This window comes from Culex quinquefasciatus, chromosome 2 (genome assembly GCF_015732765.1).
Source record: "Culex quinquefasciatus strain JHB chromosome 2, VPISU_Cqui_1.0_pri_paternal, whole genome shotgun sequence".
Taxonomy (NCBI): Eukaryota; Metazoa; Arthropoda; class Insecta; order Diptera; family Culicidae; genus Culex; species Culex quinquefasciatus.
In genome coordinates, this window is record NC_051862.1 from 205,793,665 (window position 1) to 205,937,843 (window position 144,179).

At 36.9% G+C, this 144,179-nt stretch overlaps 1 protein-coding gene across 1 annotated transcript; it reads right to left on the reverse strand.

The window, feature by feature from the left end:
* Positions 1-7,265: 7,265 nt before the first annotated feature.
* On the reverse strand, positions 7,266-120,731 carry LOC6052961 (homeobox protein invected). Its single transcript, XM_038256201.1, has 4 exons — positions 118,941-120,731; positions 40,933-40,938; positions 16,949-17,115; positions 7,266-8,179 (listed from the first exon to the last, which is right to left on the reverse strand). The coding sequence occupies exons 1-4, from the start codon at positions 120,310-120,312 to the stop codon at positions 7,901-7,903; spliced, it is 1,824 nt and encodes a 607-aa protein (XP_038112129.1). The 5' UTR covers positions 120,313-120,731; the 3' UTR covers positions 7,266-7,900.
* Positions 120,732-144,179: the final 23,448 nt, after the last annotated feature.

Genomic DNA, 144,179 nt, shown 5'->3' on the forward strand with positions numbered 1-144,179 from the left:
AAAAAATTGTAAAAACATAGTGATTTTTAGGAAAATTTGTTTTTGCATGAAAAAAAATATTTAAAATTTTAAAAATTGGTGAACAACCTTTATCCACATTATTTTGAATAATTCTCAACCATTCCATAGTGGGCAAAAACGGGTGAAAAACGGATCTTTTGATGCCGTCAGTTTCTGCCTATCGGAAGTATCATTTTTAATGTAAAAAAATACGAGGAATCGATTGATGGTACTCTCAAATGACGGGAAGTGAGTGGTCCATTTTACTCCATTTAGCCTTTTTAGGGTGTTTTTCTCGAATATCTTCAACTGCCGTTGTTTGCCGCACTTCTAAAGTATGTTATTTTATGTAAAAATCACGAGAATCGATCCTTTGAAAGTATACTATTTTATGTAAAAAAATCGGAGAAATCGATTGGTGATGGTTCGTAAATATCTTGAAATGAAATTATTTCCTACAGCTTGAACGTATATTATTTTATGTAAAAATTCATGAGGAAACGATTGGTGGTGGTCTCATAAACGGCAAACTACGGTAAAGGCTCGTTTTGCCCCATTTACCCCATTTTATGTGTTTTCTTTAATATATTGAATTGCAGTGGTTTCCCAAAGCTATAAAAAAAGTTATTTTATACAAAAAATCGTGTGGAAACAATTGGGAACACAATAACTTACGGCAAATGGCAACACGGGCCTTTTTTGTCCCATTTCATGTGTTTTTAGTCAATACATTGAACGTGTTGTGATTTCCTACACAGATTACAAGAATGTTATTGCCCTTGTCGCCATTTGCCGCAAATTAGAGTGTACTTAATCGATTCCTCGTGATTTTCTGCATAAAAAACATTTATTTTAAGTTAAGTAAACCACGGCAATTTAATATACTAAAGAAAACATAAAATTGTAAACGTATGTTATCGTAGGAAATTATGTCATTCCAAAATATTTACGAAAAACACATTAAAAATGGTTAAATGGTGCAAAATGGACTCATGACGTCATTTTCCACCAATAAGAATGTTACCAATCGATTTCTTGTGATTTTTTACATAAAATAGCATATTTCAAAATGTAAAAACACCGGCAATTAAAAATATTGACGAAAAACACATAAAATTGGGTAACTAGGGCAAAATGGGTCCTTGCTGTCATTTGCCGCCATTGAGCGTGTCATCAATCGATTTCTCGTGATTTTTTCCATAAAATAAGATACTTTAGAAGTGCGGCAAACTACGGCAGTTGAAGATATTCGAGAAAAACACCATAAAAAGGCTAAATGGGGTAAAATGGACCATTTCCCGTCATTTGCCGCTAATGAGAGTACCATCAATCGATTCCTCGTAATTTTTTACATTAAAAATGATACTTTGATAGGCAGAAAATGACGCCATCAAAAGATCCGCTTTTCACCCGTTTTTGCCCACTGTGCATTCCTTAAATGTTGACGAGGAAACCTAAATCGATCAGAAAATTCCTTGAAGAGTTACTGATTTTTGAATTTTTAGGTATCATTTTTGCTTAGACAGCAGCCATATTGACCCGTAGGGTATAGAACCAATGGCACAAAAAGGCTTCTATGGTCATAAGGAAGGGTCCAAAAGTTTTAGCCAAATAAGAAGAATACAAATTAATTCTAATACCGGGAGAATTGCTTACATACAAATTATTCAACTGATTTGATTTCTCAATCCCCTTGAAGCTTCTTCCGCAACCAAATTAAATTGTACCAAAACACGTCACTTGCTCACAAATCACCTGTAACGAAAAAACTTCTCCAAAAAACTCATGTTAGCAAACAATTGGAAACAAAACTTCTACCAGAGTCCTCATTAACATACCGAAAATGGCTCTATTCACCACCATTTCTAATAGAATCGTCAACCAGCGCACACACCAAAAGTATGACAACTCTTACCAAACTTTTCATATTATTTTCTGATAATAGAAAACTCGCACGAAACAAAACTTATGTAGGCGGCAGCTAGAAATAGCTTTATGAGCGCAAGCAAAAGCGACAATTATCATAACATTATTTTTCGGAAACTCTTATTTTTTTCTCCATTTTTGGATTGTTTTTCCTTTCTCTCCTCTAATAAACGTAATCCAAGGCAAAGTTGAACAACTTTTGGTGCCCCCCTCGCAATCTAGGTTCATTTGCATACAAAGGAAATTTTCACCTGATTCTAGTCGGGGGGAGAACCTGAACTACTTCCTAGAGTGATGGGGATCCAAGAAGTTGTTGGCTTGTCGACCAAACCCAGGGGAGCACCGACACAGGACTCAATAAATTCATAACTTAATTCCTTTGCCGTAATGAGCCCCAAACACGACAGTTATTATCGAGCAAGTTGGGTACATTTTTTGTGATTTTTGGTTTGGAAAAGTTTTAGATTTTGAGTTGGGTAACGTTGAGCAACATAGTGTGGATATCAATGAAACTTTGATGTAGTATAACTTTGCAATTTTATGAAAATCTGCTGCTAGTTGAATTACTCCTCCTTTTTAGTTACTTTGTTCAACTACCCCAATCTAGGTGTACAACACTATCAGAACACAACTTTGCAGGTGGTGGCTCGTTGCTAATCTCGGAATTCATAAGCGTCTTAATTTATTTTACTTTATTGCCAACATGGCTGCCACTTAATAGCTCACCCCCCGGTCGTTATGTGTACCCCCACCCTTTTCTTAAGGGGGGGTGACTAATCAACACTTAACCAGTGCGACTTGAAGCAAAAACGAGATTTATTTGGTCGACACTTAAAGTTCGGGTGAAAATGTTCTGCAGTCAAATTTGGTGCAGTTCTTAAGTGTTTTATTTTTTTTATACAGTCCAAAATTGTCTCGTGTTGAAATTGGCAATTTCAAAGGGACTCCAATTAAAAAAAGTACACCTCCAAATAAATTACGCCCTATAAAACTGCTCTCTTTATGACCGGTACGTGACTTTGTGTCTGCTGTTCGACGATTGGGTAGATAAAAAAGCCAGTAAAAATACCCCTTCAGTTACAGTTGGAAAGGGTTTTTGCGTTAATAACCTGGGGGTTGATTCTATAGCGTCATTTAGTTTAAAAAGTTTTGTTGGTTGCATTCTTTAAAAATAAAAATGCAAACTTCCTTTTTTCATTAAAAATAATTAAAACAAGAATCATTTGAAAGTTATTGTTAATTTTATTCATTTTTATTTTTAAATTATGGTTCAACTACAAAATTAGAGCATGTTTTCTAGAATTGTTTAAATTGCTTTTATTTTGAGCAAATAAAATAACTTCAGGAAGTTGATTTTTTGATCTCTAAACAGAAGACACTTCCAGTAGACACCTTTGCACACAGAATTCAATTAAATAAAAAGCTGTCACTTCGATTAAGAGAAGCGTTAAATTCGAGCAATTTTCACCCTTCAACCCTTGCTCAATACAACTCAACCCACGACCCGACAGTGTGTAGGCCGGAAATTCAATCCCACAGCGATAAAGGTGTCGATTTGTGTTAATTGAAAAATCTAGATCGCTTTCGGAATCGAAACTGGAAATAAAACCAATCTCTCCCCCGTCGAAATAAAATAAAGCCAAACTGAAAGCAAAAGTAAGGGCAATTATTTCACACCCATGCAGTACAAACCCTTCTACAAAAGCCCTATCGCACTGTTTGACTTAACACTTTTCCTCCTGTTGTCTGTCTGTATAAAAGGGAAAACCTTTCAGCAGGGTGTGGCTGTTAAAGGTAAAAATAAAAAGGATTACGAGCTAATCTTGAGCGGGATCTTACACCCGTTTGTTGTGGCGAGATCTAATCGATCTGTTACACATCCCACTTTCCGGGTGGTTTTTTTTCTAATGGATGCGATGGAATAGTTTTTTTTTTTCAAAAGAAAAAAAATCAAGATTTCACGCATAGTAAAATTTTTACTGTTCTCTCATGCAGAAAAATCGCAAAAAAGCAACACCAACATGACCCAAGAAGAACTCACCAATAACCAAAATGAACACAACATTTGAGCCAAAACTGTTCCAATCCCATGTTGTCCCATAAGTAGCCAAGTAATCGTAGTGAAATCCGTTCAATTTTGCACCAAAAGCACCACCATCAACACCGATAACGATAACGATTAGACAATAAATATGTTAATTTCTTTGTTACTTTTTGACTTGTTTCAACCAATTAAAATTATAACTTCCCTTGAAAAGGCTCAAACCCGAGCCAAAACGTCGGACAATTTCAAACATCAAATGTATTGATTCTGAAGGAAGGAAATAAATATACGATGTCTCACTTTCGTTGAAAAGAAAGTATTGAAACGAATTAAATTTTATAACTTTTTGCTAGAACAGTTTGCAAAAAAGCATAAACCATGTTACATTCAATATTAGGCCCTTTTAAAATGTTAGTCTTGGTTTAAAAAATTTGAAAATATTTTTTTTGCAATTCCGTCGTGAAACTACTTACCTTTCCTGTCATTCTTGAACGACGAAATAGCCTACTTTTCTGTACCAAAAATAACAGAATCGAATAGCAACACTTTTCAAAATAAATGCTGAAAAGTTCTACTTTTCAGCACTGAAATGGGTGCTGAAAAGTTGAACTTTTCAGCACTTGTTTCGAAAAGTAACACTTTTCAACATTTTTTGATTTAAACGATTTATTGACAAAATACATGAAAATTCGACTTTAAATTTCACTCAATGGGTGTTTTTCGAAATTGCAAAAAATGTTGTATGGAACTCGTTGCAAAACTTGATTTTTTCAGCACTCGTCGTATTTATCCAACTCGGTGAACCTCGTTGGATAAATGTACGACTCGTGCTGAAAAATCTTCTTTGCAACTTGTTGCATAAACTACTATTTCGGAAAGATTGTAAAATTTTACGAATGTTTCATATTTTAGCATTGCAAATCGGACCATTGGTTGCTAAGATATCGACATTAGAAAACGGTGGGTTGTTTGAATGAGACTTGGAAAACATCAATTTTCCTGTTTTTAAACCTTTGCATGGCAATATCGCAGCAACTAAGGGTCGTATCAACAAAGTTCAAAATCGCAAAATATAGAACATTTTCTCAGCTTTTCAAAAATATATTGTTTTTAAAGTGGGCACTAATTAAAAAAAATAAAAAACTGCGACTATTTTCAAAAAAATGGATTTAATTTGAAAACGATGCACTTTATCAAAATTTCCCTGCAGTACTTTTTGCTTGCAAATTTGATTTCACATCAAAAAATGAAGTTGAAAAAAATTTGCGACTGATATTTCGATTTTTTGAAATATCAGTATTGATTCAAACATTAATAACTCGGTCAAAGATTTTTTTGCTCAACCTGAAAATTTCTGAAAAGTTGGCATTTGACGTCCTCTAAAACACTAAATTTTTTTTAACGTGTATTATTTTTTACAGTGTAGTCCGTATCCATACATACAACTTTGCCGAAGACACCATATCGATCTAAAAATTCTTTAAAAAACAGATTTTTGAATTTTCATACATCATTTTTGTATGGACAGCTGCCAAATTTGTATGGAAAATTATATGGACAAACTAATGATGCAAAATGGCTTCTTTGGACATACCGAAGGCACCAAAAAAGTTTCAGCCGGATTGAAAAATACAAAAAATTAAAATTGAAGAAAAAAGACCCATTTCGTAAAGAATTGCTCATTGACAAACCAAAAATATTCTTGAAAAGTTAGATTTTCAAAATCACCCGCCGATTGCCCTTTTTTACACCCCTCCTGAAAACACCAAAGCTCCAAAACTTCACTATTTCTCGGAAAATCCAATTTCCACTTAATTTTGCGATCTGGAACACTGTGCACAATGTGCAGTGTTACCTAACATGTTTACTGCATCCAGCGATGGAACAGTCATCATCAAAAGAAAATCATTGGATGTTCATCAAGAGAAAAAAATCCGAAAGGAGCATGCTCTCCTCTCTCGTGCACGAAAGATCGGTAAAAAGAATCTAAAAAAAATCATCATTTTGATTATTCAGCGGAACATCCTTTTTCACTACAACACTTGCAAGTGTAACGTTACACGTCGGAAATTGACCTGTCTCATTTTGTAGTGAAAAAATAATAATTTTAAGTGGTGCTGACAAGGAAACTCATAAAAAATCATCAGCAGATTGATTTGCTGGGGGAATTTCGGGAGCGATTTTCTTTTGCTTGATTTGCCTCCTCGCGGGTGAAAAAAGTTCACAAGCGAAATTGATTGTTTTGCAATTATTCCATCCCTGACTGCATCCAAATCAAATTTCATTCAATTTGGTCAAGGCAATGGCAAAGAAACCCGTAAAAATCTCGGTATTGCTCTGGGTGGGAAGACCGTTTTCGATTTGCAGCGACATTTCAATGTCAAAATAATGTCCCTTGTCAAATCTGGTAGATTTTTTTATTTTTTTAAACATTTGGCAAACTGTGTTGAAACATTTGCTTTTTTTTAGCATTTCGAATCCGAAAAATAACTTAATTGAGATGTTTTGCCATTTTCATCGACTTGGCAAAAAAACACATTTTTCTGAAAATCATAAAACCGCGTCATTTCAATCGATTTTACCTCTTCAATGTTACGATATGCTATGTAAATTATACGATTTTGTGGTGGATGTTTGTTAAACCAAACCGATTGAAATGGTGCGGAGTTAAGATTAATGAAAAATGTAGTTTTTGTGACAATCGACGAAAATTGCCTATTAGATTTTTTTCTCAAAAACCAAACCGATTGAAATGGTGCGGAGTTAAGATTAATGAAAAATGTAGTTTTTGTGACAATCGACGAAAATTGCCATTTATTTAGACTATTCCAACAAGGCGCAGGTCACCCTAATGGTCAAACTAAAAAAAATACGGTTTTTTTTTTCGGTCATTACATCCCCACTCTAATTTTGGTTACAATCTGATAACTTTTTTTTTTAATTGTGCTGTTTTCGTGGGGAGTTGCTGAATAAACGTAAAATAATTAAAACAACGTTAAGTGCAAAATTTACGAACACATTTGCATGGTTATACCATTTTGAGCACGTTTGTATAAATTTGTAGGGATATGTGAGAAACGAAACTCTAACTAAAATAAAAGTTAGTGACTTAGCCTGAAAGGATATTAATATAATTTAATTTTTGGTCTGAATAATACTGATTATGAAAAAGTAAATCTAAAAAATATTACTGTCAGTTTAAAACATAATTAGTAAGCAGTATTTTTCTATCAATAGCATGATTCACGCTTAGCAAGGAACTAGTTCGGATATTAGCAATAAAAAAGACAGTGTGTAATTAATGTCGATATTGCTAGAGTGTACTTTATTTTCGCATCCATTCCATTTTCAAAACACCATTTCAAGATTTATTATCTGTTGATTTTTTTTTGCGTGTAATTTTACATCTGGTTTCACTTTTTTTCACCTGCTGCTGCTGCTACACCACAAACAGAATAAATAAATTTGTATATTTACACTTCATCAACCTTCAACAGAGGTTGCATCAATAAACTTTTTTTTTACTGTAGTTTTTAATATATTACTAGTCAATCGATAGCATGTTCGCAATTTAAAAGTACTTGGTATTTACACTAGTTAATGTACAGATTGATTTATCTATGAACGGATATTGTTCTATTTGCAGTTTTCTGATTGGTTAACCGAATTCGGCTCAAATACAAGGTAAAAGCTCATAAATTAGAAACAGTTAGAGGGAGGGTGAAAAAGTCTACAACATTCAAATCTACCTGCCACTGAACAAACACAAAAAATTGCATTTACACCATTCGTAACTGTTGAACTGAACTAACTTTACGATATCACAGATATTTCATTCGATTTTTCTCATTTCGTTTTCAAGAGTCACACATTTTAGTAGAACGCCAAAGCAACTTCCTAGGTAACCGTCCTCGCGGCCACCCTCAAAGATCAATCGGAAGACCCCATCCGGGACTCGGCAGCCGCTGCCGCCGCGGCCTGCATCTCCTGCAGTTCCTCCTCCTCGCGGGTCAGCGGCACCGTCGAGTGGTTGTACAGACCCTGGGCCATCAGCTGCAACGCGAGAGGGTTCTTGTGGCCGGAGGACTTTTTGATTTTGGCGCGCTTGTTCTGGAACCAAATTTTGATCTGGGCCTCGTTCAGACCCAGCTCGGCACTGAGCTGCTGGCGGCGACGCTCGGTCAGGTAGCGATTCTCGGCGAACTCGTGCTGGAAAGGGGAGAGAAAAGTGGAAATTTCGGTTAGAAAATTGTGATTTTGCCATTTTGGTCATTTTGGTCATTTTGGTCATTTTGGTCATTTTGGTCATTTTGGTCATTTTGGTCATTTTGGTCATTTTGGTCGGTGGGTCTCGTGGCGCAGGGGTAGCGGCTTCGGCTGCCGATCCCGATGATGCTATGAGACGCGGGTTCGATTCCCGCCTTATCCACTGAGCTTCTATCGGATGGTGAAGTAAAACGTCGGTCCCGGTTTCTCCTGTCTCGTCAGAGGCGCTGGAGCAGAAATCCCACGTTAGAGGAAGGCCATGCCCCGGGGGGCGTAGTGCCAATAGTTTCGTTTTTTTTTTCATTTTGGTCATTTTGGTCATTTTGGTCATTTTGGTCATTTTGGACATTTTGGACATTTTGGTCATTTTGGTCATTTTGGTCATTTTGGTCATTTTGGTCATTTTGGTCATTTTGGTCATTTTGGTCATTTTGGTCATTTTGGTCATTTTGGTCATTTTGATAATTTTGGTCATTTTCGTCATTTTGGTCATTTTCGTCATTTTGGTCATTTTCGTCATTTTGGTCATTTTCGTCATTTTGGTCATTTTGGTCATTTTGGTCATTTTGGTCATTTTGGTCATTTTGGTCATTTTGGTCATTTTGGTCATTTTGGTCATTTTGGTCATTTTGGTCATTTTGGTCATTTTGGTCATTTTGGTCATTTTGGTCATTTTGGTCATTTTGGTCATTTTGGTCATTGTTAACGCACATAAGAGCGTCTGTTGCTTGGGTCGTGGCATAATCGGATCTGGACAGAACTTAAACTCGCGGGTTAGCTAGTGCACAGTAATTTGTAATCAAAACTTTATTGCTCTTGGTTTCTGTCGGTTTATTGAACTGTAATGGACGGTAATTAGACGAGAAAACTGTAACTTTCTACATTTTGAGCTGTATTTCAGAACAGGAAGGTTCTGTTCTGTCTGATCTGTTCTGTCCTGTGTCTCGCGGAGCAATGGCCACTTCTAGAGAAGATTCTTGTGACCAAAGCTGGTAGTTCTAGCGGGAAATTCTATAACAATGCCAAGAACTCATTTGGAGATGCTTAGAATTATTATGTAGTACTAGATCTAACTGAACTGATACAAATCTACAATCTGAACCTTTTACATGCGCAAACATACCGCTCGCCTTAAATTACTTCTAATCTAATCTAATCTAATCAGACCCTAGCGCAGCCAATCTTTCGAAGGGATCCTGGAGAGTGCCTTAGGTTAGATGACGCCTAGCACTCTTCTTGTCATTTATTAACATTTGTAGTGCGCCATTGCATTAGAATGCATTGAAACATCACAAGCGTTAAAGCGGCCAGGCCTACTGCGTAAAGCCGTATCGCAGAGATGACTCGTAATTGGGTTGAGTTTGAGCACTGAGTGTTCGAACAACAACACAATTCTGAATCGACAGGGGAGGAAGAAGCGTGGGGACACACCACCATACGCTCCGAGATTTGGTTGTATTCGTTGGGAGCACCATGCTAAGAAGGTTTGGTACTCCGGGACCCTCTGGGATGGGACATTGTATTTCCACGAATGCCCTGGACACTATTTGCCGTGGTTAAAGCGCCACAACTCGCTCTCTGTAACAGTATTCCTAATTCCAGTCCACGCTCACCAAGTCGTCATGGCCTAGTGGTTAGCATATTTGCTTACCAATCCAAAGGACGGGGGATCGAACCCCGCCTCGAGCGACTTTGATTTTTTGTTCATATTCATCATTTCAAATTCATGTGTTCTTAACTTTCTCGTTGGGAGCAGATGGGCATCGAACCCAGAACCATTCGCTTACAAAGCAAACACCGTAACCAGTCAGCCACGGCCGCTCCTTATACCGCTCGCCTTAAATTACTTCGTATTTTAACACAAAACAATCATCCTAAATCGTCAATCGATTTTCCTGCTGTAGCTACTGAGTAGATCTGATCTGAACAGTCTTCTTCTACGGTCAGTTTCTTACAAATATTTCAATTTTCTTTGTTTGATCACTTGTTCTTCTTGTTTTTACTGCAGTTGTTGTTTGTTGCTGACGATCGCATCGTCCTTCATCTGTTGATTGCTCCCGCTGATGTTGTTGCACCTGACACGATGCTTTCTGCTTCTGCACCCGTTGTAGCTAGTTGTCTTTCGTTGAGCGTTCCAGCAACCTGTTCGGGGAAACGAGTAAATGTTCGACTGGGTTGTGTATTTCAGAATACTTAACTCCGGGTAGAGTTGGAGTGGCAGTTCCGACCCGTCCGATCGGAACGGCGCCACCCCTGCTTGCTTTTGCTGGAACCTCGTGTCAGCTTCTGGCATGCTGACTTGCTGTACTGTTGCTGTAGCTCGTACGCGATTGTGTGCGACATAAAATTGCCGCCCGCCATTAGATACCGTTGCTCGTGAGCAGCCTTCTGTTTTGCGACCTCAGAGCCGCCCGCCGTAGTTGACCTGCTGTTGTTTAACTTCTTGCTGCTGTAGATTCTGTAGTATGCTGTCTGGTTTGAACTGTCAGTGCAGTTCCGTTACTGTACTGATCTGCTGATCCTGAATCTTCTCCTCGCCGCATGTTCAACACTGGTGATCTCGATGCTAGTTCCTGCGAACGACATAAGCGCCGCCCGCCATTGTGTGTCGTTGTTTGAAACTCCACCAATGCTGCTGCTGTCTCTTTTTTCCGTACTGATTGCCTTCAGTGTGTGCTGTGCTGTGATTGTTTCGTCGCTGTTTGCGTTCTGATCAGTTCTGTAGCTGAGTTGTCACCCTGGTGGTTGACCTTCCTTCTTAAGAACGCTTCTTGCTGGTGCTGCTGTTTCCTCACTGCTTCTGCAGGTACAGTGAGCTTCCTTTTGACTGAACTGTAGCTGTAGACCTCTTCTGCTTCGGGTCGTCCGTAAATGACGAAACAATCTGTACTTCAAACTTCGCCTTCTTCGTCCGTTTGTTCGATTCCAAAACTGTACTGTACTGAACTTCTTCGCTGTAAACTTCTGCCGGTTTCATTCCAGTCCGTGGTACATGGCTGTACCTTAATTTGGCTTTCGCCCCTTCACAGAGATCAGCGTCTCTTCTGGAATGTCTGACGGGACCTGTGTGTCCCTTCCAAACGTGAGTCCTTTGCGCCTGTGGTCCGTTGCTCCACCACTGTACGTGGAGCGTGATTTCCCAAAGCTGGGCAAATCCATAGCAATCCTCCGGTCGGCGCACCGAAAGATTGTACCGCATCTTGCGGTCCGTACGACACATGTGTCTGCGCGCGACGACATGCTCGTCTTCACTCGGTTGAGTGGTCCGTATTTCCAAACTGCTGTTGGAGCTGACGTCACGTTGGACACCAACAACTTCGTTGCTGGTCCAATGGCATGGGTTGTAGCGTTGAAGTTAACCTGGGAATCGAATTCGACGGCTGAATGGCTGAACTGTTAACTTAACTGAATGGCTACTTAACTGAGAGCCCTTTTGGAGTGGTTGGTCTGGCCCGTCCGACCACAACCGTACCACCCCATAAGGTTTTGTGCTGGCACCAGGAACATCTGCTGTTAAAGTTGGATTGCAGCTTGAACGACGATCCTCCGACGATTGCCTCGCCGGTCTGTAGATGATGTTCTGGTTACCGCTGCTGGACAGAGAACTGCGCTCTGCTCGTTGATCTGATGATACAGCGATTTGCCATCGCTGAGCTGAACTGGACAGTAAACACTTTCAGCGATCTGGAATCGCTGAACTGCTGCTAGCGTAGACTCGACCACGCTGGCCGAACTGTTGAACCGTGCTGAACTGTACTATCTCCATGACGCTACAGAGCTGTACTCCGTGTGTAAACTGTTGATTGTCGTCACCGCTTGGTTGAGCAGTGCGAAGCTTCTGACGTCATGAGTTGCTGATATGCGTGCTTGCTGTTGTTCTGGTCTGTACTGAACTATGAAGTTCCAGCGACGAGTACCTGAGACGGGAGAACGCCTGAGCGACTGTACGAAAAGTAACTGAACAGGTACTTATCTGTGGGTGGTTTTGGGACGGCTGTCTGACCCGTCCGATCACAACGCGCCGCCCCTGAAGGCTTTACTGCTGGACCCCTCGAATCAGCGTTGAGCTTGCTGATCTGCTGCAGAACTGGACTGCGCTGTACTGCTGCTGTTTGTTGACGTCGACCCTTGGTGAAGTAGATCACCGATTCTTTCCAGTTCAATTTTCTTCCCGAGAGAAACAACACTTTTAGTTCAACAGTTTATTTTCGCAAGATTTTTTCTTCTTTTAATTCAGTTCACTTTTTCAGTCAGTCAGGTCAGTTCTTCGCTTTTTCATTTTCTTCAGTTTGTTTGGAATGGCGACGACCAGATCCGCCATCGCGCCTGATTCCAGGTACACAACACTTGCACAACTGAACGGTCCGTTTTTTCACTTTACAACCGATTAGCCAACTTCGACCCCAAGCGATCCAGGATTTCCTGGATCCGGCTCGAAGGACCATTTTATGTTAACGCACATAAGAGCGTCTGTTGCTTGGGTCGTGGCATAATCGGATCTGGACAGAACTTAAACTCGCGGGTTAGCTAGTGCACAGTAATTTGTAATCAAAACTTTATTGCTCTTGGTTTCTGTCGGTTTATTGAACTGTAATGGACGGTAATTAGACGAGAAAACTGTAACTTTCTACATTTTGAGCTGTATTTCAGAACAGGAAGGTTCTGTTCTGTCTGATCTGTTCTGTCCTGTGTCTCATGGAGCAATGGCCACTTCTAGAGAAGATTCTTGTGACCAAAGCTGGTAGTTCTAGCGGGAAATTCTATAACAATGCCAAGAACTCATTTGGAGATGCTTAGAATTATTATGTCAGCAATTCCATTTGAAAAGAGCCTAAACCAAAAAAAGTTCTCCGATCGGGCTCAAATTTTTTCTAGGGGTTCCTTGGCCAAAATAATTAGACCCGTATTTTTTTGTTTGGCCATTAGGGTGGCCTACATCGTGCTAGGGTGGTTCGAAAAATGGCAATTTTCGTCATTTTTCGCAAAACCACTTTTTTCTAAAAATCATATCTCCGCGCCATTTCATCCGATTTTAGCTGTCTTAGATGCAAAAGAAAGGTGATGAGTTTGGCTATTTGGGAAAAATAGTAAAAAGTTCCAAAAATCTAGCTTAACTATTGAAAAAGTCGTATGAAAACTTAAAATGGCGTTTTGACCGTGTCTGGACCAAAGAGCCTATGTCTGAAAATATTTTTATCGGATTCCTCGGAAAATTTCACATAACATATCAAAAAATTGGCGATGTCGAACCGTACGTTTTGGAGAAACGATTTTTTGAAAATAAAAACTGCGTTTTTCGACGCGCCACGCGCAAAAACGGGAAAATGACGAAATCGGCAAAAAATCAACTTTTTAGCATAGCATAGCATAGCATTGGTGTCTACCCGTAGCTGCTACTTCGTTATTGACCAGGACCCCCAAACATTGCTCCGTGGACCACAGATGAAAAGTAGGAACCAATCATCACCCCTTCGCAATTTTCAAAGGTCCCTATCGTACTGATCAATACCGACGCCGGCCACGACCAGTGGTAAGACACGGGGAAGTGGATGGGAATGGTAGCCGATACTTGAGTGATGGGACCGCCAAATCGACTGCGTCTCCGACAAAGTATCACATGAGTTTTGAGGGGTTAGTAAGATGGGTATGAGGTCAGGATTCACTGTGGTAGGTGATGCGACCATGAGCAATTTGTTTATCGGTTGAAATTTTAAAATCTTAGGCAGCCGGCTGCGGAAAGATATCTATCTAGGGATTTAAATATAGTATTAATTCGACCGCGATTCTCCAGAAATTCTCCGTCGGCGTGCCTTCCGATCAACGGTGATGTAGGAAGGGCTTCATTCATTAAAATTATTTTACATCATAAGCCTTAACACATATCCGTCGACGTGCCTTCCGATCCTCGATGATATGGAAAGGACTTAATCCAGCAATACGACTTGCTTGTCTCAAAAAACAAAAATCGGGACGTTTCTATCGAAAACTATATAAAGAGAACAAAAATAAAATTCATCGGCCAACGAACGCGTGAACAAAAAATAAATGAAAAAAGAAGAAGAAGAAATCCAATCACCCCATGCACTCGAACAGCGACCAAAAGAGACGGAAAATAACACGAAAAACAGGACTGAGCGTCCACACAGGCACCGCACTACTGATGCCATTATTTAATTATAATGACCAATCACCCCATGCACTCGAACAGCGACACAAAAGAGACGGAAAATAACACGAAAAACAGGACTGAGCGTCCACACAGGCACCGCACTACTGATGCCATTATTTAATTATAATGACCAATCACCCCATGCACTCGAACAGCGACACAAAAGAGGCGGAACATAACACGAAAAAACAGGACTGAGCGTCCACACAGGCACCGTACTACTGATGCCATTATTTAATTATAATGACCAATCACCCCATGCACTCGAACAGCGACACAAAAGAGACGGAAAATAACACGAAAAACAGGACTGAGCGTCCACACAGGCACCGCACTACTGATGCCATTATTTAATTATACTGACCAATCACCCCATGCACTCGAACAGCGACACAAAAGAGGCGGAACATAACACGAAAAAACAGGACTGAGCGTCCACACAAGCACCGCACTACTGATGCCATTATTTAATTATAATGACCAATCACCCCATGCACTCGAACAGCGACACAAAAGAGACGGAAAATAACACGAAAAACAGGACTGAGCGTCCACACAGGCACCGCACTACTGATGCCATTATTTAATTATAACGACCAATCACCCCATGCACTCGAACAGCGACACAAAAGAGACGGAAAATAACACGAAAAAACAGGACTGAGCGTCCACACAGGCACCGCACTACTGATGCCATTATTTAATTATACTGACCAATCACCCCATGCACTCGAACAGCGACACAAAAGAGACGGAAAATAGAACGAAAAAACAGGACTGAGCGTCCACACAGGCACCGTACTACTGATGCCATTATTTAATTATACTGACCAATCACCCCATGCACTCGAACAGCGACACAAAAGAGACGGAAAATAACACGAAAAAACAGGACTGAGCGTCCACACAGGCACCGTACTACTGATCAAAATCGGCAAAAAAAATCAACTTTTTCCACTAAAACTGCGATAACTTTAAAATTTCAGCGATGACCTATAGATGTTATGGTACCAAAAGTTGCGTCTCTCAATTACGAAAATTTTGGTACCCAGACATGTATAGGTCATCGCTGAAATTTTAAAGTTATCGCAGTTTTAGTGAAAAAAGTTGATTTTTTGCCGATTTCGTCATTTTCCCGTTTTTGCGCGTGGCGCGTCGAAAAACGCAGTTTTATTTTCAAAAATCGTATCTCCAAAACGTACGGTTCGACATCGCCAATTTTTGATATGTTATGTGAAATTTTCCGAGGAATCCGATAAAAATATTTTCAGACATAGGCTCTTTGGTCCAGACACGGTCAAAACGCCATTTTAAGTTTTCATACGACTTTTCAATAGTTAAGCTAGATTTTTGGAACTTTTTACTATTTTTCCCAAATAGCCAAACTCATCACCTTTCTTTTGCGTCTAAGACAGCTAAAATCGGATGAAATGGCGCGGAGATATGATTTTAGAAAAAGTGGTTTTGCGAAAATGACGAAAATTGCCATTTTTTGAACCACCCTAGCACGATGTAGGCCACCCTAATGGCCAAACAAAAAAATACGGGTCTAATTATTTTGGCCAAGGAACCCCCAGAAAAATTTTGAGCCCGATCGGAGAACTTTTTTTTTGGTTTAGGCTCTTTTCAAATGGAATTGCTGATGTAGTACTAGATCTAACTGAACTGATACAAATCTACAATCTGAACCTTTACATGCGCAAACAGTCATGTTGGTCATTTTGGTCATTTTGGTCATTTTGGTCATTTTGGTCATTTTGGTCATTTTGGTAATTTTGGTAATTTTGGTCATTTTGGCCATTTTGGTCATTTTGGTCATTTTGGTCATTTTGGTCTTTTTGGTCTTTTTGGTCTTTTTGGTCATTTTGGTCATTTTGGTCATTTTGGTCATTTTGGTCATATTGGTCATTTTGGTCATTTTGGTCATTTTGGTCATTTTGGTCATTTTGGTCATTTTGGTCATTTTGGTCATTTTGGTCATTTTGGTCATTTTGGTCATTTTGGTCATTTTGGTCATTTTGGTCATTTTGGTCATTTTGGTCATTTTGGTCATTTTGGTCATTTTGGTCATTTTGGTCATTTTGGTCATTTTGGTCATTTTGGTCATTTTGGTCATTTTGGTCATTTTGGTCATTTTGGTCATTTTGGTCATTTTGGTCTTTTTGGTAATTTTGGTCATTTTGGTCATTTTGGTCATTTTGGTCATTTTGGCCATTTTGGCCATTTTGGTCATTTTGGTCATTTTGGTCATTTTGGTCATTTTGGTCATTTTGGTCATTTTGGTCATTTTGGTCATTTTGGTCATTTTGGTCATTTTGGTCATTTTGGTCATTTTGGTCATTTTGGTCATTTTGGTCATTTGGGTCATTTGGGTCATTTTGGTCATTTTGGTCATTTTTAGTTTTTAATAAAAGTGAAAGTTATAAAGAAAAAGTTTGAGATATTCAATAAATAAAATACCTCCTCCAACTGCATTAATTGTTCAACACCCATCAAAAGGTGTCTTCTCTGCACCCATTTAACACACGACCCAATTTTCTCACCTTCAATCTGGCCAGCTGCGGTCCGCTGAACGCCGTCCGGGGTCGCTTATCGTCGGCGATGGCCGCAGCACTGGCACTGGCTGCCCCCGCAGCTGCCGTGGCCGCCGCCACCGCACTCGCCGCAGCCTTTTCACTGGGGCTCTTCTTTGGTTTGCGCGTCCGTGGACCTAAACGTCAACAGAAGAAGAAGAAGAAGGAGCAAACAAGACGATGGTTAAAAAGGTAAACAAAATTTAGTCATTAAATGCACCACGCTTCCGTAACACGCATCATAACGGCCCCTCTCAGACATTGAACATAACCTCAACTTTTACTCTCTTTCAACTCGCCTCCCCCCTCTCGACTAGTCGACTGTGTAATGAGATATTCGGTAATGAGCGGTAATAATGATGATGATGATGTGGCCCCTCTCGTGGCCATGGGCCATGCTTCCAACGGAGTTGGGACCACCAACGAAGTTCGAAGATCTGGGACCAGAAGTCGGTGGCGCCATTCAAGCGCCAACGAAATCACACTCAATTTAAATTTCTCCAAACTAGACAAACGTCCAACAAGAAGCAGAAAAGAAGATGACGACGGAACAAATGCTAATAGGAGTGCATCCCAAGAATTGGACCCCTCGTCAAGTGGGGCCGTCGTACTCTACGTGTACCAACTGACTGACTGACTCTGACGGACTTTGACTGACTTGAGGTACTTTGGCGCTTGGCGCGTCGTCGTTTTTTTGTTCAATTGTTGAAGATCATGTCTTTCATCCAGTTCAAATAGAGTCCAATTTGTTTTCTCTTCCTCTTTCCGTCTGTTTAGCTTTTCTTTATGTCTTATTTGCTTTGGATCGCAATACAAGGCGCGTTAGAATAACAATAATATTAACCGAACCTTCTTAACGATTCAACGCGGTTTGGGATCAGACTTGGAGCTGAAACTGATTGATGCCTGAGAACTATGAGCTGTATTTGTGTTTGTTTACGATTAGGTTATGGTACGATGCCGTATGGAACTCGGGTAGATTTTGTATCGACTCCGACTTCGACTGTGATTTCGGCTTCTGAAAACTTGGCGACTTCGACCCCAAAGTCCAGCTTGTTTGTATGTTATTTTGTGATTTTAATTACAATTTAATTTTTGAGATAATCAAAAACATTTTTTAACTTAACCTAGAAAATTCCACATAAAATTCACTGCAATCAACAATCACGTCGTGATGACTAATCGTCCAGGAATCACCCCCAGAGAAAGAGAGAACGAGAATCCCCAAAAGCACGTGGTGTTCCCCTCGTCTTTCCATCATCCCTCGGAAATATCCAAAAAAGTGAGACAAAAAAAGACCAAAAAATCTCAATCCCAGAGCAAAACTTCAACCGATACTCTCGAGAGGACTGTTTCTGCGCGCACGACCTGGGTGGTCCACTTTACCCGACGACCTGTTGAGATTTATTTAAATCGAGGAGATTCCGAGGGATTCGCCGAGCGCCATCCAGGTTGGACCCGCTGATTGAAATGGCCAAGTTTTGCGCGTGTTCGGACCTCTGCCTCAAGTGGCCCCTCTTGTCTCATGTGGATGAGTTCTCTCCTTCGTTTTACATCTCTCCGCTTTTACAATCTGTTTGTTTTTCACTTCTTCCCTTATTGATTATTTAGTTTAATGGTCATTTCATTAGTTGGTCATGAGTTGAACCCTTTGGTTGTGGTAAAAATGTCTCAAATGCCATTTTTTTAGCAATTCTTCGCTATCATCTATGAAAATCTGATCACACCTCAACGCCCAAAATATTAAATCAAAACTTAGTCTACTTCTATCACACACAAACACAACAACCCCCTTCCCAAGATCGATGTAATCGATTTGTATGACAACTCTGTTGTACATGGCAATTTTTAGCACAGCACAATCTTACCATAGAGATCGCGCGAGCGCTGACAATCTTGATGTCTCTCGGCCTGGCAAAATGGCTCCAACAACATCAACAACTTTAGCAAAACACATCACGATCTTGCGCCAGGACGCACAACTGGATTTTCATTTCAGCAGGCCGTGCTTACTGATGCGAGAGATGCGTAGGCTTCGACACTCTTTCAATATAATGAAACACTTTTTTTGTGAATGGTGTGTGCATTTTTCGTTGAATGAATTAATGAATGAGGGGATTATAGGGGAAACTAGTTTGTAGTTTGAACTAATTTTAATATTTTAAAGAAGATTAAAAAAATGCGTTATATGCGTAAATTTTTTTTTATTTAAGGTATAAATTATAAAACTATAAAGCAAAAACTCAGAACCCAAAGATGAGTTTCCAAATAAACTCCTTCTTTTCTCGAGCTTTTATTTAGATGTTAATAATATAATATTGCCAAAAAATTACACATTTTCAAAATCAAGTGCAATAAATCCACTAATTCTACTATTCTGCAAAAGCAATACTGTTACATTTGGATTTTGGACGCTTTTGGTTTTCATGAGTCATGGGAATAATATAATTTGATTTATTCTTGTACAGCCTATAAATGCATACTTGGCCCAAGTGCAATTTAAAACCCAAGTGCAAAAAAAATGCGGTTGATGTTTTGTCCCTTAATTGTTGCCATACACGCAAAATTGTCCAAATCTCAATCAAAAAAAGGATATGCATTTTTTAAATAATGGAAAATTGCGACGGTTAATCCGAAGAAATTAATATTTCTAGTACTAAAAGTTTAGGCTTGGTTAAAATCTTTGAAAAAAAAGCTTGGGAACATTTCAAGGTTGATAATTGATAAAATTGTAATCAATATTAGCGTCTAACGATAACGATATTGCAATATAATAAATAATTTACAATATTGGTAAAAACGAAGCGAAATTTTGTACGATTTTTCACTTTTCTAGAGTTTATTTTGCATGCAAAAAGATTTTCACAGAATACCAACAGCGTTTTTTTGAAAATTCAGAAAAAAAAATGTGTGTTGCACAAAGTGAAATTTTATATACTTTTTCATTTTCTTAGAGTTTTTCGAAAAAATCTAAAATTATCACAAATTACCGTAACTTTTCGAAAATACTAAAATTTTCAAAATTTGCAATATGGTTGGCAAACGAAGCATAATTTGGTATGCTTTTTCACTTCGTTACAGTTTTTTTAAATACTAAAATTATCACATAATACCGTATTTTGTCGAAATTAAATCAAAATTTTCGAAATATACAATATTGGTATCGAACATACAATACATTGAAATTTGATATGGTTCATATATTTTTTTTCTCCGTTTGATACCCATATTGCAAATTATAGAGATTCGAGTATTTTCAAAAAAATCAATATCTTGCGAAAATTTTATAAAAAAATTAAAAAGTGAAAATGCATTTCAAATTTCACTTAGTTTGATACCCATATTGGGAATGACGCAAATTTAAGAATTTTCGAAATACCGGTTAAAAAAAAGTCTTATAATGTGAGACTGCATAAAAAAGTTTGATAGTTTATTACAAAAAATTTATACAATTTTGAAAATTTTAGTATTTTCGAAAAAAAAATCCGGTATTTTGTGAAAACTTTATAATTTTCCAAAAAAACGCTATAAATATGAAAATGCATAAAAATGTAGCTTAATAACCAAATTATGAAAATTTGAGTACTTTAGAAAAATACGGTATTTTGTGAAAATTTTGTGTGTTTATATTTTGAAACCTACTACAAAAAGGTACAAATTAAATACGTACGGAATGGTATGGAATCATACTGAAGAAGTTTTCATAAAATTTTGAAAAGTTTAAAAAGTAAGTTAATTAAAATTATGAAAATGTTGATCAAAATTTTTCATATTTTCAAAGTGTCATGATTTTTCAATAAACAGGATTTCAAAACAGAAAACGTAATTAATAAATAAAAAAATCATGTGTTTTTAAAACATAATTAAACAAAAAATTCGTGCTTCGAATTCAGTTTGAAATGCAATATGAATCGATAATTTTATGAACAAAACTAGTTTTAACGATTTCAGGCAAAATTCAGACTTTTTAACAATTTTACCTAAAATTTATATGTATATTGTTAAAAAGCTTATAAATTTAGTTAACTTAATAAAAACATTGATATTTTACTTGAAAACTATACCAGCAACTAGAGTGATGGAACATTTTACGTTAAAATAAAATTTGATTGCCATAAATCTGACTTTAACAAGATAAACTATGGCTATCAAAGCCACCCCGGAATTCAAAAAAAAAATCAGCGCTTCAATTTAAACACCATTAGAAAAACATGAGAAAATCTTTATTAATTGGAAAATATTCCAAAAATAAATTGAAATCCTTTCAATGTCACCTCGGATTACGGTATCATGACAAATATTGGGATATTTGCCATGAAAAATGAGAAATTCGAGACATCGATAAAGATTCAGATTTCAAGATTCAAGATTCAAGAATGAATTATAGTTTCAAGTTCAAAAATGGACAACCTCCCCTACACTGCGAGGTGTCTTTCCTGTCTCTGTGCGATACCATCTTGTACCGGTTTCGCAGACACTAGTTCAGCCAACTAGCGCAGAACAAATCCCAAGAAAGATGAAACAACCCAAGATAAGACGCCAGCCAGCGCAGCTCGAACGCAACTAAATGATGTAATTGAGCAGGAAGTTGGCGTCTGATTAATGGTCGCTTCATTTGCTTGCAGAATAATTAAGAAATAAATTTCTCATTTCAGTACCCCATTAAGCATTTGCGAAATTGCTCGACATTCCTTCCGCCCTCGAGTTTTCTTCTAAAAGTGTCTAAAAAGTGCCGAAAATTTTGCCTTTGCGGCTTGACTCTCAAGTCTAGAACGATCCTTTTGTGAAGAGCAATTAAGCAAAACCCCAGAATATTCTCATTTTGGGATCCTGCCACCACCACCACCAAGAGTCGGAAAATCTTCTCAACTTCTGTTTCAGGGGTGGCTAATTTCAATTTTACAAATTGCTACCCCTTCCCGTTTTCCGAAAGAAGGTCGTCGACGAAACCCCTGAAATTAGGCAGAATGACTCTTTAATTCTGGAGCCCTTTTTGGAGCGAGAGATGAAAATTGTTTCGTCACTCCTCTAGGAATCGACTCATGGGGATCGAGAAAGGTGATCCTTTTTACCACACTCTTAAAAGGTTTTGCCCTTCTTTGTGGGACGTCAGTTATTTAGTCATTCTGTTCTCATTTTAATTTTAGCAATTTCGGACAAAAACCGTTCGCTCTTGTAACGGGAGTGGCACTTTTTGGAAGGAGCTCCTTCACGTGAGAAGTCATTTGACTAAATGTCAATTAATTTTGGAATGACACAGTCAGACCATCTGAACGGAATCGATAATGGAGATTGAAGTTGGTCGTTTGGCTTGGCGATTGAGACATATTGATTTGGCCCCGGAGCGGTGGTGGAAGCTTCGAAATACTAATTAATTGTTTTAAGTTTTAATTAGAAAATTCCAAATTAAATCGGTTAAGCAGACTGCGAAGTGGGTTTCTTCTGAATTGGTAGGGGAATTGGTTGGTGTCAGAGTTGAAAATCGACGTGGACGTGTAATGACTCAATTGAGTTTTATGCTGAATTTAAATTTGAGTTTGAATTTGGCGCAATGTGATATTTTAATTTTCAGTGACTTAAAATTTCTCAAGCAAATTTTCATAGGAAAGCTCAAATTCATCAAGAACTCGAAGAAGTCGTGTTTCTTCCATTCTACCCTTCTCTGAGGTGATTTATTGAATCTTTTAAGTGTCTCCTCTCCATTCATGTGTGTATTCCTCTTACTCCATTCACACCAGCAAACAAAGTTTGAACAACAACCTTTTCCCCTCTCTCCCTCTTTATTCTAAGCTCAATTCAATGGTTGTAACTCTTTTGTTACTCTTTATTATTGAACATCAATCCAAACTCCTCGGACAGAATGGTATCACACCTTCAAGTTCAGCTGATTTACATTTGTACGAAAATAAATATTCTTCAACAATAATGAAGAAAAAAAAGCAACTCTTCAATTGAGGAAAGCAACAAGCCACAACACAAGAGAGGACCCTCTCGAGGCAGTCACTTGAAGCGTTCTTGATTTGACTTGTTCAAACACAACTTTGTGTGTTATCGTTTCGCGTTCGGGTTCTTGTAGCTGAGCTCGAACGTTGAATGCAAAGTGAAATGTTTTCTTAACCCATCATCATCAATAGCACCATGTGGGCACAAGGGATAGTTTCGAGTGTTGTTCTTTGCCGGAATCAAGATATGGTGTTTTACATTATTATTGAAACATGATTTACATGTTTGCCAAGCGGGTTTCTCCATTGTAGCTGGCGTTTTGAATTAATCAGATTTTAGTGCGAGGGACGGTTGAATTTACATAAATTGGAGTACTTTTTCTAAGAAATTGCAATTGCTGGCATTTATTTAAGAGAATATGATTGTAGGTGGTCGAAGGGGTTAGTAGTGACCGATAACATTTTTCAGTACTATATAATTAATTTTGTTATTTCGTCGTTGCCAAATAAAATTTGAAAAAGGAAAAAAAATAGTAAATCTTGTGAATTTTTTTTTCGGAATTCTGAGTACGCCATCAAATCGGGCGTCTAATTTTACATAATTTTTTTTTGACACCAAATTTCTATCTATTCACCATTTCAGGCTGCAAATTATTGAAAAACACCTCTTTTTTCGCATGTTCAAAAATGGAAGGGGTCGTACCGCCCCTCCGTCACGAGATATCAAAAAAACGGACCTCGGATTCGTGATCAGGGACAAAAGTTACCTCTTAGGACAATGTTTCACGCAAATCGAAGAGGGGTCGGGGCAACTGCTGTGTTTATTGCTTGTTTTATTCAGTATAAAAATGTTTTCTTCAAAATTGCTTCCTAGTAGAGATGGGCTTATTTGAGCGAACCGTTCTTATGAACCGGCTCAAGCTAAAGAACGAATGAGCGACCGCTCAGAAAAAATGAGCGACGGTTCATTTTGTGAACCGGTTCTTTTCAAAGAACCGTCAAATCAAAGAGCGAGTCAAAGAACGAACCGAACGAGAGCGAATGAGCGAGAGCGAATGAACGGAAAGAACGAACGGAGCGCTTGATTAGCGTCGCTCGCGCCGTCGCCGACGTCGTCGGACGACGTCGTTTTCGCTCACTCTTTCGTTATTTCGCTCTCGCTCATTCGCTCTCGTTCGGTTCGTTCTTCCACGCGCTGGTGGTGACGGTGCTGTGGAGAAAAGAGGGGAAACTAGGTTCTCACCGGTCGGCTCATGTTCCAACATTATGGCGCACTTTATGCTTGTTGCTAGCCGGTGTCGGGGCGCCTGTGATTTTGAATCAGCTGAATGTCGCCCGATGTTGCATGATCTCATTATGAAAATATCGATACATTTTTCAAGTGTTATGTATATGAATTTGTTACACGCATTCGAACATAGTTGTATTGGACCGTTTATGATTTATAATGTATTTTACCATAGCACATCACACATACTTGGTCCTCTTTTGTGGTAATTGTTCAATAGTTTTCTTAAGGCATTTTTCTGATCATCTTTTTGACGCTTGTTTTAATCATTCATTTGCTGTCATCATTAAAAGATGTTCTTATTAAACAAAAAACTGCATTTCAAGACTATTTTATCAAGTGCAGCTAAACGCTACCTCAAATATGCCTGTTACTGAACACCAAATTAAATCTATTGTTTCACAAAACAATGGAAAGATAATTATCAAAACGATAGTTCAGCTTACTTTTCATTTAACGATTGAAAGCAATAATTTGGTTGAAAATACTCACTTTTGAAGAAAACTTAAGTTTGTTTATCTCTCTATGAAAAATGTTTTCGATATTTGTGGATTTCAGAGATCAATGTTTTTGTCCTTTTTCATATAAAACGTGTACAATTTGGAATGCCTTCCATAAAAGGATAAAGCATATCGACGATTTTCTATGTTTAATGGATGATCTCCAATCTGTTCAGAATAAGTGTGATGAAAACATATATTTTTTAAATTATCAATCAACAAAAATCATACAAAGTGTGACACTTATGGACACTTCATTGGTCGCTTCAAAAAAATCTAAATATCTTGAGAAGATGCTTCAGTTCATTCCAGTCTATTTTCTGACTTTGAGCGAAATGAGCGGATGAGCCGTTCAAAAGAGCCGCTCATTTAAATGAGCGAACGAAAATGAGCGGCTCACAGAAATGAGCGGTTTTGCCCACCACTACTTCCTAGCATTTATTTACGATTGTGGGATTACTGAAGTTTTCATTTCTACTTTTTTTTATTTTATGTCCCCCGCTCCGATCTAGAAAAAAAACCTCAAAAATTAGAGGCAAAAAAATTTTATTGCTAAAAATTTAATTTTTCGTTCTTAAAAAATGTACAATTGGTTGTAAACTATTGAAAATACATTGTATAACGTTTATTTGTGCATAGCACAGTAAAAATGAATTTGGGAAGGTTAAAAATTTAATTGAATGAATATAACCTCTTTTTGAGTTTTTAGTAGTGCGTCCATCCCGGGAATTCCCGGGATTTTTACAAAACCGGGAATTTCGGAATCCCGGGATTTTTTTATCATTTGTCCCAGGAATTCCAGAAATTGAAAAAAATCAAATTTTGGTCTGAAAATTAAGATTTGGTTGTAGAAATAGATGAACAATTGAATACATAGTAATCGATACGAATTTCAAAGCATTAAAATTTGTATTCGGCATATATCAGCATTTATTTGGCTTATTAGAGAAAATTGTAAAAATTTTAGTTCAGTTTATATTTATTTTTTGTTTTTTTTTTTTAAGACTGGGTATTATATTTACGTATATTTAAGATTTGAAATTTGAAAAAAATATCATATTCAATTATTTTTCATCAAACACCGGAATCAGGGGCAAATCACGACAAATGTAAGGAACGAAGACAGCTATTTGAGTCAATTTTTTGCATCGCGTTCAACTTCGGTTAAAACAGAAACAGAACAAAACAATTAGTACACCGATTTCTAAATTTATTGCTCTACAATCTCCTGTACCTATTCAGGCTGTAATCCTGATTTTCCCCAGCTGGCGGTAGTAACTTAAAGATAATTAGTAAAATATATTTTATGTAAAATAAGAAATTCAAACTGATCTAAAATTTTACAATGACTGGTATCGTTTTATTTCAAGGGATTTTTTAAAGGTCCTGTAAACATATGAAAGACAATAGCTTACAGTAACTTATATAATAAAAATATATAAAAGAAAAATATTTAAAAAACACTTATTTAATTTGAATCACATTGACATTAAAATTTGTAGTTTTTTTTTATCCGAAGCGCAGCGAAGATCAAAAAAGTCAATTTTTAATTTCTATTTGGTTATTAATTAACTGTCGTCCTTGTTTAGATTGAAGTGTAAATTATCACCAATTATTATTAATGAGCTAATTCTATGATTTTTAGCTTGAAAACATATCAAATGTTATGAAAACATAAATTTAATGAAAAAAAATATCCCGGGATCCCGGGAAATTCAAAACTCGGGAAAATTGGACGCCCTAGTTTTTAGTAATTTTACCTAAAATAATTTGTGCAGAGAGAAATGACTTTCTGATGTAAAATTACACATTTTTGACAAAAAATCCAGATGTAATATAATCAACATTTTGTTAATGTAATCCATAATAATGAATAAAGAATAATAGATAGTAATTCAAAATATCGGCTTGTAATGATTTTTATGGATTTTCAATTCAGTTAAAACCAAAAGTATGTTAAAATGAATCCATTACATATTTAACCCTGAACTATAACTTAATAGTTGTTCTCAACTAACAAAAAAACTATCTTTGAGTAATGTCCCTTCCCGGGGTTCATAAGTCAAGTCGACATTTGTCAGTGCTGCCGCCGTTGCGTTGTCTGCCACGCCACAAAACGGTGTCATTTGTCACAGCTGCGCTGACCACAGACTGGGAGTCTATGAGATAACCCATTTTCCCAACTAATCACTAAACTCATTTTCCCCTGTCTGCCTCCTGTTCCGAACGCGCGCCAGAATGACACCTTGGTGAAGTATTACCCCCAGAGACTCTCCCAAGACAGCCAGTAATCGACCGTCCGACCATATGTTCGTCCCCGAGACGTCCCAGGAACGGTTCAGGCCCGTGAGTTGAACCACATTTACCATTGCTCCACTGCAACGTGGGTGGTCCCGATGGCCAATGTTTACTCAACAAGATATCCGTCCAATTAGCATTCCGAAACCGGCGAGCTTCGAAGAGTTGAACGCCACACTGCCGCAGTCCCCCGGACCAATTAATTGTTGTTTTGATTTAATAAACGATCGTTATTATTTTGAGTTCAATTAAAAGCAATAAGCCTCCCCTCTCTCTCTGACTTGAACCTCCAACTCGTCGAACGGTTCCCATCTGTTCGGAGCTGTGTTGGCCACCGGGGCCAAGTGGCGGCCGCAGCCGGCGTGTCTACCAGGAGTTGGCCCCTGGATTTTATCTAAATTTCTCGCATTTCTTCACCGCCTCGCCAGACCTCCACACTCTTTTAAGATCAGACCGCGCGTCAGATCGTCACGCGAACTCCGGGACTTCCTCCTGGGGTAACCTCTCTGAAGCGCAGATTCCAGCCTGAGATAAATCATTGGAAGCAGCGCGCAAAGGCGAACGGCGAATGACATCCCCTGAGGGGTAGGGTGACCAAGTTTTGAAAAATGGCATTATTGTATCATTAAAAGCCAAAAATAAAACATTTAATCTGAAGATCACCCTATTCCAGCAAACTTCTGGTACTCATTGGGGTGGGTGTCTCAGCTCAAGTCCGCACAAGAAGGGTGAAAGAAGGGGGCAACAATTATAATAAGTAGCAAATTCCGAGGAAAAAAAAAGAGTTCGGACCACCCACCTTGAGCAGGCAGTAGCACCAACATTACACACAGGGTCTGAACGTGGGCCAAAAAGGTGCCGAAATTGAGTGTGCACTTCTTTAGCGTGTAAGCAGGGGTGGGGGAGGGGGAGTTAGCAGAATGAGAAGAAAGAGTTGGAAAAAAGAGTCTGTAGCAAAGCGTGCACCGGACAAATTACGACTCGTCAGAGAGAGAAGTTATCAGTGACAAGATCAGGCCCAGGGTCGGGGGTTTGCTTGGGGCAGTGATTTTTATTTTGTTGAGTTCGATGGATTTTTGGGGATCTTCTGGGCATTTTAAAAACAACACAAAAATGACAAAATCAACAGCAGACAACATTAATTTTGGGGTAGTATATATCAAATCTATTATTGAAAAAAAAACTTGTCTTAGCAGGTTACATTAACGATAGTATAAAAAAGAAGATTAAAATATTTCAAAAAACAAAAACAAAAACAGTACATTAACAAAATTAGGGAAAAATTACTTTTTTATTAAGGAAAATTACCTGTACTTGTAATTTTTGTAATACTTGTGACCACCGATTTTCAGATGTATTGAACCATGATTTAATCTTTAAAAAATCAGATCCAATAGATAAAACTTCTTATTCCATGAAGGATTCCATAAACGTATTCTAAGGGAAGGGAACTTCTAAATTTGACTGACGTGCATTGATAAGCATGATTGAACCAGTTTAAAAATATTCATAAAGTTGATAACTTCGAATGTACAGCACAAAAAAATGTTTTTTCATCGAACCTGAACTCTTGTGAAACTCAAGCAAAATAATGGAAAACGACTATTTTTTTCAGAGATTTTCATTCCTTTTGTTTAAATTTTAAAAACCTTGAAAATGTTCTTCAATCAACATTGATCAACATTAATATTTAAGTTGATTTTGTTTCCATTTTATAAATAAAATTCAAAATATTAATTTTGATTCAAATTGAATTCAAAACTATTTTGGTGTACCTATATATTTAAAAAAAAAATACAATACAAAATCAAAAAGTGAAATTCTGAGATATTGACATTTTAGCATTTTGTAATATTTGTATGAAACAATTTTATCGTTTCTTAATTTATAAGAGTCTGTATCAAAGGAACGAAGCTTTTGGTAAAAAAATATTTTCAAAGGTTTTTTTCTCAAAATCGAACTCAAAGAGGTTATAACTCGAAAATAGCTGTTTGAAAAAATCTCCTTTTGGAATGCAAATTGCAAACATTCTAAAACGAACTCAGAAAAAAAATATCGTAATATTCTTCAGAAAATGGTGACAGATTTTGTGGCGAAAAAAATGTGTAATATTACATCAGGAATTGGTGAATTTTCATCAGTTTCTGATGAATATTCATCAGGTTCACATTTTTACATATTTTTTGAGTAATATTACTCAAAAAATGAGTAATATTCAACCAACCAAATTTTCAACATTCCAAAATTCAACTTTTTTTTTGTAAAGTTAAAAAAATTGTTTACTCGAATTTAGATTTAAAAAAAATCATCAAAAATTCATAACTCGTTGGCAAACATCTATATGGCCCAAAAGATGATTTTTTCGATCTTCTGGGAATTCAACCATTAGTGATAAAAACACTGGCGGTACCAGATAGGGGGGTAGGACTGGGGCCCCGTGCCCCCCTTCGACAGAAATTTGTTCTAAATTTATCCACGGGGTCATTCACAAACACCGTAATTAAAAGATTTTATATGCGTGGCCCCCCTTCTGTCAAAGTCTGGTTACGCTACTGGATAAAAACTTATTTTTTTTTGCAATTGTGAGCTCCATTGCAAAATATCTTACTTTGCCTGTTATTCTCGAATGACAAAACAGCCTACTTTGTTTCACCAAAACCAAAACAGAACTGAAAAGTAATACTTTTAAATATAAAGGCTGACGTTTTAACACTCCTATGAGTGGTATAAAGTCGAACTTTTCAGCACTCGAATTGAAAAAAAGCGATTCAATAACATTTTGATTTAAACATTGATTTGACTAAACAAATGGACGACTCGTGCTGAAAAAAATATCTTTTAGCAATTTGTTGCAAAAAATTCTTTTAAAAAATGTGTTGATTTTTCCCATCATATTTTTTCTAAATTATCATAATCAATACATGAGCAATTCTCTACGAAAACTGTCTGTTTATTTTTTGTATTTTTTAATCCGGCTGAAACATTTTTGATACCTTCGATATGCCCAAAGAAACCATTTTGTATCGTTAGTTTGTCCATATAATTTTCCATACAAATATGGCAGCTGTCCATACAACAATGATGTATGAAAATTCAAAAATCTGTATCTTTTGAAGGAATTTTTGGTCGATTTGGTGTCTTTGGCAAAGTTGTAGGTATGAATACGGACTACACTGGAAAAAAATGATACATGGTAAAAAAAATTTAGGCGATTTTTTATTTAACTTTTTATCACTAAAACTAGACTTGCAAAAAAAAAATTTTTTTAAAATTTTTTTAGAAGACATCAAATTCAAACTTTTCTGAAATTTCTAGGTTGTGCAAAAAAAATTTGACCGAGTTATGAATTTCTTAATCAATACTGATTTTTCAAAAAATCGAAATATTGGTTGCAAAATTTGCACACTTCATTTTTCGATGTAATATCAAATTTGCAATCAAAACTTACTTTAGTGAAATTTTGATAAAGTGCACCGTTTTCAAGTTATAACCATTTTAAGGTAACTTTTTTGAAAATAGTCGCAGTTTTAATTTTTTTCCAATTAGTGCATATGTCTGCCCACCTTGAAAAAAATATTTTTGAAAAGCTGAGAAAATTCTCTATACATTGCTTTTTTGAACTTTGTTGCTATGACCCATAGTTGCTGAGATATTGCCATGAAAAGGTTTAAAAACAGGAAAATTGATGTTTTCTAAGTCCCACCCAAACAACACACCATTTTCTAATGTCGATATCTCAGCAACTAACGGTCCGATTTTCAATGTTAAAATATGAAACATTCGTGAAATTTTCCGATCTTTTCGAAAAAAATATTTTCAAAATTTTCAAATCAAGACTAACATTTCAAAAGGGCCAAACATTCAATATTACGCCCTTTTAAAATGTAAGTCTTGACTTGAAAATTCTGAAAATATTTTTTTCGGAAAGATCGGAAAATTTCACAAATATTTCATACTATAACATTGAAAATCGGACCATTAGTTGCTGAGATATTGACATTAGAAAATGGTGGGTTGTTTGGGTGAGACTTAGAAAACATCAATTTTCCTGTTTTTAAACCTTTGCATGGCAATATCTCAGCAACGAAGGGTCGTATCAGAAAAAAGAAAGAAAGAAACTATTGGCACTACGCCCCCCGGGGCATGGCCTTCCTCTAACGTGAGATTTCTGCTCCAGCGCCTCTGACGAGACAGGAGAAACCGGGACCGACGTTTTACTTCACCATCCGATAGAAGCTCAGTGGATAAGGCGGGAATCGAACCCGCGTCTCATAGCATCATCGGGATCGGCAGCCGAAGCCGCTACCCCTGCGCCACGAGACCCACATCGTATCAACAAAGTTTAAAAATGCAAAATATAGACAATTTTCCCAGCTTTTCAAAAATATTTTTTTCAAAAGTGGGCAAACATGTGCACTAATTAAAAAAAATAAAAACTTCGACTATTTTCAAAAAAGTCAGCTAAAAATGGATTTAACTTGAAAACGGTGCACTTTATCAAAATTTCACTAAAGTACTTTTTGATTGCAAATTTGATTTCACATCGAAAAATGAAGTTGACAAATTTGTGTGACAAAGTTTTCAATTTTTTGAAAAAAATAGTATCGATTCAAAAATTTATAACTGGCTCAAAGATTTTTTGCACAACCTTGAAATTTCTGAAAAGTTGGCATTTGATGTCCTCTAAAACATATCAAAAAAAAAAAAAAAAAAAAATAGTGTTTTTTTGGAAATCAAGTTTTAGTGACAAAAAGTTAAAAAAAAATCACCAAATTTTTTTTACCATGTATTATTTTTTCAGTGTAGTCCATATCCATACCTACAACTTTGCCGAAGACACCAAATCGATCAAAAAATTCCTTCAAAAGATACAGATTTTTGAATTTTCATACATCATTTTTGTATGGCCAGCTGCCAAATTTGTATGGAAAATTATATGGACAAACTAATGATGCAAAATGGCTTCTTTGGACAAACCGGAGGCACCAAAAAAGTTTCAGTCAGATTAAAAAATACAAAAATAAAAATTTAAGAAAAAAGACCGATTTCGTAGACAACTCCTAATTTTTTACACAAAATCTATCATAATTTCCTAATGAATATCATTTTTTTTGTTTTCCACTACACAAATATAAAAATATAGTGCATCTAAATGTATACGGCTCTGCTTGTTTCCTAAAAAACACTGATTGTGCTGTCGAGATTTTATTTGGAAAATCGAAAGTTTATTTAATTTAAATTAAATAAAATGTGATACACACAAAACTTTACACTCAGCATGTTTAAGAAACTTATTTGAATATGTTTTTCTTCAAAAATATATGACCACATTCTGACTTTCTCCGTTGGAGCACAAGAATTTGACAACATGCTGCTAATTACGAACATTGTAAATCATCTTAACGATTCGCGAAGCATCCACCAAACATCTATACCAGCGGCAGGCGTGCATGAGACTAGTTCCTTGCCCAGCCAGGCCGGTGCAACTCCGTCGCGTCTGAATGGGCACGCAATGACACTTTAAATTGCGAGATTCCTTCTGCAACGCAACGCAACGCGAAACACACATATTTTGATTTTAATTAACATTTTAAATAATTGTTAATTGAGCGTAACAATTATGGAAGTGTCAGCCGACAGCGCGTCACGCTCATGTGTGTGGCGCGGCCACTCCAACTCCTAACCATGCGGTGACCAACCTGGGGGGTAAGAAGAGTCCGCGAGAGCGGGGGAAACATCTCCGTTGACACGGGTCTCGATTCGGACCGACAGGACGTTGATGGCATAGCTGACTGCAGTGGCAGCTTCTGGTTCTGTGCCCAAGTTTGACCGCCAGAGTCTGTGAATAATTCGAAATTAAGAGCACCGGCGAAAACGGATTAATTAAGCACGGTAAGCTGAACGTGTACCGCCGAGTGCATGTTCCTAGCAAGAATTGAGACGTGTTTTGTACTCTTAGACACTGTGAAAAAAGTTTCGGGAAGAAAATCTGCAAGAAAAAACAATTTCACCTGTGGGACTCGAACTCAGGCTGCCGGATTGGGACCGGCGCGCTTACCAAGTTGGCAATAGGCGATTATATAAAACTGCTACAAGTTCGTTCAAACAAAAGCCATTTTCTACAGTGTAACACCGGTAATTAGGGACGAAATTTCCCGGAGAACACTTTCCTATCTGTTTTTTTCAACGAAGCGGGTGGCTTCGTCAAAAAAACACAAAAAATAATAAGCGTGGCGCAATTGTGACTGATGATGTTTGCTCGTGCGAAATTTCTCTCTGCAGCAGCCCTGCCACGTGGTGTGTGGTCCTTTTCTGCAGAACCGCACGTCACTTCTTCTGCTGCGCTCAGAGCACACACTCGCAGAGAGTTTGACGTGGTGAAAATTAATTGAAAAAGGAAACTGTAATTATTGAAGTTGACATTTGGCTTCTGCGCCCAGGCACCGAAAAACTGGGCCAGAGGAGCTCATTCGCGCCGCCGCCGTCTGGAGCGCTGCAATCGAGCGTGAAATGTGAACCTTGGTGGTGGTCATGTCGGCCGTCAACAGGCAGTTGGACTGTCTGAGGGGCTTTATCAATTGGTCACAGCGAGCGGCACAGATGGGTTGAATTTGGGGAGTGAATAATGAGTTGGTTTATTAAGGAGTACTTGCTGGCAGAAACTCATGAAGCAACAGTAAAGTCAACGACAACCTTTTACAATAAACGTGCAAAAAGTTCACTCGCGATTATCTTACAATCTGGGCAAAATTGATATTCAGTTAAGATCATGTTTCTACCCTATTGCACAAATCACCATGCATAGGGCAGCCCCGGCAAGAAACTTAATCTATTTTATCCCCTTCTGCGATCAGGGCTAGACATTTCAATAAGCCCACACGTTTGAACAACACGCTAAAATTGACACCTTTGATCGGATCGCTCTGAGAGTAAAAAGGTCGACCAAATCGGCCATTTGTTGCACAAACAACAAAAACAACAACGGGTGAATATTATAAGGTAAGTAGAGCAATCATGAACTAATTTAAAATAATTTTTAATGTTAATATTTGAAAATAATACTTTCAATTAGTTTCAAATTTTTAAATGTATTTTTTTTTTTTTATTAATGTTGCTTTGATTAGTCCTTCCTCTAGCATAACCGCTTGGAGGGCACGTCGACGAAGATGTTAGATCTTAACTTTGTTGTTGTTTTTTTTATAAAATAAATCAGCATTAAGCTGTCTAGCTAGTCTATAAATTAGAGAGCAATTTTTTTGTCATCTACAAAAAAAACAATTAGAAATTAATCTCTTTTTAAAAACAATATATAAATATTTCATAATTTTGCGCTTCCCGAGCAGACGGAAATAACGTTGGAATGACATTTTTTGTTATTTGAAAATAATAGGCCGATAACTTTTTATGATATTTATAACAAGTTTTGTTATTCGCCTTTATGATTTTTTGTTTTTGAATTGTTATTGTAATAACAGACTTATAACACTTTGAGTTATTCTTCGAACAAATCTTTGTTATTATTTTATTGTTATTTTAACAACTAATCCAATCATCCCAATAACAGTTGGAGTTATTTTTCCATAACAAAAAATGTTATTGCCAAGTTTGTTTGGCTTTTAACCAAAATCAGACCAATAACAAATTTTGTTATGATAACATAAACTGTTATTAAACCCTTATGCAAAAATGAATTTGCAAGAATATTCCATAACACTTTTTGTTATTTTAACAGTATTTGTTATTGAAATGGCATGAATTTTGTTATTACCGTCTGCCCGGGTTGTAACAAAATTACTTTTGACCAAAACTTATGATACAAATTATGTTCGATCTTAAAATGAATAAATTGAGTTTAGTAATGAGTTTTTTTTTGCATTTTGACTAATCTGTTATTCATCTTGAAAATGGAATTTAACAACATTTTACAATGTGTTACAGATCCGTAAACATTTTTAAAGTGTTCAGTACTCAAGTCAAAATTGATTTCTTGAAATAATCCAGATGTAACATATTTGATAAAAAAGCAACCATTCAAACCGTTAAAAATTTGAATTATGTTGATAAACTTTGATGATCTGGCAACACTGTCAGTAAATATTACCCTAGATATCAACAAACTTCAGTGAAATTTTTCAAAGATTTCAAAGCCGGAAAAAAAGTTTCGAAATCGTCTTTATTGGAATCTTTGATAGCTTTAATTAAGACAATAAAATATGTTTATCTGTAAAATTTAGCAGTTTCATAAAAGATTTCTATTTTCAATACAAATTGATAGACTTATGGAAATTAGGTAAATATGAGTAAAACATAAAAAAAATCATAATTTCCTTTGTAATTTCGGAGGATATTAAAAAAAAATAATAATGGGTAAATAAAAATAGTGATTTGTAAAAGAAATATTTAAATTTTTCTCGTCTTGATTAAATAAATATATAAAAAATAGATGAAATTAAACTTGATACTTAGATTTCAAATTCGGTATATAAAATGGCTTTTTTGAATATACCAATTAGGGGAACTATACCCTTTCTCAGCCTATTTCTATTATCGGCCTATCAGCACTTTGATCATAAATTACAGCTTAAATAAAGTATTTTTGACTGTTCCAAAGTAATAAATAGCTCAAATTAAAGTGAGCAAGCAACTCTTCATTGTTGATACATCTGAAAATGTTGATTTAATAGCGGAAAACGACAAAAGTGATGACAATTGGTCGAACGGCTTAGTGTGATTAAAATGGGTATATTTCCCCTATGTATGCACAGTTCAAGAAAAATAAAATAAAATATAGTAAGTTGTTCAATAGAGGTTCGCACAATTCTCACAAAAGAGTTTTTTCATAAAAGAGCAATTCTCCCCAAAATCGGCAAATTATTTTAATTGAGCATAATTGGTTTAGCATGAATTTGGCAGCTTTCCATACAAAAACTGAATTTAAAGTATTCTAAGATCAGAAATATTTGGGATTTTTATATCATGTTGGTGGCTTAAAATTGGTGCCTTTAGCTAGGTTGTAAGCAATAATAAGGACTGTTTTGTATGAATAAATGCATACTTAAAAGCGTTTTTCATAAAATATCTATATATATAAAAAATTTCGACGGTTTTGTTCGAACGCGAATCAATTTAACACGGAACGTCGGATCGAGTTGCTCTTTGTTGCGTTGGGTTCGTATAAGTCCAAGGAAGGTTCTTACGCCAAAAAGTTACAACTTTGGCCACTCTGGAACCGATTCCGGGAAATCTGCAGATTGTATGGGAAAAGTTATGTAAAATCAAATTTTGATCACAGGAGGCTGAATAAGCAACAAAGTTAAAAACGTCAACAAACGAAAAAAGGCAGAACGAAGTTTTTCGGGTAAGGCTTGTTTTTCATAAAAAAATTAAACGAAGATATCTCTTGGAGGACCAAAAAAGGCAACATTTGAGCTTAATAAAAAAATGAATAATTCTACCCAAATCATTTTTTTTATAATTTGTATCTTTCACGTGTTCAGGAGATCGTTTTGAGCATCATTTGTAAAGTTTTGTTTTTAATGGTTGTTGAAGACAAATTTCATAACTTTCAAGCATTATGTTTTGCCTATTTAGAATTTGCTGTTTTTTATAACTTCCAATCACTTTTTTTCATTTTTTATGCGTTTTCACATTTTTTAACATATAATTTTAACAAAGTGCTTTAAATAACTACTGCATACTTATTTTGACATAAAAAGTTTAAAATATTCGTTGAAAACACGTCCAAAATTTATATAAAACAATATTTTCTTAAATATTCGTTACGTCTTTTAGTTCCGAAAATTTTGGTACCCTTACATGTATAGGTCATCGCTGAAATTTTGAAGTTATCGCAGTTTTAGTGAAAAAGGTAGTTTTTTCCCGTTTTCGTCATTTTCCTATTTATGCGCGTGGCGCGTCGAAAAACCCAGTTTTTATTTTCAAAAAATCGTATCTCAGAGTATTGAAAACATAACTTCACCATTTTTTGATATGTTATGTGAAATTTTCCGAGGAATCCGATAAAAATATTTTCAGACATAGGCCCTTAGGTCCCGAGACCTTCAAAACATCATTTTAAGTTTTCATACGACCTTTTCAAATGTTAAGCTAGATTTTTGATACTACTTACTATTTTTTCCAATTAGCCAAACTAATCACCTTTCATTTGCGTCTAGGACAGCTAAAATCGGATGAAATGGGATATGATTTTTTAAAAAAGTGGTTTTAGCGAAAAAATACGAAAATTGCCATTTTTCGAACCACCCTAACACGGTGTAGGTCACCCTGATGGCCAAACAAAAAAATATGGGTCTAATTATTTCGGCTTAAGAACCCCCAGAAAAGTTTTGAGCCCGATCGAAGAACTTTTTTTGAATCATGCTGTTTTCGTGGGGAATTTCTGATTATTTATTTAACCCCTCGGTCAATTCGGTTTGTTTTGGTTTTTTGACGTTTGTCTGCTTTATAACTGGGCTACGGCCCAGTTATCGAGCGCCCAATTAAAAAGCAGCCCAGTTACCAGAGAACTACTGTAGTTACGTCACTTGTGGATGGCTTTCTTCTAGTTTTGAGGGAAAACTGTTGAATTTACTAAAATTTAAGCTTTTTAGAATTGTAAAGCTGAATTTTGCATTATTTTTGCCAACGTTGATGTTAATTTAATTAAATTTTCACTCTTTTTTTATTTTCAAAAACTACATCTTCAAATGGTTCAAGCAAAATCTTGAAATAAAATATTCCTTAAGCAAATTTGAGCATTCAAAAAAAACATGTGTGTTTTATCATGAAATGAACATTTTTTGCATTTACCAAATGTTGCTCACCCTACCCTAACAAAACAATTTGCGCTCAGCGCACAATATCGAGCGACAAATACCGGCAAATACAACAAGTCAACCAACCTGAACCAACCCGCCGACACCGACTTGGTGTGTATTATATGGGTTTTAAGGCCTGGCGGAAAATAATTAGTATCAATTTTCGCTTTATTGATTGCCTGCCATAATCCATTACCGGGCCGCCAGGTTTTTTTTTGTGTTTTGACGTTTATTTTTTTTTTTTGCCTTGCTCACTTCCTCCAACAGGCTCGCAGTAATGTCTGAGTGCGAGTGTGTATCTGTGTGGTTAAGCTTGGGGTTGAGCAATTTGGTTTACCCAATTTTGCATTCCCTGTGTTTATTTTCGTGATTAGGTTGGAGTGTCATTTCTTAAAACGCCCTCATTCAAAGTCAGTAACGCTGGAATGCTTTTAGCGTGTAGGGCTTAAATTATTAAGTGATTTTGTGTTGTTTTTTTTTATTCAATACAATAAACATGTAAAAATTGTCACTTGAAGGGATCACCTCATCACTTCTCGACATGAAATCGATCGCAAAACCGCAAAACGCACACTTCAAACTGCGCGACCAAAGAGCGCGACCGCAGAGAGTGATTGTCCAATACCCGTTGACAGCTTTATCGAAAGTGACAGATTTCTTCACCTTTTTGTGCACGCGCAAGGTTGTGAACACACTCACATATCGCTTAACCGCAAATCTGTCCGTTTACAAAATTTACGTCCGTCACCTTTCCGAGCAAGGTGTCAACGCAACGTTTCTTACGTCAATTATTGAGTTGGGGTGACAAAATTAAGTGCATCCCGAGCAGACGGAAATAACTTGGGAAGGTCAGTTTTTTATACTGTGAGAAGATCGAAATATGTTATTGGGATGATCGGATTAGTTGTTAAAATAACAAAAATCAATAACAAAGATTTGTTCGAAGAATAACTTAAACTGTTATTATGTTGTTATTGCAATAACAAACCAATAACACAGAAGGAATCATGAAGAAATAACAAGATTTGTTATTTTGTGCGGAGAGGTGGAGCAGCATAATAACAAAAAATGTTATTGAACTGGTATGTCTCCATAACAAAAAAAGTTATTGTTTTGGTTTATTTGTAATTTGCAAATAAACCTGCAGTTGCCATAACTCCTCTGTACTAGTCAGGGCTGCAGAGTCGGGTACCTCTAAGCGACTTTGAATCCATACTTTGAAGACAACTCCGACTCTGGATGCAGGATATGACGTCAACGACGACTTCAGCTCTCTAAAAATACGCGACTTCACGGATTCCGACTCCAAGTAAAAGTTGCTGAAAATTTGCTGAATCCGATGCAGTCTCCGAGGTCTCACTCCAGCTCGAACTTCAACGTCAGCTCCGACTTCCTGGCTCTGTGCAAATAATAACAGTTTTTGTTACTCACACATCAAAAATTCTCATTAAATAAATCAATTCCGTTAGGGAATATAACAAAATTTTAAAAAAATTAACTCTCAAAAGTTAATTTTATCGGATTAATTTTAGCTTGAAACCCCATTTCATGGTGAAATAAATGACCCCGATGAAATTGGTCAAAATTATCTCATAGTTCTAGCCAATTTTAGTAAAATCCCTTAGGAAAAAAATCAACTTTCAAAATTTCAACTTTATAGAATAATTTTAGCTTAAGGACCCCATTTCATGGCCAAAATAATGACCCCGACGAAATTGATCAAAATTATCCCATAGTTCTAGCCAATTTTAGCAAAGTCCCTTAGGGGGTATATCAAATAATTAAAAAAATCAACTTTCAAAATTTCAACTTTTTAGAATAATTTTAGCTTAAGGACCCCATTTCATGGCCAAAATAATGACCCCGACGAAATTGATCAAAATTATCTCATAGTTCTAGCCAATTTTAGCCAAGTCCCTTAGGGGGTATATCAAATAATTAAAAAAATCAACTTTCAAAATTTCAACTTTTTAGAATAATTTTAGCTTAAGGACCCCATTTCATGGCCAAAATAATGACCCCGACGAAATTGATCAAAATTATCTCATAGTTCTAGCCAATTTTAGCCAAGTCCCTTAGGGGGTATATCAAATAATTAAAAAAATCAACTTTCAAAATTTCAACTTTTTAGAATAATTTTAGCTTAAGGACCCCATTTCATGGCCAAAATAATGACCCCGACGAAATTGGTCAAAATTATCTCATAGTTCTAGCCAATTTTAGCCAAATCCCTTAGGGGGTATATCAAATAATTAAAAAAATCAACTTTCAAAATTTCAACTTTTTAGAATAATTTTAGCTTAAGGACCCCATTTCATGGCCAAAATAATGACCCAGGTGAAATTGGTCAAAATTATCCCATAGTTCTAGCCAAATTTAGCAAAGTCCCTTAGGGGGTATATCAAATAATTAAAAAAAAAATCAACTTTCAAAATTTCAACTTTTTAGAATAATTTTAGCTTAAGGACCCCATTTTATGGCCAAAATAATGACCCCGACGAAATTGATCAAAATTATCCCATAGTTCTAGCCAATTTTAGCAAAGTCCCTTAGGGGGTATATCAAATAATTAAAAAAATCAACTTTCAAAATTTCAACTTTTTAGAATAATTTTAGCTTTCATGGCCAAAATAATGACCCCGACGAAATTGGTCAAAATTATCCCAAAGATCTAAACATATTTAACAAAAGATAAAATAATAACAGATTGTGTTATGGACACTTAGAAACTTTTCCATTTGTGCGATTTGTGGTAAATTTATTTCTAAGTCAGTATACCGAACGAATAACAAATTTTGTTATTAGGAGAGTTTTTGAAATGTATAACATTTCCTCTTATTAGCGTGTTATTAAACATTTTCAATATAATATCACTTCAATACCAAATTTTGTTATTTTATCAGAAACTGTTATTATTTTTTCTTCTTGAAGTTGAACTTCAGGATAAAATAATAACACTTTTTGTTATTTTAATAGGATTTGTTATTGAAATATTATTAATTTTGTTATTACCGTCTGCCCGGGATGATACGGATCCGAAGCGTGAAACTTACTGCTTTTTTGAACCTGTCTCGGTTCTGGATTACCAAAGGTGTGCGGAGGAACTTACTTCTGCCTGAAATGAAAAAGAGAAAATATTATCAAATTAATTACAGTTGACATGGAAGCAGTTGCTGGGTAGAGGAAAAAAAAGGATATCACTTTCAGAGTCCAAAATGCTGCAAAAGGTTAAGGCAATATGACTGAAACAAAGTGTGAAACTGGTTGCTCGTTCGACTCGAGTTGACTGAGGGAAGTCTTTAAAGATATCGATTTTCATCAACGGGCGAAAAGAGTCATCGGACTTCTGATGCGAGCAAAGTGCGAGCCGCCACTCTCGGGATCATTTACTTTATCTTGCGTGAATAAAATGTGAGCTGTTGTTGTTGAGTCATCCGGAAGCAAGGTGGTATTCACTAACAGGGTTCTTGAATATATTTTTTTCAAATTCGATCTTGACAAATTCCCACAAAAATTAGAAATAAACTCAAATTTTACGAAAACGACAAAAAATAAGTTGAACGATTTAAAAATATTTCAAATTTGATAAGTAAATGCTGCCCTTCAACCTCAGATCTTTATAAAACCGTTCAACTTTCCAGTCTCACCAGCAAACGACAAGTCCCAATCAAGTTCCGATCCTATTGAGCGGAACGACATCATCATCATCACCACTTTGGTCACCCTTGGCCAAAAGTTCTTCCTTGCCAAAAAGGGCACCCCCTCAACAGCGCAGCCTGTTGTAATAAAGCAATAATATTTTTAAAATTAATCCAATAAAATGCAATTTCGGGTACACCGAAGTGGGTGTTGCCATTCGTTCCGGACAACACGTGTTCTTCCTCCTCCAAACTAGGACCAGAACCTTGAAGAAAAGCAAACAACACTCGATTTAAGAGGGGCGTTCAAGAACAAGTGTTTGGTGTGTGATCTAGATCGAATTACAAACGGAAATCTCGTGCGGTGAAAAAAAGCAAGGGGGAAAACTTTATCAACTCTTTTCAGAGTTTGTTTTTCTACCAGCCACAGCACAAAAAGGGGAAAAGACAGTAAATATTCGGATTTAATCGAGTGTGAAGGGTTGCTTTTCCCGCTATCTGGCACGGAACATACGGAAAGCGGTTCCTCGCACAGCAATGACAGAGGGGTTGAGATTTTTAATAAATCAACGCTTTCGATACGCCCATCAACAACGGTGGCTGTTATTGCTGGAGGGAAAATTCCAGGAGAGTTTCTTTCTCTATTGAAGTAGGTGATAACGATTTAATTTTTCAGTGTCCTTTGTGGAGGTTTGGTGGAATGTTTTCTCGGAGATTGGCCAGGTTGCGTCGAAGAATCTTTCCGTGGTTGAGACGTGATAAGAAAGTGAAATTGAAAATGGATTTTCCGAAGAAGATTTGGATTGTTTTTGCAGTGAAGTGAAGAAGAAATACATTAATCTTCTTGTTGAGTTTACACAGAACAACAAACAGGTAAGTTTAACTGATTTTTTTTAGATTTTCGAGACTAGAATCTCTCATCTCTCATCTCTCATCTCTCATCTCTAATCTCTCATCTCTCATCTCTCATCTCTCATCTCTCACCTCTCATCTCTCATCTCTCATCTCTCATCTCTCATCTCTCATCTCTCATCTCTCATCTCTCATCTCTCATCTCTCATCTCTCATCTCTCATCTCTCATCTCTCATCTCTCATCTCTCATCTCTCATCTCTCATCTCTCATCTCTCATCTCTCATCTCTCATCTCTCATCTCTCATCTCTCATCTCTCATCTCTCATCTCTCATCTCTCATCTCTCATCTCTCATCTCTCATCATTGTTTGTCAAGAAGTAGCTCAGTCGAAACCACAAACCTCAAAAATTCTTGTTTTGAAAAATGAAGTTGCTCGAAATTAATTTAAAGAATCTTCTTTTCAATTTCCATAAACCCAATAAATTTCACCATCGACAGCATTATGACTTCATTTTCGGTCGATTAGTTTTCTTTATGTCCATTACCCGAATTAAATCACGTCCCACGTGGTGCGTTGAGAAAGGCCCCCACGCTCGCGAAGGGAAGAACTCCACGCGTGTGGGCCCAGCGTTCCAGTCTTGCAAACCTCCAAAAACCTGTAAGGTAGCAACCACCCGAATTGTAATCATAAATTTCGATTCCCCCATCCTACCCCAGCCAACATGGATATCTGCCCACTCGAAGGAAGACCCCCACAGGCTACTTTGCATTCGCGAAGATTGATGGCTACTTAGATCGCTACCAAGTTCAAGCGCAAAAGCCCACTCCGCGGCGTAAACAAACAACTGTCAAAACGCAACGCGCGTCTATAAATTCCGCCATTGTAGTACGCACATAAAATGTCACCGCACGCGGCTCCCCCCGGCGGTATTTACGACCCCATTTTGGAACCCATTTGGGCTGCCACTAAAACTGCTCTCTTTATTGGGCCGTCCCTCAAAGTTATCGATTCGAGCAGCCCCATCGACGTCAGCGCGGGCTTGATTGATGTGTCACTGGGTGACTTTGCCCGTTCTGTCAGTCACTTCCGCGGCGGAGAATGCCTTGCCAACGGTAAAATGTCACATTTTCGTCACCGGGATTTATTGATTTATTTTCCCTTCGTGGAGAGACGTGTTTCGTGACGCGTCAGATTTGAGGTTAGGAACGCAATCTGTGCTAAATTTAACGAGATTGTAAAAATCTTAATTAGACATTGTTTTGGGAACTAATTATCATCTTGTAGCCCCCGTGCGGCTCACTTGCTTGCCAACTCGAACATTCAACACCTTTTTCGAGAGTGACAGCTCGACGAATTTTCTCAATCGTTCGTCCCACGAAAGAAAATGTAATTTTAAACTAAATAAGTGTCATGTTTTCATTCCCCGATGCTCTCACTCTCATTCCCGCGTCCTTGCAGCTCGAGCAAACATTGCTCAAAATGAAAATTTAATCACGTTCTAGTTGCAATTCGGTCCGCTCGCCCCTCGTCACAGTGTCCTACCCCTAGTCTGACGTTTGCTCTCGCTACTCGACTCTGCTGATGCTGCTGCTGCAGTCATTCTTCTTCGTTCGGATCCCCCGAAAAACTCTCCGACTTTTCCGTTCATTTCAACGTCACATCTTAACAAACTGTCATGGAGTTTAAATTTAATTAAATCCTTCATGTCGCTGTTTCTGTTTCCCGGAGTGTCCTACCCCTCGTCGCGACCAGTTTGTCATTCATTTGTGTACCTACCTAAACTTATCCGAGGACTCTTGAAATTTGTCGTCCAAAAAAGCATTCCATCCTCAGACTGAATGAAAATGGTCCATTGTGTAGTTGTTTGCAAAAGAGGATGATCATTCGCATTCTAAATTTACGCAACGCACTTTTAAATCATTCAATTTGCTTGTCCTGGGCGCTTGTTTTTCGGGGGTTAAACTGGTTGTTTTGTCAGCTCGAAACAAGTGCACATAACTTGCTCTCCTCTTCTAGTATGGAGTGTAATTTAATTGAGCATTTATTTATGGCATCTCACATGGGAAGGGTTAGTGCTTAAAGGCTTGATATGTAGACGATTTGTAAAATTTTAATTTGAACATTTGGGGTCATGTTTGAGAGCTGGAGAAATCCGAAAAAGAATTTGTGACCGTCTGAAGGAATATTATGAAAACATATTTAAATTTACAATAACTGTACTTGTTGTTGTCACAATTAAGTTGTTTTACCCTTTCAATGTTGAACAATAGAATGGAATTTTATAATTGATTTGGTGTCTTCAACAAAGTTGCAGATTATAAATAATACCGTAAAACGGGGTGACTTTGATAGCCGGGGTGACTTTGATAGGTTTGCGATTTTCCGCAAAATGAAGAGTACAATTAAAATACGTAAGGAATGGTTCAGAAACATACTGGCCGTGATAGAGAAGTGTTCAAAGTACCTCATGAAGAACTGTTCATAAATTTTTGAAAAGTTTATAAAGTTAGTTAACTAAAGTTAAGAAAATGTGGATGAAAGTGATTATTTTAAACTTCTCAAAGTGTCATGATTTTCTCAATGAACATGATTTTTAATCGGAAAACGGAATGCATTTTCGGATTCTTTGGACAATTTTCCACTAGGAAAAGGTTAAATAAGTTTGTAAATAATAAATAATATGTGTTTTTGAAACACAATTAAAAAAAATCTCCAAATTTATAGGCAAATTCAGTTGAACAAATTTCATGTAAAATGTGAAAACTTGTGATTCGTGCTTCGAATTCAGTTAAAAATGCAATATAAATCGATAATTTTATAAACAAAACTATTTTTAACAAATTTCAGGCAAAATTCCGACTTTTTAACAATTTTACCTAAAATTTATATGTATTTTTTATAGCTTTTTAACAAGCTTATAAACATAGTTAACTTAATATAAACATTGATTTTTTTTCTTACAAACTATATCAACTACTTTAGTGATGGTACATTTAACGTACAAATAAAGTTTGAACATCTTAAATATGATTTTAACAAGAAAAACTATGACTATCAAAGTCACCCCGGAATTAAAACCAAGAATTTTTAACGTAACTATTTTTCTTAACACTATTGAAAAAACTTTTTTTCCAAAATAGTGCATGGACTTTGTGTGGCCTACCCCAGTACATGTTTTAAAAATAATAATCTTGAGAAAAACCTTACCTGTTGGAAAATATTCTAAAAACAAATTGAAATACTATCAAAGTCACCCCGGTTTACGGTACCTTTAAAAAAATTAACATGCGAAAAAAAGTAAATATTTTGAATATTTTTTTTTACTTTTCATCATAAAAACTTTTCATTTCGATAGCTCAAACTGGAAACAAAATTTCGCGAAAAATCAATGCAGGGGTTTTTTTTATTAAATAAATTAATTGTTTACTAATGAATATTTTTATACAGCAATTCCATTTGAAAAGAGCCTAAACCAAAAAAAAAGTTCTCCGATCGGGCTCAAAATTTTTCTGGGGGTTCCTTGGCCAAAATAATTAGACCCGTATTTTTTTGTTTGGCCATTAGGGTGGCCTACATCGTGCTAGGGTGGTTCAAAAATGGCAATTTTCGTCATTTTCGCAAAAACCACTTTTTCTAAAAATCATATCTCCGCGCCATTTCATCCGATTTTAGCTGTCTTAGACGCAAAGAAAGGTGATGAGTTTGGCTATTTGGGAAAAATAGTAAAAGTTCCAAAAATCTAGCTTAACTATTGAAAAGTCGTATGAAAACTTAAAATGGCGTTTTGACCGTGTCTGGACCAAAGAGCCTATGTCTGAAAATATTTTTATCGGATTCCTCGGAAAATTTCACATAACATATCAAAAAATTGGCGATGTCGAACCGTACGTTTTGGAGATACGATTTTTTGAAAATAAAAACTGCGTTTTTCGACGCGCCACGCGCAAAAACGGGAAAATGACGAAATCGGCAAAAAATCAACTTTTTTCACTAAAACTGCGATAACTTTAAAATTTCAGCGATGACCTATACATGTCTGGGTACCAAAATTGAGAGACGCAACTTTTGGTACCATAACATCTATAGGTCATCGCTGAAATTTTAAAGTTATCGCAGTTTTAGTGGAAAAAGTTGATTTTTTGCCGATTTCGTCATTTTCCCGTTTTTGCGCGTGGCGCGTCGAAAAACGCAGTTTTTTTTCAAAAAATCATATCTCGGAAACGTACGGTTCGACATCGCCAATTTTTGATATGTTATGTGAAATTTTCCGAGGAATCCGATAAAAATATTTTCAGACATAGGCTCTTTGGTCCAGACACGGTCAAAACGCCATTTTAAGTTTTCATACGACTTTTTCAATAGTTAAGCTAGATTTTGGAACTTTACTATTTTTCCCAAATAGCCAAACTCATCACCTTTCTTTGCGTCTAAGACAGCTAAAATCGGATGAAATGGCGCGAGATATGATTTTTAGAAAAAGTGGTTTTTGCGAAAATGACGAAAATTGCCATTTTGAACCACCCTAGCACGATGTAGGCCACCCTAATGGCCAAACAAAAAAATACGGGTCTAATTATTTTGGCCAAGGAACCCCCAGAAAAATTTTGAGCCCGATCGGAGAACTTTTTTTTTGGTTTAGGCTCTTTTCAAATGGAATTGCTGTATAACTTCTAGCTTTAAAATTATAAAAAATGAAAACACATTTTTGATTGTAAATTTATGTAAATTGACCAATTGCGGTCAAAGCCAAACTTTTGGGAAATTGGACGAGTTTTCTGGTAAAAATATTTTCCAGACTGAAAAATCAAGTCTGTCATATAGAAATGGCCCAAAACCATCAAAACCCCTATTTTTTCAACATTTTTATTTTTAAAACCGCTGTAACTTCACAAGGATTGGACTCAGGATGGAGACTATGTAGACTTTTATGTAAAATTGTCTGAAAAATCGATTCCCGTATTCAGTTTTTGAAAATGTTGACGATTAGAGCACTTTTCAAAAAACAGTTTCAGTAAATGATTTTTGTTTTTTTTAGGTGAGTTGCTCCATCCTGCATTTTTCGTGAGTCTTTTTGTAACATCTCAGTCTATTTTCACAAAAAAATTTAACGAAAAAAAAAATCGTGGGCTCACCTTCAAATTTGACATTTAAACATAAAAATCGAAAAATCTCATAAAGGTGGCATGTAATTTTCTTTCAGTGTATTTTTTTCGGAAAGCCCGTCAAATTTCCTACAAGTTTGTCTTTGACCACTTTTTGATACGATGCAAGGGCTTCGAGATACAGCGATATTTAAATTCCGAATTACATAAATATTTAATACACATGCACCCTTCTCAAATGTCATTATCGAGTGAAACTGGCTCCATTCATTCCATCTGAAGCGGAACAGCATTTGAAAATTACCCTCTCCGATCCTGCTCAAATTTGGCAGGGCGGTTGATACTATCAAAACATGCAAGAATCCCGAATTTCATCCAAATCGGACCACCCCCTCCATTTTTGTACCTCCCCAAAAAATCGACTTTTTGGCGATTTTTGAGCAATTCCCTAGTTTCAAACGACGATAACTCAGAAACAAATCTTAGAGGTCGGTCTTAGGCAATTTTGAAGGAAATTGGACGTAGAATCCATTTCTGTGATCAAAATTTTGATTAATTTATTTTTTCTACCTGTATTGCGCAATTGAAAACTTTAAACGACCGTATTTCAAAACACCCCCACTTATTTTTTTTATTTGACCTCACCATCGTGTTCCCCGGCCAATTTTACATAAGAATCACTTATCGACAGAAATGAATATGTTTCGTTCCAGAGATATCGAATGTTAAAGTTTTGTGTTTTCGAGATTACCTACATCAGCTTCATTCGCCTCATCTGATATAAGCACACAGGCGGGCTGATCAATAACTGCTACCTGGTGTTCTGGGAGATGATTAATTTACTTTATATTTTTATAATTTTACGCAAATATTTATTCAAATGGCTAATAGGGGAAATTCTCGTATGTTTGGCAGGTTAAGTCCTCGCTCCTAGTTTCGTCCAATTTGCTCATTTTCATTATTTAATCAACAAATTTTGCAAAACTTTTAATAGAAATTTGCTTGTTCACTTCTTATTGAGCTATTTATCACTCGATTTCAGTTCAATTTTTATTGTTTTATATCAAAATGGTAGGTAAAAAATAGGGGTTTTTTCAGTGCATCTTTTTTTCTAAAAACTCTTGTAAAACCTTCCAAAATGGCTTCTTTTAACAAAGGGATGCACGGAACTGCACGGAATAAATAAATTCAGGTAAAAAATAAAGCTTTGAAAATGATCCTACTTTTCTAAAACTCTAAAGAATAACTCAGGACTGTCAAATGGAGCTCTTTTGATCAAAATTTATTATATAGAGTTGTAGTCGATTGATGAAAACAAAAAAAAAACTAAAATAACTTTTGCAAGCAATATTTACCATATTCCCCAACAAAACCACAAAACAACAAAGCTTTCCTGGCCACTATCGACGACAATTTGTCGATAAATTGGCAACGGGCACGAAATCTCACCGTGTCACTTTCCCAGCATGGGCTCCCCGGTAGAAAATATCGGAAAACAAGCGCGTCGAAACATGCCGACCCGGCACACTTGACATGAGCAATAACACAGGTTGCGTGACACCGACCGGCAAGAAGCCGGGACTTGTTTTGACAGCGGTGCAGCAGTCGTCGTTTTCCATATAGACATTGAACCTGTCCTGTTGAATCGACAAATTGCGTAAACTCTTCGATCGCTCGGGTCATAAAACTTACCCTCGACCGAGTCGCGAGGAATTCGACTTATTTTTATGAGACCTCTACGTACGGTGCGCGACCTTTCCCTCCGTAGGTATATCAAATTGGTTGTCAATAAGGAATAACTTTTTTTACGACCGTTTTTATCGAGTTTGGTGCGTGGTTGGAGTAGATTATCGATTACGCTCGCGAGACCACGCTTTTTGGTGCGCTCTTTTCCGAAAAGATCGCAATTTTCCGCCCTCCGAAGCCGGGAATGTTAACCTGTTGACGATTAATTAGAGAGGTTTCTGCCTACCTTCTGCGAGCGGGAAGTCAATAAATAGTTAGGAATGGGTCATTAATCCTCAATATTGGCTGCCTTCCGGAGCACTGGTTGCTGCTTGGACGATGGCGAAGAAGAAGCCATTCGTTCTTGCCAGGCCATCGGAAATCAATAAGCAATAAATCAACACCTACCCTTTCTGCCATTTTTGCTCAGTTTCAGTTGAGCAGTTGGAAATACGGTTCTTGAACCAAAGAAACACGACTTGATCAGAAATTTAAAGTATTTTTTGTCCAAAAATCTAAATTTCTACATCTTTACAAGAAAAAGTCTGAGAGATGACAAATGAGCGATGAGAAATGATACATAAATTTGAAAATCGCGTGCTTCCGGTGGTAACCGATGTGAACAGTAATTCAAACTTTACTTCACTTGCCCAAAATCGACAAATAACCGATATCAGTTGGCTTTAACCTTTCACGCCGCTCGTCAATTAAGATTAGCCAAAGTGACCGCAAAAAAAATGACGGATTGTTTCACCTTAGTTCGCTCCACTTTCAATCATTTGCCGAACCCCACTCTCGTCCCCTTCGTCGCGTCCAGTCCGAGAAAACCGGAAACCCATTCACGGCGAGACACACCGGCCGCAATTGAGATAAGCCCTTGCGCTAATGAATCCATCAAAAGTGACTCCAACTCGTGACCAAAAATAGAAGAAGCAGACAGCCGCGCCGCCACTGCTGAATACCAAACGAGCGCTACAATCTCTGGAACAACCGCGCTGGAGTCGCCGGCACCGTCAACGGCTGGACGACCACCCAAGTCGTGAATTTGTCGCGCCCGCCGGTGTGTCTCACTTTGCATCCTCCGGATTTTGCGCGGAGACTTGAACGACGGTGACTTCAACAAAGATGACGATGACGACGAATGGGGTTATAAACCGAATGGCAATTAAATCATTAGTAGGTTAGACCTCTCTATATCTTTCGGGGGGTTCTCATTTTACAACATAATTACTGCCTGGAGAAGGGGGTTGAAGGGGGGAATGCTCCTAAAAGTTATAACTCGTTCCTCATAACTTGGCGTTTTTTGCTTGCGCAGACTTACTCATAATCCGCTAATTGAAATGTGAGACTGCTGTAAGCAATAACAATACTAGAGGATCAAGAAGGAGAGGAGAGTTGCGGAATACCATTATAAAACCTCATCGAGTAGCTTTGGAACAAGTTGAAGACGACGAAGTAGACTGAACAACAACAAAATATCTTCATTAGGGGCGCTCACGGCGACGAATACATCCTCCGTAGGCAAATTAGATAAAGTTTGGAAGGTCGTTTCCTCTCTGCGTGCGATTAGATTTGTTTTATGGCTTGTTATCTTCCCTGCGTCACTTTTGGGTGAGACCCGCCAGGAAGGTGACCATTTCAAGCTACTTTGCCGCCTGATCTATGGACGCGAGAAGGAAACAGAGACTGATTGGAATTGGGTTAATATCTCATTTGAATCCAATCAATTTTTGATGGAGTTTGTCTCTCATCTCTCATCTCTCATCTCGCATCTCGCATCTCGCATCTCGCATCTCGCATCTCGCATCTCGCATCTCGCATCTCGCATCTCGCATCTCGCATCTCGCATCTCGCATCTCGCATCTCGCATCTCGCATCTCGCATCTCGCATCTCGCATCTCGCATCTCGCATCTCGCATCTCGCATCTCGCATCTCGCATCTCGCATCTCGCATCTCGCATCTCGCATCTCGCATCTCGCATCTCGCATCTCGCATCTCTCATCTCTCATCTCTCATCTCTCATCTCTCATCTCTCATATCTCATCTCTCATCTCTCATCTCTCATCTCTCATCTCTCATCCTTGTCTTCAGAACTTTTCCATCATTTTGCTGTAAGAAATCTTAATTTGTACTTTATTTTCCGCAAATCAACCCAGCAAAGACCACACACAGCCGCTTCGCGTGATAAAATCTCTTGGACACACAACAACAACAATCAAGATATCCAAACATATCCAAATCAATTACACAGAGAGAGAGAGACCCCAAGCCACCACTGTTTGACAGCGCATGCGGAACTCCCGCGGCAACCAGTGCTGTAGCCTTATCGAAGTCACGAGAAAAAATTAAGAAATAACTCTTCGGGTGAGCCCCCGTCAATCCGGTGCGGGGTACCTCCTCCCTCTTCTACCCTCTCGGGAGTCTCGGGAAGCCTTGCAATCGATCAGCTCCGCTGAGGTCTTAATTTACAGAAGTTCCTCGGCGCGACACGACGATGCCAAGAAGAAGCCGTTCCGAAAGAGACGGAAAAATTATGCGGATAAAGTCATAATAAAAACAAACACACACACACACACACATTCGAGGAACGAAGAAAGCCCCAAAGCTGTTTGCCAGAAATTGATATTAAAACGCCATGAAGTTGGGAGTGATTCACCGTGCAGGTTTCCAAGTTCAAGAGGGCAACAGGTGGCAGTGAAGTTTATTTTAGGTCAGGTTGACAGCGTGACGTATCAGTATTTATGCATAAGCATCACTAAAGGCCTTTTTGTGACAGTTAGATCTGTTTATGATCAAATCCGACCAAAAGTGAATTGAAGAGATGTTCAACCAGATTTTAAATAAACTTCACAGGACTGATATTGATACTATTTGTCGCGATCTTTTTCTGAATCTCAACCTAAATAATTTTTGGAACAATCCAACCTCAGATGTGTTTAATTGTCATCAAGGGCTGGTAACAATGAAGTCTATTTTAGGTCCGGCTAATTGCAAAACTTGACAACATTGGTGTAAATGACATAAAATGCTTTAACAGATTTCTTTCTGTCACAGTAAATTTTTTATGAGCAAATCAGCATTAAAAGTAAAAATAGATTATCTACCATACCTTAAATAGAACACACTGGACAATTCAAGATACTTTCCAGATAGAATTAATAGAACATCTCTTTAAAATTATCTTGATGGATTTCCACATACTAGTTTTAAGTTCAGAGTAATCCACATTCCAGGCCTTAAATATACCTCATTGCACAGATTTCAATACCTTTCCCCCTGATCTGTCAGACCATTTCGTTCCTGATGGAGCACCACCTAACTCGCGAACATAAATCCGATGACCATGACATCATGTGTGTGAGTGTGTGTGTCTGTCCAGAGCATCTCCCAACGGAAGGAACAGGTGAGGAAAGAGATCCTTGAATGACGCAGAGCCAAACATCTACATTTATTCGTCGGCGGCGGTGGCGCGCAGATTTGCAAAGATCCTCCGCAAGAAAAACGCAACGTTGATGATGATCGAAAGAAGAAGCTGCTGGTGGCTGCTGCCGAGAGTGAGTCAGTCAAGATTATACGTTTTAATCTTCTGGACCTCCCAAAAATAGGTTCCGCCGCGGCGACCACCACCGGAGATATCTTCAGGGTGGAAGTCTCCAAAAGGGTTTTTGTATGGCGCGATGTTTAATAAATATATGTTTTTCCCTGCCTCCTCTTCTCTCTCCTCTTTTATTGAAAACTATTCAAGGGATATTAAAATGATTACTATATTCATTTAAATGCTAAGATGTCTTCATTAGAGATCGCAGCGTGGAAGCTGGGAAAACGCGGTAGACTGGGAGCGCGGCCAGACAGACGGCAGTACGTGAAGGTCGACTGCTGGGAATGAAGCTTGGCATGAGGAAGAGAATCGGTGGAAGAATTGAGCGTAGCAGCGATAGAGTATCGAGATAAACGCGGAACAGGTACGTGACGGTTGTGCCACAACCGAAGTGGAAATAGTAGGATTCGTGCTGGTTACTTTTGACAGCAATGGAAGAACACATCTGGAGTTTTTTTTTTTTTTTTTTGAAAAGGTCCAAAAAACCCAATTCCCCCGGTTTCAAAAACACTCAAAAAGCAAAATCTGAAAATTTGGTTTATTGGACCTTTTCAAAAAAAAAACTCCTGACATGATATTCTCTGTAAACTCACAATCAAGGATCATTGATCATATCAGATTATACAAATTATAAGTAAAAACATGATTTTACGTGTGATTTAACCGTTTACGTCGAATCTCACGTTTACGTCAACCGAGTTTACAGATAATTCATTTTTTCCGTGTCGAGTAAATTCACATATTTTTTTCTGTGTAATATAATCAAAAAAGAGGCTTTGAAATTGTTTGCACTTAATTGTTGTTTTACACAAAATGTAAAAAAGTGTGAAAATGTACATGATTATTATGTAAAATAACATAATTTTAATAAAAAACAAATTGTGCAACTTAAAAAGCCGTAAGCTAGCATTCACATCTCATAACATGTAATTTTCTGAAATATTACATCCAATTGAAAGTAAATTTATCACTGAGAAAATTTTACAGGATTTCAAAGATGTTTTTTTTTCGAAAACAATTTTGAGATTTTTAATTTTTCATTTTTAAATTTGAATTAAATTTTATCCATGAGAAATGTTAGCTGGTCCCACAAATTGGGCATCTGAATATTTCTGAAAAACTTTTTTTTGCCTTCTAATTTTTAGGCTGGATTTTGAAGTGAGAGGACATAAACTTTGAAAAATTTAGCAGCACCTTGAAAATTTAATTCCCATTTTTTTTTTGTTATTTAAAAAAAATTTTTTTGTTATTTAAAAAACATGAAGGAAAAGCACCCCTGCTAACAATATTTCCGGAAAACTGAAAAAAATTCTTACAAATTTCTAAAATGAAGGCTCTTAACCCTCAACTGCCCAAATTTTTATTTTTCTAGTCTTCAGGAGGTCATTTTGGGTAACTTTTGTTCTACGACTTTACTTCTCTTGTTTTATGTTTTCTTGTTTCATTTTTAGTATTTTAAATTGCATTTATCTTGTTTAGTCTATGTTTGTTTTTGGTAGTATTTGGCCTATTCTAACACCTCCTATCATTACATTTTGCCTATCTAATTTTTTTCATGTTTTTACAGTCAACTTTTCAATTTTGTGCTTGTTTTTCACATTTTCTAATATAAAATGGCACCATTATCATTTTAATTGCAAAAATGCGTAAAGGCATAGTCTGGGACACTAGAAAAATTACTGCATTTTTCTTTTTACTTAAAATATAGAAAATACAGGAAATGTTAGTAAAAACACAGCCAAAGTTGACCTCTCAAAAATGACAATTTTAAAAACATTGAAAAATATTCTAACATTTAATGAGTTCTTCTTTCCAATACTTTTTAAGGATCAAAAATTGGTTGAAAAATTGATTTTTGGCGATTTTTTCAATCGCAACCCGTCTAAAGGCGTTGTAGAGGGTTAATGCTTACATTTTGCAAGAAATAAATTTTCTTCAAGGTCGAATTTTTTTCCAATCAAGATATTTAGAAAAATGTTGGTTCAATCTTCGACGTCAAAAAAACTTTTGTGAAATTTCTACGCTTTTCAATAAACATTATTTCAAAGTTTTGCAACTGTAAAAATGAGTTTTTAGCCCTTTAAAAGGTTATTCTTGGTTCTTAAATATCGATAAGCTGAAAATTAAAAAAAATGTTTTTATTTTATGGTTGGACTAACAGTTTAAGTTACAAAAAAACTATGATTTGAAAAATGGTAAAAAACTTTTCTTGTCCTTGCCATAGTATTTTTGCGCTAATAAAATTTATTTGAGTGTGTTAAAGTATGACACGAAAATGTGTAATTTTTTTTTTTTTTTTTGAGAGTGTACCAATATTTTCCCGAGTTATCCTTACCTTAGTATTCAACTATGTCCAAGTCACCAAATTCATCAGAAATTTCGTTCTCAAGGTACATCTTTGTATGACTTACCAATGACGCAAAATGGCTACTTTGGTTATAGGATAGGCCCCCATAAAGATTAAGTCAAATAAAAAAATACAAAAAAATAAATAATCGATGGGCTGAATTTTGGACAATTGCATTTTTGAACTTTTACACAATAATTACACATTTTTTCTCGACCAAATATTTACAAAGTTATTGTTTTACTGTGTACAATTCACACATCACCTTGCAATAAATTTATATGTTTCGTGTCTAAATTTGCTTATAGGGAGTAATTTAATTTAGATTTTTGAATGATGCTTCAAATTTGTCGAAGCACATATCACCAAAAACTAAAAATCATTTTAGTTGTCTGTTGCTTCAATTGCAACAAAATTGCATGACTTCAAAAAGAAAAAAAAAGTAGTTTCTGACATGTCTGGTTGTACATCTGACACTAATTCGACAGTTTCAGAAGCCGATTCAGTTACAAATTCTTTTACGTGTGTTTTTGGAATCTGTTTTGACGTGTGAATCAATTAAGACTCTTTGTCGGTAGGGATTAGCAAAATTAAGAGGCAAAACATTACCAAGCCAACTTTCAATGCAAATATGACGCTTGAATATGTAGCAGATATTAAGCTGAAACAAAAAAAAAAAGCAAACACAAGTCACTGTCAGAGTGATGATGAACCAAAACAAAACAAAAAAAAGAGCAAATAAAGCAAGCGCAAAAAAGGAGCGCAGTTTGAGTGTGCACAAAACCGGGCATCCGACGGAGCCGACCCGGGAGGAGACCCCACACATACGAATCCAACACGGGGGGCCCAATTAAGCATGTTCACGGCATTCATTCCGCTCGTAATATTATAATGTTCGCCCTAATATGAACCGCCGTCGTCGTCGTCTTGCTCTTGCTCACTCTCTCGGTTGTGGGGTCCCACTCACACACACACACGCAGATTTTTGCTCGGGCCATGTGATTTATGTTCCTGCTTGGCGTTTCTGGCGAATCTTTTTTTTTTGTTTTAATTTTTTGAGTCCACAGGGCTGTCCTTTTTTGGAATAATGATTTTATACCACCAGAAGAAATACAGGAATATTTGTTTTAATCAGAAAAATTTAAATTAATAATAATATAAAATTAATTTAAAGTCACGTCTATTTGTCTATGAAATGCAATAGAGAGAGACCCCTTTAGAATCATGCAAAAGTGGACCACATGGAACTCCAACGATGCTTCCTCTCTCAGAGGGAGCACAGCAAGAGAGACCGCGAAACAAACCTCGTCATTTGCCATTAGCTGCACTTTTATGTGTGGCTGTGATTGTACGTGTCCGTGTGTGAGGTACCGTTTTTGGTAGTCGGCAGATAAGAAAAAAAAGGCCAGGAAATTTTAAACGTTTTTCCTTAGAAAATAAAAAAGCAAACACACAAAAACGGCAAAACATGATGGAATGAGCGGGTACAGGAAGAATTGATAATAACTTAATCAACGTGCAACGGGATAGTGGGAACATGGTGTGTGTTACATTGGTCAAATTCAGTTCTTTCCAATAACATATGCAATAAAATTCTACTTTAATTTAAAAGTTTTAAATGCACGAATCATAATGATGTAACTAAATTTTAAAGACCATATCTAATATTTTCTACAAAATAATACAAAAAAAATAATAATTAACACAAATCAAAGGTGCAAATTTTGTTGGAATTGCTGATCATTTCGACAATTTCATTTTTAATCATTTAAAAATAAAAACTAACTTAATCCACCTATGTGGTTGGAGCCTTCCTCACTTATTACCAACAATGGCTGATATGATGGAATTGTACAAAAATTTCATCTATTTTTAAGATCCGAAATAAAAAAGTACATAAATATCACTTAAGTGGCCATATCTCGAGACAGGGTTGCCAGATCTTTAATGTTTTGGACTCATGGGAAAGGTCTTTTGATAACCTAACCAACGATGGGTTGGATGGTGGATCCGGACAAAGTTTACATACATTTAAGTGAGATCCGGCATCCAAAAAGTACATCAATATCACTTAAGTCGGGATATCTCGAGACAGGGTTGCCAGATCTTCAATGTTTTGGACTCGTTGGAAAGGTCTTCTGATAACCTAACCAACGATGGGTTGGATGATGGTCCCGGACATAGTTTACATACATTTAAGTGAGATCCGGATATATGTGAAAACACATTTTTATACATAACTTTTGAACTACTTATCGAAACTTCAATCTTTATAAAACTCGATCTATGGGACCCTTAACCAAGTCGAATGCAACAGGTTCGGGTCAAATCGGTTCAGCCAGTGCCGAGAAACATGAGCTAGTTTGTTGGTCACATACATACATACACACACACATACACACACACATACACACACACATACACACAGACATTTGTTCAGTTTTCGATTCTGAGTCGATATGTATACATGAAGGTGGGTCTACGACGTTTTTTTGCAAAGTTCATTTTTAGAGCAGGATTATAGCCTTACCTCAGTGAGGAAGGCAAAATTACAAAAAAAAACAAGATTACAAATTTCATGCTGAATTTATGTAATTTGTCATACTGGTCATGTCTAAGACATAACCACCTGCACCTTTTTATATAAAGCAATTTTTCTTAGTTTTTCTATCAATGCCAAGTGCAAAAGTTGTTTCTTTTCATTTGTCTGTTGTTTCAGTTGCAACATGAATGCATGGCAAAATAATACACAAAATCAATATGCCTTTTTCAATTATTCATTTGAAAATTACAAAATCACGAAAAAATAAATATCGAAAATCTATATTTTCTGGAAGAATTTTCTTAACGATTCGGTATCTTCTGCCAAGTTGTATGGATTTTTTTACATAAAATCCCAAAATCAGTATCTTTTGATTTATTTTTTTCTTTGTTTTATGAGGGAAAACCCACAACCTTTCAGTCACAAAGAATAACGGACAATTAAATTTGCCAACGAGTAATATTTCTTTGAAAAAAAATGTATTTTTTAGATAAAATTAAATTATACTTAATTAATTAATAAATAGTGCCTATGAGTGACTTCCAATGTTAAAAAATGAAATATCTGTGAAATTTTCTGATCTCTTCGAAAAAAATATATTAAAAGAATTGTAATCAAGACAACCATTTCAAAAGGGCTAAAAATTCAACATATTCCTTTTTTTAAATGTTAGTCTCGTGTCTTCAGCAAATGATGAGGACAATTTCAAATAAAAATCCTAAGCTCTAAAAAATAATCCATTAATTGAATTAATATTTTTTAACAACAAGTTAAACTCCAAAAATCCGTAATTTTTATTTTTTTATATTTTTTGGAAGTTAAAAAAAATGTAAATTTTGAACCACAAAATAAAAAAAAACTTTGGATAAAGTGTTTTACTAAGATATGATTTTCGACAAATTCGTGTTGTTTTTTAAATATTGATAACACACTCTAAAAATTTTGTAAAATTTAAAAGCCAAAAGTAAATAAAAAATACAATATTCGTTTCAATAGCAGAGAAAGTTCTCAACAATTCTCTTCATTATACTCTGAAAATCATACAAATTATTGCCGAATTAGAATATTGTAAAAAAATAAAACATATTTCCAATTAGCTTTAATTTTTGGACTTGCCAAAGTTGTCAAATAAATGAAATTTCTTTGACAATTTTCAATCTTTCAAATAATAGAATTTTAAGAAATTTCAAAACATGGCAAAACATTTCAAAAGGGCTGAAAACATGAACTTTGATTCATTTAATATGATTGGCCTGGTTTAAAATTTCAAGGTTATTTTGATATGCTGATACTTCATCTTACAATCCAAGTTTCTTCATTTTGAGTCTCGAGGCCCAATTTGTTCGTTTGAAAACCTTAAAAATACTATAAATTGTTCAAAAGAGTACTACCAAATTCACATCTTTATTTCAAGCATTTAGAAAACTCTTACTTTCCACGTGACCCAGAGACCTGGACCACCCAGGGTGACGGAATCGGTCCAAATTGGAGTTGGCGCAATAAAACGGCTATAAACTGACCAATAGCCTGGCCTCTTTCACTGCCTGGGATCCGGGGGGACAACGTGTCGTCCAGCAGACATTGCAAGGCATTGAGGAGTTTGTGCGCGAGCGCGCACACACACTTTTTTGATGTCTATATAAATCCGAGATGGACTGCCGCCGCCGCCGATGCGCCGCCATAAACGGCCCGAGATATTCGAAAGAAAATCTCGTTCATAACTTCATCCCTCCGTGGAAGGATCGATGGCAATAAAACGCGATTTCCCTTTCGCAATGGGTTGGAACTAACAATTTAGAAGGGCTTTTGAAGAACTGTATTAATTTAGCTAATAGGACTCTTTACGTTCAACGTCGAGCCCTTTTGCTTTGCTACTCCCAACTCTATACCATTTCTTCTGTCAGACCATAAAGATAGCTGCCGTTGGCTGCCGGTTTGATCTGATTCAATGAAACAAAAACCGCGAACCGCGTCGTCTACGAGGACAAATCACTGACTGCTTCAAGCATGGATTACCGCACATCTTGGACTCGATTACAATCTTGACATGATCTGCAAACCGACCGCGCGGTCATTTGCGCCTTATTCTTGGCTTGGTTTCGAGGTTAGGTTTCCTTTTCGAGAGTGCGGGCGTTTTGCGGCACACAACTCTATTTGCACAGAGTTGATTCCGACTCACAGAGTCTTCTTGTGTGACACTAATAGAGACAAATAGTCTATACGGTCGTGGAGCTGTGCGGCGGCGCGGCAGATTATGGCTATAAATTTGAGTTCGGTATCGCGCGCGAGCCAGCTTCAGCTTTATAAGTGAAAAGTGGCATCCATATGGCACGTACGACCGATCGTGGATGGGAGGATGATGATGGTGAAGGTAGGTGGAGTGCTCGAAGGAAGGACCCCTGCCGGACAAGTTACGAGCAGTGAATGTGTGGTCGCAGAACGTAACGGATGGCTTATTTAGTCATGTTTTGCGCGCTAAGTCAGACTTTGGCGAGTGGGGTGGATCTAAAGAAATCACAGTGGTAATATTTTTTCCCTGATGATTTCGTCTTTTCTTTTTTGAGTATTTTTAAGTCACATTTTGTTCATTTATTACGATTTTTGAATAGAAGTTTATACAACAAGCTGCAAAAAGAAGATTTATTCAGCACGTGTCGTACACGTACGTACAATAAGGTTCACCAAGTTGGATAAATACGACGAGTGCTGAAAAAAACAAGTTTTTCAACGAGTTCCATTCAACATTTTTTGCAATTCCGAAAAACACCTTTTGAATGAAATTATAAGTCAAATGTTTATGTATTTTGTCAAATAACCCTAGAAAAATGTTGAAAAGTATTACTTTTCAAAACAAGTGCTAAGAAGTTCAACTTTTCAGCATACATTTCAGTACTGAAAAGTTGAACTTTCCAACATTTATTTTGAAAAGTGTTACTATTCGATACTCTTATTTTTGGTAAAGAAAAGTAGGCTTTTTCGTCGTTCGAGAATGACAGGAAAAGTAAATATTTTCTCGACGGAATTGCAAAAAGTTTTACTTTTTAACTCTGTTATTTTTGGTAGTAAAATAGGCCGTTTCATCGGATATGCAAAAAAAAATTAAAATTTCTACATATTATGTACAATCAAAATCCTTGGCATACTTAATTTGACCTGAGATGATAGCTAATCACAAAATATTATGAAAATAGATTTTTTACTAATACTAATAAAATCAATCGAAAAAAAAAAAAAATATTTCAATGTTTGTTTTCATTTTTATGAAATGTTTATTTGCAGATTATGCAGATGAACGAAAAATCGGAACCATGAAAACAAACAGAAAGCGTAGATATTTTACATCCAGCAATAAGATAATTGTGATATTCATATTCATATTTGAGGCATCTTAAATAATGTTGTCCACAATATTTCAAAATGTCAGCTTGAAATTGAATATTTGGTTCAAGTCAACCAAATTTAAGCTTAAGTAAAATTAGTTTTATCGGCAAGGATTGATTATTGTTGAATTATTGAAGTTTTTTCTGAATCCTTTGCAACTGCATCCTTTTCAAGGAATGATTAACAATTTATGAACTTAAATTTACAAAAAATATATGAGTTTCGCAAACCTTGTTCAAGTAGCTTCATGAATTTAATTAATGGAATTAAATTTTCACCTTTATATCAAACATGTAAAAGAACCAGCAAAGTTATAAAACTGCTAAATCAATTTTAATTAATAAAAATCCTGAAAAAAAAAAACAATTATTATCTCAATTTTGAAGAAAAAAGGTATTTTCAAAACATACTTACTGTTGGAAATTTCAAAGAAAAAATGTCATCGATTGAGTTGCTGTAACTTTGATTCAATTGCTTTGCTCACAATATTTTCACCCATGAAGAAATAAACAAAATATCCCAAATTGAAAAGGGTAATTATTGGGCCCCTTTGGTGTTAAAAGTGTACAAAAATCAGAAACAAAGAAGCAAAGCTAACGAAAATGAATTTGGTGTTACAGGTGGTTATGTTACAGACATGACCAGTGTGACAAGGAACATTATTGGATAATATAAATACAAAAATCTGCAAAATCTAAATTATTAATGTATAGGAAAAATAAATATTTTCAAAACCCATTTTGTCTAAACTAGAAGGTTCCATAACTGTACCCTCGTCGAAAAAGTCCAAATTGTGGCCATTTACGTCAAACAGCATTTTTTTCACGGGATTGAAAGCCATGAATTTCGTCCTTTTGAGGTTTAGATTTAAGGTGACAAAATGCTTTGTTAAAAATAACTCAAAACAAACCTGTAGAAAAAAAATATTCGGATTCAGAGATAAACCAAGGGTCATTGGAACAAAAGATTTTTTATTTTAATATCCAGACCAATTTTTAGTAACTAAGAAAAATTTTGATGAATATTATTTCAAGATCTGTAACATATTTATTTTTATTTTATTTATTTATTTATCTTTTAAATCTTTTAAAAAGCACAACCCTACCTCCCACTCCCTGTGCAAAATTCCCGACCCCGATCACGCTGCAAAAATCGGAAATCAATCACCACTGCAGCAATATGCTGCCCAAGCTGAAGAAAACAAACAATAATTGACTCCCCTCGATTGCACGCGATTAATCGACCGGTATTAACGCCACCACGGAGAACCCCCGCCCCGGACGGACGGACGGATGAGTCAGTTTGGTAGTCGGCGTGTGTGGCCGGCCAGGTACCACTCTCCAGCTGTGGACACAACAATGAGCGAATCAATCCAAGAACTTCATAATTCGATGATTTATGATCCGGCTGCAGGCAGGACTCTTGAAATGATGAATGGAAATGCATTTCGGACCGTAGAACTTGATGTTGTTTTTTTTTTGTGGATTAAGTTGACTCTTGGTGTGGTGACAGTCAGAGCGATGCGACTTTGGAGTCAACGACCAGCTCGCGCCAAGAAGTAGTTTCTAATAAATCACAATGTAGTTACTCGGTGGATGGTCGTCTGGTTTGAGGGCTTGTAACGCTTCAAGGGATTCAGGAGTGCAGCCACTGAGTTCCTTGCAAGACAAAAGCGACAAATTAATTTACTGCCCCCAGCAGCAATCCCTGCCTTGGGACATTATTCATAATTCAAGTTACACTTTGATTTGGCTTCTGCTTGTTTGAATCCTTGCCAAGTTGCTCCCGCAAGTGGGTTATAAATTATAATAAAATTCTTGACCTACCGCAGCTTCAAGTCGGTGAGATTAATCTGAACCACCACCCCGAGAGAGCTTGAGTTGAACCGGTCGAGTCGTCCCAAGGCGTACACGAAAATAAGCAGTCCATCAGACGGGCTGTTTTCTACTCGCAAATTAATCAATCCACCGCTCGTACAGGTAATAGCTTCTGACAATTGAATGGCGAGTTGCTCGATTTTGCGCAAGTCGGAGAGTTCCGAGAGCTCCAATACGGTTCAGACCCTGGAGTTGAACTGCAGCTGAAGCTCACTCGAAGCTGCTTAGACTAATTGGACTCTTCTAGGCGATTGCGAGCACTTCCTCGGGCGGCCAAGCACTGATTACTTATTTAGTGTAAGTCTGCAACGGCTCAAGCCTAAGCCGGTGAATCTTCCAACTCGGTATCGCTGCAGGGGGTACCAATCCGATATACCTTTATTTAGTTGTCAATTTGGCTAACTAGCTGGATGGATTGACTGTTGCTGTTGTTGTTGTCGGTGAAGTGATTGCGACGTACTAACGAGACCTGCGGCTGGTGCAATGCAGTCACGCTGGTGGAAAACTCTATTATTGGGTGCACGCGAAGCTGTTCTAGGGCTATTCTTCAATCTCTGGGACTTAGGTTTTGGCTGGAATCAGGTAATCAGTTATTTTTTGAAGTCGGTTATCAATGCGAGCATATGATCCCGTACACAGAAAAAAAATTGTGGTAATATTACATCTGGGAAAGGGTACATCTTTTATGTCAGAAAAAAGGTGTAATTTTACCTCTATAAATGTGTAATTTTACCACTTTTCTGGTGTAATATCACTTTTTCAGTCTAAAATGAGGTAAAATTACATCATAAAAGAGGTAATATTCAACCTTCCAAAATTACAGCTTCCAAATTTACATTATTTTTTTCTGTGTAGATTCTACTGCATTTCTTCAAGAAACAAGATTATTTGTCCAGATGTCTGTGAACCTTTTGCCATACGTATACTTTTTGTAAATATAATCATATTTAGTTGGTGATACTTGTTAAAAAGCATACAACTTGACTTCTTGGAAAATAGCTGTTCGCTGAACGTGAATAAACACTCTGAATATCCATGAAAAAATGGCATGTAATTCATTCATTATACAGAAGACCCATTTCATTGAGTTAATCAACTAAGTGGTTCTCATTTCTCCAAACGGTCAATCGGCTACCCACCATGTGTGAACTCGTGTAAAAGCCACAAACAAATGACCTGCTCCCAACCCAAATCAGTTCCCTTTCGAAAAACACACCCCACAAAACAGCACAGATTAAGTGCTCAATTATCGATAATCCCGGCAAGCAGATTGCTGTTAATTTGCTGCCCTTTTTTCCGAACCCGAAAAATCTCGACTCTATGAATATGTATCGTAAGGGTGAGGGTGTCAAACGTTTAATAAAAATAAAACGCTTCTCCGTCAAGCATCCTGGAAGAGCGGGTGGTCGCCAAAACAACACCCTCGCAGCATCCCCGGGATGAACGAGCAGAAAATTGACTCCACTTTTCCCCCTACTCGCTTCGGAAAGAGGGTGGAAAATGCGAGGGAGGACGTTTTCGAAAGAAAATTGAAAACCATTGATTTCTGCGCTAAGGGATGCTGGTTCGTGCGTGGTTTGGACGAGATAAAGTTGGGAACGAAATTTCGGATGAGGGTCGAGTCCGGCGAAAGACCGTTGAAGTGGGTAAATTGTTATTCTACCCTTGGGATTTGTATCGATTTTTTTTGTTTTGGGTGGGAAGGGCGATGTGATGGGGTTTCCCCTTAAGTTGAAGAAACAACGTTTTGGGTAGTTCATGAATCCCTAATGGGGGAAGCAGAACAGTGCTTAAGATGGTGTGTAGAGCGATTAGTGGTAATCTGCGTGATTATTTTCTTGTTTGTTTCAAAACAAATCAGGAAAACCAAAACAAAATAATGGTAGATACAGAAAGTTACTAGAGTTTTTGAATTTTTAAATGTATGTAAGTTAATTGGTTTGGGAACATTCAAAATAATCTGCAATTTTTTTTAAAGATCAAACCACCAACTCTGTTCATTGACCCACTCCACAGTGTCTGACACGCCAGCAAAGAACGCCCAATAATAATTGTCACATTTGATATTGATTTAAACCCCGCCGGGCCGGCTATCGCGACGCTTCCTTCTTTCGCCAAGTGCCAATTGAAGCCCCACATGCGCCCCACGACATCTCCCCCCAGCAAAGTCCCAATGAAGTCATAAACATGACAATCGATTTGCATTTCTCCTTCGAGAAGTAGGGAATCGAGTTGAAGAAGTGGCCATATCTGATGCGTATGCAGTTGAGTTGGTTGAAAGCGATTCGATCCAAATATTAGATACTTTTTATACAATTTTGTTACGACCTTACTAAATAGTAATTTCAAACTGGAACCCGTCGTTAAATTGAGCAATAAAATGCAATGTTTTGAAACCAAACTCCACAACCAGGCTGGATGATATCATCACCGGCCACGGTGTATTAACTTTCCCGGTCCGAGCGCTTTTTAACTGCCGTATTTTTATTTTCACAGATCATCCGATATCCGGAAGCACACGTGGTGTATACAAGATCCTCCGGGCGGGATAACAACGCGCGCACACTGACCAGAACAAAATACACGTGTAGCCTAGCGGTACATTCGATCCACATCTCTCCGCACTGTACAGGGAACTCTCCAGTGCCGAGGTATGGGCCGACCCCGTCGGAGCAGACGTGAAAATATTTACAACTCAATTAATTTACACCTTCACACACGGAGTTGACTTTCTCGGTCGTCGGGGCCCGGCGAATAATGATGCCACCCACGCTGACTGGTGCAGTCCAAGAGACACTCTTTGGAAGTCTTGGAGTTCTTCCAACGAAGCCCTCGAGGTGTTCCAACACATAAGCTTGCGATTTATTATTGTTACCGGTCTCGAGGGAGAGTTATTGTGCAGTTCCGAGAGCCGATCGGTGCAACCTGTGTAGTCGGAACACGTAGAAAGTCGGTGACAGTGAGGGGAGAAATTGTTGGAATTAGGTGCAAAGTTGCAATAGAGCAATTCTCTACCAAAACCGGAAACGGATTTTATTTGTATTTTTTTATTTGGCTCAAACTTTATGGGGGCCTTCCCTATCACCAAAGAAACTATTTTGTGTAATTGGTTCACCCATACAAGTCTCCATACAATTTTGGCAGCTGTCCATACAAAAATGGTACGTAAATATTCGAATAGCTGTTACTTTTGAATGAATTTTCTGATCAATTTGGTGTCTTCGGCAAAGTTGTAGGTATTGTTGAGGACAATTGAGATAAAATATGTACACGGAAAAATCGTAAAAAAATCTGCCGCCGAGTTATGATTATTTTTTAAAATAGTGATTTTTGGAAAAAAAATCGAAATTTCATGCAAAAACAAATCTGACGTAATTTTTTTTATGTAAAATTTAATTTCCAATCGAAAAGTACTCTACAGATTTTTTGATAAAAGGCTCTGTTCTCAAGATATATAAGTGCGCTGACCACGGGGACGCGCTGTCTTGTTTGTGCATGCTCATTTTCATTTCTTTTGTGTCGCTGTTTGTGTGCTTGGGTGAGTGGTAATTATAATTAAATAATGGCATCATAAGTGCGCTGACCACGGGGACGCGCTGTCTTGTTTGTGCATGCTCATTTTCATTTCTTTTGTGTTGCTGTTTGTGTGCATGGGGTGATTGGTTATTATAATTGAATAATGACATCATAAGTGCTGTGCTTCTGGAAACGCGTAGTCCTGTTTTTTCGCGATAATTTTCGTCGTAAATGATCGTAAAAATTTATTTCAACTGGCAGTTTTAGTATTAACTCATCAAACTATCGATTTCATGAAGAGTAAAGCGTCATTTATTTACTATTTTTGAAATTTGCTCGCGTTATCTAAATTGTAAAAACAGTAAAAATATACTGATAAGTCCAGCCCACAGCGTTACTGCTCGGCTGGCACGCGTTCGATAAAAAAAAACTTTCTAAATAATCAATTATTTATCTTTCCGCAGCCGGCTGCCTAAGATTTAAAATTTTCAACCGATAAACAAAATGCTCATGGTCACATCACTGCCACTCGTGAATCCTGACCTCATACCTATCTACTAACCCCCTCAAAGCTCATGTGATACTTTGTCGGAGATGCAGTCGATTGGGCGGTCTCTATCACTCAAGTATCGGACTAACATTCCCATCCACTTCCCCGTGACCCTACCACTGGTCGTGGCCGGCGCCGGTATTGATCAGCATGATAGGGGCCTTTGAGAAGTTGCGAAGCGAGGAAAGATAGCACCCACTTATCTTCCACGGCTCGTGGATGTAACTTCTGGAGGTCCTGGTCAATAACGGAGTAGCAACTGCGGGTGGGCACCTATGCTTATGCTTATGCTTATGCTTAAAGGCTCTGTTTTCAAGATATAGCCGCCAAAAGTTTGATTTAAGCTAAATATTTGCAGTTTTTCGATTTTTACCATGAGTGACCATTTCTAAAAATAGTTTTTTTTGAAAAGTTCAGAAAATTTGCCAAAAATTGTCTCAGAGACATTGAAGATTGGATCTCTGGTTGCTTTTTTTTTGCATGAAATTTAAATTTTTCCCAAAAATCACCATTTTTTTCAAAAATTCACAACTTGGCGGCAGATTTTTTGACCATGTTTCTCAATGACTCAAAAGTTGCGGGAATTTGTCCCCTAAAACATATCAAAAAATTTCGAAAATCAATACGTATTTTGGGAATTTGAGTTTTTGTGAAAAAAAATGTTAATAAAAAAACGACAAATTTTTTTTCCGTGTACCTATTTTTTTTCTCAATAGTCCTCAACAATACCTACAACTTTGCCGAAGACACTTAATTGATCAGATAATTCATTCAAAAGTAACAGCTATTCGAATATTTACGTACCATTTTTGTATGGACAGTTGCCAAAATTGTATGGAGACTTGTATGGGTGAACCAATGAAACAAAATAGCTTGTTTGGTGATAGGAAAGGCCCCCACAAAGTTTGAGTCAAATAAAAAAATACAAAAATTAAAAATGGTCGAAATTGGCCGATTTCGTATAGAGTTGCTCAATAATTGTTTACAACAGATCAGTAGTGCGGTGCCTGTGTGGACGCTCTGTCCTGTTTTTTCGTGTTATTTTCCGTCTCTTTTGTGTCGCTGTTCGAGTGCATGGGGTGATTGGTCATTATAATTAAATAATGGCATCAGTAGTGCGGTGCCTGTGTGGACGCGCAGTTCTGTTTTTTTTCGTTTTCTTTTTTCGTTACTTTTGTGTCGCTATTTGTGTACATGGGGTGATTGGATTTCTTCTTCTTCTTTTTTCATTTATTTTTTGTTCGCGCGTTCGTTGGCTGATGAATTTTATTTTTGTTCTCTTTATATAGTTTACGATAGATACGATCCGATTTTTGAGACAAGCAAGTCGTATTGCTGGATTAAGTCCTTTCCATATCATCGAGGATCGGAAGGCACGTCGACGGATATGTTTTAAGGCTTATGATATAAAATAATTTTAATGAATGAAGCCCTTCCTACATCACCGTTGATCGGAAGGCACGCCGACGGAGAATTTCTGGAGAATCGCGGTCGAATTAATGAAACTATTGGCACTACGCCCCCCGGGGCATGGCCTTCCTCTAACGTGGGATTTCTGCTCCAGCGCCTCTGACGAGACAGGAGAAACCGGGACCGACGTTTTACTTCACCATCCGATAGAAGCTCAGTGGATAAGGCGGGAATCGAACCCGCGTCTCATAGCATCATCGGGATCGGCAGCCGAAGCCGCTACCCCTGCGCCACGAGACCCACACCCACGGTCGAATTAATACTATATTTAAATCCCTAGATAGGTATGAAAAAGTGCAGTGCTTCTTGGGACGCGCAGTCCTGTTTTTTCGTGATAATTTTCGTCTCTTTTGTGTTGCTATTTGTGTGCATGGGGTGATTGGTTTAATGTGAGTAGGTTTTATGTGATTAGGTTTTATTTTTTATGTTATTTTCTTTCTCTCCATTTTCTCAGTTTGATTTGCGATGCCTTTCCGTCGGGTCGTGTTTTTCGCGTTCGTCGTCGGTATGTTTTTCGTTCTTTTTTCGCGTGCGTGTATGTGTGTAAAGGTTCGGCTGGCTCTGGTTGTCATCGATGACAATTGAGCCAGTCTGATTTGCGATGCCTTTCGGTCGGGTCGCAGGGTTTTTCGTATTCGTCGTCGGTGTGCAATAACAACAAAACCTTATCATACCATTTCAGCCCGATAAGCATCGTAACTCGTCGTTCGCTTTGTAAATCAGTACCCCACTAAACATTAATCATGTAAAACTCGTAAAAACATCTCAATTAAAAGTCAGACTGTTAAATCCTTCATCATTTAATTACAAATAATTTTGGTTCTATCTTTCCACAGCCGGCTGTCTAAGATTAAACCATTTCAAATAAAAGTTAGCAGCCGATAAACGGGAAATGTCTCATCCGCAGCATCCGATTGCTTGCCTTGAGAATAAAACATAATACCTTTCAACAAACACTATGATTTTGGGTCGCATCATCATCTTCTATGATGAATCCTGACCAAACACCCTATCCTACTAACAAATTTACAGGTTCCTGGCGCTTGTGGGGTGTAAGCACAGAGTAAATCAGCTGCCCTAGTAGCAACCTGCGCTAACTAACATTCCCGTCCCTTAAAATCGAGATCTACAAACTGACATGGCGGGCGCCGTTGGTGGCCAACGACTGTTACCTATTCGCAACTGATCTAGCTTTAGTAATCATGGTGTTTTATCTTTTCAGCGCATTCATACATGCTGTTGATAAGAGAAACACCACTAGATTGTCGAAGCATATAATCAGTAGTGCTGAAAGGATATTACGGTTCTGTTCAGCAACGGAGGGGCAACCATGGGTGATCTCTCATGCTCATGCTCATGCTCATGCTCAGTTGCTCAATAATTGTTTACAACAAATTTGCTTTCTCAATTCACAAAAAAAAACTATTTTCGAAATAATTGTTTTAATATTTCTTCGACGAAAAGGACTGTATTAGCTATCATTTATTTGAGATAACTTTCTGATGAGAAATATAGTTTTATGCCCTGGCAACACTGTAAATAAATATTGGTACCTGGATTAAAAAAAATGGTAGAATTTAATTTAAAATGGTAGAAAAAGGCCGGAAATTGAAAACTGTAATGATACATACCACTGTCATGAAACAAAATAAGTTCTTCAATTCTATCAATTCTACATTTTTTTTTATAAAAGTTTCACATCAAAAGAATTGCATATTATTTTTGCACAAAATTTTAGAAAAAGTCTTTAAATATATTAAACATTCCAAATATTGGGCACCGCACAGTACTTTTCAAGCTGTTCTAAATAAAAATCGCAAACTTGAGATTTCTGACTCCCCAGAAGAAAACCCACTTCCAAAGGGTGTAAATTGGGTGGAGATCCAGATAAGTTATGGTCGCGCGGCGTGTGTCATTTGTCAATCGCCGTGCGGCGGGCCAGGTTCGTGCTGAAGGGGGGAAGGGGGGAATGTTGCGGGATATTGATTCGATTTCAAATTGGACCATTTATCAAGGCCCCTCCACGCGACGTTTGTTTCGATGTAGGAGGTTGTACCTTGAAGGAGTGTAGTTGCACTCTAGCTGGGTGGTGTTGATTTTGATTTTTATTGATTTTCTGATTCTACATGAAATGGAAACTTGGAATAAATTTGGTCCAGGATTAAAGGCAATAAGCTGTTCTCTTCAAAATAAACAAGTCTTTTTGTCTCTTCAAAATAAACAAGTCAAGGCAGCAGATCATAGTTCCGAAAATTACCAGATCATCATCAACAAATTCCCTCGCCATAACCTCAAAAATGTCTGAAACGCCTCCTCCTCCATTTGTTTGCGAATAAAAGCTCACTCTCACTCTTCTAGCGCATCGTTACTCAGCCCATAAATCTCCCCCAAATAAAGTCATAATCGCATCATTTCCAGTCGAGGCTCGAACCCACGACATGTCGCGCGCAAAAGCGCACGATGCGTCATAACTCGTCCGCGATCAGTCGATTTCGTTAATCAGCCGCGCGCGATAATTTTATGTTAATGAGAGTCCAAAATCGGCCCGGAGAGGTTGAGCCACCTGAAAAAGACTGCTCCAAGGCGCTTACGCCACTTACGATAAGCGTGCGCGCACTCTAATGCGTATTCGATACGATTTGTGGTGTCCCCCCAGGTACAAACTGGAACCACTGCTGGCCAAACCGTGTGGGAGCTAGACCGTCGTTGAATGGCACTCGCGTGGATGCCTCGCGGACTTCACACTTCATAAAGATATGAAACGATCGGATTGGAACGCTGGAAGCACTTCCAGGTTTTTTTTTTTTTGGGTGGTCTGTGGAATTTGAAACTGTAATCGATTTGGATTTGGTTTGAGTTATTTGGAATGGTTATGGGACAGTGTTGCCAGAGATTATTTAATATTGAATTCATTATTGCAGCAATTTAAAGTTTGAGAATACTTAACAAAACTTGTAGTTAGATCACGAATTTCCGGCACCAAACTGGTTCACCCAGACTCGAATATTTTACCTGAAAAAAGAGAAAAATAAACGTTAACATAACATCAATAAGAACAAGAATCACCACAAATTGCTTGTCCAAATACATGTTCTTGTCTTTAAGCAGACAAAAAAAATGTCATTTATGTTGTCTTCAAACAGCCACTGGAATTACGCTTGTGACCTTGCCTTGCCCAGACATGTATTTTGTTGTCTTGCCCCAAAACAAGCATGAAGTAAACTGGAATGAATTTCCTAGAATTGCACTTCAATTGAGTTTGAGTTCAAGGTATATTCTTTTGTGTGATGAAGTTTATATTTTGAGTTAATTGAAGCTGAAATTGTAAGCTTATATTATTTTTAAATTTAAATAAAGAAATAATTTCAGCAAAATTTGATTCTAAGAATAAACAAATCAAAGGGGACGACGGGTTAAATTGCATTCTCTAAACGGGAATCAAGATTTCTCGAATATTATGCTAGTACACAAAATTTAAAATATCGAATTTAAGCCTAAATTTTAAAATGCTCCTGAATTGGTTTTTATTTAAGCCTCAAGTACATTTTTTGATTCGAAAAAAATGATTCAAATGTATTCTAAGTAGTTTACAATCCATTTTACATCTGTTTCAAGGAAAATTTATTATGACAATTGAATTATAAATTACTTTCTCCGAAATTTGTGGATTTTATGGATTTTTTTTAATTGAAATTCTCATTTACACATTGAGCAACGCCTGTTGGAATCGCTAAATATCGCACAATTAGGGGAAATATACCCTTTCTAATCAAACACTTATCTTTGTCATATGGAAAGCTCCAAAAATACTATTTAGGCTATAAACTTACGAGCATCAGCACAGCCTCAAGTAAGCACACAAATGTATGCCATTTACTGGCCAAAAAGATCAGCTTTAATGCACTTTTGATCATAATTTCTATTTTGCGAGACCATTTCTCATGGTGGCACACACATCCACACGCAAGATGAGAGGTTAACTGCTTAACGAAAGCCGCCATCAATATCTGTTCACTTGCGCTAACAATTTCAAAGCGATTAAGATATAAAATTGCTTCCAACTACCGGCAACATGTTCTTTTGAACATTGGTTAGTCACTCACATGAAAAATAATCCCGAAACATGTAAATAATTAGCAAGCGCCATCAAAAAAACAAACGCGCCAAGACTTTTGACGTTTGAATTTTGACGACCCATTTCAATCGAAGGCTGCAGAAAACCGAGCGAGAAGCGAAGGCAAATAAAGAACAAAGGGTGGCCACCAACACCACCAGCAGCGCCTGTTGGAGTGAACCAGTGATGCCAGGAAATTTTCTCTATAAATGCTACTTTTCGTGAGAGTTCGCTTAAAATTTCATCAATTTTGGCAGCACTTAGCAGACCCATAAAAGCGCTGGAAGAAAAAAGAACTAAGCTGAAAATAGGAAAATGGGCGTGGCCCGATGCATTCTCGACTGATTAAAATACATTTGGGATTTTTTTAAATGCTTTTAAAAAGAATAGAATAACTTTTAGTAAAAGTGAAAATACATAGAATTGTTCACAAAAAATTGCTCTACTCGTTGGTGTACTTGGTATTAATAAATTTCAAGGAACACTCCCGATTATCCAGCCTCATTCAAACACGACCGCTTATTAGGTTTAAAATGGGTATATTTCCCCTACTTGACTTTGTAAACAAAATGTTGCTCGTATGGCAGCCTGTCAAAACATTCCTAAAGCCAATCAATGATAAATGAGTGTTTTCCAAGAAATACCGAAGCATCTTAACATGAACAGTAAAAATATGTAATATTACGTACAAAATCATGTTCTTTATAAATACTTTACTTTTAAACCCTAAATGTTAATAACATTTCCATAACAGATTATAAAAAAAGCAAAAAAAAACGAGTCTTCGTCATGTTCGTCCTAAAACTGGAATCAACTCCGACCCAAGAAGAGACAACGTGTTTCGGATCGTCGTCGTCGCTGCGCGCACGCAGCTGAGCCCGATCACTAATTAACTCATTAACATTTCTATTCCGACTCTTTGAAGGCCCCGTCCCGGGTTGTCCCATACCGTGGAGAGTGGAGGAAGAGGACAAGGCGCATACCGCCTGCCGAGTTGCTACCATTTTTCGGCGGTTCCCGGGAACTCGGCATTTGAGGTTAGGAACCGGTAGGGAACGCGCGCGTACCCGGAATCGTCGTGTGGGTTTTGTTTTGTTTATCGAGTGAGACGACACTGCTGCCTGGCTACCTCTGGAATCCCAGAGATGATGACACTGGCTGCTGGATGGTGGGAATTTTTTGAGGTTTGGGCAAGTTCTTGGCTGGGTTTGTTTTTCTTTTTCAGATGCGGTGTGTGGAAGATGAACGGGAAGGTGCACTTCCCAGGGGCGCAGGGAAATTCCTGGGAAGCGATTTTCTTGACTTGCCAGACGTTTTGGAATTTTTCGAGATGATGAACGGCGCTTTGCCGAGTTTGAAGGGTTGGATCCGGGTTTGGGATGGTTGCAAATATGACTCCAGACATTCGACAATCTGAGGAACTTTGGCAGATCTACTATATCGACTATATCGACGCTGTCGTGCTATCTTGTCGTACGTCGCTTTTTGACGTTCCGAGAAAAACGCGTTTTAACGTTTGAACTTGAATAAACAAACAATAGAGCACGCAATGTAAATAATAACAAACATGTTTTGTTTGGTTGACGTTTCTGTGCAATGTCCCGAAGTTTGGTTATAATTTCAAATGTTTACGGTAGTCTAGCTTGCACGTGCGTCAAACGCGTTCTGACCTAAAATCCCTTTGGCCAGTTGTGTCGCACTTACATCAATTTTCAGGGTGTGTTAAGTTAGCACGACAAGATTAAAACTTCTTTCATATGATGATGAAGTCTCAGACGATGCAAGGAATGTCTCTTAGTCTATATTTCAACCAGATTTTTCTAAGATAGCCTCCAGCTATCTCACCTGATTTCGCAACTTTCCTCAATCAAGTGAAACATTTCAAAACGAATGTCTTCGCATAATCACTACATGTCACATTTCTCGCCTGGTCCAGTTTATGATTTCCTAGTGTCCAACCCCTCTCACAGAGGCTCGAAACTCCCATTTGACAAAGTGAAAATTGTGCGTTTAACGTTATCTCCAGCCCAGACAAGACCCGCAGCCCAGACGACCCAGGGAAGGAAGCAAACCTGTTTTTCTTGTCACCTAGACATTTCCCGGAGTGTCTGCGCGGTCCAGCGGATGCTGCCGTGGTATTAAAGTGTTTACGCCAAATGACTTAATTATATGTAATTTGCAGTGGGCAGGTCGGCCGGGTAGTCAACCTTCACTTGGATTTACCTGAACCTGGATTGAAAGCAGCTCTTTTTTTTCGAGGGGGGTTTCTCTTAATTGGACCATGAGGAATGGGATTCGCCAAAGGAATTATTCAAATTTATATCCAATTTTTCGGATCATATGCATAAATTGAACTTACTAATAAATTGGACTTTTTCGGAGACTTGTTTTGGCGACACAGTCCCGAACAAGTTCCTCCCCAAATACGGGGACACCGGCGCAGATGTACGAATAGGAAATCAAAAAACGATCATATATTTTATACTTTCGAACGAGATGCACTCCCGGCTGCAGAGGAGGACCTCGCTGGAAGAAGCAGAGATATTCAAATGCTTGGTAATAAATTTGTATTTAAATAAAAGCAAATTCATTAAATCATACGTCCAAACATTGGCGTCCAGGAGGTCCGGAACTCCAACTTGACTCAGTTGGACTACCCTAGTTTGTGTTTCTCTTTGCTTTTAAACAATATTTTCCACATTATGGGTGCAAAAATTTATTAGTCTGTTGGCCCCAATTCGTTAAGTTCAAGTACCATTCGACCCTTTGCCTCGGAGTGCAAAAGTTTCACTTCACCATTCCAGGCGCACTGTACGCGACGCGTACATTCGCATAATTTTATGCTAAAGAGTTCCCACTTCAAGTGCCAATTTCTGACCCCGTCGTCGTGGCCCCTCCCCGCGACGACCCTTTTGAACTACAATGTTGGCCCCCACGGACCGATGATTGGTCGAACCTTCATAATCGGCCCGCTACCACCACCACAGAAACTTGCATGCAATAATTGCTTGCAATTACCATCGATTTAACGATAAGTGGTGTGCTTTAATTACGCTGGGTCCCTTTTTAAGGGTCGTCCTTTTTGGACGGACCTTTTTCGAAATGGTCAATTATAATTACGAAATTGACACTGGGCGTGATGAACATGGAGATTTTAGTGTTTTATTTTATTAAAAAATAGTTTAATGAGTACATTATTGTAAAGTGTCGAAGATGCGCACAGAAAAAAAATCATGGTAATATTACATCTATAAAGTGGTACATCTTTTATGACAGAAAAAAGGTGTAATTTTACCTCTGAAAATGTGTAATTTTACCACTATTCTGGTGTAATGCCACATTTTCAGTCTAAATTGAGGTAAAATTACATCATAAAAGAGGTAATATTCAACCTTCCAAAATTACAGCTTCCAAATTTACATTATTTTTTGCTGTGCGAGGTTCGCAAAAGTGAAACCGTAGGTTTTAAAAGGCTCGTCCAGTAATTACGCGGTCCGCTTCGATAGTGTGAGAACATCGGAAATGTGAGATGTTGGCTGGGATCGGCACTGTGATTAAACATTACTTTTAATCGGCGGGAAATTGTTCAGTGCATGTTACTTTTGATTAAAATTATAGCTCGATTTTGAGTCAACTAAATATCTTTGGTGAAGTCATGTATTGCTTATTTTTAATGCTAAAAAAATAAACTTTACAGAATTTAATTGCAATTATATATTTTTTTATGTAAATTTCTGCATCAAAATATATTAAATTTACATTTATTTTGACCTAACGGTCAAAGAGTAGCTGAAAAAAAACCAAAATAAATCATAAATAGGGTTTGTTAAATTTCACGATTTCGCGGACAGCGTGAAATTCGCGAAATTTGACTTTTTCCGCGAATCCCCGTGAAATATTATGTTTTTGTGAAAATGTAACGATTTATCTCAAAATAGTTTTTCAAACTCAAAAAGGAATAAAAATAATCTTATAAACTATTGATCCTTGCACTATAACTTGGATTTGGCACGCACTTTTCTCTCGCACTTTTGACAACAAAATTTCCAAAAACTAGGCAACCAGCAGTTGTTTATTTACATTTTCAGTCGCAGTTTCCACCAAACTGGACATTCGCACTTTAAAATTGCGATTGACAGGTGTGCATAATCGGCTTGCTTTGACCATTTTTTGCGACAATCAAAATTTCCCAAGCCAGTTTGACAAGTCGCAATAGTGCGATCGATAGCAATAATTTAGTGCGAAGTCCAAGTTAGTGAGAATTGCGCAATACTGTAGAATTAAGCGAGTGAATATCCTGGTTTAATTACTGATTTTGATGATTTCGTGGACGGCGTGAAATCCGTGAAATTCATCAATTTTCTCAAATCATTTTTTTTAATAAGGCCGTTGCAAATATTTTTTAAAGTTTATTTCACCCACTACATTTTGTTTCAAAATATATATAGAGCCCATCCAGGAGGATTTTTTTTTTTTTTAAATTAGTAGATTTTGTTGTGTCACATTTAATTCAGTGAAGATTTTTTCTAGTTTATTGAAGCATAAAAATCAGTTTCTGTGATTTAACCATAAGATTTTCACAGTTATTGTAACATTTTTCAAGTTTTGCGAAATTTGAATGTTATATGGTGTTTTGAAATTAAGCTCCCCGTGAAATTTGACATTTTTGAGCGTGAAAAATCACTAAGCCTTAAAATGATATTTTATTTGATAATTTACTAAAATTTTGTTTTATAAATAAGAAAATTATCCGAAAATCATTCAGCATAGTTATAAATTAAAACTCCCATTTAAAAAAAAATGTATGTGAAATTGGAATTACACACAAAAAGATGTGAATTTGATAGTTTTATGGTTTGTAAAATAAATCTCTCAAACCCAACTAATATGCGATTAAAAATACATAAAACTTATAATCTATTTTAAAAAATGTAAGTAATTCTACAAACACTTCCTGTATGTTAAAAAACAATAAAAAGCAGCAACAATTTTTTTTTTAAATAAATCCACTAAGAAATACCTGAAACATGCAAACATAGCACTTTATTTTAAAAAAAAAACATCACATTCGATTGCTGATTAGATTTTTCATATAAACATGAATGTTGAAATTTTGTATAAATATATTTTAAAAATTATTTTTTTTTAAGCATAACTTTGGTAGCTGATTCAACACTATGCTAAACTTTGACACAAAAGATTTTTTCAGGCCCCTGAAACATATAAAAATGCATATTTTGAAAATTCAACCTCAATTGATGAGGCCATTGAAATTTTTATTTCAAGTTGTTGCTCCCTCTCTCCGCTTAAAAAAAATCCTATAAAAAGTCATAGGGGGAAACAATGCTGAAAATTAAAATTATCATAAAAACAACTTCTACAATTGATTTAAACTTTTTAAAATACATTGTTTAACGTGAATATAGCTCTCAAAATATTTTTTCATAAATTCATTAACATTTTGCAAATTTTTGGTGGTTTCAAAACTGTAGTTGTTTATAAACGATTTAGTGACACTTTTTGTTCAAATTTTAAATTTAAAATTGTAAATGAAATTGAGTTTTTTTATCCGCAAAATAGCGAAACACTAGAGACTTATTTATTTCTAAATGAATCCAAATTTTTAAATCATTGAAATGTATTAAAATTTGTTTTTTTTTTAATATAGAAAATAGTTAACGGTAGCAAACATTAAACACACAGTAAAGAAAATCATGGTAAATAAATCACTTCTAAGTGTATAATTATTTAACTTGAAAATGTTTTAATTTACATCATTTTTGTGTAATTTTACTCATTCAACATACATTGATGTAAAAGTACAACAAAAATAGGTAATATTCAACCATAACAATTTTCAACCTTCTAACCTTTAAAAAAATCTTGAAATTTTTCGAAGTAATTTACACTTTTTTCTGACACAATCTTTGTTAAGAATCCCCTATGCAGTATTGTATATTTTCCTGAGTAAATAAAAATCTATATTCAAAAATCGAAAAAAAAATCAAGGAAAAATAGCGCATTCATGACATAATGGTAAAAATCGCTAATCAGACCTTTATTGTCCGATTTTTTGAAAAGTTGTATTTTTATGAAAAGAACCACAATTTTATCACTCATTGTTGATATTTTTATCATTCATAGATTAAAGTTGACTTTGCTTTTTATTTGAATTTAATTGTTCCAAGCTAATTCATTTTTGTATAACTTCAGCCAAAACGTTCAACAGCAAACTGACCCCCCCTATCTATCCGGTCGCAAATGAGACAAATTCATTTAAATTCATCCGAAATGATTGCAAATATATCATCTTAATCTCATCCACTTCTCGTATTTCATATGTGTGTTTCCCTGCTCTGCGCCGAGGGAACCCCCGAAAGCTTCCTTCCTCCACGTCCTCGACCCGGTTTAACCCCCTCCAAACGTGGAGTTCCGTTGATGCAGCGCTCCCCGTCCCCCTCGCTGGAGAGCCACCAAATTGTGAGCAAAAACAAAAAAAAAAGCGATCAACATGTGCGCGACTAAAACCCCTCAGCGCACATATACACACACACACAATCGCATTGGGTGGTCCGAAATGTCAGATGTGTGGTCTTTATTAATAAACTTGTAGTTCTCTCCAAACGACGACGACGACGACGGTCGAGAGCGCAGGCTTGGAGTCCAGAGAGTGGCACTCTCTGGAACTGATTCGGATTCTCTTTTTGGAATAAAAAATTAACGAAGTTTTTGAAAATAAGTATTAATAGTGATCTGAATTAAATTTTGTTGATCCCAATTTAGTTTTAATTGTTTTGTTTCTTTTTTTTTGTTGATTGTTTATTTTGTTTGTTTTTTTTTCATAATTGTTATGTTCTTTTTTAATTTTTGTTTCAACCGATTAAAAAACTTTCTTGAAAAATTTGAACATTCTGACACTTCTAGATTTGTTATTTCACGTGGAATTCCCTCGCTCAAGAGAGAGAACCACACCAGAGCATGCTGAGAGACTGAGCTGAGAGCAAAGTTCCTGGGAAACGCCATCCCCAGCTCTGACTCATTCAGCTTTATTCAAATTAGGTCCGCTGCAGGTTGTAGTTCTGTGAGGTTCTCCGGCAAGATGTTGGGGGTCTCCTTGTGAGACACAGACAAAAAAAAGTTCTTAAACTTATTCTGTAAATTTAAGTTTAAACTATTATTTTCAATTTTAAGTCATCACTTTTTTTTCAATTCAGGAAACTTTCTCCAATTTGCCAACAAATTTTTTTACAGTGCCTCAAAAAAAAGATAAAAAAAGCTCAGTGAGCATTATGTTCTTTCCGCGCCACACAAAGTTCCTGGGTTCGAGCCTCGGTGGCGGCGCTGAGGCATGGAAGTGCCACTCGAGCCGTGTTGCTGTGTTATGAGTTAATTTAGGAGGTCGTTTTCATCAATCGCGATATTGCGGGCTAGAGGCCGGCCTGGAGGCTGCTGCAGCCGGTGGGACCTCCAACGGAGATGGCATTTTTGGCGTGGATTTTTTGTGTGTTCTCTTTGAGTTTTGCTCTACATTTGCGAATATATGGAGATTTTGTGTTTTGAGCGTTTTCCGGGACTTGAATTTGAACACTGGGATGATTTGAAGCATTTTTTTAACAAAATTGTAATTGGCTGGGTTTAGTAATGTATTTAAATTTTAAATTTTACTGCAGTTTACACACTAAATAAGAGTTATGTTTTAAATTGAGCTATTGATGGCAGTTAAGAGACAGAACGCAATCATGCCCACGAACTCTCATTTAATATCCGTCTGAAAGTGACGCAGTAGACTTAAAGTGAAGTTTATGATTAATTTGCAATAGTACTTACAACGAATGTCAGTAGCTCGGTCATCGCTCAATAGCAGTGAAGGTTGGTTTGGGTGTAACAAGTCTGATTTATTACGTTCTGGTAATTTGACTGTTTTGTCTAATTATCTCTGCCTGTCAATAAATGAAGGGCATTCTCAAAGCAATCCCTTCCAAACTTCCTGTTAACTCTTTAATCGACAAGGTCCAAACAAAGGCAGGTGTCCCTGGTTATTGACTTTGTTGTGCCCAATTTGGAGATCCTTCCCAATCCAAGGACACAAAAAATGTCAAACATTTTAATGATCCTTTCTCCCGAGAAAAAGGACTACCGGGCATTTATCCCTTTTCCCCTTAACTGCCAGAATTATTTATTTCGTCCTTTTTGGTGTATCTTCTCACACGCCGCCTCTTACAATGTTAAGGGGAATCGTATCGTTAAGGAGAAAGGTACCGCCACCGAACAGAAGTGAATGTTTACCATAATAAATTATCACGATAAGGGCAATAAAACATTTAAACACGATAACAGAGCCTGAGCCACTATAATTTCGCTCATTATGCTGCGAGGCTTAGCAGAGCAAAAAAGGCTCCCTTAACGCTTAAGGGGAAAACGCAGTAGCCAGGTTGCGCAAAACTGCGGTCCCACACTGAGCGCGCCGCAGCTTACGGCTTCGGGACTTAATTAATAATTAATTAATTATACACGGTTTGGTCACATATTGATAGTGGCCGCCAGCCAAGTGGTCCAGGGCTCGCGCGTTCTCTCAGGGAGATAATTAAGGCTAAACGCGACCACAGTTTGTGCTTAAATTGATATGTTTTGAGCTGTGTTGTGGCTGCCGACTTCCAACTTCTCTTTCTATCTTTCTCTCTCTGTTGATGTTTATTATTGCTTCCCTCGCGGCGCGGGGTGTCCCCGCTTTGGACCTCCGATTTTGGACCACACCGGCTGACCCAAGAAGAGACGACGAATGGTACCACCCGAAAACTAGAGTAGTACAACATAATTAATTAAGATGTCTTTGGAGATAACGCGCGCCGAGGCGCAGGGCTAACCCTCAGCTGCTCAAAACTACATTTTTTTACTTTTTCACAAAATTTCTTCAAGTCACGAAAATTAAAATTTTCAAAAATTTTCAAAACAAAAAATATAAAGTGACAGTTGAGGGTTACGGGGATGACCAACAGCGATGACCCCGGCGCTGCTGTTGGGAACGGTATGGGGAGTCTGCGCGCGCCCGTGGGCCGCGGCTAAACCGTTACAAAACGCAGTAAAGCTGTCTCCGAGATGTCTGAAGTTTTTTTTTCTCCCTTCCCTGGGTGGTGCGCAGTTTTTTGGGCATAGGAACTTCCTCGCGGTCTTTTGAAGGAAATTTATAGCTCATTAAAGTAGGGCTAGAAGAGGGAGATGTATTGAGGGTTTTTTTTTTTTTTGTAGAGTTTGTGTTTTCGTGGAAACTGTGCAAATATTCGTGCTCTTTTTTATTCTGCTAAAATAATATAATTTAATGAATTGCTGTAGAAGAAAAACGAACGAAACTATTGGCACTACGCCCCCCGGGGGCAGTTAAAAATTCTAAAATTCTAAAATTCTAAAATTCTAAAATTCTAAAATTCTAAAATTCTAAAATTCTAAAATTCTAAAATTCTAAAATTCTAAAATTCTTAAATTCTAAAATTCTAAAATTCTAAAATTCTAAAATTCTAAAATTCTAAAATTCTAAAATTCTAAAATTCTAAAATTCTAAAATTCTAAAATTCTAAAATTCTAAAATTCTAAAATTCTAAAATTCTAAAATTCTAAAATTCTAAAATTTAAAATTCTAAAATTCTAAAATTCTAAAATTCTAAAATTCTAAAATTCTAAAATTCTAAAATTCTAAAATTCTAAAATTCTAAAATTCTAAAATTCTAAAATTCTAAAATTCTAAAATTCTAAAATTCTAAAATTCTAAAATTCTAAAATTCTAAAATTCTAAAATTCTAAAATTCTAAAATTCTAAAATTCTAAAATTTCTAAAATTCTAAAATTCTAAAATTCTAAAATTCTAAAATTCTAAAATTCTAAAATTCTAAAATTCTAAAATTCTAAAATTCTAAAATTCTAAAATTCTAAAATTCTAAAATTTAAAATTCTAAAATTCTAAAATTCTAAAATTCTAAAATTCTAAAATTCTAAAATTCTAAAATTCTAAAATTCTAAAATTCTAAAATTCTAAAATTCTAAAATTCTAAAATTCTAAAATTCTAAAATTCTAAAATTCTAAAATTCTAAAATTCTAAAATTCTAAAATTCTAAAATTCTAAAATTCTAAAATTCTAAAATTCTAAAATTCTAAAATTCTAAAATTCTAAAATTCTAAAATTCTAAAATTCTAAAATTCTAAAATTCTAAAATTCTTAACTTTTTTTAAAAAATGTTATTTTTTAGTTTTTTTTGTAGCAATAGCTCTCTCACAATTTGAGCATTTCATCACATTGTAAAACACCTCAATAAATTAGGGATATTAAATTCACTCATAACAAAAGAAAGATAAATCCTCGATCAAAACACACGAAAAACGGAACAAAGCACACACAACGTAAAATTACAGCACTTTTGCGGTAAATCTGACGTTTGGGTCGCCACAACAACAACAGAACGGGTGTGCATAATAATTAACCTCATCATTGTCATTACGGGTCATTAAGGGACCCCTAATGATGCTTCTGGCATCATTTGTTGGCGCAAAATCTCGGGCGCCTCGCACCGCCGCCTGCTGATGTTCTTTCATCAATCGATCAATCAAAGCAGCTGTTGTGTCAGCAATTTTGATCCCGACCCTCCGTGGGTTTTGTATGGCATGTGGCAGATGGCATCGCCACCTTTTTTGTTGTCCGGGGGGTTCCCTAATGAGGAACCTTCAATTAACTCTTTTGTCCGAAGAGACGTCATAAAGAAAGTCGGGAAGTGATAATACCTTCCGTTTTGCGGCTCTTGGACGGTGCATTCTTCCGGAAGATGTCTGGTCTTCAATAAATAACGGAACCAACCGGTGGGGTCGTAACTGCCTAGTTGGGATAGATGACGAGCTAATTGATATGTATCGTGCTAGATACCAATTTGAGGCTTCCTCCTGCGGTGAACGATTCGTGACAAATTAGAAAATGACCGCCCTAAATTTGTAAGGGGGTCTCGTCAAAATTTAGGGTCAAATTAGCCCAAATTAACGAGCAGCCAACGGAAGGTTTCTGGGAAAGTTTCGCACCATTTTTGGACTCGAGGATGTGAAAGTCGTCACGCAATTGCCGGATAATCCCGCTCGGCTCCGTGAACCATCTCCAACCAATTACCCGATCAACTAATCCAATTTATTTCCCTCCACGGGGCTTGGTTGTCATGCCAACCATCCAAGTAACCACATTAAGCTCAACCGTTGGTCGGTGGACGGCGGCCGACAATCGTATACCTTAAGTATACACGCTAATACCCGTCTTAAATTAACATTAATTCTGTCAACAAAGAGATCGTCGTGGATCTTTGTCGGTGGTACTCCATTTCAAGCCGTTTTCAAAGCGTTTAACGCAGAGTTACCTGATCCGTTGAAAATGGTCACCGGGGGGATCGGTTCCGCGCGGACGGTTCCAAATAAGGTCTGGCAACTTGCGCAGCGATTCATTGACGAGTTGTGGGCCAATTTCTGCGAGGAATCGCCACGTGGGCTGGCAATCTGGGGCTACCGAGGACTTTTCGCGGGGAAATTGGGTAGTGTTGCCAAGAAACGGTTGCTGAAAAGCATTAAAACTTGTCTCCGCTAGCCACACTGCACCGGCTGCTCCGCGAACCTGCTGCCAGCCGTAATCGCCAATCTGGCTTAATTTGAAGTATTAAATCCATTGCAGTCGCGCCATTTTGCCAGTCAACCGTCCGTCAGCCGGTTAAGCGCCATAAAATAAAAATAAGCTCACGGGCCTGCGATTGTCAACCCGCGTCTGTGATGCCTCTCGGCGGCGTCCCCTTGGAACTTTGAGCTGAGCAAAACTGTGGCTGCGTAGGTTGTTCCGACCAAGGTTGGAACAGCGTCTTCTTGTTGGAAGAACCTCCCAGCAACCTTGTTGTTCCGCGGGCTGCAATGCAAACGGAACAAGTGTTAACATGGCACCCCGCTTGGCTTCCAAGACGAAGGTCGGACGCAGTAGGCTGCACACGTGTGTGTGTGTGTGTGTGTATGTTCTGCGCATGCACTTTGATTAGACACGTTGACGGAGGTTGCTTGGATGAAGGAGTCGGGTCGTTTGTATGCAAAATGGATACGGTGCGGGAAAGCAGAGCAGGCCATGGGTGATGAAGTTGCTTCCAGGGGTGTGTCGTCGTGTTGTTGTTGTTGTTGTTTTTGTCAACGTTGTTAATTGCGTTGTCTATGCAGTGCAACGAGGAGACTATCGTATTATGCTTTATTGCATCAAAAGGCTGTGTTTATACTGTCAACCGATGACGGCAAATTGTGCGTTGCTGTGTTTGTTTAGGGAGAGAAAAGTAGTCACTGCTGTGAAGCTATCAATTTGAAGTAATGACACGGGTAGGGCAACGAACGGACAATCGGAGTTAAAATTGACTTGTTGGGTGACATTTTAACGAGATTCTAAATAATTATCAAATAAGTATTCAAAGAAAGTCGAGAGTAAAGTAGCCTTAATTTTGCTTGAGAGGTTTATGCTCTCTATTTACCAATAAGTGACATTTTCTGTATTTACCTTTATTTAACCCAACCACTCAAGGTGGCCGATACTGTAAAGGCATGGTGCTGATAACTCTAAGATTGCCGGATCAATTCTCGCTGTTGGCATGTGTTGCTTGGATGAAGGAGTCTAATTTTTCAAGAGAAAAATGCTCTCAACCGTTTCTATCAGTTTGAGAGCTCTTTCCACTTGGTTAAGTTTTGCAAATCTTTAAATGTAGCTTTAAAACTATTCGGATCATTCCCCGCAGCAATTCGCAATGATTAATTCATCGGAAACGGACCAAAAGTGTCACTATTCGTCGAATGCGGTTGCACCCACGGATCGCCAAGAATGTCCACATCTCCGAGCGCAGTAGCAAGCATTCTTACATAAACAGAACATCTGATTAAATCAGGCGCACCAACTTTACCACTCAATTCCAGTTTTGTCCGGGCTGAACTCACTCCCTGCCATGTTTTAGGTGCAACTCAACCTCAACCATCAGCAGCAGTGGGAAGGTAATTCAAATATGATGGATATCAGATATGACAGCCAAACAGAAACAGAAGGAGTAGCAGCAAACAAGACTTCAGTTTATACCTGTCCGAGTCCGAGTCCGTCCGCCACGACGACCAGCTTGGCCAGAGGAGAAATGCAATAAAAGGAAATATTGCCCCCCTCCTCAAACTCTCCTTCTCCAAACCAACAGTACACTATGGCTGCGCAAGTACTCCAAGTAAATCTCCCGGACTCGCTCACTCGAACCCTCACTCATCAGGTTGGCTGCATCGTAAATTATGTTGTAATAAAAGCGATCCCATCTTAAAGGAAAAAAAGTTGTTTTTAATAATGATTCATTACCACCCCGCTAACACCCACTCGCTTCTCTCACTGCTTTGCAAACTCCCAGTATCCCTTTAATTGTCGAAAAGACCAACAAAACTTTAAAAGAGTGTTCTGTAACCATTGTTTACACCATTGTGCAACAAATGTAACCAATTATCTGGCTAACTAAACCCAAATTCAAATTTGTAACCTCTATGCAACCCCTGTTCAACATGACAGCGCAAGGGTTACCTCGGCCGAATCTCTTTGAGTTATGTGTGACCATAACTTCCCAGGTCCCAGGTTGGGCGAATTCACTGTGTGCACCAGACTGCAACACGCAAGCGTCGTCGTTGTGGCGTCACTGCCAAATTCAGATGAATTCTTCCAAAACTGGCCTCGAACGGGCCAGGCAGGTGAATGAAGTCAACAATGTTGTGGAGTACGTTACGGCGAAATACTAATTGGGAGACTTTTTGTACTTACTAAAAAGGGGAATATAAGGGGGACTTCTCACGGTTTGGAGGGGAAATTACCTGGAAAAGAAATGGTTGATGAGTTTATTTGTTTTATTTTATATAGCAAAAATCAATTTCAGAAAATTAAAGAATTATTTTTTTTATTTTGATAAACATTTTAGCTGACTTTTCCATGTCATTTTTTTTTTCAAATATTCAACGCGAGCATAGAAATTGACTTGAACTGTCAAAATTGGCCCGTATAACATTTAATGAACATTCACCTAAACATTCAATACGCACATAATACACAGAAAAAGAAAGTTTAATTTTAGAATGTTGACATTTTGGTTGGTTGAATTTTGGTTGCAGTAATTTTACACAAAAAAAAATGTTAAAAAAATTTATACTGAAAAAAAATCATCAGAAACTGATAATATTCCCCATTCCTGATGTAATTTTACACTAATTCTGTCACCACTTCCTGATACATATTACAATCATTTTTTTCTGAGTGGCTAATAGATTTCTTCAAACGTTTCTTCGTTATATTTTGACAGCAGATATATGACAGCAACAACAATAATAAATTGGCCATTATGTCAAATCAAGTATTCCGAGAGTCACGAAAGAATTTGTTTACATTAGGAACGAGCAGGATTGACTATTTTTTATACTTTAGCCTATTTACATTGTTTTGCTCAATTTGGTGCAATATTTATGAATTCAAGCAAAACAAAGTAAATGGGCCTATACGAGTTTGTAAACAAAGTTTGTTTCCAGTTTACTCATTGTGTAAACAACCACTGACGTGAAGAGAACAATCTCTTTGTTTACAAACTAAAATTGTGACATTTACACTGTTTTGTTTGAAATGATTTTACCGTCAATTTTGACAGCACATCTCGGTTCGGCAACTGTCACAACAAAGTCGTGATTGTCAAATTATTGATAATTCAGGCAAAACTATGTAAATGGGCCAATGCGAGTTTATAAACAAAGAGTGTATAATCCTGCTCATGTCAGTGAATGTGTTTATCAGAAGTGAGCAGAAAAAAGTCGTTGTTTACAAACTTGCAATGGCCCATTTACATTGTGTTGCTTATATTTTGACAGATTTTTTGTTTAAAGGTCCACTTGGACAAAGTCTAATCACTTGGACAAAGTCTAAACCGTCTGATTGGCTGGGATGGAAACAGGGCAGTGGAGTAGGAGTCAGAGTCCGTCAAAGTCGGTGTCCGAATCGCAACAGCTTTGTTCACAGAGAACAGATGTACATCGAAAAACGTGTTTAAAAATTCAAACCAAGATACGTGGAAAAGAGCTAGGGTGTGCATCATCCGCCTAGATAGCGCCACTTCAAAAATCATGACGACCTACAGTAGCAGAACGTTGGACCATCCATTCACTGCACAAAGCATTCCGAACGAACGACATCAGACCAATGTATGACTGTCCTTCATCGTAGGGGTACGATTTTACGCGCGAAAGAAAATAACAAAATCAGCTGTGAAGGTAAACAAAACGAAATCAGATTTAACATGTGAAAAGGTACTATTTTAAGCTATCGCTCAAAAAAATAATTTTTAAACAAGTTTTTGCTATGTTTTTGTTAATGTTAATGCATTTTTGCATTATTTGCAGTCAATTGAAATTGTACTCAAGTGAATTTAGTTTATAAACGAGGAAAATTTTATTTTTTTTGAGGAAATTATTGAGCCATTCTACATTGTCAAGACAAGTAATCCCAGATGCGACGGAGGCACCGCCAAGCGTATCCTTTTCACCCTAATTTCTTTGATGCAAGATTGTATGCAACACATATTGTTAGTGCTGCAGTGTTTACACACAAGTTCGAGCCAAAATGTACATCTGTTCTCTGTGCTTTGTTATAGAGTTGTGTTAGAGTCGAAGTCGCTCGGAGTCGGAGTCATCTCAAAAATTACCCGAAACCTCAGCATGTCAGACGAAACGTCATCGAGTGACTATTTCAGAATATTTTATGAAAGAAAACATGGAGATTTACAGGGCTGTGGAGTCAGGGTCTGAAGAGTCTATGTATATTGAAAGATCTTTAGAGAACGGAATCGGAGTCAACAGATTTGTATGCAATTCAAAATTATGGTCAGAGTAATAGAGTCTAAGTCGGAGTCGGTGAAGTTGACGCTCTCTAAGGACTCGAAGTCCAGAAATCCTGAACAACCAAATAGAAAGTCAGTTCTTTTTCAACAATTTTGCATGGATATTTTTTTGGAGTCGAAGTCAAAAACAAAGTCAGAAGAGTCGGTATTTTGCTCAAGCCCCGAAGTCAGTGTCTCAAGAGTTACTGACTCCACTCGAGGTACAAACGATCAAACAAATTAAGAGATGTTTCGCCCTCGGATGATTCCTCAAATTTCCGCCTGAATCACATTGTCACAAACTGCATTCCAGACATGAATCATAAAATTAATCCGAAGAATTCCCCACCCCGTAATAAAGTCGTAATAACGTAATCTTCTGCATCGATCGACCTCCTCTTCCTTCTGCCAGCAAAACACCGAAAATCGCTACGGTCGTTAAGATGCCTATCCTAATGTGACTCTATTTATCACCCTGGAAGGCAAAGCCAAGTCGAAGACCTCGATACATCCAGCGAGATCTTGATGAACCTGACATCAGGTCCCAAAGTGCAACATTTCAGTGAGTCATGGAACCCCATGCAGACACAATCGCTCATCATCTTCCTTCAACTTTTTTTTTTGCAAGCACATAAAATTTTTAATGTTTCTCATTTCTCTTGCCTCGAGATATCCCCACGGGCGAGGGAAGCAGCCTCGGTGGCAATAAAGATACATCTCAATATCACAGAAAATATGTGTGTACGAGCACACGAAAATGCAGATGTCGCCAAGTTTCGGGCTTCTCAAGCTTTGGACCACCCAAAAAGTACGACTTAACTTTCGGACTCCGCCAGCGAGCGCTGGGTTATCTGACATAATCCACACAGCCTCGGCACATCTCAGCTCGCACAGGAAGTGGACGGCCGAACATCTCGAGAGGCCTTAGCTCTGCGAGGTGTGTCTAGGAGCGAACCCAGCCTGTATGTGGTCTCGTTTATCAGTGTTCCGATATCGGAACAGAAACAGAAGAAAGACTAAGCCTGAGCTGAGCGAGCATGAATTATGTCATAAAAGAGCTAAATTTGAGCACAAAAGGAGAGCGCGTCCACAACAACAAAAAAAGGTAGACGAAAGCCTCCGGACTAGCGTTTTGTCAGGAACGATCTTGAAGCAAAGACAACTAGACTTGAATATCTGTCGCAAATTCATTCAAATATGAGTTGACCAACTAAAATGTGATTCCTTCGACGTAAAAATCTAAAACCACGTCCGCTTGTCTATGAATTTTCCAGATCTGAGTCCCTGGTGATGATTTCTTATTCAAACCATTCAATTTGTCACTCGTGGGACTGGGTCTGGGACCGGGCCCGAGTCCGTGATCGCCGCCGGGAGTTTATGGGAATCGAGCTGTCTAAATAAGACATTAAAAACGAATCATTTTACCGTTTTTGAGCGTTTTTGAGGATTGGGTAGGTAAGAAGAGAGGAGAAAAACTGGGCCAGAATCGCACCTCGCTCGAATTCTGCGACGTGGGTGGCTCTCTCTCCGGTATACATGACAGATGGTGGGGGGTCCGCAGAAGTGCCTTTTTTGGGATGAATGAAGTCGGTGGTTGATGGTTGAGGATGTCTCAATTGATATGGGGCACAGTTTGACTGGACTGTGTCTGGGTTATTGTTGAAAACTAATTTTTATTTTATAATCATTTGGAAAACCTATTATATTTATTTATTAGCATGTAACAACTTTAAAAATCATTTTTTAACATTTTTTTTTTAAAGATTCGTGTATTTATTGATTTTTTAAAATACTTACATTCAGAGAAGCTTGTTTCTGTTTTTTCTTATACATTGCAGGTAATTTGCGTTAATTTTTTACTATCATTTGTTAATTTTGCTTTCGCTTTTGCGCTTACCATAAATATTATTTTGACTCTATCATTGAAAATAATTCGCTTTTGCATTATTAGTTTATTTTTTGTTCAGGACTTCTTTTTCTCTTTTCGCGGACTTAATTCTCTTTTTTTTTCTCAACCTATACTAACTTAATTTCTATTTCTTGAATTTCACATTCAATTCATTTTTTGCGTATGCAAATTTTATATTTATTTTTGTTCTTCTAATTTTATCACTTGCATTTATTTTGCTTAGCTTTTGCTTTTATTTTGCTTAAATGAGCTTATGTTTTGTTCGCTTTCAATTTTACTCAAATTTGCAGCATTTGTTTTTTTTGTCCTTTTTAAATTTAGGTTGCTTTTTTTATTTTCACATTTTTTATGATATTGTTCTTATTTTAATTAAATTTAATCTTGTGTGTATTCAATTGCTTTTTTTTATTTTTTCTGGTATTATTTTGCTTGTGTTGTGCCTTCATTTTGGTTTTATATTGTTGTTGTTTTTTGCTACTTTTTTGCATTTATTTTATTTAATTTTTCCTTAATGTTATTTTAATTTCGCTTTTTATGTTAGTTGACAAAATTGAATCAAAGTAAAGCAATTACTTTGCTTCAATTTTGTTGATCACTTTGCTTTATCATTTAATCAATTTTGGATTAGTTTTTCTGTAATTTCGCGTTCAATTCATTTTGGTAAAACAGTTTTCAAATATTTTTTCACTTTTCTTTTGATTATACTCTTTTGTGTACGTATGTTGCTTAAATTTTTTCATCTCTTTATGATACTCTTTTGTTGTATTTATTTTGCTTAAATTTTACTCTTTTCTTTCTGTTTTTAATTAGCTTCAATTTCGATTTATTTTCCTTTTTTTATTTTTTTTAAGTAAATTTATTTTGCTTTTCATTTTTGCCCTTATTTTTAATAATTTTGCTTGAATTTGATATAGTTTGTACTCGTTTTGCAATTTATTACACTTCTTAATTCAATTTTACTTGCATTATTTTTTCGCCACACTTGTTTTGCTATTTTACCCTTTTTTGGTCATATTTTTAAGTTTTTAGTTTGCTTTTATAATAATATTATAAGGCTTTTCATGCTTTTATTTTGCATTAATTTAGTGGTTGTTTTGCTCTCATTGTACATTTATTTATTTTTTATTTCAATTATTTTTTTATATAGCTTTTTGTGAAAATGTTCTTTTCTTTATTCTTTAATTTATTTGCTCATATTTTGTATTTTTTGGTTTTGTTTTGCTTTCGTGTTGATTGTTTTGGTAAAATTTTCTTTAACTCGTGATTCGGAATTATTTTGCTTTAATAAAATCTGTTTTCATTACACTTTTATTTATTTCAATTTGTTTTTATTAAGGGCATAAAGCAATAGTGAAAATAATCTAGATTTATTCAAAATCATTAGATATTTCCTTTTTTTATAATTTTCCCGATTTAGTTTCAATTTCAATAGTGTAAGGTATTATTATACCACTATTTTGATCTAATTTGTCTCTTCTGTTTAACTTCGTTTGGTTCATTTTTGCTTATTTTCTTTATATTTTTTTGTGATTTGATTCAGATTTTAGATTTCTTTAATATAGCTTGAATTTATGCTTTTCTTTAACAATTTTTTTGTCATTATTTTGATTTATCTTTTAATTTATTATTTTTTTCGATTATGTGCATTTTCAATAGCTTAGAAATTGTCTACAAGAATATATCATAAAGATCTTTTATTATTTCATAGAAAACTAAATAAAACTAAACATTAAAATTGTATTTGTTCAACAACCTGAAAACTTCCCATCTTCTCACTTCTCACAGTTCTCAATTTGTTCTCGCTGGAAAAAAAAACCTACCCATAAAAACCCATCTCACTAAACTGCTCAGCGCAACATAAAGACATTAAACGCGTCAATAAGGGTGACCTCACGTGCGTGCGCTCGTGTGTATGTGTGCGAGCACGTTCTCGGCTTTTAGCATGATTATGCTTAAATGCATGCACAAACACACGCACACATACACATGCACACCTTTAAACTGCAGTTTCCTGCACGATGCATAAAATGCAATGCAATTTTACCTCCTATATGCATGTCGCTTAGAATCTAGGGGATCGTTCGTAAATTACGTAAGTTGTTTGAAAATTTCAAATTTCAAAGAAATGTTGCAAAAAGTTACAGGAAAACTTTGAACTTTATGTTTTAGTTATTTAACATAAAACATTTTTGTAACATAAAGTTTAACAAATAATGTAGCACAAATTTAATATATTTAAAAAAATAAATTTTACATGTGAAGCAAATTCCAAGTAAAATGAGTTTAAAATTTGTTCCAATCTTGTAACTGTAACTTGCTTCAAATCAACATAAGTTGCAAACATGTTGCACAAGCAAATTTTGCTTATTCCAACTTACAAAAGAAGTTGTTTCGTAATAGTTGAACGCTCCCCCATCCTTCCCCCGACATGTTGCACACGTTGTGTTGGGGGAGACAGTTCCGCGCAGGACACTCCCGGGAGTCCTCCTCCTCCTGGTGCAACGAAGAACTGCCGATGCCGTCCTGCCTTGACTCACCTCTCCAGCCCTCCAGAATTCGCCTCCGAGAATTGCACGCGCGCGCGGGAAAAAGTAATGAATGGTTCAACCTGGGTGGTCCCACGGACGGGCGTTCTGGCCACGACGACGACAACTCAGTTAATGCTTCGAGTGTGTGTGTGTTTGTGTGTGTGCACATTTTATGTTTTTTATGCATGCATGCGCGGGAACTCCGCCGTGCAGATCTTCTGGTGTTTGTGCAATTTATGCAATGCTTGCGCAAAGAGGTGCACCGCCGTGTCCTGGATGAAGTGTGGTCAAGGTCGGTGGCCGGCCTGGCTCTGTCGTTAGCGTTTCGGGGACACCACCACCGGTCAAGATGGTAATCAGGGAGTTGAGATGGTATCAGCTGTGACTTTTGGAGTGGTTTTTGGTTGATGTTTTTAGAGCGACTATTAGTTAGAAGCTGAACATTCTTTATGTCCTTTCGACAATTTGACCTGTTTCCATCTTTTTAAATGGGCGCTCGATAACTGGGCTGTGCCCACTCATAAAGCAGCAAACGTCAAAAAACAAAAACAAAACAAAATGATCGAGGGACCAGTGGATACAAAAATGAAAATCAACAAATAAAACAAATCATTTTATTCGTTTACATGAAATTTAATGTCATATTCAAAGGAAAATCGAGGGCATGCTCTTGAAATATTTTGGACTGCTTTTTTATTTTTGTTGCGAAAATGTAATGCATCGACGTTCCCCCCATCGTTTTACGATCAGCCCACTAACCGAACAAGTACTGTATCACCGTCTATTATAAGACAAACAAAAATCTTATTGAAACTCTCAACAAAAAAAACATCAACAAACGAATGATAGTCAAACATTTCATTGTTTCATTTGTACAGTAGAATTCACGATTAAAAGCTCCATAATTCCGACAGATGGCGCAAAGCATCGAAGAATGACGATTCATTTTCGCTGTTCGGTTATATAGGAATGCAAACATAAAATTGAATTTACAGCTCTTAGAACAACTTTTGAGAAAAAATTCAAGTAGTACGAGAGTAAACTTTTTGCCCTCTAAAACCTAACGATTTTGAAAAAAAATAACTTTGAAAAAAAAAATAATTTTGAAAAAAAATTGTTCAAAATAATAGAGCATCAAAAGTTAACAAAGTATCAGCTCGAATTGTTGCTCAAAAGGTGTTATGAACGGTGGAATTTAACAAAACAGAATTCGCATACATAACCTCAAAGGGCAAAAATTTCAATCGACATACTTCGTTCTGTTCTGCTACTCAACACTAGATGTCGCATGTCGTTTAGCTTATGAATGCCAATCAGAATAAGTGGAATCTGACGTTTTATTTTTAAATGTATTAGTGAGAGTGAAATTTCTACTGAAAATCTCAAAACTAATGCAGTTTTGTTTCATTGCACCGATATCTCGTGAATGATAGAAGGAAGGTTGATTCTCTCTCGATATTTTCTCTCATTTTTCCGGAATTCTGGTGATTAACTGATAAAAATGAATGCAATTCTAACAACTAAGTGATCTTCTAAGATCCGCTTCCCAAGCCAATTTCCGAACACGACAGCCCATCAATGATAAACAGCCAGCAATTAACACTTGCACAGCAAAGTGCACTGTATACTCTAACTACTTTACTAACATTTAACCGCCCCATCATACTCGGTCGCTCCGATTACTGTAATTAATCTGGCGAGATAATCTAGATCTCGACTTGTTGGTTTGTAATTTCACACCTCGCTGCTAGAATTGTATCAGCTAGTTAGGGCGCCTTAATGAACTGATGAAACATGCGAGCCGGCACACGGCATCCGAGAATACATCGATCCTGGGTGAATTAATAATCACTTCATTCGAAGTATTCACAGGCGAGCGGACGGGGAACTTGATTTTAAATTTAACGGTAAAATCGCTTTTCTGACGTTTGACAGTTTGTCTCGTATACGGTTGCGTCTACTGAATACTAGATGGCGACAGTGTTGACAACTGACATTTTGTTAAATCCTGAAAAACATATGTCTAGTTGTTGGTGGAGCAGTGATAAACATTTGTTGCCTCAAATTTAGTTCAAACGAATATATCACATGTCGAAACCAACTGTCATATTCAAGATCCTCGAGTATAAGTTCGAAGTTTTATGAAAATACGCTTCAGTAAATGGTTCTAACCTAATCTACACCATCTTGAATGCCCCCTCTGGCACTGATTACATCTTTCCACCGGTGAGTACGTGCAAATTTATGACATTTTCTCACTGCAAAGTGTGCCGCCGCTACACTGCACGCACCTGGCGGTGGCTAGCCGTACCACGTGATACACATAAATCATCCGCCGTTGTCAGGCTCAATCTCAATCGCAAGTGCTAATTACTCCAGGTCGGCGATAGGCGCGCGCGTTTTCTCTGCGCTGGTGCCAATTATCACACCAGGCCCGGTCGAAGTCATGCTGGGTGAATCAATCAGAAAAATAATGACAAACGTTTACTCATTTTTACACCAACAGGATCGCAGGTGGCCTTGAGCGCAACTGATCTGCGCGCGCACTTTAATTTGTGCGCCAACCGGCAATATCGTAAAGATTAATTATTAATTAATCTTTATGGGAGGGTGCCATATTCTTGGAATCGCGTGAGTGTGTGAGAGCGTTTGTTCACAGCGAACGAAGGCTGCAATTAAAACACACTAACAGTGATCAGTATCACGTGCGTGTGTTTGTGTGTTTGTGTGGGTTTGCGCAAAGGAGTTAATTAATTCATCGGACTAGCGAGTGCCCCCTTTTGCTGGAGCACTTGTCGTGCGCGGGAAAATTGTAGATAAAAAGTAGGTTTTTTGCGCTCTCTTCCACTTAATAACGTACAAGTTACACACATCACACGATAATGAATGGAATAAAATGAAATGATCACCGGTTAGGTTGGTGTATCAAATTACCACGTGGCCATTAGCGACTTATGAAACGTTTTGTTGAACTTTGCACACGTTACTTACGGGCAGGAAAGTTTCAATTAGGTTGATATTTTTCAAACAGGAAGTACACGATTCTCCTTAACAAGTTTTTGTAACATTTTGAAGTGCAAGTTTGAAAATATGACAAGACTTTATTATTTTTCATAAAACGAAAACCAATTTAGTTCAGACATTTAAATTGCTATTTTGATTTAAAGTTTTAAATCAAAATATGCGAAAAACTTCAATTGGCAACAAAAACTAGTTCAAATTATATTTCAATTGAAGGTTGTGTAGATAGTTGTTGGTTAAACATTTGGAGGAAATAAAAACCCTTAATTTTTTGTCAAACAAACGAAGTCTTACTGTACCAACTCAGTTTCGATTAAAGTCAATCATTTATTGGTTGTAGTGGTTATCTTCCAGTTAATTTATTGCACTGTCACGTAACTAATTAATTTCCCACCACTTTCACAAAAACCTTTTTGGGTTAGCAAATTTCCTCTAATCGATTTCCGGTGTTTTCACCAGCTGCCCTCATAAAGTGTCACCCTCACATTGCTTGCAAATAAAGCGACTGCATCACGATTTCCCATTCAAGTATTACGCTAGCTGCATAATTTATCGATTTCAATTGAATAGAGTTTCCAAGTCGGCGGACTGGGAAAAGTCGTGCTTCCGCGTGTGCGAGGTGCCACAATATGATGGTGGTTATTTCAGTTGGTACTGCGTGTGTCGTCAAATTAGTCTGTTTTTGTGAAAGCGATGTCACCCGTAAATAGTTGAGGGGATTGCTGGTAAACGGCAGCAGCAGTAATTGAGAAATTTTCAATGACTTTGTCACAACGACTGTGGATTGAATTTATTGAATGCAAAACAATTTGATGGGTTTAAACTTTTGGAAAGAGAGAACTTTCCAGCAGAACAAAGAATATTTTATTTTGAAATTTGAAAATCTTATGGATGTTGTTTTAAAAAAATCAAATTTGAACCATAATAATTGAAATTTTTATTTTGATGTTTTCCGTGGATTTATTAATTTTCAAGATAATTTAATGATAAAATAAAAAACGTTACTTAATCCACCTTTAGGTGGTTGGTGCCTTCCTCATATTCATAAAGTCAATACATTCAGTAAAAATAGCAACATTCCCCCTTAACATGTTTAACAAATCAACTTTATTACTCATTTCTTTTGATATGGTTCGCAGACCATCAATATTTCTGGCTCATCGGCAAGGTCTGATAAAAACCTATCCAACGATAGTTCGCATGGAAGATTCAGACAATATTTTTATCACAATATCTGAAATCAAACCTCTAAAAAGTGTATAAATAACACTTAAGTGTCAATAACTTTTGATAGGATTGTCAGATCCTTGATGTTTTAGGCTCATTTGAAATGTCTTTCGATTATCTAACTAACGATGGGTCGCATGATGGACCCGGACATCATTTTTACTGAAATATCTGAGATCCGGCCTCCAAAAAGTGTATAAATAACACTTAAGTGTCAATAACTTTTGATAGGATTGTCAGATCCTTGATGTTTTAGGCCCATTTGAAAGGTATTTCGATTATCTAACTAACGATGGGTCGCATGATAGACCCGGACATCATTTTTACTGAAATATCTGAGATCCGGCCTCCAAAAAGTGTACAAATAACACTTAAGTGCCAATAACTTTTAATAGGGTTGTCAGATCCTTGATGTTTCAGGCTCATTTGAAAGGTATTTTGATTATCTAACTAACGATGGGTCGCATGATAGACCCGGACATCATTTTTACTGAAATATCTGAGATCCGGCCTCCAAAAAGTGTACAAATAACACTTAAGTGCCAATAACTTTTAATAGGGTTGTCAGATCCTTGATGTTTCAGGCTCATTTGAAAGGTATTTTGATTATCTAACTAACGATGGGTCGCATGATAGACCCGGACATCATTTTTACTGAAATTTCTGAGATCCGGCCTCCAAAAAGTGTATAAATAACACTTAAGTGCCAATTACTTTTGATAGGATTGTCAGATCCTTGATGTTTTAGGCTCATTTAAAAGGTCTTTCGATTATCTAACTAACGATGGGTCGCATGATGGACCCGGACATCATTGTCATTGAAATATCTGAGATCCGGCCTCCAAAAAGTGTATAAATAACACTTAAGTGCTAATAACTTTTGATAGGATTGTCAGATCCTTGATGTTTTAGGCTCATTGGAAAGGTCTTTTTAATACCTTTCTGAAAATGTATAACATGACAGGGTTTCTTACAAAAACCACCCTTTTTACAATCTTCCGGACATACGCCAAAATCGTTTTTTTAGCATAACTTTTGAAGTACTTTACTAAACTTCATAATTTTCAATAGGGACTTATGGGACCCCAAGACGAATCGAATGAGACCAAAACGGTCCAAATCGGTTAAGCCAGTGCTGAGATAATCGAGTGCATATTTTTTGGTGCACAGACCCACATCCCTACACACACACACACACACACACATTTGCTCAGAATTTGATTCTGAGTCGATAGGTATACGTGAAGGTGGGTCTACGAGGTCAAATTAAGAAGTTCATTTTTCGAGTGATTTTATAGCCTTTCCTCAGTAAGGTGAGGAAGGCAAAAACTATTTTAAAGTTATTTTCAAAAAAATTAAAAAAAAAAACTATGAAAACAACTTGACGGTGAGACACAAACGAAAAGTTAAAGAATGCTCTGTAAATCGTTTCCGTTGTCCAAAAACTTCAAAAAAATAACATCAAAAACTCGTAATGAAATTTTCTCTGGCCAAACTCTTTTGCTTTTTCCCAAGGCTATGTCACCCTTTTTCAAATTATTTATTTTTTCTATTAACACCAAAACAAGAAAAAAACAATACAAAGAACTGCAATCAACTGCCCAAATCTAAACAGTAAATACTTTCATTGAAGGTGTGGCAAAAAGTCGAAAGACATGAGATTGAATGGACAAAAGGTCAAAAGTTCAAAAAAACATTTTTTGGAGTTTTTAAAGTTTTTTACTAATTTAAGAATAAAAAAAAACTAACAAAAACTTTTCTGAAACAAGAAAAAATATAATTGAATAAAAGGCAAAAAATCACTGAAACAAGGAGATATAATAAATTACATTGAAAGAATAAATAATATTATTGAAATATTACCAAAGGAATTATCCATAAACCATGTGAACACTTTAGGAGGGGGGTTGTTTGCGGTTTTACACGCTCCATACCTAAACGTGTTTTTTTTTTTGTATGGAAATTGTCTACGCGGGGGGGGGGGGGAAGGTCAATAAAATTTGTTCTACAGCTTTTTAAAGAATTGTGTTTTTTAAGTGCGGGAAAAAATCACAGAGATATTTTTGAAACAAGAAAGAAACGTTTTGAAACAATGGAATAACTCACAGAAATATTGTTGGATCTTTAAAAGTTATTTTTATTATTTTTTTTAAACAATACTTGAATTTCAGTGAATTTCAAACATAATTTCAATTCAATTTAATTTCATTTTTCGAGATAACATGTTACAATTTGGTTTCTCTTGTGCCTGTATAGAGATTTGGTTTTGACTTACATTTATGAATGTTTTGGTAGCATTATTTTGTTTGTTTAAAATCTTCAGACCTAGGAAAAGGGAGGTAAAAAACCTAGAGAAATTCACAATTGAAGAACTTCTCTTGTTTAAAACAATATCATAATAGTGAAATAAGAAAAAAATAATGAAAGCATGAAAAAAGGAATTAATTATTTTAGAACTAATTAAAACTTATAAGTTTGAATCCAAACCTATTCCCATATATTTTTTTTAAACTTGTAATGTTTAATATAATGGAAAAAAACTCACGAAAATATTACAAAAACAAAAATAAATCAAATTAAAATAAGGTTGATACCAATTTAATTTAAAGTTTATGTAAACTGCTCATGATTAAAATAACGGGAAAACTCACATTAATTTCACAGAAACATAAATTTATTATTTTGAAAGAATGGAAAACTCACAGAACTATAATAAATACAAGCATAATGAACGTAAACTAAAATTTTACTAAGAATTGCTTGAAAAAAGAACTGTTGCATGAAAAAAACCAAAGAAATATTACAGATCCAAGTTTAAGTTATTTGTCTGAATGAAAATATCTAAGAAAAATTGGATTCAGATTTTTCTCTTATAAGGCCGTAGCAAATATTTTTAAGTTTATTTCGCTTCCAATGTATATTATATTTTTCTGGATTTTCGACAAATAAAAAAAAATTCAAACTTCATTTAAATATTCAAAATTCCATTTTGCTGTACCAACTAAATTTTATTTAATTTATTTTACTGATTCTATTTTGAATTAATATGAAGTTTAGGATGTGTTGAACATACTTTAAAGATTTTTTTTAATCTCAATAAAATTAACTAAAATTCATCAAAATTTCTCAAAATCGACCCAATACAACTTTTTTTTAAATAGAATGTTGGTAGGTTTTATTTTGTATCTAGAACTACAGCTAACTTTTTAAACACTTTTTTGTGCATAATGATGCATTTTTACGCTTATTTTGAGCAATATTTAAAGAACGGTGAAATTGCCGTGAAATTCCAATGTTTTTTAATTGGCATGCCGCGAAATTTCGAATTTATTGCCGTGAAAAATCACTAGCTCTAAGAAATTTAGAAAAGAATTTTATTCCTTAAATGTATTTTAATATACTCATTTTTAAAGGTTTCATTCAAAGAACAAATCTCACCAAATCACAAGGAACGTTACCACCATGACTAATGGTTGTCGCGCCCTTTGACCTTTCCTCAATTCAAGTGTCACGCGCATATAAAATCGTTTAATTTCATAAATCCATCTTTTATCCCAAAAATTAAAGCCTTTCTTCCTTGGCGAGTGACCGACGGAACACCCAGGTCGAATCTCGTCCTGGGTGTCCCCGTCCCCGATCTTTAAGCCACCGACTTTGAGACTTTTCTGCGGCGCGGGACTCTCTTTGGCGCTACTTAATAGAAATAAATCATTCCGTAAATCATTCCCGCGTCTATTTCGCTCTTCGATTGTGTTTCACACCAGCAGCAGGCCCCGAAACTACCGAAACTCACGAACCAAACGCTGCGGGACAAAACAAAACGGCCAAAACGGTCCAACGAAACCTGGGAAGTCCCCGAAGTCTCCGACCGACGACAAGAGGGAATCACGCAAACGAGCCCAAAGTCATCGAGGGGAAGAAGAACATCAAGAGGAGTACCAATATTTTGACATTTCAATCTAAAGGAGATTATTTTTATGTGGCCGCTCAGTTTTTATTGTTGGTCTCGGTTATTGTTATGACCACGGTGGGCACCTTTCCGAGTGACGATGAGCCGACGACCGCCGGGCGACCCAAAGGGTCTTCCTCGAGGCTTGCACATGACTTGCTCATTCACGGTTGACCACGTGACGAACGGTCATGGTTGGCGATTTTCGTTCGGCCGCGAAAGATAAACAGAAATTCTCTCCGCCAGAACATGATACAGTCGGACATAAAACTGGGCAATAAATTAATCTTCAATTTGGAAAACCAACGAAGAGTCCCCGAACAACCTTGCAGAAACGAGCAGCAGCGTCGTGCTACACTGTAAACAATTTCTACACACTAAATCGGTTTCGGAGGTGGGGAGGGGCCTTTTTGGAAGGGCTCTCTCGCTGGCTCATATTATGACAATTTGTGTCCAAATATCGACCGGTGTGTGTTGCTGGTTCCAAAGAGACCAGAGTGACATGAGTCAATGGGAGAAATGCATTCATGGTGAACGAGTCATCATCGTTAGCAAAGTTGGAGAGCCCTCTTTTCGGAACGGAGGGGGACCACCCACGGTGCAGTTGAGCCGGTGGTCGTCGGTCTGTTGCATATATGCAACATCTGAATTGGGGTTGAGCGAGTCTCCAATACGGAATTGTTGCAAATTTTGACACATTTGTTGGTAATCTGCAAATTAGGATAATAAAAAAAATTGTGATCCTTTAGAAAAGTCAAACCTTGCAATGTTTTATTCACTTAGGGACCGTCCATAAACCAAGTGGACACTTTTTTGGAAATCTAGTAGTTTTTAAGGCACTAAAATGTACACAGAAAAAAAATTATGGTAATATTACATCTGGGAAAGGGTACATCTTTTATGTCAGAAAAAAATGTAATTTTACCTCTGGAAATGTCTAATTTTACCACTTTTCTGGTGTAATGCCACTTTTTCAGTCTAAAATAAGGTAAAATTACGTCATAAAAGAGATAATATGAGCAGTTCTCTAGGATTTCGGTCATTCGATTTTTTTTTTGTATTTTCTAATCCGACTGAAACTTTGTTGGTGCCTTCGGTATGTCCAAACAAGCCATTTTGCATCATTAGTTTGTCCATATAATTTTCCATACAAATTTGGCAAATTTTGAAAATATTGTTTTCAAAAGATCGGAAAATTTCACAAATGTTTCATATTTTAACATTGAAAATCGGACCATTAGTTGCTGAGATATCGACATTGAAAAATGGTGGGCTGTTTGGGTGAGACTTAGAAAACTTCAATTTTCCTGTTTTTTAACCTTTGCATTGCAATATCTCAGCAACTAAAGGTCGTATCAACAAAGTTCGAAGAAGAAAAATATAGAGAATTTTCTCAGTTTTTCAAAAAAAAAATTTCAAATGTGGGCAAACATGTGCACTAATTTAAAAAAAAATGAAAAACTGCGAAGATTTTGAAAAAAGTTACATAAAAATGGCTATAACTTGAAAACTGTGCACTCTATCATAATTTCACTGAAGAACTTTTTGATTGCAAATTCAATTTTACATCAAAAAACAAAGTTGAAAACTTTTTGCGACCAAAATTTCGATTTTTTGAAAAAAATCAGTATTGATTAAAAAATTCAAAACTCGGTCAATGATTTTTTGCACAACCTGGAAATTTCTGAAAAGTTGGCATTTTATGTCCTCTAAAACATATAAAAAAAAAATTAAAATAGTGTTTTTTTTGCAAATCAAGTTTTAGTGATAAAAAGTTAAATAAAAAAATCACCAAATTTTTTTACCGTGTATCATTTTTTTCTAGTGTAGTCCGTATCCCTACCTACAACTTTGCCCAAGACACCAAATCGATCGAAAAATTCCTTCAAAAGATACTGATTTTTGAATTTTCATACATCATTTTTGTATGGACAGCTGCCAAATTTGTATGGAAAATTATATGGACAAACTAATGATGCCAAATGGCTTCATTGGGCATACCGAAGGAACCAAAAAAGTTTCAGTCGGATAAAAAAATACAAAAATTAAAATTGAAGAAAAATGACCGATTTCGTAGAGAATTGCTCATATTCAACCTTCCAAAATTACAGCTTCCAAATTTACATTATTTTTTACTGTGTATGTAACAAAAGTCTTGAAGCGAAACAAAACGGCCTACACAGAAAAAAAAAACAATTCCCGTATTCAAGGAATGTATTCATGAGTATGGTACATTTGCACTATAAACGTAAATGTATTCATTCGTGGGTCTCCTATTCATGAACAAAATTCACAATTTAGAGAATTGACTTTTTTCCGTGTAATGTGCAACGTCATGTAACAAAAAATGGCAGAGGTTATTATTACAGTCAAATCTCGCATAGTTCGCAGGCGTTACGCTTTGTGTTTCTTCGATTCGATTGTATTTCTTCGATTACTTTGAAACGACATAATATTTTTTTAGATGTGAACAAGACGAACAAATTGCTTAAAAAAAATTGCAAAAATATTATGTCATTCGAGAATAATCGAAGAAATACAAACCGTAACGCCTGCGCACTATGCGAGGTTTAAATGTATACACTTTGATCGCTTTTTTCGTTTGACACTTTTTTAGTTTGTACTCGTTGGTTGGTCAAAGTCAAACTTAAAAGTGACGAACTGTCACTTTTTACGCGGCGCTCACGCACACTATTAAAACAAACGTTTGATATATACACTATAGTGTGTGTGTGAACTCCGTGTAAAAGGGGTGTCAAACTGAAAAGTGACCCCGGTTGTTTGACAATAGTTGGTGTCAAACAATCGGGGTTTGATTGTATATCAATTTCTGCTTTTTTTTTTATGAGAAATATGTTTTTTTAGGGTTTAGAAAAAAAGTGTTCTAATAACATTTATGAACGGTTTCAACAATCCTGTAGTCAGAATATCAGTTCTATTGGATTCATAACTAAACTTTCCAAGAGTGATTCATGTCATTAAACAATATTTTCCAATAACTCAAACCAATCATCTCACTTGGTCACCACTCCGTTCCACCTGCCGTCCCTCTAGCTCGCTCGCTGACAGACCTTGCTTCTGAATCATTTCATCGTCACAACGGTATCCAATTAATTAAATTGGGTCCTAAAATGAAGCTTAGATTGCTGATATTATTGTTTACAGCGATAAAGCTTATTTTTCTGAGTACAATGACACTTTGTACGACCACAAATAGTTTAAAATGGATTTTTAAATCAATTTTGAAAAATTAACCTCGCGGTCCTTGTTGACAGAAAAGCTCCTACTTGACAGCTCGTTCCAAGGGGACCATAGTTGATCCATCGAAAAAATGTTGTCTTGTCAAAAAAAAAATTTGCATTAAAATGAAAAAAAGTGATCAGAAATGGTTTTTAATCGTGTTTTTTACCGTTGTACATAACAATTTACATAGGGCTTTAGTACCCAATTAAAAAGTCACCATAATTAATAGCGATCTTCACGATCGCCGGCTGCCGCTGCCTCAACCCTTCGCGCGCGTCCACGTGGCCACCAGCCGCCCGCTCGATTCTTGGACAGGTTGTCAGGCCAAACGTTATCGCACAAGCCGCCTTTCAGCTGATCTCGTCTATTTTGAATTTCTAATTAATCTCCCGCGCTCGCCGTTTAGCCGCCCCCCTCTTTCGGGCGATCAGGGAAAATGACATTACTATATTTCCCGTGTTTGGAACCGCACGATCGCCTATAGTTGCCATCATTATGGCGGCGATCATTCAATTGAGCAATTAAAGTTGGCTTAAACCATCATCGCGGCTTCGCGACTGCGAGAAATCCGCTTATTTATGCAATTATCTAAGGGTGCACACATTTAGCTAACCCGCTCGCTCACCGCAACACAATGGCAATTATTGAATTATCACTCATTAGCGATCGCTACTGCGCGCGATCCGACTAAGCGCAGCAAATGTCGAGATTCGAACCGGAGACGCACGATTTGTCGCGCGCGCGCGTTACCCCTGCGTCACCGTCGTCCGACTCTCGGTTGGTGTTGATTTATGAATAAAAACCAACCCCAGCGACGGCTAATAAATCATCCCATCAACGCCCGGCGAGTTGCGCTCAAGTGGGAGCCTTAATTGGCCGCCATGATAGTAAAGTGAGCAATTCTATTTGTTCAATTATACGGCGGCTTAGCCGGGCGGCGGCAGCAGTCAACCGTCCAATCGTTGACGGGGCGGTTTGTTTGTTGAGGATCGTGCGCAGGTGCTAACATCGGTCTTCAATTCCCCGCGCAAACCCTCCTCAGCCAAGCTTAAAGGTGACAGAAATTGTAGGTTATTATACGGCACGGAGATAATTGTTTTGCTAACGACAAAATTAAAATGTCGCCCCTGATATTGGACGGTTTTCACACAATTGTGCGGGTTCCACGTCATGGGGGTATGATTTACTGTTGGAAAGGTTAAGGTTTTATAGAATTTTATTATAAAAACTACTGCTAAACAGTGGAGATTCAATTTATGCGATTTGAAGCTAAGTTGTTTTTAATTATAGCAACGATTATTTATTTGCAACTAGTTATCTAAACAATCGTTAAAATACCTATTTTCTAAAAATAAAAAAGTTAGAAAAATCTTGAAATAAATATAACACAGTCCAGACTCGATTATCCGCAGGCTTTGGCCAAATTTCACTTCGGATAATAGAATCACAAAAAAAACTTTCGTTGTCTATTTTTTTTTTATTGTCGCGCTGCAGGGATGATCAAAGTAGGGGAAGGTGGGGCAAGACGACCATATGGGGCAAGAGGAACAATCGCTCGTACGGCCGTAATTTTTACAATTTTGATTATTTCCAGTATGAGAAATTGTTACTAGCAATGCAATCAGCTGATTCTTCTACCACATAACCGCCAAAACGACGTAAAAGCCACTGGGCTTAAGATTGAATGATTTTTTTTTCTAAACCTTTGCTTTTCTTATAATATTTGGAAAGTACAAAATAAGGCTTAGGGTTCGTTTTAAGGCTCTTTTTATCAAAATTCTATTTTTCCTAGATCAGTAGTGTCCCTACCAATGACTTGCACCTATTATAAAGTATGATTTAACTTTTGGTAATTTTTGTTGAGAGCTTTTTGAAAAATCATGATCAGGTGGGGCAAGTGTACCATATGGGTTTTAGTATGGAAAAGATACGAATATCTGCAACAACATATTTTATTGTGAAATAAATACATAAAAGTACTTAAAAAATGATAAACAATTGTTAAAAAAATTGTCCATACAAAATATAGTGATATCATGAAAATTATCTAATTATCATCAAAGTAATATTTTTTTTCGAAAAAACGATCAAACTTTTAGTAAAATATTGTTTTTTAATATAAAAATGAAAGAAACGTATCAAATAAATTTTAATCTGATGTATCTAAGTGATAACAGTTCAATTGTTAGAAAATTAACATGTTTTTTCATGCATTGTTCCTCTTGCCCCAACGGGTTGTTCGTCTTGCCCCACTAGTTGAGTTGAACGTACAGAAAATCAAAAAATTAAAACCAATTTTTTACATTAGAAAACAGGATTTTTTTATAACTTGTTCTATCGAAGTCTCAGTCAAGACCTGGAATAAGATGATTATAAAAAATCCGACAGATTTATTAATGTTTTTAATGGGTTATAACGTGCATTTCCTTAGCTTGTTACACTTGCCCCACTTTCCCCTAAATTCCGCTGGCGAAAGTGGTTCACGACTAGATTTTTGTGGCCCGCGGAATTTTGAATGATCGTGTAAAGTGGCCCTTTGGACATTTGGATTATGAGTTGTATTGACTACCAAAATTTGTTCAAATTTTAATGAAACTAAGAAAAACCCGAATTGCAACGATTTGACAAGTTTCTGAACTTTATTTAAATATAAAATCACGCAATTTTCCCAAGTTTGAATCACCCCTGTATTTTTTCAATGATTATTCAAATTTAAGGGAAAGTACAAAAAAATCAGTTAAATACCTTAATACCTTTCATTTTTCCCATAACCTTTTCCAGTTCGTGGCATGTAAATTTCTAACTAAAATTTTTGCAGCATTCTAATTTGATTTATTTTTTTTGCATTTTTTGAAGTTCTGTTGATTTTATGTACAAAACTGTTGAAAAATGTCAAAGTCGTTGGAAGCAGCGCGAGGGCTATCACCACCTAATACCCGGGACTGAGATAAGCTGTATCAGCATTCGGCATATACAAAGTCTGATACAAACTATACTTTCCCATAATATCGCTACCGGTTAGCGGGAATTGGAATGGACCACACACAAAACTGTTGAAAAATATGAAAAAAAGCTGAAAATTTGGCATGCCATTCAAAAACTTTGAGCACCCCCGAGCGAAAGTATGACCCCTTAACTACTCTAAAGTGATTTAGAATTGTTAAATCCAAGATGGCGGCCAAAATGGCGGTGATGAAATATTGAAAAAATGCATTTTAAATTTAATAGGCAATCAACTATTCAAATTTTACAAAATGGTGTCGCCGAACTCAAATTTGATGTGAAAGGTTAGAAAAGAACAAAATACGAAAAAAAAAGTTTCGTTCATGATTTGATCATCCTAAACATCGGATAACCGAGGCTTCGGATAATCGACTCTAGACTGTAGTGAAATTTCGGACCAAATTGAAAATGCCTCGAACCCTCTTCTGTTCAATGTTTTAGTACCGTCATTAGGGGTGACATTGGGTCTGGGGGGTGACATTGGGTCGTACCAATTTCAACATTTTTGTATGACCCAATCACACCGCCCAGACCCAATGTCACCCCTGTTTAGGGTAATGCTTTTTTAGTATCAGGCCTATTTTAAAAATAAATAAATTCTAAAGCTCAAGTTTTTTTATGAAATTACCTCTTTCTTAAAAGGTCCAAATAGTCCAAATAGTGGTCGAAAATAGTTTTTTTTTGTTATTTTCAACGCAGTGAAAAATTAACATTTATGTTTGAAATGAGCATGAGCATGAGCATGAGCATGAGAGATCACCCATGGTTGCCCCTCCGTTGCTGAACAGAACCGTAATATCCTTTCAGCACTACTGATTATATGCTTCGACGATCTAGTGGTGTTTCCCTTATCAACAGCATGTATGAATGCGCTGAAAAGATAAAACACCATGATTGCTAAAGCTAGATCAGTTGCGAATAGGTAACAGTCATTGGCCACCAACGGCGCCCGCCATGTCAGTTTGTAGATCTCGATTTTAAGGGACGGGAATGTTAGTTAGCGCAGGTTGCTACTAGGGCAGCTGATTTACTCTGTGCTTACACCCCACAAGCGCCAGGAACCTGAAAATTTGTTAGTAGGATAGGTGTTTGGTCAGGATTCATCATAGAAGATGATGATGCGACCCAAAATCATAGTGTTTGTTGAAAGGTATTATGTTTTATTCTCAAGGCAAGCAATCGCATGTTGCGGATGAGACATTTCCCGTTTATCGGCTGTTAACTTTTATTTGAAATGGTTTAATCTTAGACAGCCGGCTGTGGAAAGATAGAACCAAAATTATTTGTAATTAAATGATGAAGAATTTAACAGTGTAACTTTTTGATTGAGCTGTTTTTATGAGTTTTACATGAATGATGTTTAGTGGAGTACTGATTAACAAAGCGAACGACGAGTTACGATGTTTATCGAGCTGAAATTGTATGATAAGGTTTTGTTATTGTTGCACACCGACGACGAACGCGAAAAAAAACCTTGTGACCCGACGGAAGGGCATCGCAAATCAGACTGGCTCAATTGTCATCGATGACAACCAGAGCCAACCGCACCTTAACACACATACACGCACGCGAAAAAAACCGAAAAACACACCGACGACGAACGCGAAAAAACACTGCGAACCGACGGAAAGGCATCGCAAATCAGACTGCGGAAATTAACATTTATGTTTGAAATAACGAAAAACATACAAAAACATAAATGAAACAAGAATGAATGATTTTAAAAAATATCACAGCTCTTTTGAAATGTTTGAATTTCGCCTTTTATTTTTATTCATAGTTTTTGAAGACTTGTCATTTTTGAACAAAAAAAAAACATAAATAACTGAAACAAGAAAAAAATAAGGGACAGCGTAACTATAATCGTGTCTTAAGAATTTAGTTTTTACTTCAAAATGTTAAAGATTTTTTTTTTGTAGTGAAGAAGAATACAAATACAAAAAAGGAAAAATAAGAAGAAAAACACATTTACAAATTTAAACATCTCAGAAATTCCCCGCGAACTCACACAGCAGTTTCACCTATCCTTTTCGTGAAACTTAGTCCTAAGCGTTAATTTTGTCTCTGATCACGAATCCGAGCTCCATTTTTCTCGTGACGAAGGGGCCGCACGACCCCTTTCATTTTTGAACATGCAAAAACGGCGTGTTTTTCAATAATTTGCAGCTTGAAATGGTGATGAGTTGCACATTTGGTGTCAAAGAGATTTTAATGGAAAAATGGACGCCCAAATTAATGGCGTACTCAGAATTTATAAAAAAAACTTATTTTTCATCGAAAAAAAATTAATAAAAAAAAGTTTTAAAAAACTGTGTCATTTTTTGTTATTTGACTGTAATTTTTTTTTGAACATGAAATTTTATAGGAAATTTTATGCAACTTCTTTCAGGCAGGGGCGGTATTCTTCAACCTACTCTCCAAAATGCACTTTCAGAGTTTTTTTTTAAAAAAAGGTCCTATCAACTATTGTGTTTCATATGTTTATAAGACCTATTCAAAAAACTCTAGACTTTAACCATAACATTTCAACCCCTGTCCTGCACTGACCAGCACGGTTGACCATGTTTCCAATTTGACTTGCATCCGGGAGATGGCGCAACTTTTCCCCCCAAGATGCACATCTCACGATTCGATTTGACTTTGATTGGTCTTTGATTAATGTGGTGAGCGAGCGAGACCGTCTGCGCCGCCGCGATTGATCAATAGCCTTTTAATGGTGCTAAACAATCGGGGTCCGGTCGGTCGGAACCGATATTAAGGGGTGATCACGACCTAGAAAAAAAGACTTCGAACGATGATGGACCGGTCCCGAAAATGCCATAAACCACACACAAAGTGAGGTTAGGCAAGAGCAACTTCCGTTTTGGGTCGACTCGGACTTCATCTTTGAACCTTTTCGCTTGTGTGCGTCCGACGAGAGAGGGGAAACCCTCTTAATCAGGCTTTAATGGAAAGCGGATCATGCGGCGGAGTTGTTTGGCCCTGTCGGAATCCGGTAAAGAACTACCACCGGCGAGGGATTCGCGGCCTGCGCCGACTGAAGTTGTGAATGGAATTTCCGCCTTTGAGGGCTTAGACGACTTCTTCCAACAATTGTGAAAGGGAAATATCTAGACACAACAGTGGAAAAAAAGGTAAAAATTCAACCTCGGGAATTGTTGAATGAATAGTTGGCGGGAAATCCCCCATCTGTGCGATTGTTTTCTGATTTCATCAACGCCGCGCCACAAAAGATGATCATAAAGTTGTTCCAAGTTAAGGGCAGGCGATGGAGGTGGAGGTGGAGGATCGGATCTAACAAGGTACACAATCTCTCTCCAACTCTGCGACTCTGGCGGCTTTTTGGCTTTTGATCATTGGCGTGAATGGACGGATTCCAAAGCTCGGATGGCGCGAGTCAATGGATGATCTCAATGTGCACGTGGTTGTGAGGTGGTGGGTGATCTGCGGTGACACACTGATGGAAAATTACCCCCCGGATTAGGGCTGGGAGAAGAAGGGGATGGTCAATAAATCAGCATTGGAATAAGGCAATAAAGAGTTGACTTGAGATTTGAAATCAAATCAGGGTTGAGCAATTTTAAGTCAACAGCTGGTTCAGAAAATATAATTTAAAAAAAACAAATGAAGGAATAAAAATATGTCAATGATCACTTGGTGTGAGTTTGTGGACGAGCTTACTATTTTTATCGACCTTTCTCTCTAAACGTGACTACTTTTGAACAACCCCTCACAAAGTTTCCAACCATGTAACTGACGTCCTGATAGAGCAATTACGTGAATTTGAATTCACTCTGTTTGCCACGCAAAGAGAGAGAGATCCCATTACATCGAATGAAATAAAACTTTACTGTTTGTGCACAGCAACAACAGCGTCGCAAATTAATACGTACCACAACCGCAGCCATCGCAGATTAGCGGTAATAACTATACTTTGTTGCGCCCCACAAAGTGCCGATCAAAATGTATAACACAATCGCGTGAAGTTCAACGATAAACCGCCACCCACTCAAAAGTTCGATACAGTTTGATGTGCGCTGTAATTAGGTATTGTTTGCTGATTTGGATTATTTTTGGTTATTTGATACTGTTATGCTAAATTAATTTGCACGTGACACGTGATTTTTTTTGAGGTTGTTAGTGTCAATTTTGGTTGGATTTCCTTACCAAATTGATGGTGTAACTTCATCAGCACTTTCTAGTACCGCAAACATCGCGGTTACACTTCGAATAGAGTTGAACATTCCAACGCCGTGTACGTTTAAAAGCCAAAAGAGGTAAGCTTCGTTTTATTGTTGATTCTGTTGAATGATACTCCTTTACTACCTTATACCCCCAAACCTCCCATTTCCACTTCCATGCAATAAAGCAGTCCATCTCTCCCACAATTGGCATTTTTCCGACCGAACCTGTTAATAATGCACTAATAATGTGTATTGCTAAACACAATTAAAATATGCACTCACTCTCTGGTTACGTTCGCTTTTCCTCCTCTGCTGTGTTCCCACTTAGTCTGCCGGTTTTATGCTCGTATGCCGCCATTGAAAGGCCTCCCCCCAACTGAACGCGCGTGTTTGTGTGAGTACGTTTTTCACTGTTCTCTCCTACCATTTTCCGGCCCAGTCTGCAACTGTTTTGTGTTCAACACATCACACTCGCGGGGTGCACTCTATAACTCTCTAAACTAGGGTGAAGTTCCCTATTATTACCAGCAAATTAAACAACTTCATAACAAAGACACAAAAGAGGCCAAAATTGGTCCCTCTCCCCTAAGAGTTCCCGCTCGATCCCTATGTACGTGTTGCAGTCAGTCAGTGCATAAATGAAACATTATTTTCACAAACGAGCAGCAGCAGTACCACCACCCTACCACCCATCGGTTTCCTCTTTGGTCCTCTACAATGGCATTGGGGGTGCATGTTGAGGCCCCGTGTCAGAAATTATCAGCTGACGACGACGACGACAACGACGACGACGTCTGGGAGAACTACTTTACCTTGCCGGCCATATAATCTGACCCAATGGACAATGTCCGAAAAGAAAGGACAGCGGTGCAGTGATCCCACCTTTTCATACCTAAACTTAACCATTTCTTTATTGAAAGCTTAAAATTTCCAAACTCTGATACCCAATTTAAGTCAAATTTGAATAGTTTATTGTCTATTTAACTGCAAAATATATGTTTTAATCACAGCCATTTTGGCCGCCATCTTGGAAAATTCAAAATCACGTAAGTGTAGTTTACAGGTCATACTTGTGCTCGACAATCCAAAGAAAAATAAATTCCAAGGCCAAGGAATCATATCTGGACTGAAACATTGTTTCGTTTAGATTGATTCAAGCCTGGATCAGATATTTTAGACGTAAGCTAGTTCAATTTTTTTTTCTAGTTCGATCGACACGGATCTGAATTGAAAATAGAAAATAAAATTTGAACAAAATAAAACTTTTATTATTTTTCCGTTGTCACAGTAAAAAAATAGCGATGTGATCAAAAATCAAATCAAACCATCCACATTAACGACCCCCGGGTCTTTTGTGGTCTCTATTGCAAGTTTCTGCTCGTACCTAGGAGTCCGAAGGCTTGAATGGGGAGAGCACCCAAACCTCTTTCTACTCCAAGGATCCTTCCACCTCAGTGTTTGAACTGACGACCTTTGGATTGCGAGTCCAACCGCCGCCAGCGATTCCACCGGAGTAGGCTTGGTTTGGTGTGTTGTTTGTACTTATGGCATGGAGACGACTCCTACACCTGGAATGACTTAACGGCCTAACAACCAAGGCCGGGACCGACGTTTTACTTCCTCATCCGATGGAAGGTTGGAGCAGATGGGAATCGAACCCAGAATCATCCGCTTACAATGCGGACAGCGTGACCACGCACTGCCACTATAGCGATGTGATACTGTTTCTAAAATTCTGTTAATTTGCATAACGTCATGATTCGAAATCCGGACACTTAGTAGCACTATCATTTTTGTTTTAGCTGGCAAAAAATCATATAATAAGTTAGAAATGTAGAAATATCATCAGGATTTAGTATAAACAGTCAATTTAAAAAGATTGCATGCAAAATATGTCTTTTCTAACCATTTTCCCCAGAATTTTCGAATCAAAATGACATGTTGTGCTTCGAATCCCGGACACTGATAAAAGTTGATTCGAATTCCGGACACTCGATTTTACTTATGAATTGCACAAATTTAGGCTGAAATTTTAGTGAACGGCTTTCTTTAGGCCTAAGGCCTAAGATGTTAACATCAAAAAAATCGATATTTTGTATCAAAAATTGCTAGAATTTAAGAAAATCAGAACCAAAAATTTCTCCTTTGCCTTCCCGGTGCTTCGGACGCCTATAAAATATTTCAGCAGAAATGTTTCACAGTTTTGGTAATCACATGATTTAATTTCATTTAATTGTTTTAGCATTGGCCACAGCGTCCAAACATATTGAAATGAAAGTTGATGTTAGAATTCATCAAATAACACATAATCGATAAAACAAGTTGAAGTTATTTGTATGTGTAGTTTTTTTTATTCCACATAAATTAAGGTTAAATTACATTGAAAGAGATGTGAGTTTCAGTCATAAAAAAATTCAACACTACAATTTTTTTTTTCGCTGTGTGGTTAAAAAATTAAGAGAATGAAATCGGTGAATTATGCCTGTTTCTATCCCTTATCTTTTATCATCTTGTTCACATTTGACCATTGGACATTTGATACTTAAATACATAGAAAGATTTTGGGTCAGATTTGTATTCCAACTGCCGTTAATGGCATGTATCAATATTTATTATTTAATCATATCAAACTGTGATATCGACGTCGTCCTGCTATCTTGTCGCACCCGCCATTTCGACGTTCCGAGAAAAACGCGTTTTAATGTGTGACCTTGAATAAACAAAAACAAAAGCACGCAATGTAAACAATAACAAACACGTTTTGTTTGTCTGACCATTCTGTGCAGTGTCCCGAAGTTTGGTTAAAGTTGGTTGCTGGAGTCCCGAGTTATAATAACAAATGTTCACGGTAGTCTAACTTGTACGTGCGTCAAACGCATTCTGACCTTTGCCCTTTGTCGCACTTACATCAATTTTCAGAGAGTGGCAAGATAGCACGACAAGATTGAAACTTCTTTCATATAAAAAGTGACAAAAAATTTCGGAGCTCTTTTGGTTTTCATTGAATATCTCAGGATTGAAATCGAATTTTGGGGATCTGTGAAGGTCAAAAGATGATGCATTGTGAGCTGCACAAAATGGCGTTCTTAACTCAATTTGGCCCAAAATGCACGTACGACAAGTTATCACGACGGCGACGATACACCTTCAAGTTCTAAAAGTGGTCCAAATTTGATGAAGATTTGACGAAAGAGTGGAAAAAAATGTGTTTGCACTGTTTTAAAATCTCCGTAAATTTAATTTCATTTGATTGAGATTGACGCATTGATACTCGAAGTTAAAATTGATGAAACATTCAAATTTCATTCAGAAATGTTTTTTATATCACTAAACTTCAAATAATAATTATTCGTAGCGTTTTGTAGTTTGGATTGGAAAAAAGTTTAGCAATAAAATCCCAAGCAAATGGAAATAACTGAAAATGTTCAAGTTCTGTTATTGTCAGAAGGTCAGAACTTGTTATTAAAACACCCAGATTAGAATGCTCCCGATAATTCAATTTGGTATTGGTGAGATATGTTTTTTGCGCTAGTAAAAAACTGATTTTGATATCTTATTATAAGCTATTTTAAATTAATTAAATTTATTGCCTGGTTCCAACAAAATATTACATATTTAATTTTGCTGGATAAAATCCATAAACATTGTCTGACACGTTACAAATTTTGTTCAACATTTGTAAAAAAGGAAAATTGAACAGAGACCAGGCAAAATATCCAAGGGAGCAAGTAACCAAAAAATCAGCTTCACAAATTTTCATTTTTAAAAAAGTTTTGTTACAAAATAATTTTTTTGACAAAATTGGTCAACATTTTCCCATAGTTCTGGTCATATTTAGCAAAATAGAAAATAATAACAAATTGGGTTATGGACGCTAAGAAAGTTTTCAAACAAATTGTAGATTTCCTTAGAGGAGTACAGTCATCCCACATATTCGGAACCCCACAAATTCGGAACAGTTTTATGAAACGAAACTATTGGCACTACGCCCCCCGGGGCATGGCCTTCCTCTAACGTGGGATTTCTGCTCCAGCGCCTCTGACGAGACAGGAGAAACCGGGACCGACGTTTTACTTCACCATCCGATAGAAGCTCAGTGGATAAGGCGGGAATCGAACCCGCGTCTCATAGCATCATCGGGATCGGCAGCCGAAGCCGCTACCCCTGCGCCACGAGACCCACGAACAGTTTTATGATAATTTGTCAATAGAATGCCAAAAGTAGCTTTTCTGTCGACCTTACTATTTTTAGAACCTTCATTTGGACATTATCTTGCTATTTCACTAGTAAAAGTAGGACTTTTTGAACAAAAAACTTCATTCCAAGACTATTTTGCCCGGAGCAGCAAAACACTGCCTCCAAATGGCCTGTTTCATAATTGTGGGATGTTATTGTGCCTCCCACAATCGCGGAACACCTGAATTTAACTGATATTTTCACAAAAAAAAGTTATCAAACCATGAATAAAACATCACTAAGCTTAAATTTCATTGGTTTCAGTGTGTGAAGTCATTTTTTGGTAATAAATATGTACTTCTGGAGAGATCCAAAGTTTGTTTACATCCGTAAGAAAAAAGTGTTCCGAATTTGTGGATTTCAAGGGTTAAAGAAATTCTTCAAAAACTTCATATAAAAGTTAAAATTTGCAGATGTTCGATACAGCATTTAAAAGATCGCAAGAAAAGCTTTCAAATGAAGGTAAAGGCGAATCATTAAGTTCAATTATCGATTTGCTATGATTTTTTGAACATTGGCCGATCTGGAAACCGTTCCGAATATGTGGGATGACTGTATATCAATGATGATAACTGTACGGATTTTTTCCTTATAATACGGATTTTCGACCCTCTTTGCGTATTTTTAACAGGCCGGAATTTTTGTAAGGAATTTTTTGCATAATACGGATTTGTCCGGGATTTTAACAACTATTTAAGCATTGAATTGCTTTTTTGATTTGGTCAAAACATTTGTTAACTTGTCATTTTTATTTAACTGTGAGTTTGATTTAAAAAGGGAGAGTTTTCCGGGGTTTCCTCAATTCAAACCTGATTATCAGTTTTCTTTAAAAAAGGTCCTATATACTATTGTCTTTCATATGTTGATAGGACCTTTAAAAAAAACTCTAGAATTCTCTGGTGAATTTTCAAAAGCCTTTAGAGCCACCGTGACCTCCGATACTAATTTTCGTTTTTATCCAAAATGAAACAAAATTTAATGTATTTTTAGTTTGGGGCACTCTCAAATTTATTTAATTCTATTTATCTAAATAATTCCCAGTTTTTGTTAGACCATGGTGTCATATCGGCAAAGTGTAAGGATTTTTGCTCAGCAAGAGTTGTTAGCCTTAATTATAATTAAAAAATCAACTTTAAAATTATTCACTGTTCAAAAAAGTTTTGGATCAAAGACCACATTTCATTGCAAAAATAATGTCCTTGTCAAAATTGGTCAATATTTTCACATAGTTTTGGCCATAATAAAAAAAAGTTGAAGTAAAATTTAACAATAAAAACTGATAAAAATTTGTGTTATGACTGATGATTGCTATTTAAAAGTTCGAATTTCAAATGAAGTGTAAAAATTGAAGTATTTAAACTATTGATTGAAATCAATCAAATATTGTTCACGGTCCCATTCACTTACACTGTGTGATGAATATTTTAAATATTTTTGTTTTGAATTCGCCTTTTGTAAAGTTCCCAAAAATACAGCCTTTTATAATTGGTTCAATGTTATTTGAAAGACATCAATTCAAAAAGATGATTAATTAATCAATCCTTATTGATTTTAAAGTTGTTAGCGAAATTGAGCTACTGTAAAAGCACCACGTACACTCATCTTTATTTCATTACAATATAATTTTCCACCGCAATTTTCCCCCGATTTCTCGAAGGGGCACAAGTGTTATCACTTCAATTATCTCGCAATCATTTTCGCAATAAATTGCAGCAAAAATAATTACTCCGTCCCCAGCGTACAACCGACTAGAGCCGTTTCGTTGTTTTATGCATGAACCACGTGCTGGCAAATACAATATAAAATGCGGTCACTAATCACACTCGCCAGACTTTCCCCCTGCCGGGGGAAAACAGTTTTCCATCAACCCCGCGGGCCGGTCAATCAATGACCGGACCCTGCTCCCTGACCGCGGGGAGAACCTTTGTCGGCACCACCTCAAAAAAATCAGTTTGAACGTAGCAAGAAATGCTAGCAAAATCTAAGTGGTAAAAAAGGGCATTTTAATTACGGGGGTTTATGTGTTAATTAAATGCACACAGAGTCCGGCCCCAGTCGGTTCCCAGAAAAAGCATTAATAAATAATGCGGGAAAAATGGCGCAAAATGGCAACCCGGCCCGATTTAATTTGCTCAATTTTAAATGGTTTATCAAGAGCAAAGTAAACCTAACGTGGACGGTCCAAGCAGGCTGTCAGTCAGAGTCCAAGAAGGGTGCTACCAAAGGTGCACATGCGCGCAAGTAGTCGTGATCCAAGTATCACATTACCAAACGGTGCCCACTTAATTACAACTAAATTATGTGCAGAGGAAATTAAAATGATGACATTAAAATCTACTAGAAAGGTGCGGTCCCGAAAAAAGCCATTAAAATTGCGAACTCCAAACCGAGACCGCAAATAAATGGGCTTTTTGCTCTCCAAACCCTGGGTGGAATGCCCGGAATCGCACCACTTTCATTGCTCTCCAAGAGGGTGATGTAAGATAGGAAACGACTCCTTCTGCAAGTGTTGTCCGGCACCGTGTCCCTCGGGGCGTAGCCCCGCACTCCCTCCCCCTGGCCAGGCCTGCCCGCAGTTGTCGTGGCGTTTATCTTATCTTGCCCCTCACACGTTACTTCGCGGGGCGCTGAAAACGCACCAGCAACATCATGTTCAACGTCACGTCCCGCTCATGTCAACCGACCTCAGTAGACTATGCCGGTCGAAGCAGGCGTTGAGGGCCCGCGATTAGTGCAGGTGCAAGCGATCGCGAAGCGATTTCTAGAACAACCCAGGGCCGGACTTGACCCCTCAAACCAGCATTGCTCAATTCTGGCCAAAGTGAGACTCAAGCTGGTCAATGCACCGTCAACGTAATTGCTGCGGTAACCGGAGACGTCAGTTTTATTGCCCCCCTCTCGCTCTCTCTGTCTCGTTTCACATGACTCCAGGGCTGGCACGACCGTCAGCCGTTTGTTGTCACATGAAGATGAGCGTGCCCGTCTCCTCCTCTTCCATCACCTTGCGCACTTCAGCAGGTTTTCATTTTCATTATCACATCGTCAAGTACCCCCTCGCGCTAATCGTGGCAACGACGGAAACAACCGTATCGGGTCGGAATTTTAAACATTCCTTCATTGTCCGGACGTTCCCCCGGTTTCGCCGTTTTTTCGCGGAATTGCGTCAACAAAAAGCGGGACGCCACTCACCTGAACTAGGACGATCACTGTAGCGGGTACAGTAGACCCAGGCCGGCCACACCATCGGCCCTCCGCTACCACTGGTGGTAGTCGTGCTACCGCTCGTCCCCTCGCCGGTTTTGCTGGAACCGGTCGAGGACTGCGGCGACGCGGGCACATCCACTTCACTTCCACTGGCACTAGAACTGCTGCTGTTGAAGGAGCGGCTGGGGCCGCTACTGTTGGTGCCGCTGCAACCAGCCGCGCTGGTCATGACAGACGTCAGATCCATAGCGGCCGGTGCCGCGGAGGTCGCGGGCTTTTCAGCCGACGGCTTTTTCGCGTAGCTTTTTCCGCTTCTTTTTAGCGGATCCGTAATGCGGCGGCCAAAGTCCGCCTTCAGGATGTTGTCGATGCTGAACTTGAGGTTCTGGTCGTTGAGCGCAATGTTATTGTTCAGCTGGAGCAGATGGGCCGCGTGGTTGCCGGCTTGGAGCTGGTTGTTGGGTGGCGATTGGGAGCTTTCCCGGGAGGTCATACTGGTTAGGCTGGATGGGGAGGTCAGCTTGCTGATGTCACTGTTGAGGTTCTGCGTGATCTGCGAGATGGCACTCAGGTGCGAGTGGATCCCGCGGAACGAGGAAGACTCCGGAGGTGACCGGACGCTTCGTTCGTCCGACCAGCGGTTCGGATCCGGATAGAGATCTCCCACGCCTCGTATGTGCGGTCGAAAGCCTAATTTTTGCTCTTCCGTGAACATTGGCTTGCCGGGACTTCGGTTGTCCTGCAACCGGGTCACCAAACCGAGCGTTGGATCCAACGGTTTGGGACTCAGGTTAAGTCCCCGAGCCGCGGCCACAATCTGCATCTGCTGGCGCATCAACTCTTCAGCGTACAGCTGCGAATTTCTTAGGAACTCCTCGTGCAACCTCGTCGGACTTGGCCGCATCACCGGTATCTTCATGTACTCTTCCGACGGCTCCTTTGAACTCGAATACCGCGACGAATCGTTACTCACTTCTTCACCCACTTCAACGCTGTGTCTATCGATCAACTTTTCTACATCCAGCCCGCCTATCCGCGAACTGGCCACACTTCTGTTCTCGTCACCGTTCATCGTTTTGTCACTTCCGTCCAGGTCCACTTCCTGTCCGACGGACAGCTCACTATCCTCACTACAACAGCTCATCCGGTCATCTTCCTTGGGCTGACCGCCGGCCATCATCATCACCGACTCCGGACTAGACCGGGCCTCACTAACCGGACTGCTACGTTCCGTCGGTCCACTTCCGTACAGCACTTCCTTCCCGAGCAGCCCAGACATCATCAACCCGGTCTTGGCCAAGCTGGCCTTCAACGGCAACGGAATCAACGGCAGATTGTGTGACATGATGGTGGCCATCGCTACTGCATAACTCCGTCGGTTCGCAAACACTCGAGAGAAAACCGGAACCCTACCGGGAACAATAGTCGAAAGCGGTCCGCTCACCGGCTCTGTCACGGAACAATTGCGACCCGAAAGGATTATCGGTAATTAAATTCGCACCGTGTCACCAACACGATACCCAAGGGACCGCGGCAACAACAACAGAAAGAAGAAGAAAAACTAGTGTTATTATGTCTGTTACTATTTACCCCGCTTGCCCACCCCCGCACGCATACACACACACGTAACACGAACTACCAGAACGCTCCCCAAAACGGTTCCGAGCGGGGCAGGTGGGACGGAACAGGCGCGGCGACGGCGCGGAAAACCCTAGACGCAAACCGGCGACGGCACTTGACTGGGCACGGGCGTTCGGAATGGTCGTTCCATCACGGTACACGTAGACCAACTGAAAGTGGCCCCAACCGAACGTGCTCTCTCAAGTGGTAGTAGGCGTCGTCCCGTTCGCTAGTGTGCGTGCGTTGGGGATCGCAGCAAGCGAGCGCGATGCGGGCGTGGCCTGCACCGCGAAGCAGTGTGGGTGAAAAGGGAAACAAAAGAGAACTTGAACACAATGAAAGAGCGCGCGCTCTCGTTTTACGCGCTCTCTCTGTTTTATCGATTCTTCTTTCGGCACGATGAATTGAGGGGGGTTTGCTCTCATTCTCGCTCACGCCACGCTCAATAAGCCTAGCTCTTTCGCTCTCACTAAAAGGGCGCTACGCCCCTCACCGTGACGCCAACTTTGATCCCAAAAGGGCGAACGGGGAGAGCCCCCGCTCTAATAAGCTTCACAACAATTCCAGTTGGATTCCGATGAAGCCCTTTGCGTGTATTTGTGAGCGTCGCGGTTTGTGTGAGTGGCGGGGGGAGCACCAAAATGAAAATGTTTCTCTGTTTATTCAAACATTATGAAGCATTTATGTTATATGTTGTTCCCTTTTGCTTTCCTGATCGTTCTACCCCCACTCGTCTCGGCTTTCCTCAACCCAATGAAGCATAACCGGGGGGTTGTCCACCCTTTTGGAGCAGTTTATTCTCTGGTAAATCTGGATCGTTTGTGGACGACCGAGGGACATGGAGCGAGGACCGAGGAGGGGAACTTTTATCGTGTTGAAGAACCACTTTGCACCGAGACTCGGGACTCGTTGGCATGTTACGTTGAATAAATGTTTCACGTTGTCTCGCCCCTCGGCCACCCCTTTTCAGATGACGATGATGATGATTATGATTAAGATTTGATGGTTTCGTTCGTTTTTTTTTCGGGGGGAATATCGTAAAGATGGGAAATCGGGAAGAAGAGTCTCACCGAACAAGGACTGGTTTGCACGATTTAATTTTCGAAAGTGGCCGCGCGATGTTCTGGGAAAACGAGGACTTGTTTGTTCGGTACAAGTGGTGGTTTCCCAGCAGGTTAAGAATGACCCAAGTCTCTGAGGAACGAGTTACGAATACTCTACTGTAGCTGTTAAACGATTGGATGTCAAATCGCAACAGTTGTCAAAGCTACACGCTTATCAATTTTGGGTAAACTGGACGTAATGCTAAAACGGAAAAAAACTCTCACCGAAAAAAGAGAAAAAAAAACGGACATAAACAAGCCGCCTGTTTTGAAAATATTTGCGGGCCCACATGCGGTGCCAAACGCCGTAAATTATCCCGGCTAATCCTGTTGGGCAAATTAGAGATGCTTACAAGTCGGTAGAGGACAAAAATGTCATAACAAAAAAAACTGAGGCAGGTACACACATCAGCGGGTCCTAGCCACCGACCGTAACGAATCGATGAAGGTAACTTTCGGTACGGTTTGTCCTTTTCCTTTAAAAAAAAAGGTAAGACAGTGTTTTGAAAACAAGGCTGGATTTGTTGTTGAAATTTGATGTGTGTGTTTGGGCTTGAGTGTATTTAGTTTTGAACCTAGTGAACCTAGTTATAACAATATGCTTTTGAATATTTTTTTTAAATGCAATATTTATCAAACATGGCTTCTGCATCTACAGACCCCTCGATAATGTCAGTATTCTTTAACGTTTGTCAGCCCAATTGCACATTGCTTATTTAAAAAAAAGCCCAATTGAACAGAGTCCAATTACCGAACAAAAACTTTAATTTTATATAATTTAGCTACAATATAACAAAATTGTATATATTTCTATAAAAAAAAGTGCAAATCGGACAAACAAGTCAAGGTCATGCAAAAAAAAGTTACTTCCCAAAATCGTGGAAATTTTTCAAAAACAGCAATTTAACCACTTTGCTCGTGGTTCCCAATTTCATGAACGCTTGTTCACGATTTTTGGAGCTGATGTTTTTCCGTGTAAGTGTCATCTAATTTGCCTTAATTGGGTCCTAAAATTAAGCGTAGATTGCTGATATTATTGTTAACAGCGATAAAGCTTATTTTTCTGAGTACAACGACCTTTTGTACGACCACAAAAAGGTTAAATGGATTTTTAAATCAATTTTGAAAAATTAACCTCGTTCCAAAGGGACCAAAGTTGATCTATCGAAAAATGGCATTAAAATGAAAAAAGTAATTACAAATAATTTTCATTCTTTTTTTTTACCATTGTACATACAAATTTACATAGGGCTTTAGTACTCATTTGCTGATATAATTGTTCAGAACGATACAGTTTACTTTTCTGAGTAAAAGACCGACCATAAACGGTTTATAATAAATGTTTAAATCAAATTAGAAAAATTATCTTCACGGTCTATCCTGACAGGAAGCATCTTACTTGAAATTGTTCAAATTGTTTCAAATCTTGATGCCGATGATATTTACTCAAAAAACATTTATTCAAAAAAAGCCTATAATTTTGGTATTGTACGTACACAATATAAAAAAAAATCGTCTGCTTAATAATAAACTCAATAATAATTCAAACTGAAGAATATAATATTCAAACAAGCCTTTTGATATTTTATAAATTGATATTTGTTGAAAAAAATCTCCTGAAAATTTCCTCATACCTAAAACTTTTCAGAAAATTCTGCATAAAACTTGTCAAAAAACCTTCTTTTTTTCAACCTACCACAAAAAAAAACATCACAACTTTACACACACGGAACAAAATCCAGCCGGCGGATTCGAAATTTTTTGCATTGATTCCGAAAACAATGCTCGTTTCCGAATTCATCGAGAATTCTTGCAATATTGGAAGGATTGTTGTCGATATTGAAAAAAAATGTATGTAATGCAGTAATAACATAATTTAGGAAGATTGAAAAAACAACCTCTTTACCGAAATAATTTTATCTCAATTTATGTTGAAAAGGTAAAATTACACATAAAGAGATGTAAATTTACATATTTTAGAGAAAATAAAAAAATTGAACATTTTTTAGAGAATTTCAATATATACATCTGTCTAAGCTAGATTAAAGTCAAATGAATATACTTATCTGTTCATATTTTTTAAATGTTATTTATATGCGATAGGAAATCATAGAAACAAATATTGCTTATTGTTTAACAGAAAAATAGACCAAAACAATCACGAGAAACCACCACATTTTTTTTTCGTAGAACTTACATAAAAGATTTTTTAATTCCCAGCTGTTAGTCAAATGTAAAAAAAATCCGTTTTCAAATTATAGATTTTCTAAAAAAGTCATGTACATTTTGTATGACCAACCCTCAAAATTGTATGGAGCCATGTATGGAAAAAACTATTGATACAAAATGGCAATGTAATGAAAGTTTGCACAAAGTTTCATTCAAAACAAAAAGTCTTTTTAGCATATAAAAATGCTAAAAATCGAAGAAGAACACACCAAAACAAGAGATCTAATGTTTTTCGGAGAACAAAAGTTGATCGAAATGACCTGAGTGCGCTGACCACGAGGACGCGCTGTCTGATTAGTGCGCTGACCACGGGGACGCGTTGTCTTGTTTTTGCATGTTCATTTTCATTTCTTTTGTGTCGCTGTTTGTCTGCTTGGGTGAGTGGTTATTATAATTAAATAATGGGGGGGTCATTGTGCTAATGAATATTGTTGCGTGTCAGTCGAAATCGTGATTTTTCAGGTTAATTTTTTTTTGTGTGTGTGCTTTTGTGTCGCTGTTCGTATGGGGTGAGGGATTGTGGTAATTTTACTGTCTGCGTGTAAATTTATCAACTCACTATATGATTTATATAATTGTTTATATTATTCCTCATCCTTTTCCTTTCCTGTAACATACTATCTCCTCATACCATATATGATCAAATTGTTTAAATTAACGATACTTTCTAGAACAGCATGGGAACCATCTGGAGCATTTATATTTTAAATTACTGCAATTTTTTTACAGCTTCTTGGAATCATCTTGATTTTATTTATTATATTTATTATATGTATTATATTTGTTTCATTTATTATTTTTCAAAACTACATGCTTATTATATAATACACTAAAGACTCACATTTACACGTACAAACTTCCAAATCATTTAATACATTACGCATTCAACCATTTTCATCGGCCCGATGAAATTCCCCTAACCCCCATTCCAAACCTCCCAAAAATATTCCGTTCACTTTTAAAAGTCGCATGGGTTCCCTGCACTTTTGCCACTAGTGAACAACAAAAACATCCCCTCCCAAATCCCCACGGGACTGTATGAGCGTAGCCTTGGAGCACAGTGTGGAAATTTACGTTCTTAGATATTTTTGGATGTACCGGGCAGCAATCAAATTGTCTAAGAATATTGAATTGACCATTGTGGCACCCCCTACAGCGTGGTGCAGACCCGTTATGCTATGCTGCTATGCTATGCTATGCTAACAAAAGTTGATCGAAATGACCTAATTTACACGTAATTAAAAAAACGATATTACGAACGACAGACAATTTAATAAGAAGATTGAGCGAAATCAAATATATTGAAGTCAGATGTTTTCTGTATTGAAGTTTTCTTTACTATTTAAATAACTAATCTCAGTTTCAAACCGAGGCAGGTTAAAATTAAATATATGGACATTTATTGGAAGGGAAAAAACAAGTACCTCACTTCAACCAAAACCATGTCCTAATTACAACCAACGGAGTCAAAAACAAACTCCACGTTTGTCCCTAAACGCCCCGAAGTGAACAACCTCTTTGAAAACCCGCACCGGTTTCACGCTCTAATTCGTGACGAAGATACAAATCACGACCGCCACGGCAAAGCCTACTACACAAATTAAACCTTACACGCCGCCGTCGAAGGTGCCTCAGATTGGTGCGAAAACACATCGTCTAATGAAATAATCAATAATTACGACTTGGGGCTAACCTGAAACAAGGTGGCTTGCCAAACCGCCGGCCCAGCACAAATAGACTCATTTCCATTCAATTTTGTACCCACAACTTTAAAAGCGCTGAACAAAAACTCAGTTGCTTTGAAAACGTAAAGTTACATGTAAACCATGTAATTTTTAGTAAAAGTTCTTTAATCTTGGGACATTTAATAAACCTTATCTTATTTTTATTTATGTTTTAGCTTCATAATTTTTAAAATATAAGATTTAAAAAAAGACTTAAATTCCCAAGGGTATGATATAAAATAAGTTTAAATGTTACATCATTTTTAACCAAAACAAACCCGAAACTAGGCGGAGGGGGGCGCAACGTGCAAGGTGGTTAGACCAAGTGGAGGAAGATCTTCGAAGTGTGGGAGTTCCGAGTTGGAATTGGAGAGTAGCAGCCCAAGACCGAGTTCAGTGGCAGCGCATCTGGAGACAGCTCATGACCCGGGGGTTGTATGAGCAGTAAAAGTAAAGTAAGTTACATCATTTTTAACCAAAACAAACCCGAAACAAATAATAATTTTCACCATTTACATTCACTTGAGTTTAGTAACTACTACTAAAAGTTAGCACCAACCGCGATAGAAGTGGCCGCCTTAATTACCACTCCTGTGGCGGCCTGGGTCTGGCCATCAGGCCCTGGCCAGCAAAAGTCGTGCCCGCCTAGAATTCCTGGCAATCAAGTCAATAATTTTCTCATCAATTTTTTTCTCCCTGCTCGCGTTGACCGGCCGGCGCAGCGGCCAGAACCTGACTCACCTTATCCGGGTCGGGGGAACCTGCCTCCTCGGGGTGCGTGAGTTCGGCCTTTGAAGACCAATTTTGGCGCCGCTATCGAAAAGGTTTTTTTTCTCCCACAAAGTACAAAATGTTACGTTGGTTATTTCGTGGAAAAGTCCTGGCCCAGACACGGAGAGAAATCAATCGATCGATGCTGGACGGGAAAGCGCGTTGGAGATCGGTTTTGCAGAAAACGTGCCCCGTCACATTCCGGATGGGGAAGAGTCAGGGTGCCAGAGTTGATGCAAATGGATGGGATAGCTACTAGAAGTCAGGGGTGTGCAAAGGGTTGTGTTGTGGTTAGGTTATGTTTTCTTAAATTTTTTTTCCTCATTGTACCTAGTGTTACAAAAATGATAAATCATATACTTTTAAAGTTAAGAAAATGAACAGTGTTTAAATCACGAAAAGCAAACTAAAGCTGAAGAGCCACAGTTGACCACTTATTATGTAAACCAAATGTAATTATTATAAGAAAGATTCAATAAAGTATATTTAATTAAAAAAAAGGGTTGTGTTGTAAAACTAAAAACTAAAAACTAAAAACTAAAAACTAAAATGACCAAAATGACCAAAATGACCAAAATGACCAAAATGACCAAAATGACCAAAATGGCCAAAATGACCAAAATGACCAAAATGACCAAAATTACCAAAATTACCATAATGACCAAAATGACCAAAATGACCAAAATGACCAAAATGACCAAAATGACCAAAATGACCAAAAAGACCAAAATGACCAAAATGACCAAATGATAAAATGACCAAAATGACCAAATCAAAATGATAAAATGATAAATGACCAAAATGACCAAAATTACCAAAATTATAAATGACCAAAATGACCAAAATGATCAAAATGACCAAAATGACCAAAATTACCAAAATTACCAAAATGACCAAAATGACCAAAATTACCAGAATTACCAAAATTACCAAAATGACCAAAATGACCAAAATGACCAAAATGACCAAAATGACCAAAATGACCAAAATGACCAAAATTACCAAAGTTACCAAAATGACCAAAATGACCAAAATGACCAAAATGACCAAAATGACCAAAATGACCAAAATGACCAAAAAGGCCAAAAAGGCCAAAATGACTATAATGACTATAATGACCAAAATGACCAAAATGACCAAAATGACCAAAATGACCAAAATGACCAAAATGACCAAAATGACCAAAATGACCAAAATGACCAAAATGACCAAAATGACCAAAATGACCAAAAAGGCCAAAAAGGCCAAAATGACTATAATGACTATAATGACCAAAATGACCAAAATGACCAAAATGACCAAAATGACCACAATGACCAAAAAGGCCAAAATGACCAAAATGACCAAAAAGGTCAAAATGACCAAAATGACTATAATGACCAAAATGACCAAAATGACCAAAATGACCAAAATGACCAAAATGACAAAATGACCAAAATGACCAAAATGACCAAAATGACCAAAAAGGCCAAAATGACCAAAAAGGCCAAAATGACCAAAATGACCAAAAAGGTCAAAATGACCAAAATGACTATAATGACCAAAATGACCAAAATGACCAAAATGACCAAAATGACAAAATGACCAAAATGACCAAAATGACCAAAATGACCAAAATGACCAAAATGACCAAAAAGGCCAAAATGACTATAATGACCAAAATGACCAAAATGACCAAAATGACCAAAATGACCAAAATGACCAAAATGACCAAAATGACCAAAATTACCATAATGACCAAAATGACCAAAATGACCAAAATGACCAAAATGACCAAAATGACCAAAATGACCAAAATGACCAAAATGACCAAAATGACCAAAATGACCAAAATGACCAAAATGACCAAAATGACCAAAATGACCAAAATGACCAAAATGATCAAAATGACCAAAATGACCAAAATGACCAAAATGACCAAAATGACCAAAATGACCAAAATGACCAAAATGGCCAAAATGACCAAAATGACCAAAATGACCAAAATGACCAAAATGACCAAAATTACCAAAATTACCAAAATTACCAAAATTACCAAAATGACCAAAATGACCAAAATTACCAAAATGACCAAAATTACCAAAATTACCAAAGTTACCAAAATGACCAAAATGACCAAAATGACCAAAATGACCAAAATGACCAAAATGACCAAAATGACCAAAATGACCAAAATGACCAAAATGACCAAAATGACCAAAATGACCAAAAAGGCCAAAAAGGCCAAAATGACTATAATGACTATAATGACCAAAATGACCAAAATGACCAAAATGACCAAAATGACCAAAATGACCAAAATGACAAAATGACCAAAATGACCAAAATGACCAAAATGACCAAAAAGGCCAAAATGACCAAAAAGGCCAAAATGACCAAAATGACCAAAAAGGTCAAAATGACCAAAATGACCAAAATGGCCAAAATGACCAAAATGACCAAAATGACCAAAATGACCAAAATGACCAAAATGACCAAAATGACCAAAATGACCAAAATGACCAAAATGATAAAATGACCAAAATGACCAAATGACCAAAATGACCAAATGACCAAATGATAAAATGACCAAAATGACCAAAATGACCAAATGACCAAAATGACCAAAATGACCAAAATGACCAAAATGACCAAAATGACCAAAATGACCAAAATGACCAAAATGACCAAATGACCAAAATGATTAAATGACCAAAATGACCAAATGACCAAAATGACCAAAATGACCAAAATGACCAAAATGACCAAAATGACCAAAATGACCAAAATGACCAAATGATGACCAAAATGACCAAAATGACCAAAATGACCAAAATGACCAAAATGACCAAATGACCAAAATGACCAAATGACCAAAATGACCAAAATGACCAAAATGACCAAAATGACCAAAATGAAATGAAATGACCAAAATGAACAAAATGACCAAAATGACCAAAATGACCAGAATGACCAAAATGACAAAATGACCAAATGATAAAATTACCAAAATTACCAAAATGAAAAATGCCAAATTGCCAAAATTACCAAAATTACCAAAATGCCAATTAAAATTGCCAAAATTGCCAAATTACCAAAATTACCAAAATTACCAAAATTACCAAATTACCAAAATTACCAAATTACCAAAATTACCAAAATTACCAAAATTACCAAAATTACCAAAATGCAAATTACCAAAATGACCAAAATGATAAAATGACCAAAATTACCAAAATGACCAAAATTACCAAATTACAAATTACCAAAATTACCAAAATTGCCAAAATTACCAAAATTACCAAAATTGCCAAATTGCCAAAATTACCAAAATTACCAACCACCAAAATTACCAAAATTACCAAATTACCAAAATTACCAAAATTACCAAAATACCAAAATTACCAAAATTACCAAAATTGCCAAAATTACCAAAATTACCAAAATTACCAAAATTACCAAAATTACCAAATTACCAAATTACCAAATGACCAAAATGACCAATGACCAAAATGACCAAAATGACCAAAAAATAAATGCCAAAATGACCAAAATTACCAAAATTACCAAAATGACCAAAATGACCAAAATGACCAAAATGACCAAAATGACCAAAATGACCAAATGACCAAAATGATAAATAAAATGCCAAAACCAAATTACCAAAATTACCAAATTGCCAAAATGCCAACAAAATTACCAAAATTTGCCAAATTACCAAAATTACAAAATTACCAAAATTAAATTGCCAAATTGCCAAAATTACCAAAATTACCAAAATTACCAAAATTACCAAATTGCCAAATTACCAAAATTACCAAAATTACCAAATTGCCAAAATTACCAAAATTACCAAATTACTAAAATTACTAAAATTACCAAAATACCAAATTGCCAAAATAACCAAAATTACCAAAATTACCAAAATTACCAAAATTACCAAAATTACCAAAATTACCAAAATTACCAAAATGACCAAATGACCAAAATGACCAAAAATTACCCAAATTAAAATTACCAAAATTGCCAAAATTGCCAAAATGCCAAGGTGCCAATTACCAAAATTACCAAAATTACCAAAATTACCAAAATTAAGGTGCCAAAATTACCAAAATTGCCAAAGGTGCCAAAATTACCAAAATGCCAAGGTGCCAAAATTAGGTGCCAAATTAAGGTGCCACCAAATTACCAAAATTACCAAAATTACCAAAATTACCAAATTACCAAAATTACCAAATTACCAAAATTACAAAATTAAAATTAAAATTAAATTACCAAAATTACCAAAATTACCAAAATTGCCAAAATTACCAAAATTACCAAAATTACCAAAATTACCAAAATGACCAAAATGACCAAAATGACCAAAATTACCAAAATGACCAAAATTATCAAAATTACAAATTACCAAAATTACCAAAATTACCAAAATTGCCAAAATTACCAAAATAACCAAAATTACCAAAATTACCAAAATTACCAAAATTACCAAAATTACCAAAATTACCAAAATTACCAAAATTACCAAAATTACCAAAATTACCAAAATTACCAAAATTACCAAAATTACCAAAATTACCAAAATTACCAAAATAACCAAAATTACCAAAATTACCAAAATTACCAAAATTACCAATATTACCAAAATTACCAAAATGACCAAAATGACCAAAATGACCAAAATGACTAAAATGACCAAAATGACCAAAATTACCAAAATTACCAAAATGACCAAAATTACCAAAATTACCAAAATTACCAAAATTACCAAAATTACCAAAATTACCAAAATGACCAAAATGACCAAAATGACCAAAATTACCAAAATGACCAAAATTACCAAAATTACAAATTACCAAAATTGCCAAAACTACCAAAATAATCAAAATTACCAAAATTACCAAAATTACCAAAATTACCAAAATTACCAAAATTACCAAAATTACCAAAATTACCAAAATTACCAAAATTACCAAAATTACCAAAATTACCAAAATTACCAAAATTACCAAAATTACCAAAATTACCAAAATTACCAAAATTACCAAAATTACCAAAATTACCAAAATGACCAAAATGACCAAAATGACCAAAATTACCAAAATTACCAAAATTACAAATTACCAAAATTACCAAAATTACCAAAATTACCAAAATTACCAAAATAACCAAAATTACCAAAATAACCAAAATTACCAAAATTACCAAAATTACCAAAATTACCAAAATTACCAAAATTACCAAAATTACCAAAATTACCAATATTACCAAAATTACCAAAATGACCAAAATGACCAAAATGACTAAAATGACCAAAATGACCAAAATTACCAAAATTACCAAAATGACCAAAATTACCAAAATTACCAAAATTACCAAAATTACCAAAATTACCAAAATTACCAAAATGACCAAAATGACCAAAATGACTAAAATGACCAAAATGACCAAAATTACCAAAATTACCAAAATTACCAAAATTACCAAAATTATCAAAATTACCAAAATTACCAAAATTACCAAAATTACCAAAATGACCAAAATGACCAAAATGACCAAAATTACCAAAATTACCAAAATTACCAAAATTACAAATTACCAAAATTACCAAAATTGCCAAAATTACCAAAATAACCAAAATTACCAAAATTACCAAAATTACCAAAATTACCAAAATTACCAAAATTACCAAAATTACCAAAATTACCAAAATTACCAAAATTACCAAAATTACCAAAATTACCAAAATTACCAAAATTACCAAATTACCAAAATTACCAAATTACCAAAATTACCAAAATTACCAAAATTACCAAAATTACCAAAATTACCAAAATTACCAAAATTACCAAAATTACCAAAATTACCAAAATTACCAAAATTACCAAAATTACCAAAATTACCAAAATTACCAAAATTACCAAAATTACCAAAATTACCAAAATTACCAAAATTACCAAAATTACCAATATTACCAAAATTACCAAAATGACCAAAATGACCAAAATGACTAAAATGACCAAAATGACCAAAATGACCAAAATGACCAAAAAGGCCAAAATGACCAAAATGACCAAAATGACCAAAATGACCAAAATGACCAAAATGACCAAATTTCACACCCCTGTCAACGCTCCACGTGTCCCAATCGTCCACAAAGGCCACCACCCTTTCCTGCTGCTGTGGAGTGTATGTGTTATGTATAGAAGGCGATAATTAGTTGAGTGGCTTCTCTTTGCGTTCTCACTCTGGGGCCCAGATCCAACTTCCAGGTGCAAATAGGTGCCCGCTTTTAGCATCCCGCGTGCCAATCAGCACCAACTCTCCGGCAAGTAGTTAGTGAAGAGGTGAAAAATAAATTGTTGCATTCCCGGTTCTGACGGCGGCGGCGGCGGCATTTCGTCGTTCGAATCGTGACAATCAACGCGGGAGGACGTGTCCATTTAAGGGGGTGGGGGGATCGTCTCTTCCCCCTTAAAAGAGTGGGGCGGCACAATATCAAAAGGTGATAAACTAAATTGCTTTATTGATGGGACTTTCGCGTAAATTCTCACGTTCATTCCGTAGCGAGGAATGGCACAATTTAATTTGCATCTCGTTGCACTATTTTGTGCTGCACGAAATCTGCACAGGGAAAAATGAATTTAATGTCCTGTTAAATGCCACCAACTTGAGCATCATAATTTATGCTGACTTTTAAAGCGGGCGCTGAGGGTTGTTAAAAATCCTATACAGCAAAGGGCGCGAACATTCCCACAGTTTCCTCCCGCCATAATTGAATTACATTTAGTGTCCATTCACACCTCGAGCCAGTGCTCTCGAATCGTTCGGAAGTAGCAGCGAGACGTTCAATTCGTTTGGATGTTGCACGTTTAACGAGGAAATTGTTCCACTAGTAGGTACTAACTGGAAGGGGAAAGCGTTGAACTGGGAATCTGAGCTGAGCAGGGAAAACATGTGAGCAAACAACCAATTTACAAGGGATTGTGTTTTGGTGATCTTTTAGTGGGAAAGGCGGGTGTGATACGTGATCGAAGAATAGGGTTTGAAATGTTTGTTTGTTGGTTTTTATTTTTTGTAGAGTGAACACTAATGTCAATAGCACCTTTTCAAGAAGCCATGGGAAATTGAGAAATTTTGATTTGATTGAGAACCAATAACGATGGAGACTTTATATAATTAAAAGTTTTTTTAGCGGTCAAGTTTTGTAGATTTTTAAGTAGTAATTTTCCAAAATTGAAAAACTTTCTTCTGACAAAATTTGTTTTCAAAACATTTATTTTTCTAGTGTTCTAAAAAAACGTGTAATGTGCAAGGGGACATCCATAAACTACGTGGCTTTTTTTTTGAAAATTTCAGATCTATCGGACAGCTGTTCACACAAAAAAAATAAGTCTTCTTGCATTTATATTATTTAGTTTTATTTTATCCTGACAGTATCAACGCCATGATTCGAATTCCCGGACGCTTCAAAACCCGGACACCTCATCTTGTTTTATCAATTATTTGGATATAAGTTCGCATTATGAATGTCAAAACTGTGTTATTTGATGAATTCTAACATCAACATTTATTTAAAGTTTGTTTGAATGCCGTAGTTAATGTAAAAACAATTAAATAAAATAAAATTATAAGATTACCAGAAATGCGAAACATTTCACGTGAAATATTTCCTAGGCGTCCGAAGCACCGGGAATGCAAAGCAGAAATTCATCGTTTTGATTTCCTTAAATTCTAGCAAATTTTTATATAAAATATCGATTGTTTTGATGTTAACAGCTTATTTGAGACCTAAATAATGCCATTCACTAACATTTCAGTCCAAATTTGTGCGTTTCATTAGCAAAAAACGACTGTCCGGAATTCGAAGCAAAAGTGTCCGGATTTCGAATCAGCTTTTATCAGTGTCCGGGTTTCGAAGCACAACATGTCATTTTAATTTTCAAATTCTGATTGAAAATTGTTAGAAAAGACATATTTAGCATGCATTCTCTTAAAACTGACTGTTTATACTACATCCTGATGATATTTCTACATTCCCAACTTGTAACATATTTTTTAACCAGCTATAACAAAATTGTTATGCTACTAAGTATCTGGATTTCGAATCATGACGTTATTTCTTTTGCCATTTGCTATTTGAAACTTCTTTATCTTGACTGACATTTGGTTGTGGTTTGGTTGACATTTAGTATCCCTGGAAGCGAACCTTATTTTCAATAAATGAGAATCGTTTTTTTTTTTCGTGTTTTAAAGGGTCAAAATGTATACCGTAATCTGGGGCGAATCAAGACTTCAGTCTGAATAGGGACAGCAGTTTTTAGAGCACTTAAAGCTTTTAAATTTGGAAATGGATGTACACATTTTGTTGGTTTGAGTCTGTTCTAACCGAAACCAATCAGCGAATGACCGAAAGGTTAAAGCTGCCGGAAATAAACTAATTACCACCACCAATCAGAAAAATCAAAATATTGTGCTCCAACATGGTTAAAACTGCTGTCCCAATTCGCCCCATGTGTCCCGATTGACCCCAGTTTACGGTATGCATGTTTCTAGTGTAAAATTGGCTCAAAAACTCGAATATGATTAAATTCTCTACAGAAAATGGGATCTCAAAGGTCTCTCAAGCCAAAATGTACACCAGAAAAAATCAAGAAAAAATGTATATTTTATGAGTTAAATTGCCTTACCCAAAGCGCTATCAGTCTCAGATGGTAGTCCCAGATGTCCCTTACAAGCTCCAGGTCGATTTGAGTTGATATCTGGATGGAACACTTTTTTATTTAAGTTTGAAAATTGTACTATTTTTCACTAAAATGCCAATAACTCCCTTCAGATTTAATCAATTGGGAGCTTTAACCATTTGGTTGGATTTTTTTTATTGAATTTTGTCCTAGTAACAGACGTTTTAAGATCTTTGAGGTTGTTTTGAACCCTTTAAACTTTTTGCCCCACTTTCCAGTTAACTAGAGTGCCCATGTTTGGCCCAGATGTTAGTAAATTTATGGATTTTATCTTTTAAAAAATGTGTTTAAAGATATAATTGACAAAAACCAACGTGATAATTGCCTAATTCTTGATAATTGTCATAGTGTTTGAAACATTTAAAATATTGTTGCTTAACAAGGTGATTTTTTTTAAATCGAATTCATGTGAGTTTTTAGATTCTTTGAAATATGAGCATTTCTTAAAAGTATGCAACGTTTTTTGAATAATTTCCTTAAATTTTGGGATTGCTTCGATCATGACCCATTATCATGATTAATTTTTTTTTGCAGGAGATTATTTTTTCGATTTTTGTTTGTTTAGTTTTTTTCAAACAGACCTTTCAAAATAAAGTTAAATTGGAATACTTTCAAACCTAAGCAACACTTGAAAAAAATATTAGTGATGATTGGTATTTTTTCGATCTATTGAGAACATTATTATTTTTTTTTATTTTCTAATCTTTTCTAGCATTAATAAAATCTTGAAAAAAATGCTTTCAAAAAATGTTTCGTGAGTGAGTCAAATAACAAGAAGTTGTTTGACTTGTTATTTGATTTGTTTCAGATTGATTTCTGTGACGCTATGTTGAATTCGAAATTAAACATTAAACAATAGTAGATTAATTAAATGCATTTGCTTCAATGTAAAAAAAAAGAACCAGCACTTTATTTTACACTAAACACAACCATAGCACATAAAAAACTGTAAACTGTAGCATTTGCTACGGTATGTCCACGCATCCTTCCTTCCTATAGATTCTGTGACATGTGATCCGTTCTCAGAATCGGCTCTGCGTACACATAACGCAGTAGGGCTGGCCGCTTTAAATTTTGTAAAACATTTTCGAGTTTTCTCGGATGCACTGCAATTATTAATAACGACAAGAAAAGTGCATGCGGCGTAATCTAATGTTTTCGTCAGCCTGGCTGCGTTTATGCTAGATTAGAGATTAAATTAGATTAGACAGTTTAATGCAAATGTTACTTGCAATATCATTCTAATGGAACGATATTTCAAACTTGAATGACCGTGTTTATGTTTATATTAACATTTTTTAAAACAATATTTTTTTCAGCAAAATAAGATATTTTTTTTTAAATTTTTGTCTCCTGTTTTGACCTGATCCTTTTATTACTTAAATAACATTTTTTGACAATAAGTTACTATTTTCCCGTGAATTTTAAAAATAACACCTTAAAAATAAGGAATTTGAAAATCTCTTGTTATCAAAATTTAATCAATGCAGTTGTATACATTATAAGAGTTACACTACTGTCACAAATTAGCAAACTTATATTTTTACAGATTTCAATCTAGCTCAATGTGGTCAGACATTGTATTCCAATCTGAAAATCACAACCCTATTATCATAGAATCCCAATCCGATCCTGAACGAAAAGAGAAAAAAAAACAAAAACAATTGTACAATTCACACACAAGCTACATCTCGAAATGCAATTCAATTGGCCAGCTATACCTAGTAGAGTGCGGGAAAACGACCACGTGCAATCGCATCGTGCCCCCCGGATAATGCGATGTTATCATTAGCATTTAAGGCTATCAACAAACGCATAATTGGATGGGATGGTCACCACATTGTAAAAGTAGGGTGACAATACTGGCAACACTGCCTCCCATCGCAATATGGTGGTTCGGGACCATTTCGATAATTGGATCTCGCGTTTTCGGGGCCAAGCCCCCGTTTTAACGTGAGCTAGTTTTTGGTCAATTATTGATGGAACCCGGTTATTTCGGGACAGAACAGGCCTCACCTTAATTGGAAAGGACACATCTATTTGAGTGTGTTACATTATAATCACCAGACGCGCGGGACTTGGGTAGATCAACCCCTCCAATTTTTGTCAATTTTCTCGAACAAAATGATATAATCCACTTGGAGTGAAAGGAGTCAAATTTGATTGCTTTGGAGGAAAATTTCGGCCACGCGATGTGGTTCTTTTTTCAAATAGAATAAAATGGAAGCCTGTAATTGATTCTATTCTTAATTGGATTCCGGACACGTTGCGTGACCGATTCCTTTGGAATAGAGTTGATCTATCATTGTTGAGAAAGGATAGTCTGATGTAATTATTATGTAGACTAGTGCCAACTGACTTACTGCTGTCGAACAGACTAGACTTATTGATTTCTACAAACAAATTACCTAAATTTTTCAACGTTTCATTACGCCATCTCATCCTTTGGAGACAAAACATTAGGAATCCAAATGTTAATCAAAAAGTTGCTAAAGAATTTGATCGGTTAATTCCCGTTTTCCCGGATCATTTAACATCGCATTTCAATAAAGTTTTTTTTTCTCTTCGTTCTTCCTTATATAAATTCACCCTCCCCTTTCTAAGGATATTTTTATTGAGTTTTTTTTTCTTCCTCATCTCAGTCTCAAGTGTCGGTCCTGTCTCTTAATCTCACACACTTTTCTTTCTATCCAGTGCAATCAATTTCCCGCGTTTTTTTCTCTCTTTTTTTCGGAAGCGCGCGCGAGCGTACCAAATTCGATTTCAAATTGTGTAAACCTCTATCAAGATGGGGAAGTTTGTGTTTTTTTTTCGCGTCGGGATGAGTGACACGAAGGAAATAGGTACGAAAAGAGCAATAACATCCAATCGGAACTGGTGAAATTAACACCCCCTTCCCTAGAGAGGAGGTAAATTGAAGCGAGAAAAATTAGCTTGTCGAACTGGGTTTGATTGTAGATTTACATTATTTACTTCATCAATATCAGTTACCAATTTTAAAATGAATCGCTCAAAATTTATTATTGAACATTTAGGCCGGTGCAAATATTTTTTAAAAAATTATGTCCCCCCCCCCCCTCAGACTTGGCCTATTATCAGGGGGCAAAAAAATTGTTTTCCAAAAACTTCAAAATTTTAATGAAAATTAAAGTTTGACCAACTGAAAACCAGTTAAAATGCATTTTCTAGCGTTTATAATCATATTCAGCTTGTTTGAACTGCTTTGAAAACATTTTAAATTTTCATGAATTACCAATGTACCGTCCCACGAAAAGTTTTTTTTTTCGAAATAAAAAAAACCGTCATTACCTCGATATTTTCCAAAGCAACTGTACGCCTGTAAAATGCATTTTAAAACAATTTTTTCATCCAAATGTTGAAACCTAGGCTTGTAATTTCAATTTTATATTTTTTTATTCCAGCCGAGGGACATAAACTTTAAAAATAGAAAAAAAAAGAATTGAAATTTCAAGAAGGAATTTCAATCTTTCAATTTACGATTTAGTACATTGAAAATTTTGAGTGTGGGACATTTCGCCGACGGTCATTTCGCCGAAGGTCATTTCGCCAAATGTCATTTCGCCAAATGTCGTTTCGCCGCATGGGACGTTTCGCCGAATTGACAAATAGTCGTATAATAAATATATAAAATGGACACAAATTGCATTAACATATTTTGAAAAAGTATAATGTCCCTAAAAGGTGATTTTTCAATCTTAATTTTTTTTTTGTTTCTTAGTTTGTTATTTTTATAAGTTTGTGCATTATTGTATGCATAAACAATCGCTTAAAAGAATAATCCAGTTGAAAAAAATCTGTTTTTGCATTCTTTCAAACTTAAGCAGTTATTGAATTTCAGCATACAATTTCTGTTAGTTTTTTGCATTCTTGTTTTAATATTTCATTTGAATTATTTCTGTGAGTATTTGCGTTCTGTTAACCATGAGCAGTTCTTTTAATTTTCTGCTTATAATTTTGATAAATTTCTGTTAGTTTTTGCATTCTTTGTTTTTTAAGCATATTATTTGTATATTTTTTGTAAGTTTTTGTATTCTTTCCAACATGAGCAGTTCTTTTGATTTTCAGCATAACATTTTGAAAAAAATGCCGGTAGTTTTTGAATTCCTTGTTTACTGAGCATATTTTTTAAATTATTTTGAGAGTTTTTGCATTCTTTCAAACATGAACAGTTCTTTTATTTTCTGCTTATAATTTTGAATATTTCTGTTTGTTTTTGCATTCTTTGTTTTTTAAGCAAATTATTTTTATAATTTTTGCCTTTTTTTAAACATGATCAGTTCTTTTAATTGGTTGCTTATAATTTAGATTATTTCTGTTTGTCTTTGCATTCTTTGTTTTTCAAGCATAATAGCATAATTTTTGGGAGTTTTTGCATTCTTTCAAACATGAGAAGTTCTTTTGGTTTTCAGCACAACATTTTGCAAAATTGTTGTCAGTTTTTGCATTCTATATTTTTGGCATACTTTTCAAACATTTCGGTGAGTTTATGCATTATTAGTTTTTAAGCATATTATTTCTATAATTTTTGGGTGTTTTGCATTCTTTCAAACAAGAGCAGTTCTTTTGATTTTTAGCATAACATTTAGAAAAATTTCTGTTAGTTTTTGCATTCTTAATTTTTTCAAGCAAATTATTTGTATTATTTCTGTGAGTTTATGCATTCTTTGAAACATGAGACGTTCTTTACTTTTTTAAATTATTATATTATTATCTTGCCACTCCTTCTCAAGTTTGCATGAGTGAATTACAAGATGGCACTGCAACAAACAAATAGCATAAATTATACAAAAAAGTTATTTTTTATTGAATTAGGCGAAACGTCCATTCGGCGAAATGACTTTCGGCGAAATGTACCATTCGGCGAAACGACATTCGGCGAAATGACCGTCGGCGAATCGACATTCGGCGAAACGTACCAGATCCGAAAATTTTACAACATTCTTGAGATTTTTTAACTAACCCAAACATACTAAAAACAGAATTAAAAAAAACAGTGGGGAGTGCATTTTTTAATGATTTTAGTTGATTGCACTAAAATTTCCATGAAATAAATTGATCTTTTTTTTATTTTTTTTTCGCCCCATGATTTTTCAAACTTAAAAAAATGTACCAGCCTAATTCCATTTCGTAGCCGCCGTGCTAACTTGCCGCACGTGCATTTTGAGTCAAATTGAGTTATATACGCCATTTTGTGCACCTCACAATGCCTCACCTTTTGATCTTCACAGATCTCTAAAATTCGATTTCAACCCTGAGATATTCAACTAGGGGAAATATACCCATTTTAAATCTAATAAGCGGTCGTGTTTGAATGATGCTGGATAATCTGGAGTGTTCCTTGAAATTTACTAAACCAAGTACACCAACGAGTAGAGCAACTTTTTGTAAACATTTCTGTTTATTTTCATTTTTATTAAAAGTTATGCTTTTTTCTTTTACAAGCATCTTAACAAAATATTTCCCAAATGCATTCTAATCAGTCGAGTGCATTGGGCCATGCCCATTTTTCTATTTTCAGCTTAGTTCGTTTTTTCTTCCAGCGCTCTGCTTAGTGCACTCACGAAAAGTAGAATTTATAGAGAAAATTTCCTGGCATCACTGGCTCACTCCAACAAGCGCTGCTGGTGTTGGTGGCCACCCTTTGTTCTTTATTTGCCCTCGCTTCTCGCTCGGTTTTCTTCAGCCTTCGATTGGAATGGGTCGTCAAAATTGAAACGTCAAAAGACTTAGCGCGTTTGTTTTTTGGATGGCGCTTGCTAATTATTTACATGTTTCGGGATTATTTTTCAAGTGAGTGACTAAAGAATGTGCAAAAGAACATGTTAGTTAGAAGCAATTTTATATCTTAAGCGCTTTGAAATCGTTAGCGCAAGTGAAAAGATATTGATGGCGACTTTCGTTAAGCAGTTAACCGCTCATCTTGCGTGTGGATGTGTGTGCCACCAAAATGATGAGAAATGGTCTCGCAAAATACAAATTATGATGCGTTGAATTTGATCTTTTTGGCCAGTAAATGGCATAAATTTGCGTGCTAACTCGAGGCGGTGCCGTTGCTGGTAAGTTTATACCTAAATAGTATTTTTGGAGTATTAATCGAGCATCAAACTCTTCATATGACTAAGATAGGTGTTTGATTAGAAAGGCTATATTTCCCCTTAATTCGAAAAAAAAACTCCGTGCATTTTTGTCACTTTACATATGAAAAAAGTTTCAATCTTGTCGTGCTATCTTGTCACTCCCTGAAAATTTATTTAAGTGCGACAACTGGCCAAAGGGATTTCAGGTCAGAACGCGTTTGACACACGTACAAGGTAGACTACCGGTAAACATTTGTAAATATAACTCGGGACTCCAGCAACCAACTTCAACCAAACTTCGGGACAATGCACAGAAAGGGCAGCCAAAAGAAACGTGTTTGTTATTGTTTACATTGCCTGCTTTCGTTTTTGTTCATTCAAGGTCAAACATTGAAACGCGTTTTTCTCGGAACGTCGAAATGGCGGGTGCGACAAGATAGCATGACGACGTCAATTTGTTCTTCTGATCTTCACTTTGAAAAATCTAAAAAAAAAATTTATCAACAAATTTCAGTTACTGAATATATATAGAAAGAATTGTTTTGTTCATTTTTTATAATATTTTTTACATAAATTTCCAACTTGTCAGAATAAAGGATTTTTTTTACTTTGTCATTCCACCAAAACCATGCTCTATAATGAATGATTTCCTACCTTTCCTCACCTCCCCCTCCCCCTCGAGTGCTTAATTTCCATTGCACTTATTTTTAATTTGCACCACCTTTTCGCGCGCGCACTCAAAACAACGCACAGCAACATTGTTTTAATTATTTTCTATGTCAGCGTAAATTCCTGGCATTCCACAGTTTGTGTCCGTTTTTTCCTCACTTATTTTTTTTTCACCTTCGGTCCAATGTTGCGATGTATTTTTTCACACCTCAAGCAGCAGCACGAAAAAAAGGACGACAATTTTTCTTGTCCTTTTTATTGGAGCGAACAACGCTCTTCCCCCGTTAAGATTCCCCGGGCTTGACTAATCAAATGAAATTTAATTAATTGTACAAGTTTTCCGCACCAGGACACTCTTTCGGGGAGGCGAAACAAAAAACAAGTCCAAAAACAGTTTTACCTCATTGGTTGGACTTTTGGGTAAATTTGCCCCCCGGTGTTTGTTGGAATGCCGAAAAAGAATTTGCTCGTCTTTTTTTTTCTTTGGGCAGTTCTTTTTACGCCACGACCCAGAATGATTTGGATAATTAAATGCGAATGGGAAGAAGAAGAAAAACACCACCTAAAATTAAGCATCTTGTCATTTATTTTTTTGGTGATTAGGGGAGAGTGACCTACTTTTGGCTAATGAGCAAATTCTCCGAAATTTTATAAAAAAGTTTTCATAAAGGATTTCTTTTAATTTCAAAATACTCTCTCAATCATCTAGTTACGGAGGTATTGCACTGCAAGATACTTTGTTTGGAAACTTGTCAAAACAAATTTTTGACAGTTTCTGTGTTTGTCAAAAAGTTTGTCGGAAACAAACTGGTTTTTTCCACTGTAAAATGCCAACTTTAGGTTAGGGTGCCAATAATAAGGTACCTTAACCTCTAACCATCACTCTCAAAATGACACCTGCAAAGGCTTACGTTTGAACAGAAAATTTAGTCGAAAAAGCACACCCTTTCAAAACGACTTTTCCCTCTTTCTCAAAGATGAGAATGATTTTTTTTTCCTCCTCTCAATTCCATAACCTCAATTTAGCCTTCTTTCGTCACTGGTTTTTAATTCCAGCGCGGAGGAGAAAAAAATCGCACTTTAAATGAATGTTACTTTTTCAACCTCGCTCAAAGCATTTTTATCACTCTCGGTAAAATGAACAAATTCGAGATCGTGACTCCGTGGAACGAGTTGAAAATTGAGATTAATTCTTTTATTAGTGCGTCGTCTTTGTTTGTAAATTGCTTGTCTCAAGGAGAAAAAAAAACAAACGGGACTGGGGTGTGACACTAGTATAATTTCGCTCTTCGACAAATAGAAACAAAATGAATCGATTCAAGTGAGTGGAAGAGGAAAAAAAAGTGGGCCCCATTAAAGCCGAGCGTGAAAGATTCCGTGAAAGAGAAAAATGCATTCCAATCACTCAGCGCGGAACGCGTTTGCTCAATTTTCAGCAGCAGAAGCTTTCACGGCGGAAAAGAACTTCAATTGACGGCAAATCGATGACTGAATCGCTTGATTTTTTTCTTGCTCCCTGCTTCGTCTAGATTGAAAGTTTGCTTGCTTTAGGATTCGTTTCGTTTTGGAGATGTCGAAAAAACGAGATTTTGAAATGCTTGGCAAAATTTGTTGGTTGAAAACAGAAGTTTGTTTCAAAAAAGAGCATTTTTTTAAACTTTTGTAAATTCGATTTATTTTATTGAAACCCTGGCTCTAATTGGTAATCAATAATTTTAAAGTAAAAAGCTGAATAACCAAATGAAGAATTTTGAAAACATGCTATTTTTCCATTTTTTGACACTCAAGAACACATTTTCACTTTTCTGCTACTTTTAAAATATTGAAACAAAATGAAAAAACAGGATTTTTTGTTTTCATTCACACAGCAGTTGCTCCTATCCCTCTTCTATTTGCGTGAAACTTTGTCCTAGGGGTAGTTTTTGTCCCTTTTCACGAATCCGAGCTTATTTTTTTCGATATCTCGTGACGAAGGATTTTTCAGGATTTTTACTAAGACGCGTTTTTCTGTGATTTGTTGCTTGAAACTGTACAGAGATAGAAATATGGTGTCAAAGGGACTACACTCAAACCCCGATGGTTTGACACCTACTGTTGTCAAACGAACGGGGTCACTTTTTAGTTTGACACCCCTTTTACACGGAGTTCACAAACACTACCAAACGTTTGTTTTGGTAGTGTGCGTGAGTGCCGTGTAAAAAGTTACAGAACGCCCGATTTGATTGCGACTGACTGACTGACTGACTTTTTTCCATCAAAAAAAGAGTCTAAAGGGTCACTCTAATGT

What these genes read in the sequence shown, in the direction of transcription:
- LOC6052961 (XM_038256201.1), bottom strand. Translation starts at nt 120,312, where the DNA reads ATGGCCACCATCATGTCACACAATCTGCCGTTGATTCCGTTGCCGTTG. An exon ending in CGCAGCTGGCCAGATTGAAG is followed by an intron (nt 8,180 to 16,948) that starts GTGAGAAAATTG and finishes TCCCCTTTCCAG; the next exon opens with CACGAGTTCGCCGAGAATCG.